Source organism: Patagioenas fasciata, unplaced genomic scaffold (assembly GCF_037038585.1).
Source record: "Patagioenas fasciata isolate bPatFas1 unplaced genomic scaffold, bPatFas1.hap1 Unplaced_1, whole genome shotgun sequence".
Taxonomy (NCBI): Eukaryota; Metazoa; Chordata; class Aves; order Columbiformes; family Columbidae; genus Patagioenas; species Patagioenas fasciata.
Window position 1 is genome coordinate 3,465,296 of NW_027288510.1, and position 140,860 is coordinate 3,606,155.

The 140,860-nt window shown below is 56.3% G+C and overlaps 2 protein-coding genes and 2 long non-coding RNA genes across 5 annotated transcripts; all 4 read left to right on the forward strand.

Moving 5' to 3' along the window:
* The first annotated feature begins 3,418 nt into the window (after positions 1-3,418).
* Positions 3,419-48,979, forward strand: LOC139826703 (dynein axonemal heavy chain 9-like). The gene is made up of 25 exons (XM_071803110.1): positions 3,419-3,586; positions 9,562-9,758; positions 10,412-10,570; positions 12,049-12,179; positions 13,812-14,023; positions 14,217-14,450; positions 16,959-17,126; positions 19,007-19,123; positions 19,848-19,998; positions 20,978-21,092; positions 22,920-22,988; positions 23,936-24,062; positions 25,950-26,205; positions 28,045-28,286; positions 31,039-31,174; positions 32,201-32,397; positions 32,492-32,916; positions 34,911-35,133; positions 37,401-37,567; positions 37,934-38,804; positions 41,835-41,965; positions 43,077-43,203; positions 46,597-46,749; positions 47,961-48,085; positions 48,717-48,979. The coding sequence occupies exons 1-25, from the start codon at positions 3,434-3,436 to the stop codon at positions 48,802-48,804; spliced, it is 4,974 nt and encodes a 1,657-aa protein (XP_071659211.1). The 5' UTR covers positions 3,419-3,433; the 3' UTR covers positions 48,805-48,979.
* Positions 48,980-49,157: 178 nt separating this feature from the next.
* Positions 49,158-52,965, forward strand: LOC139826705 (uncharacterized). Its single transcript, XR_011736859.1, has 4 exons — positions 49,158-49,286; positions 50,047-50,207; positions 51,240-51,396; positions 52,799-52,965. It is a non-coding gene; the product is annotated as an uncharacterized lncRNA (long non-coding RNA).
* Positions 52,966-54,648: 1,683 nt separating this feature from the next.
* Positions 54,649-67,251, forward strand: LOC139826709 (dynein axonemal heavy chain 9-like). 2 transcript variants are annotated; one of them, XM_071803112.1, is made up of 7 exons: positions 54,649-54,852; positions 55,327-55,435; positions 56,117-56,264; positions 57,533-57,707; positions 60,664-60,837; positions 62,221-62,428; positions 67,063-67,250. In XM_071803112.1, exons 1-7 carry the CDS (start codon positions 54,742-54,744, stop codon positions 67,230-67,232), a joined length of 1,095 nt encoding a protein of 364 aa, XP_071659213.1. In that variant the 5' UTR covers positions 54,649-54,741; the 3' UTR covers positions 67,233-67,250. The 2 variants fall into 2 exon arrangements, with proteins under 2 accessions (XP_071659213.1, XP_071659214.1); XM_071803113.1 differs by lacking the exons at positions 54,649-54,852; positions 55,327-55,435 and adding an exon at positions 55,470-55,987 and having other exon boundaries at positions 67,063-67,251.
* A 3,744-nt stretch (positions 67,252-70,995) lies between these two features.
* LOC139826706 (uncharacterized) lies at positions 70,996-74,638 on the forward strand. The gene is made up of 2 exons (XR_011736860.1): positions 70,996-71,690; positions 72,934-74,638. It is a non-coding gene; the product is annotated as an uncharacterized lncRNA (long non-coding RNA).
* Positions 74,639-140,860: the final 66,222 nt, after the last annotated feature.

Consider the following 140,860-nt stretch of genomic DNA (forward strand, 5'->3'; position numbering starts at 1 on the left):
TATGCATGGTCTTAGGAGCAAAGCACCGTGACTCAGCCTAAGTAGATCTGCCGCTTATTCTTTTGTACTGCCAGCAGATTGTGGAAGTAGAGTATAAAACCCATCCTTATGGAGAGATCTTTGCATTTTAGGCTTAGTCTAAGTAAGTGGGACCGGCGGGCAAGGACTGAACCGGAACGGCGGGGCGGTTGGTCCTACGCAGGGACAGGAGCTGGACGCGACCGAGCGAGCCTCTCGCGGGTGGCTGCGGGACAGTGTACGCGACTCTACGAGTCGAGCTTTTCGACCCTCGCGATCCGTGCACACGCTCGGCGAGTCCGTGTCTGGAGTTTCGGGGCTCGCGCGTGGCGTGGGGATGCGGGTTTCGTGGCGGTGTTTTTTTTTTTTTTTTGGTGGGGGTTTATTTCGGCAGGGGCGGCGGGGTCGTGGTGGTGTCGTCGTGCCCCCCACCCGCACCTGCCGCCGCCGCCGCCGCCGTATAATTTCACTTCGTGTTCCGGCTCAGACTGCACGGCGAGCACAAACACCCCCCCCCCCGCCCGCACCCCAAAGCGCGGTCTCTCCCGCCCTCGCCTTGCCCCCCGCCCCCTCCGGCCCACCCGCGGGAAGGGCCGGAGGGGGTCGGCAACTGCGCGCGCCGCGCATGCGCGCTCTCCCCGCCGCCCGGCAACCGGCCCCCTGCCCCCCGCCAGGTGCCCAACGGTCAGTCGCTCGGAGTCAAGCCCGTCGGGCGGGCGGTCGCGGGGAGGCCAGCGAGGGAGCGTCTTGCCGATCGGCCGAGGAACCCCGCGCGCGGGTAGGCAGGGAGGCAGGCGGGCCGGGACGGGGAGACGGGGACGGGGACGCGGTGTCTCTATGCCTCCCCGGGGGGAGGCAAAGCCGCTGGCGGGGTCGGTTTCTTCTTCAGCCCGCGGCCGGGGCGGGCAGCGGGCCGAGGGACCGAGCGAGCGAGCCACCGAGGAAGAAGCGCGGGAGGCGGCAGCACGGGCAGGTGAGGGGGTTAGGCCTCCGACAGCGGGGCTGAGAAACCGCGGGACGCCCGCGTGCCCCCCCCGCCGTCCACCCCCCCCGCCGTCCACCCCGGGCACGGAGCCGGCAGGGACGCCCCGGCTTCCCGGGGGGGAGGCGAACTCGCTGGCGAAAGGCCGGGGCGGGGGGTGGGGAGGAACTCTGGGCGGGGATGGGCGGCCGGGCTGGGCGGCCGGGCTCGCTGCGGCGGACTGGGGCGGGCAGGCGGTGGTTGGGGCCGGGGAAGGCCGCCGCCTGTGCTCTCATTGCCCCTCCTGGTACAGTGTTATTTGGAGCACAGAGTTTAGGGGATGGACAGTGAGCAATGAACGGTTATAGAGTTGCAAAGAAAAATGACCCTATCTAAAGGACAGTCTCTCCCAGGATGTGAGTCTCTGCAGTGCAACCCTTTGCTAATTGCAAGGCAGAGAGCAGATGATTCAGTAAGTGGGGTTTATGGATCACAAATAGACATTAGTAGAAAAGATGCCCTGGGAAGGTTCAACATATATGGAGGTACAAATGCCTGGGTAGAATGGATCAAATATATGGTGCAAAGCCTAAACGAGCAATTGCTATGCCTGTGCAGCAGGAAGGCCTGTGGCCCAAGTGGTACCCTTCCCTCTGGGGTGGAGCGAAGATTGACAGGGGATGGAGTGCGTCTTAGCCTTATGCCAAGACTCTACGGCATGGAGAAATAAGTCGTGTCATACTCTCTCCCTCCTGTTTCCAGCTTTGCAGGGAAAAATATCAAAATTCCCCTGGCATTTTCAGGAATAATTGGAAATCATACTGCCTGTCTCTCACGACGCGGCAGGAATGATACCAAGTTCCTAGGAACATGAGTAGGTGTGCAGAGACACGGGAAGTTGGTCCTCATATGTCCTCAAATGCTTCTTGAGTGGATCTTTGGTGGTACTGTGGGAAGATGACACTTCATTCCATTTTATCCCCCACTGGGAAGGTACCTGTGACGTCGTACAATTGGAAATTCCTTTTACCCTGGCATTTGAACACTGTGATCCATCAGGGCAACAGAAAAAGGAGTTGAGGGCTTTCCTCTGATGACAGGGTTTATTTCAATTAGATTGGGGTCCCCAGAGGAGTCCCCAAGGAACACAAAGCAAGAAGTCAAGTTAGCTGCGGGTTCTGAGTCCTTTTTGTTTTGGTAGGTAACTACAAACAAGAATGTAGACGGGATAAATAACATTTATTTATAAGTTATACTAGACAGGCAGTTAAATGAATCACCAAACAATTAGATGCTACTAGTAGAATGGCATGGGAAAATAACATGGTCCCAGATAGGATGTTGGCAGAAAAAGGTGATATATGTCTAACCACAGCTTCAGCAGAAGAATTGGCTGAGAATTCAGGTGTAGATAGTCCACTCATGGGATTGTTAGAATCTTGGTTTGGAATATTGAGAGAAATTACTTCTTTAATCGAAGTAACAGAAGCACTGATTTCTATAGCATGCTACATCATTGCGTGTCTGCGAGGACTTGTTCAACACCTTATTGGACAGCTCTATCAAAGCAAGTGCCTTTAGGGCCACTGCCATGCTCAGATAAAATGATCCTGCTAAAAGAACAAGAAGAAAGAAAGAACAGCAAATGCATAACTCCAGAAGAAAAACGTGAAATCGTGTTGTCTAGGCTTGAAGCCACCTATACAACTGTATCATAAGAAAATGCAAAACCTCCTCCATTTCAGTCCTGCAGCTCAGCACTAGTTTTTCCTCTTCCCTCCCTTTGTCCTGCTCCCTTTGCTTTCTCCCTTTGTTCCATATCCTTCTGCACAAAACCACCGTGACTCAGCCTAAGTAGATCTGCCGCTTATTCTTTTGTACTGCCAGCAGATTGTGGAAGTAGAGTATAAAACCCATCCTTATGGAGAGATCTGTGCATTTTAGGCTTACTCCAAGTAAGCGGGACCGGCGGGCAAGGACTGAACCGGAACGGCGGGGCGGTTGGTCCTACGCAGGGACAGGAGCTGGACGCGACCGAGCGAGCCTCTCGCGGGTGGCTGCGGGACAGTGTACGCGACTGTACGAGTCGAGCTTTTCGACCCTCGCGATCCGTGCACACGCTCGGCGAGTCCGTGTCTGGAGTTTCGGGGCTCGCGCGTGGCGTGGGGATGCGGGTTTCGTGGCGGTGTTTTTTTTTTTTTTGGTGGGGGTTTATTTCGGCAGGGGCGGCGGGGTCGTGGTGGTGTCGTCGTGCCCCCCACCCGCACCTGCCGCCGCCGCCGCCGCCGTATAATTTCACTTCGTGTTCCGGCTCAGACTGCACGGCGAGCACAAACACCCCCCCCCCCGCCCGCACCCCAAAGCGCGGTCTCTCCCGCCCTCGCCTTGCCCCCCGCCCCCTCCGGCCCACCCGCGGGAAGGGCCGGAGGGGGTCGGCAACTGCGCGCGCCGCGCATGCGCGCTCTCCCCGCCGCCCGGCAACCGGCCCCCTGCCCCCCGCCAGGTGCCCAACGGTCAGTCGCTCGGAGTCAAGCCCGTCGGGCGGGCGGTCGCGGGGAGGCCAGCGAGGGAGCGTCTTGCCGATCGGCCGAGGAACCCCGCGCGCGGGTAGGCAGGGAGGCAGGCGGGCCGGGACGGGGACGGGGACGCGGTGTCTCTATGCCTCCCCGGGGGGAGGCAAAGCCGCTGGCGGGGTCGGTTTCTTCTTCAGCCCGCGGCCGGGGCGGGCAGCGGGCCGAGGGACCGAGCGAGCGAGCCACCGAGGAAGAAGCGCGGGAGGCGGCAGCACGGGCAGGTGAGGGGGTTAGGCCTCCGACAGCGGGGCTGAGAAACCGCGGGACGCCCGCGTGCCCCCCCCGCCCCCGTCCACCCCCCCCCCGCCGTCCACCCCCGTCCACCCCCCCCGCCGTCCACCCCCGTCCACCCCGGGCACGGAGCCGGCAGGGACGCCCCGGCGTCCCGGGGGGGAGGCGAACTCGCTGGCGAAAGGCCGGGGCGGGGGGTGGGGAGGAACTCTGGGCGGGGATGGGCGGCCGGGCTCGCTGCGGCGGACTGGGGCGGGCAGGCGGTGGTTGGGGCCGGGGAAGGCCGCCGGCTGTGCTCTCATTGCCCCTCCTGGTACAGTGTTATTTGGAGCACAGAGTTTAGGGGATGGACAGTGAGCAATGAACGGTTATAGAGTTGCAAAGAAAAATGACCCTATCTAAAGGACAGTCTCTCCCAGGATGTGAGTCTCTGCAGTGCAACCCTTTGCTAATTGCAAGACAGAGAGCAGATGATTCAGTAAGTGGGGTTTATGGATCACAAATAGACATTAGTAGAAAAGATGCCCTGGGAAGGTTCAAAATATATGGAGGTACAAATGCCTGGGTAGAATGGATCAAATATATGGTGCAAAGCCTAAACGAGCAATTGCTATGCCTGTGCAGCAGGAAGGCCTGTGGCCCAAGTGGTACCCTTCCCTCTGGGGTGGAGCGAAGATTGACAGGGGATGGAGTGCGTCTTAGCCTTATGCCAAGACTCTACGGCATGGAGAAATAAGTCGTGTCATACTCTCTCCCTACTGTTTCCAGCTTTGCAGGGAAAAATATCAAAATCCCCCTGGCATTTTCAGGAATAATTGGAAATCATACTGCCTGTCTCTCACGACGCGGCAGGAATGATACCAAGTTCCTAGGAACATGAGTAGGTGTGCAGAGACATGGGAAGTTGGTCCTCATATGTCCTCAAATGCTTCTTGAGTGGATCTTTGGTGGTACTGTGGGAAGATGACACTTCATTCCATTTTATCCCCCACTGGGAAGGTACCTGTGACGTCGTACAATTGGAAATTCCTTTTACCCTGGCATTTGAACACTGTGATCCATCAGGGCAACAGAAAAAGGAGTTGAGGGCTTTCCTCTGATGACAGGGTTTATTTCAATTAGATTGGGGTCCCCAGAGGAGTCCCCAAGGAACACAAAGCAAGAAGTCAAGTTAGCTGCGGGTTCTGAGTCCTTTTTGTTTTGGTAGGTAACTACAAACAAGAATGTAGACGGGATAAATAACATTTATTTATAAGTTATACTAGACAAGCAGTTAAATGAATCACCAAGCAATTAGATGCTACTAGTAGAATGGCATGGGAAAATAACATGGTCCCCGATACGATGTTGGCAGAAAAAGGTGATATATGTCTAACCACAGCTTCAGCAGAAGAATTGGCTGAGAATTCAGGTGTAGATAGTCCACTCATGGGATTGTTAGAATCTTGGTTTGGAATATTGAGAGAAATTACTTCTTTAATCGAAGTAACAGAAGCACTGATTTCTATAGCATGCTACATCATTGCGTGTCTGCGAGGACTTGTTCAACACCTTATTGGACAGCTCTATCAAAGCAAGTGCCTTTAGGGCCACTGCCATGCTCAGATAAAATGATCCTGCTAAAAGAAGGGGGGTGGTGCTGGCAGTGTGGGACAACAGCCTGCGTGCTTCAGGGTGGGGGCAGCGGCTGGTTCTGTAGTTAACAAAACAAGAAAAAGGCCCCTCCCATCATGGGGTTGAAGTTTCTTCTATCCAGGTGTTCATTAGTGTTGCCCCCATATCTACCAAAAATTCTACTTGTTTGTTCTTTTGGGTTTCTTCTTCCCAAAGCGGGAAGCACCACCCAGGCTGGTCCCCCAGAAGGACCAAAAGGTGACTGTGAAAAACAGAGTTTTCCAGGTTGCGCCCGGGTTACCCTCCGTGGTGTTTCGCAGGCTTTCTTCACTCTAGAATGGCGAATCCAGGCATTCTGTTCTCTGATATTGGTAGCAGTCAGGGGGTCTTGAAATGGACCTTCCTATTATGGTTTCAAAGTTTTCTGCAAAAGACTTCACATACTCGTCAGTAAAATGTGCCCCTCAATCAGAGGATCTAACAGCTGGGCCTCCAAGCCTTGGTATTATTTTGTGTATCAGTGTTGTAGTCACCTCCTAAGCTTTTGCTGTCCTGGTAGGGAACGCTTCTGGCCAACCTGAAAAAACATCAGTTAATACCAACAAATATCGGTACCCCCCTTTTCCTGGGAGTTCTGAACAATCAGTTTGCCATTGTGGTCCAGGACCATTCCCGTTCCCCATTTGACCCATTTCTAGCTTGGGCATATTTTTGGGATTAGTCTGGAGGCAAAGATCACACCGCTGTCACCTCTTCCACAGTGACAGACAAATCTCTAGCTCCTGTCTCCCTAATCAAATGTTTGCGTAGTGGTTCTAGTCCCCAAGGCCCCTTCTTCTGTTCTTCCCTTCCTAAAGGCCAAACCAGGTGGGAGAAAGCCCCACTGTGTTTGCTTTTTCAGGAGAAAAATAAGTGCTAAAAAGCCACTTTGGGGGTGCCCAGGTGGATCCAGTGGTATCCAGACCCCCCCCAGAGGGAGCATCCCCCAGCACCCCCAAGTCCTTCGCAGGGCTGCTCTCAGGCCCTCCATCCCCAGCTTGTGTTGATAGCCGTGGTTGCCCGGGGCAGCTGCGTCTCCCAGGCGAGCTGGGTCCCGCCCCGGCCCGCCCCCGGCTCCTCGCAGTGTCCCTTCCCCCGGGCAACGCGGCTCTTCCCCGCAAACACCCGCCGGTGCCGGCCGGATGGAGCAGGCGGTGGAGCCGGTGCCCGGCGCCGAGCGGCTGTGCCGGTGCGCGGCGCGGGGGCTGGGGGTGCCGGCGGAGCGCTGGGAGCGCTGGGCAGGCGGGGAGGCGGCGGGGCCGCTGCTGCGGAGCTTCCTGGCGGGGCCGGCGGGGCCGGCGCTGCTGCTCTGGCGGGGCCCGGCCGGGGAGCTGGAGCTGGGGCCGCCCCCGCCGCCCCCCGCCGCCCGCCGCAAGGGGCTGTTCTTCCTGCGGGCCCCCGGCGCCGGCCCCGGGGAGCTGCTCTGCGGGGACCTGCCCGCCGATGCCCTGCGGCACTTTGCCGCCCTCGTGGAGGAGGTGAGGATGAGGGGCCACGGGGGCAGGCTCAACATGAGGAGAAATTTGTTTGCTGGGAGGTGCCAGAGCCTGGCCCAGGCTGCCCAGGGCGGGTGTGGAGTCTCCTTCTCTGAGACATTGAAACCCGCCTGGACCCACCTGTGTGATCTGCTCTGTGACCCTGCGTGAGCAGGGCTTGGACTGGGGGATCTGCAGAGATCCCTTCAACCTAACCAGGCTGGGATCCTGTGAGGCCTGGGCAGCCCCGGAGGTGCAGAGGGAGCCCTGGCACCCATGAGTACCGGGTGCCCCTCGCACATGGCAGCGGGGAAGGTGTCCCCTCCTACAGACAGGCTCCTTGGCCTCCCTCCCTTCTCTGCTGATGCACTTGTACCCTTAACTCTGCCCTTTGCAGTACCATGGACGGCTTTAGAACTCATATAAACCACCTGAATGCTGATCCACATCAGCTCTGTCTATCAGTGGGGTCCTTGTGGGACTGATGTACCCACAGGTGCTGGAGGGGACATCTGCAGGTCACCTACTCCAAACCCCTGCTCAAGCAGGGCCATCCAGAGCCAGTTGCCCAGGGCCATGTCCAGGTAGCTCTTCATTATCTCTAAGGATGGAGACTTCACAACCTCTTTGAGCAACCTGGGCCAGTGCTCGATTACTCTCATAGTGAAAAAGTGTTTTGTGATGTTCAGGAGCCTCCTGTAGCTCAGTGTCGGGTTATCTCAGGTGGGCTGATGTTTTCTTAAAGAGATCGTCAAGAGGTTCGAGTGCTTTTGCTTTGCTGTGTTATTAGCCTGAACTAGACAATGTTGTTTCGGTTTATTCCTGATGGCTCCTCACCTGGAGAAGTCTCAGGAATGAGGCTGTAATGGGAAAGCAGAGGAGCTGCTGGATTTGAGAAGCTCTGATCATGATGTTTGGTATATTAAGATGGTGACTGATAGATTGGATTCCCAAGAGCAGGCTGCCAGACTGGTTATCCTGGTTTTGTGAGAAAACACATTATTTATACGGGGAGCTTTTGTTTTGATGAGCCCCGTGGTCTTGCGAAGTCTGCACAAACAGTGGTTTTGCATCACGGCTGGCCAATAGCATTGCAAGCACCGTCTGCTACGGGGAGATGGTGGGGTAGGAACACTTTGGCAGATCCTGTTAAATCCTGTTTTCTGAATGCCTTTGGGAGCCGGGATTGTGCGTCCCAGCTGCGTGTTTGCAGGCTTTGCTCTCCCCTGTGCAGACATGCAGTATTTCTGCAGGGAGCAGATTGTGCCTGGTTTTCATCCTATTTTCCTCTCAAGCTTCACTTGAAGGCAAAAGCAGCGGTGGTGCTGGGTCAGGCAGATGGGCTGGGTCTGCGTGAAGGTGAAAAAGGTCTTGAATTTCCTGGGGTTGGGGTCGTGTGTTCCTCTGCCCACACTTTGTCTTTATTCGGTGAGGGGTCACAGCTGGTGACCTTGTCCACTTGTTGCTTCACTCCTGCGGTGCCGAAGGGAACACACCTGCTCTGTGGGCTGGGGCTTCATCCTGAGTCCAGTTATCATTTTAACAGTCAGAAAGAAAATGAACGGCTATCATTTGCCTGGTTACAACATCACTGGCATTAGCAGTCCACATGCTTTAAGTAATAGAGACACATCTTGCTAATAATGCAGCTAAAACTGCTGAAGGTGAACTCGTCAGCACCTGCCCGTGTGTTCCCTGGGGTTGTGCTCCCCCTTCCCACGGCTCCCTGGGCACGAAGGTGGCTGGTCGGGTCTTCTTCGGGTCTACAGAGCCAGCCACAGTTCCAAAGAGTCTTCAGCATCCTGGGACAGCACCATGGAGGTGCTGAGCTGCTTTATTCCGTTTCAATTTTATGTCCATTTGCAGCTATTTTTATGCCTTTAGTCACCTCCCCCCCCTCCCCTACCCCCACCCTGAGTCCAGTAACACAAAGGGCTGTTGTTTGTCACTAGGGACAACCTGGCTTTGTTAGGCTGTTGCCACAGGCTGGTCCCAGTGCAGAGCCAGCCAGGATAGGTGACAGACACGGTGTTGCTGTCACAGCTCAAACAAGCCAAAAGCAGCTCAAATCTGGGCAAACCCCGACCAGCCCCACAACCCCATGCTGCCGGGTCAGTAAAAGTGCTGATAAAGGCAAAGCTCCTGTTTGGTGGGCTGCAGCTGGGACCTGGGGGACCCTCACCACCAGTGTATCCCAGGGGGTACCAGCAGACCTTCCCTTGCAGCACACTGAGCTCAGCCCAGCCCTGGCAGGCTCAAAGGGCAGCCTGACGGCTGTGCCCATGGGCAGGGACATGGGGACCAAGCACCGGGGACAGTTGTGAGGGCAAGGGACAGCAGCCCATGGGGCCATCTCCAGTTGCGGGCTTGAAAGGCTGGGAGAGCCTGGGGATGGGGCTGCTCACTTTGCCTACTGGCTTCCACCCTCCTTGGCTGCTTGGATTTGAGGAAAAGGGTGTTCTGCTGTATAAAGTGGGCCTGTAGAGATGCCCATTCATCATCAGCTGCCTCTATTTCACATGGGAACTGCTTGAGACAGCAATGAATATGGGTCTCCAGGCTTGGCCAAGCACAGACCTCAGAGCCTGGTGGCCCGTCCGTCTCCTGCTGCACTTTTTTCTCCATTGGTCTTCCGTGACTCCCGCTGTAGGTGATCGTGCCCATCCTAACGAACAAGAAGAACCATCAGGGCTGGCCACAAGTGGTGTCACAAGACATCGTGCGTCATGTCCACAACCTCGAAAGTACCATTTTCACAGTTGTTGGCCAAGTAGACGGCAAGACCTTGCTGCCTCTCCCAGCTGGCTCAGAGGGAATTGAGGACATTGATCTGGAAAATGAGAAATCGTGAGTACCACCCCAAAATAACAGGTTCTGGAAGGTCCAGAGAAGCAGATGCGTTTGTACATCAAGTTGTCATCGTGTCTGGGCTGCGTGCGTGCCCCTGTGGAGCCCCAGGAGATGTGTGGGTGCAGTGGAATGAATCACTCCTCAGACAGGACGTGGTGCGGGTGGGATTTTGTGAGAAGTTACTGCTTCCAAGGCAGTGGGGTGACCTGTCCTCAGCTTCCCAGCCCACTTGGTGGTGTTTCTTGCTGAATTAAGTGAGTTAATGACTGCAGGGATGTAGAATATTTTGAGGGAGAATGGTATGGGGAGAGAGAATCTTGCTGGATGTGTGAGTCTCCAGGTCAGATCCTGAACCTGAATGGATCTGATGTGACAATGACTGGCTGTGCAGAGAGGTGGCGACTGGCTCTTCATTTCCACCATTCACTGTATGAACAGTGTTGTTGCCCACACTGCTGCAGACATTCAGCCATTTTCTCCAGAGTGTAATTCCTATATTAAACCAGTGACAAAATCTTATGGGGTTTGATTGTTTTGTGGTTTTGAAATGTGAAACCCTGTAAAATCCAGCTGCCCACACGGCCATTGGAAGTAGATCCAACTGAGCAATGCACATCAACAAAGTTAATCACGTACTCTGTTTACTACAGCATGGGACGGATAGATAAATCTCTGGTGTATGCCATGGAGTCGGCCATCATAGACTGGAGCCACCAGATCCAGGAGGCACTGAAGAAAGAGTCTTCAGAGCCTCTCCTGCAAGGCAGCAATCCGAACCCGAAGGTGGAGCTGGAGTTCTGGAAGAACAGGTACCCAGAGCAGCCTGGCCAGTGCACGGTGCCCTGTGGTGCTGGTTTTGTGTAGAGGGAGAGTGCTGGTGGTGGAGCTGCTAATTCCATGAGTTGAGAAGAACAGGCCACTTGGGGTTCATGTAGGCTTCAACTAAGGAAAATTGCTCCCGCACAGAAAATCATCATGATCTGCAAAGTGCCTGGGAGGTCACTGGGCAGCTGGCTGTGTTTTAACTTAGCCCCACCACAGGGGCTACACCTCAAGGGACTTTTTTCAGAAATGCCCTTTACAGGATCCCAGGCTGGTTGGGCTGAAGGGACCTCTGCAGATCCCCCAGTCCAAGCCCTGCTCACGCAGGGTCACAGAGCAGATCACACAGGTGGGTCCAGGCGGGTTCGAATGTCTCAGAGAAGGAGACTCCACACCCGCTCTGGGCACTCTTTCGTCACTGTTCACTAGGAGCCATCCACAGGAGTAATTGCTGATGGACACCTGCTGGGGGCTGTCTGGAAATGGTGCATCTCAGCTGGCTGCTGTTCATCTGTCAGGGCCAGAGGGGCTTTAGATGCTCAGGAGCCTGGGAGTGGTATTTCCTCCTGCCCTTTGAAAACCTTTGTGCTGTACTGGTTCAGGCTGACTCGGGGCAAAGCCCTGCTGGCTGGAGAGCTGTTGCTAATGCCTGCAGAAACACGATGGCTTTTTTTCAGCGATGTTCTGTCAGTAGCAGAGCTGCTGTCATGCTGAACTCAGCACTTTCTGTCCTGTAGGGTTTGTCTGTGCCTCATGCAGCTTTCTCCCATTTCCACAGTCCATGTGTAGCTGGAGGAAGCCCTGAATCAGGCCCAGGGGAAACAGATGATGTTGGGGGACAGCTGATGGCCCAGTGTAGGTGGGTAACATGGCCACCAGCATCCTGGTGTGCATCAAGAACAGTGTGGCCAGCAGGCCCAGGGCAATGACTGTCCCACTGTACTCAGCGCTGGGGAAGCCAAACCTCAAATCAGTTTTGGGCCCCTCAGGCCAAGAAAGACCTTGAGGTAGTGGAGTGAGTTGAGAGAAGGGAATAGAGCTGGTGAGGGGCTGGAGCACAAGTGTGATGGGAGCGGCTGAGGGACCTGGGGGGTTCAGCTGGAGAACAGGAGCTGAGGGGAGACCTTCTGATCTCTGCACTGCCTGAAAGGAGCTTGGAGCCAGGGGGGTCGGGCTCTGCTCCCCAGGAACAAGCGCCAGGAGCAGAGGAAACGGCCTCAAGTTGCGCCAGGGGAGGCTGAGGTTGGATATTAGGAAACATTTCTTCCCAGAAGGGGTTGTGAAGCATTGGAACAGGCTGCCCAGGGCAGTGGTGGAGTCACCATTCCTGGAGGGGTTGAACAGTCACAGAGATGACATTCTCAGGGACACGGGGCAGTGCCAGGGGTTAGGTTATGGTTGGACTGGATCTTGAGGGTCTCTTCCAACCAACTGATTCTGTGATTCTGTGTCTCGGTTGCTGTAGGTGTGATGACCTGGAATGCATTTACAACCAGCTGACAACGAGGAAGGTCAGGAACATGATGGAGCTGCTGGAGAGAGTTGAGAGCAGCTACATCCCAGCCTTCAAAACCATGCTAATGGATGTTGAGGCAGGTGAGATGCTGGGGCAACTTTACCACAGTGCTGGCTTCTGGCCTTTCTTCATGGCCTGGTGTGACTGATTTCAAGCCAAATCTTTCTAGTTTGTGAATTGAGACTGGGCTGCTTGTGCTTGAGTCTAGGCTTTTGTTTCCAGGCTGGGACAAGCTCCATCGCTGGTCTGTTGAGCCAGACTCTTGCCAAAGTTCAGGGTGAATGGGTTTGGGAATTTATTCTGCTGTAATAAAGTGTTTGCATTACTCTAACAGGACTCACCTCAACTTCCACCAGCTCCTCTGGTGTTATTATGCAGGAACGGGAGTTCAGACTAAGAGGACAGATCTTGTACCTAAGACTGCTTTGTTAGAGCGCTGCTTCTCAGGCTTTGGCCACTGCAGCCCGAATTTCCTTGCTTTGCTTTGCTTAGGGGAGTTGAGCGCAGCCCAAGGAAATATTGCAAATCCCTGTCTGTAGTGAAAAACAGTGTAGTCCTGCTGGTCTGTCCCTGCAGACCAACACAGCTGGACATCCATGTCCAACCCAGCTGCTCTCTGGCACAATGAAACCATCTAGACTGTGTTAGCTGTGCACGTGCTGGCAGAAAACACTGTTCTTCACCACTTCACGTGCAAACATTGAATCTCTTAAGGATCTGTGTCACACTCTGCATTGTGCAGTTTAAATGGGCTGGAGAAACACCCCTTATATAAGGAGCCAAGGGTTCATTGTTAAACTAATTAATACTTTAAGGGTTTAATCAAAATACAACAAATATTTGGTTTTAATCCGGCTACAGCGATACTAACCCTAATTGGATAATTTGGACTATAATTGTTAATTTCCATTACAGCGCAGTTCAGATTTGTGTGCACCTGCTTTTAAGTCTCTGCCCCTTTCCCTGGCATTGTACTGGTGTGGCTGCTGTTGGTGGATTTGCTGGGAGGGTGATGCTGATAGTGGGAGTCTCTTCTTCCTTGGTCTTGGGCCTTAGGGGTTATTTTTGCATGCATTCAAGCACTTCTGTCACTTCTTGTTGGTCCACAGGTTTAATTGCACAACGATCTGGTTTTATTAATGCTTGCGCTCTGGGGTAATTCTTCAGGGTAAAACCACACAGCTGTACAGAGCTAAGCTAAAGCTTTCGACGAGTCAGACATCAGTTGCTTTACTGTTGACAGGTTTTCTATTACAGTCAGGACTAGTGGGGCCGTCGTCATCTGCCCACTGGACAAGGAGTTGCTTGAGCCAAAACTGAGCTAAAAAGGGCTCAGGCCAAGGCTGTACAGCCTGTCGTGCTGTACAGCAAGGCCATGGCTCACAGCCATGGCAGCACTGTATTTTTGGTGCTGTTGGGCAAATTCCGTGTGACTTTTTAGCAGTTGTGGACTCAGGCTCTCCACGAAGCCCTGTCCCAGCTCCCTGTCCCCTGCCATCACATCAGCTTATTTCTGTTCTGGTTACTGCCGCAGGTGAGTGATGTTCACGAGTGAGTGACCTGCAGCACACAGGTGGCTGAGGGTGCTCGGTGCTTGTCAGGACAGTTTCTTTTCCCAGGCACTTTTCCATGTGGTGAGGCCAGCACCTAGCTGGGAACCCAGCACACCGCAGCTGGGTGGTTCTTACCGCTTCTCACGTCTCTCAACACAGCTTTGACTGAAGCTCAGGACGTTCACCTGCACCTGACACCCCTCAAGCGCCGCTTGGAAGACGTAGAGAGGGTTGAGTTCAGCGAGGTGAAGCCTTTCCTGCTCCCCCTGCTCCACGTGGTGTGTTTGATCTGGGTCACCTCCAAGCACTACAACATGCCCGTGCGGATAGTGGTGCTGCTCCAGGAGATCTGCAACCTTCTCATTGAGCAGGTCTGTGGCTGTGATGCCTGTGTTTGCAGTCCCCTGTGTCCCCTCTCCCCTTCTTCCTATTGTCCTTCCCTGGAAAAGTGATTCTTTAGGCAACATTTAACTTAATAAACAGGTTCAAATGTGTTCAACACAAGAAGTCCTTGTTTTCCATGATGGCAGAAGTGACCTCTCAGGTGTGATTTTGCTCTTCCAGGCCCTGGTGTACCTGTCTCCAGAAGACCTTCTGAAAGGGGACATGGAGGAGAGCCTGGGCAAGGTGCGAATGGTGCTCGGTATCCTGAACATGTTCAAAGAGGCATTTGAGGAGAGAAGGGAAAAACTGCACATGTATTATGAACCAGGCCAAGAAGTGAGGGAGTGGGACGTCAGCTCCACGATGGTGTTTGCGAGGCTGGACACCTTCCTGAAGAGACTGGAGATGGTGGAGGTGAGACTCTGGTCTTGAAAAACATTGCAAACCGTCAGGAGAACTCTGTAGCCAGGAGATCACTTGCTGGCATCTTTCCTTTCTATAGCTTCACCTGATACCAGGGAATGGGGCCACTCTTTTGCTGTTAGGTCTCCTGTTACAGCGAGTCTAAGACTGTGTTTTACTATGTCCTGCTCAGTGCATATGTAAGCTGGTCAGGTTGATAGGTGTGTTTTTTGCTCTCAGGAGTCCCGTTGGACTCCTTGCTCCTGTTGGGGCAAGAAAAGGAGGATTACTGGAGGTGTGGTTTGCACAGCTGTAAATAAAGCAATGTAATCTCCCAGGTCTCCTGGTGCCATCAGAGACAGATTTAGGTTATGGTTGGACTCAATGATCTTAAGGGTCTCTTCCAACTGAAATGGTTCTATGATTCTATGACACCCTAGAGCTGGGTCCTGCCTGTCTTGGAGAGGCCAGATGGCAGGATCCCCTTGGCTGTGCCACGTGGGCCTGGGGAGGAGCAGGGACACGTTCCTCACCAGGTTGTCCCTTCGCATCCTCATAGTCCATCAAACTGGGGTGCTGTGGCTCAGGGGTGTCCCTGTTTGCCAGATCTGTCACCTGAGGCAGGGACATTGGGGTGTCATCCCTGAGCTCCCAGTGTGGCCAAGGGCTCCTTGAGCCACAGGAGATGTTCTGCAGAGAGCAGGTCTGAGTGTGAATGTGGGAGCTCCCTATGCTCTCCTTACCACATGGCTGTGTCTGGAGACCACAGACATACAGACACCATATGTACCTGTTATACAGACACTGTATATACCTCTTATACAGATACTGTATGTACCTCTTGTACAGACCTTGCATGTACCTGTTATCTCTCACGTGGCTAACCACACACATTCATCTGCTCTCCACACACATCCCAAATGAATTTCTTTGTTGATTGTTGCTGCGTTCTCAGTGTGTAGGGTTGGATGGCCAGTGTACAGGTTGCTGGTGTTTGCAGTTTTACTGCTTTAAATGTGCCATATACCTTTATGTGTTCCTTAATTAACTATGTTGAAAACTGTCATGACTGGTGCCTATTTTAAAAGTATTCATAATGATGGTTTCCAGTAGGGTTTGATGTGAAATAAACCAAATTATGCTGGTCAGTGTAGAGAGGAATATAAATAGACACAGGAATAACTGCAGGTTATCATGAGGACAGTGTTGGTGACAGGTTTACTGGGACCCTGTAAAGGCTCTGGGGCACTGACTGCTGGGATTCCATGGATGCCATGGGCACACTGTGGATATGGGCTGCAGACAAAAGCCAGTGGGGAGGTTTTGAGCTGGGGCACTGTGCGTTTTGACCAGTGTCTGTTTCCTCCTTCCGTGGCTGTCCCACACTCCAGGGACAGTAGAAGCTGCAGTATCTGGAGTCAGAGGGAGAGCCTGCGGAGTGAGCTGTAAAACAATAATTAAAAGCATAGTGCACACCAGCCTGTTAATGAGGAAAACTGCTGCATCTCTCTCCGTCTCAGTTTCCCCTCATCACTTCATTTCAAGCAACCTTGCAAGACAAAGCAAGGGACAACTGGTATTTCCACATTATTTTTTTGCCTTACTAGGTATTTGTTCAAGCGGATGTGCTGGTGTGTCGAAGTGAATATGAATGCATATGTGCATTTGTTTTCGAATTTTCATAAAAGCTGCAGTTACACTGGTGCATGGGTAGCCCATGAGCACGTGAAGAGGGAAGGATCCCTTTCCTTTGGTTCGTTGCACTGTTTCATATTACGTGTCTGTGGTAAAACCTGCTGCCCTGCTCGGGTGGCCCCAGGACAAGTGCAAGCAGAGAGTGGCCACCAGTACATTCCTGTGCACATTTCTCCTGGTCCTCTGAGACAATGGATGTTCAACCAGCCCTTACTTGGCCCTACCTAGGGAGACAGATGAGGTGGGATGGCAGCAGAGCTGCCCAGTGCTGCCACCACCACTGGGGGAGCGGGACATTTTCCCAAGAGGTGACACTGCCAGGCTGCAGAGGATGGGAAGGGAAGGGAAGGACCCGTGTGCCACCTCAGCAGAGAGGGCCAGCGGGGCAGGTGCTGCAACACCCACTTGGACACGTGGAGGTTTGACTGCGCAGGAGCTTTGGACAGTTTGGGTACCTGTAAATATTAGAAATCTGTCCTTGGTTAATACCTATAAAATTGGGATTCTTAGCTATGCTGGATGACATATAAGAGTCTCATATCCTGCTTTGGATCTGTCCTTTAAATACACTTAAAAGCGATTTTACAGTTGTCATGGTATTTCTAGTGGCTGCAGCAGGTCTCACTGGGCAGGGACGTGTTATGAGCAGCCACTGATGCTCAGGACAGGCAGATCAGGCTCCCCCCTTCCCATCCCTGCCACCCAGCCTGAGCACCAGCGCTGTGCTTGGGAAGGTCCCTCAGCAAGTGCAACTCTGTCGTGACAACTGTTGTCATCTTCTTTTGTCAACATCATGACCTGTGTCTCCCTCCGTTGACTTTGAAGGATCTCCTGGCAACTTCCTTGGACTTGATGAAGCTGGAGAAAATTGAATTCAGTGGGATTAAAGGGAAGACCCTGGGCCAGCAGGTCCTGGACATGTATGAGGAATTCCAGGAGGCATACAAGGTGTTTTCAGAGCGAACCTATGACTGTCTTGACCTGACCAACACGGTAGGTGGGACCAGTTTGCGGGAACATCAGGAACATGTGCATGTTTCCAAAGCAGCAGTTTCCTGCTATCTTCTTCCCAGCTCTTTCCTCCTTTCATTATGATCTGATCTGGTACTGGAGGGAACAGGGAGCCGCTGGCCTTTCCTGCAGAGATTTGGGACTTCTTGCACGTCTATATCTAACATATCTTGCTAGATCAGCACCTTAGATCAGTGCAGCTGGGAAACTGGGATTTCCATGAGTTATGCACAAGCTTTTGCTGTACATGGTGCTTGCTGAGGTATAAGAGCTATACCAACACCCACATCTCTTTGCTTTCCTGCTCTTGGTATTTACCATGTTTCCCCAAAAATAAGACCTACCCCAAAAACAAGCTATAGCATGATTTTTCAGGATGCTTGAAATATGAACCCTATTCAAAAAATTAGCCCTAGTTACAGTTCATAAAAAAGTCAATTTAAATAGGGTCCAGGCAGCTATACATGTAAAAAAGTAAGCATCTTTTGCAGCAAAAATTAATATAAGACTCTGTCTTAGTTTTGGAAAAACAAGGTAGTTTGCCTGATGAGGGCCAACTCAGATCATCTCTGGGATGTGTTCGCTCCTGCCTAGATGAACACATGGCATCTGGGGCTCTCAGAATTCAAGGATGCTCTATTTTATTATCAGTAGTGCTTTAATTAAAGGAATATTCCCAGCCCTCTGGGACCTGCCTGGTGTGGGGATGGGTGGCTCGTGCTTTGCTTCCTGCAGCTCCCAGTACATCTCTGCAGGGGGTGGCACGTCCCCAGTGTTTCTTGCTGGAAAGCTGCTTGCTCCATAGCACCCCTCCTTCAGCAGGGCAGGCACAGAGGAGAGGTGGCAGTGGCTCTGCAGGAGGTGGCTCGGGTTTGGTGACCCCATGGCCATTTGTGTGACTCTGAGTCATGTTTGTTCTTTCAGTGCTCTAGTTTTGCACCCTCTGCCACTGCTGGAGCCGTTTTTTTTAGCTAAAACATGGCATCTGGATCTGCTGGAGCTCAGCAGTAGCAATAGTAAAAGCTATTTCCTTGCACTTTGTCCTTTGGAAAAGAGACACATGACCTCATTTTTAGTGGTTTTGTCCAAGCTAGAACAGAAGGACTGTCACGGACTGTCAAGTTCAGTCTTTGATTTGGACTCTTTTACGTGTAGGAAAACAAATATAGATGTTACTCTTGAAGTTCAAAGGATTTATTACAATTGAAGCAAGAAAAGCAGTGCAAGAAGATGATGGAAATTACAGAAACCCAGTACTGTTGAGTTTGAAAAGGACCTCTGGAGATCACCCAGTCCACCTTCCCTGCTCAAAGCAGGCTCAGCCAGAGCAGGACTGTGACTGGTCAGGTGAAATATCTCCAAGATGACCTATGTCCAAGTGTGGAGACTCCACAGCCTCTCTGGGCAACCTGTGCGAGTGTTTTGAAACTGCCTCCCTCACAACCAGCTCACCATGGAACCACAGGCTTGTTTTGACTTGAAAGTAGGTTGGATTTGGGACTCAGCAGGTGCATCCGTGGGTTTTCTGGATGATGGTGTGGTCTTCAGGCCAAGTGGTGGGGGAGAGGGTGTGGAAATAGTCCATCTTGCCTGTAGGCTGAAGATAGTGCCATGTGGGCTGTGGAAAGCCCTCAGGACCAAAGGGTCCCTCCCAGAGAAAGGGCCAACATCTCAGCCATGGGACAGCACAGAAATGTTCTCAAGCTTCGTGAGGACTTTGCCACGTTGCAATGGCTGAAGATTGGCCAGAGGAGTGGCTTAGTTCACGGTGAATAAGAGAGGGCATCTCTGGATCGAGGAGTTACAGGTACCTTCCTAGTGCCATCTTGCAGCCTCACAGCTTGTGTTTTGCCTTTGTGCAGGACTTTGAGCAGGATGCCTTTGGTTTCCAGCAGAAAGTAGAAGACATGGGCCGTCGGCTGGGCACCATTTTCATCCAGGCTTTTGATGACGCCTCCAACTTGGACCACGCCTTCAAGGTTTGTTTATCGCTCCCTTGCTCTTCCCTAAAAGGGAAATCAGGGCACCCGGCTGGGTGAGAATCACGCTGAGGAGACCAGGCAGTGCTGGAGCCACAGGCACATGGGGCTGGTGTTTGCTGGTGGGACAGTGGGACTTGTAGCTTTTGGGCTGCTCTTGGTTTGGGATGCTCAGGCTGGTGGGTCCCTCACAAAGCTTTTGGATGCCAGGCGATATATTTGTGTCTCTCTCTGCAAGTCGGGGGAAATCATGCTTTTTCTAGGATTTCCTGGTGAGAATTGATATTGTTAGTATCAATTTGTTAATATTATTAATACATGGATCTGTTTCAGTTTTGGAAACAGGTTTTCTAGAAACAAAGCTGGTTTATTTATCAATTAATCTATCTTGCAGAAATAATAAATGGTATTTTTTTAAAAAAATCAATATAAGCATTTGTAGAAAAGCCTTTAGCAAGTGACAGTGTTTATCTTTGTAAGTTTTTTGAAAAAAATAGAAAATCTTGAAGCATTTGAAGAACAACAGTTGGAATGTGGTCCAACCCCAGAGAAAGTCTGAGAGGCCCCGTAACAAAGGGAGCAAATTTCCTTTTTCCAAAGTGCCCATCGGTGCGGACAGTATTGAAGCATCTGGGCTGGGGAGGAAGGTCCCAGCTGATCTCTCTGCAGGAGTCGGGGTTGTAAATTTTTCCCCTCTTCTTTTCCTGCGTGTTCACCCCAACAGCTGCTGGACATGTTCGGGAGCCTTTTGGAGCGACCGGTAGTCGCTGCAGGTGCTGCTGGCAAATACTCCGTCCTCATCAGCATGTTCAGCAGGGCCCTGGACCACGCCAGGCTGATCTACTCCCGGCACATCCAGGCAGAGCTGAAGCTCGGTAGGTAGAACGTGCTGAGTAAAATGGGTTTTACAGGGAGTTTGATTGAGATTAATTTGAGGGGGAAATGATTTATTTTTCTAAGGAACCCAAAACTTTACAAATTGCAGATGTTTTCAGCCTCTGTAGCTCCTAGTGGCAATGGAAATGCCTGGGAAAGCTCTGTTCTTAGTATTAAAGCAAATAATTGGTTAGGAGTAAAAATACCCTTTTTCAAATGTGTATGCATGATATGTGACTGGGAATGGAGACACATGCTGAGCTTTTCTCCCAGCGAGGCTGTGACAGGAGGTTTCTCTCCACATTTGTGTGCTGCCTCCAACACCCCATGGGACCTGCAAACCCACTCATGTGCTCCTCAGAATGAATTTATTTTGTTTCCCTTACAATGCTTAAAATGCAAAGTATGCGAGTGGGACTTTGTAGCCAAGGGTTTAATCAGCCTTTTCCAAGTTTATTATTCCCCGTGACTGTTGGCACAGGGGGGAATGGGTGGATTTCTATCAGATTATGAGGATTCAAGTGTGTCATTTTGAACAATAACCTATTTACTTGCCTCAGAAAGATCATACTGGAACGAGACAAGTCCTGGACTGGAGGGAATCATGGAGAGAATCATTTGCTGTGAATTTGTGGTTATTGTTCTGTGGCTGTTAGATAAGACGGACAGAAGTAACTCCTGGTCAGAAATCCCTATGTCAGTGTTTGTGAGGGGCGGGGAATGTGTCCCAGGCAAGGGACACCTCACATCAGCTCAGGTTTGGACATAGTCTGGGCTTCTCGTTCGATCTCAGCTCCTTATTCAAGATCCAGAGGCACTCGCCTTGGTCACAGACCTACATCAGTGTGGCAGATGTTGGATTTAAGGAAGGAAGCTGGGAAATCAGAGCAGTTTTCTGCAAATGAGGTTCTGTTGTTGCATCTTTGGGGTTACAAGTGCAGTGTTCAGTCAAATGCTGTTCCAATGTGCCCTCCCCAGGATCCCCCCCTGTGCACAAGAACATGCCGCCGGTGGCTGGAGCGCTGCGCTGGGCGCAGGAGCTGCGAGCGCGAATCCAGGTGCCGTTTGATCACTTCAGGCACATCCCACATCTGTGCGTGTCTGTTCCAGCTAAGTTGCTTTATGACCACCTTGCTATCTTCTCTGTAATCAATCTGATTTTCTTTCTGTGGTGAACATTATCCCATGGTTATAGCTGAAATAATTCTTAGTCAAAGAGGTGTGAAGTGGTTGCACTGGTGCTTTTCAGCTTCCTTGTGATCATTATTTTTTTTAAGAAACTCATTAACTGGATTTGTTTTGAAGCGATTAAGAGGCACAGTGGGCTATTCAGCTTTCAGACATAGTTCCCGGGTTGCAATTGAAAGAGGTATCAGAACCTTTCCTGCTGCAATCCCACTCAGCATGTTCTCCAGGACCTCCTCAGCTGCAAGTCCTGGTTCTGGCATCATCCAAACTGTGAATAGCAGAGAAGTGCTGGGCTGGACTCAGCTGAGATGGATCGGTGGAGCTGGGTTTGCATGTTGGGGAGCAGACGAGCATTTTGTTGGGCAGAAGAAAACTTTCTCAGCGTTAAACAAAGGAGCCATCTCCCAAGATCAAGGAAAGAAACCAATGCTGGTATATTTATCACCCAAATGCTTGTTATAACGGATGGTGTCAGGGAAGTATGGCCTCATACTCACAGCTGGCACCACATGAGACAACATTTAAGAGCTCTGTAAGCAAGGCAGTGTTGGACTTACGACAACTGAGGATGTTCTAGGGACTGCACCTGGTAGCTCACAGGAATGGCTTCACGTGTGCTGGTCAGGATTCTGTGTAAATGGATCCACTTTTTTAATGTACTTGACCAAAATAACTTGACCGTCACTGTACCATGTTTGTAACCTTCTCTCACTGTATCTTGCCATTAAGTGTCTTTAAGTGCACAGTTATTCTGCAGCAGCAAAGACATTGGTGCAATGAAACAAACTCTTGGGCTGTTCCCAGCACAGAGCCCAAGTTATCATGTCTGATTTGAACCTAAATGGCAAATTTTTGTCCACCATGAAGGACCCAGATCTGCATTTCACACTGATTTTCTGTCCTCTGTTTAGAGTAGTTAATAACATGCTCTGCAGCGGTGGTGACATGATGCTGTTGAAAGGGAAAAAGGATTAAAAAGGAGAAACAAAAGTGGTTTTGCTGGGATTTACTTGGATTTGCTCAGAGGACTTGTTTACTTCCAGCAGGTTTCTCAGCACTTGCCCAGCGGTGACTGCTCAGGCGCTCCTTTTTTCCAGCTTTTGGTTAAGTTAATTCAAGTTTTGTCAATATGTCCTCCAAAATCAACAACCATCTTGAGGAAAACTTGGATACTGTAGATGAAACAGTGGGGAAAAGACAGCATGATAAGAATTCCTCTGGCCTGCTGTTCCCTGGGCTGTACAGCCCTGGCAGCGTGGCCAGGGCTCTGCCTCCCGCACTCTGGGACACCTTTGCTCTTCGGTTTGAGGGGCATGAATTGGGCACCGCCAAGAGCTTCATCTGCCGGGAGCCACACTCTGCTTCTTTCTGTGCCTCTTTGACCTCAGAAAGTGGTGGCTGGTGAGCAGAGGTTGCCCTGCTCTGTGCAAACACCGGAGCATTGAGTATGTTACGGAGACCAGTGTTCCTCCAGCAGCTCTGGGCCCTTGTTCTTCCCCCAGGACGTGGTTCTCATTTGCCAGTTGCCATGCAAACACCCGCAAAAGGGCGCACTGGGGCTTGGAGAGCTTTTGTGCAGTGAAATGGTTTTGGGCGATATGGTGGGGTTGGAATGTAAGATCCCCAGCCAGGCTCTGCCTGCAAGGTGGTGGGTGGTTTTGGGAAGGGGTAAATAGAGACTGCAGCCTCACAGGGCTAAATGTAACGCTGAGCTTGTCTGTTGTGCCACCAGCTGCTTGGACTCTGCTGAAGGAAGAAGGGTGATAGAGAAGTATGAAGAAATGATCCAGCTGCTCGACAGGTAAGTGGTGGCTCAGGCATGACTGTAACTATATGAAAAAAAGCCAAACCTTATAGAATCATAGAATTGTTTTGGTTGGAAGAGACCCTCATGTCCATCCATTAACACAACCCTGGCACTGCCCCGTGTCCCTGAGAACCTCGTCTCCACGTCTGTCCACCCCTCCAGGGATGATGACTCCACCACTGCCCTCGCAGCCTGTTCCAATGCCCGACAGCCCTTTGGGGAAGAAATGTTTCCTAATATCCAGTCTGAACCTCCCCTGGTGCAACTTGAGGCCATTTCCTTCTCCTTCTCTAAACCACCTTTCAGCACGTTTGCAAGCCCAGGGCCTGAGAATGTCTCTTTCTAAGCCAGAAGGAATTTTGTGATGAGAGAGGAGGAGGAATCCTTTGCTACACACCACAGTCTTTCTGTGATATCTTGAAATGAGAAGTTTGCATGGGAGGGACAGGGGCTGTGCAGCCCAGCAGAAATGTTGGAACGAGATTCTTTTGGATGTAGGAGATGCTGTGGTAGAAAACCTGAGCTGACCAGAAGTCTCAATCCACTTGTGCCCATTCACAGTGTACTTACCGTGGCTGTAATGTGTGTATTCCACAAGTGGGAGTGGGATTCGTTGCACCTCACTTAATATCTTAATGTTTGATGCTAAAACTGAACTGATTGCTCTGAGCTTTTGAATATTTGTCCCCAAATTTGAATCCTCTGCTAAGAATGGTACTTGGGGGATCTTTGTTTTCCTGACTTGATGCTGTCACTGGTTTTCAGGTGTTTGTCTTTGAAGCCAAGATCTTTATGGAGGTGGTGTGGGTGGGTTTTAAATATTCCTTGATGTTCTTCAGCCCTCAGAAGTGGACTTGGCTTTTATTTGGTTCTATGTCTTGGTGTGCGGGCTTGGCAGCTACGTGGTGGATGTTTTAATTTGTTTGTTTGTTTTTCGGCAGGTATCAGGAGAAGCTCTATGCAGACTGGTCCCAGACAGTCTCTGAAAAATCCCAGTACAACCTTACTCAACCGCTTATCCGGCGAGATCCAGAAACCAAACTGATCACAGTTAATTTTGATCCCCAGGTAAGAACTAGCTTTCCTGTCTGCTGGAGGGCACGTCTCCAAGCTGTGCCCCACCGTGCATGGCAAGTCTGGTGGGATCGCTACTAGATCTGTTCTGCTGAGGTCCCTGGAGCATCTGTTATGGGTGACATGAATTAACCATCCCCTTTGTGGGCTCTGTCTCCTGGTAAAATATCAGGATTACAGGTTAAGCAGCGCAGATTGTAATTAAAGCCAGAAAGTCTGTGAGTAGCCAGATGTTAACTGGTGTCAACATCTCCAGAGCAGGTTGGTTTGACGCTGGTGTGGGGAGCGTAGGAGCATCATCCTACAGACGTGGGTTCGTGTTATGTTTACCTGAAATCTGAGCTTCCTGAAAGGGTATAAAAATCCCAGGAAAGGTTTGTTTTGTTACTTCAGTGTTGTGGCTGTTGGATTTCCTTAATTGTGGTGCAGGAGGCTTCCAGTAGGTCTCTGTTCCCTAGGGCTGCCCTCTCCAGCACAGGGAGGCCTGACCATCCCCCTGCCCAAAGCAGAGGCAGGGTCCAAGCCAGCAGAGTGCAGAGGTGGATTCAAAGGTGCTGGGGCCTGATGAGAGCTGGGGCCTCTCAAATGTGAAATGCCATTTGCTGCGGAGGTGCTGAATCTCAGGGGCCTGGGAAAACATCAAACACTTCCCCCTTTCCCTGGGACTTGCTGCTGTTAGAGAAAAGTGTTGAGGTTCCAGAGCTCATTCCAGCTTGGCTCTCAGACAAAGGATTTGTCCAGCTCCTTGGAATCTCCTTGCTAAGGTGGGAAGCAAATGGCCCCAGGGGATGTTTTCCACCCTTCACCCTGGTGCCAGGGTTTGGAGCCTGTGACGTGCTGAGCATGTTCTCAGCTCCAGTCTCTGAGTGCTTCTGCGCTGCTCTCAGCTTTCCATACTGAGGACTGCCTCATGTCCTCAGGTGCCTGCTTAGCAGCCCCTTCATGCCCTTCAGAGCAGATAGGAGCACCTCATTTTGCCTAAAGGGAGGATGTATTTGCAACCCTTCAACATTAAAGAATCTTCCAGAGCTCACCTTCCATGGAGGAGAGGGAAAGAGGGTAAGACATCCTTGACACCATGGTGGGGATGTCTCAGACATTCCAGTGCATAAAAGGGAGGGGAGTTTGGTTCTATCTCACTTGGCCTCCTGCTCCCTCAATCCCCTGCTTTTCCCTTCCTCCCATCCCATCCTCTTCCATCCACCTCCTCAAACTGCTCCCTTCACCCTTCTGCGCTCCGTCTTTCTTTCCTCTTCTTGTCATTGTGGACATAGTCACTTTAGTATTGTAGATACTCCTCACCCCTGCCATTGCCCATACAATGTACTGAATTTCTGTCACCCAGCCAAAATGTGCCGTTTCAGGAGCATTTTCCCTCTCACAAGCCACTAAACTGAGCAAAGATTTTTTTTTTTGTCTTAGAAGTGATATATTGCGTTGGAAGACCTTGCTGCTCCGTTTGTTGCAGGGACTCACTTCTACTTGGGTTTATAGTTTAATAACCCACTCAATCCCGTTCCATCACAACTCAAAGATGCTTTTGGTTGTGCCTCCTCCTGCAGGCACAGTATTGCTGAAAGACTGTATTGATGAGGATAGCTGAGAAAACCAGAGATCATCATGGCTTTTAGAGGCTGCACAGGGTTTGCTGGCTGGGTAGTTAACAGAGCTATATGTCTTTGATTGGGAAGCAAATCAGAGGCAAAGATCAATGGGAGGGAGATGGTCTGGACTAGGAGGTGTCCAGGCCCTTCTCAGAGCGTACTGCTTTGTGAATAAAACAGCAGGAACCCCCTAAGATCCCCAGAATTGACGGGAGGGTGTCTACCAGGTGAATGGGGAGGATTGTCTCACATTCAGCTCTCTGCCTTGTTTCTGCAGCTGGTGTCGGTGCTGAGGGAGGTGAGCTACCTGTCTGGCAGCCGGCTGGGAGCCATCCCACCCACGGCAGCAGAAATCTATTCCTCCAAGGAGTCATACCGGCAGCTGGCGGCCAACTTGGAGCTGATGGTGAACAGATACAACAAGGTCCTGAAGACAGTCCTGGAGGTCGAATACCCTCTCATACAGGAGCAGCTGTGGGATATTAACTTGAAGCTGAAGAAGGCAGAAGAAACACTCAACTGGAAGATGGAGGGTGAGCTAGCTCTGTGTTAGGGCAAAAGAGGCCGTACAGGATTTCACAGAATCCCAGACTGGTGAGGGCTGAAGAGACCTCTGGAGATCTTCCAGTCCAACCCCCCTGCTCACGCAGGGTCACAGAGCAGATCACACAGGTGGGTCCAGGCGGGTTTCAATGTCTCAGAGAAGGAGACTCCACACCCGCTCTGGGCAGCCTGGGCCAGGCTCTGGCACCTCCCAGCAAACAAGTTTCTGCTCATGTTCAGATGGAGCCTCCTGTGTTTCAGTCTGTGCCCGTTGCCCCTCACCCTGGCGTTGGGCACCACTGAACAGAGTCTGGTCCATCCTCTGACACCCACCCTGAGATATTGATCGCATTGATCAGATCCCTCTCAGCTTCTCTTCTCCAGCTCAACAGCCCCAGCTCTCTCAGCCTTTCCTCAGAAGAAAAATGCTCTAGACCCCTCAGCATCTTGGTAGCCACCGCTGGGCTCTCCCCAGTAATTCCTTGTCCTTCTTAAACTGGGGTGCCCAGAACTGGACACACCACTCAGATGGGGCCTCACGAGTGCAGAGCAGAGGGGGAGGATTCACCTCCCTCGACCTGCTGGCCACACTCCTACTCACGCAGCCCAGGTACCATCAACCTTCTTGGCCACAGGGCACATTGCTCATGGTTAACCTGCTCACTTGGGTCTCATCAGATTCCTCCCATGTCCCCAGCCTCCATCACCTGGTTCCCAGTGACAGTTCACAGCAGGGCAGGGGACTCTCCAGCAGAGCCAGCACTGGGGAGACAAAGGGCAGCCCCCAGCCTGCCTGCTCCTTCCCATCTTACCTTGATCTGCTTGGGCTGGGGACAGGATCCTGATCCCTTCAGCTTCCCTCTGGGCTTTTGGGGAAGAGAGGCTGCCCTGTAAGCAGTGATGCTGAGGAAACGGCAAGATTGGGGTTTGTGAGAGCTGGCAAGGCTGGGGTTGAAGAGTCTGCTCCCTGCCCGTGCCAGCCCAAGTGACCCACTGTGTGGTCATGTCCCTGTGTCCCCAAGGCACTGCTTTCTCCCTGAGTTGTGCAGGGACTGGGACCCCTTGGCCCAGCCATCTGGCTTGGGACAGACTTCTCCCGGTGGGGGCCAGGGCCACCTCGTTATCCTTTCCAGCCAGATGAAATACTGTGGTTAGTGGTGAGGTTTGTGCACCGTGACTTGGGATGATTTAACCAGTGTTCTTGCTTGATCAGTTTTAACTGCAAAGCAGAATGGAGGAAGACAATTTGTTTCCTCTTGGTGAAAGCAAACTGCTCGCTGTTGGAATATATATTTCTGTCATCAGGCTTGTGGTATGAACAGGAACAAGTGTCCTCCCTTGGGAACTTGCAAAGCAGAATTCCTCATGCTGAAAAACTCTTTCTCCATTGCACAACAAAGATGAAGGGACTTTCCTGCAGATGAAGTTCCCTGAATCTAAATGCAGCCCTCGCTGGTACCTTGGGCTGTCACAGCCTGTGTTTGTGGGGCTGTGGGTCCCTGCTCTAGTGACAGTGGCAGGAACACTCAGCCTGTTGTCCTTGTTCTCTCTCTGGTAGCAGATTAAATCTGGGTACGGGAAAGGGGGAAGTGTCAGACGTCCCCACGGTGCTGGTGCTCCTGGCAGAAAACAGAGGCTGCAGCTGTACCATGGATTGTTGGGGTAGGAGGGAGCTAGAAGTGACTCTTTTGGTTGAGGTGGTAAGTCTCTTGTGTTAATGATGGGTGAGAAATACATGAAACCGTGGGGGAAAAGTCTTATGGAGAGTGCACAAGAGCTTGGCCATGCAGCTCTGAAAAAAAGTAGTCAATCATCTCATTTTTTACCAGGTGTCTGGGATCACATCTCCATGGTGATGGATGATGTCCATGACCTCGAGCAGAGGATACAGAAAGCCAAAAACAATGTTGAGGAGATCCAGACCATCGTGGGATCGTGGGCGTCGCCCATATTTGTGAGAAGAGATTGTAAAAGAGAATCGCTGCTGAGCCTGGACGACTGTCAGGACCGCCTGGAACGGCGTTACAGCCTTGTCCGAGAGTCAGGGCAGAGGATTCATCTGCTGGTGAAGGTGAGGGGGGACCTTCTCCAGGGGTTTGTTGACTCTTCATAGGCTCTGGGTGTCTCTCCGCTCTGGTGAAAATGTCCAGAGCTGCTTCACCTTAAAATTAACTCCCTTAACTCATTTGAAAAACTTACCTGTTGTTGATTAAGGAATACTTTGATGGGTGAGCTGGTACAGCTGAGTGTGCGGGGCTGCTGACCAGGCACCGAGTTTGGAGCAGGAGCGGGAGCCGATGCAGCCCAGTCTGGCTCCCAGTCCTGGTTCTTGTGAAGCCACTAGAGGGGAGTCGTGCATCAGGCTTTGGGATCCTGCTCAGAGGAAAAACTCCTCCGAAATATTCACCTTAAAATGGAGAGGCAGCTGGCTGTGGCTGACCTTTCTGCTTTAGGCTTGTTGTTCCTCTGTGGGAGCAGGAGGTGACGCTGTCAGTCCAGGGAGAAGCTGAGTAACAAGAAAAAAGCTGCTGTCTGAACCCTGGGTTTTTTCCAGTGGCTTTGCCAGAGCTGAGAGTCCTCTTTGCAGAGCAGGAGAAAGCCCAAATCTCTGCGCCTCACCTGCCCAGAGGTTTTAGCGTGTCAGGGACAGCACCTTGGCTGGAAGGCAGATGGATTTTAGGTCCAGCCCACTCCTGAGGGTCACCATCTGGCCTTGGACTCTGGAGAGACTGGGCTGACCCTCTCTGGGACACTGAGCCCTTGTTGCTCACCTTACTTCACTGTCTGCACTCAGCCTTGGGCTTCTGACCCACTTCTGTACCCTCTGAACCCACGGCGAGGATTTTACTATGCCCACGTTGTCCTGCTGCTACAGCTGTGACAGGCTCAACCACCTCCAGCTACACCCAAAAGATGGGAACACTTCCTAAATTGACCGGAGAGAACATGGGGCTGTGGCCAAGGCAGAAGGGCTGGCACCGCTGCTCTGGTGGCTCACAGGGCAGGACCAACTGCAAAGCAGCATGAAGGTCCTGGGGAGGGAAAGGCACCATGGCCCAAAATAGGATGTCCCCATGCCTCTGTCCTGCTGTGCTGGTCAAACCTGGAGGAACAGCAGCAAAGGGGCCAAGAGCTGGTCTGCTGTGTTTCCCTTGGGTGTTCAGGTCTTCTTTTGAGCAGGTGAGTCTTGAGGCTGCTGAGAGAAGAGCACAGAGAGTTTGGGTACGTGCACCCACAAGCACAGGCAGGACAGTGAGATGCTGGCTTGCATTGCCCTTTTGCACCAGGATGAGGCCTCTGGAGTAAAGGTTCAGTAGAACACCAGTGACAAGGGGGCATTGTCAAATACAAGGGCATGGGACGGTGAAGAGGGGGTGGTGCTTTCAAATGGGCATTCCCATAGTGTTCAGTCCTGTGAAGTTCCCCTTTCTCTTGTGTCAGCAAAATGTGGAGGTGAGTCTGCAAGGCACCAGAGCCCTGGCTTGCTCTGTTAACAGTTTAATCACTCAGCGTTGATGTGTAAAGTTGGGGAGCAGCAACTCTGGGTTGACTCAAGCCCAATTGGCAATGCCACTCTATCTTGAGGAGGCTGAGGCCAGACCTTCTTGCTCTCTGCAACTGTCTGAAAGGAGGTTGGAGCATGGAGGGGGTTGGTCTCTTCTCCCAAGTAGTAAGAGATAGGATGAGAGGAAGTGGCCTCAAGTTGCACCAAGGAAAGTTCAGATTGGATATTAGGAAAAAATAATTCACAGAGAGGATTGTGAAGCTTTGGAATAGGCTGCCCAGAGCAGTGGTGGAGTCACATCCCTGGAGGTGTTAACAAATGTACAGATGGGGTTCTTAGGGACATGGGTTAGTGGTGGAGTTAGGTTATGGTTGGATTCGATGATCTTGAGGGTCTCTTCCAACCAGAATGATTCTATGATCTCATGTGTGCCAAGCTGCCATGCCACTGGGAATGGCACCCTCTCCTGTGTCCCCAGAGATGAAATACAGCCAGCTTTGAACCCCTGGCAGCAGACTGCAAGCTGGACCTTACGTTTTTTTTGAGCCCGTGCCTGTGTTGAGAGCCCCTGGCAGGCTTAGGAGAAAGAGCCCTCAGAGGGCATAGCAAGGCCGGAACAGGATCACGGCAGAGCCTGGGAGGTGCAGGGGATGGATACCCAGGCTGGTCTTGTGGGTGTGGAAGAGGAGACGCAAGAAGGATGGGGCCATTCTGTGGCCTAGAAAACCGTGAATTTCCTGACTGTGAACTTGCCTGGAGGTAAGGAACGCAATAAGCTGAGAAGGGAGGCTGTAAGCCAACCCTTTGTCTTCTGATCCCAATCTTTAACTATTTTCACTTGGTTTATTTAAAAACCCTTTTCTGAATTTTAAAGTTCTCTTGTTTTGAGATGACCATTTGTAGGGCAGAGGTGTAAGCAGTCCGCTTGGAAGGACTCATCCACCCAAGGTAACATTATACAGGCCACAAGGACTGAGGCTTCATGCATTGGGATGAGCCTTTGGCCCAGGTCTGCAAAGCACCCTTGAGCCCTTTGGCCTCAGAGAAGAGGGAGGAGAAGGTTGCAGGGCTGCTAAGTCTCTCACGCACTCCATTTTTACCTTGTGATTATTTTGAGTTGCTTCAGATGACAAAGCAGCCCTTGACAGAAGGAGAAAATTGTGGCCATGCTACCAGCAGCAACATCCGTCTGTCTGGTTTCTCTCCCCCCGCAGGGCTGGTACCTGTGTGCTCATTGCCATGAGTCCTCAGCTGTGGGCAGCTCTTGTAGGACAGACTCAGCCCCGCTGTATTTCAAAGTGTCGTCTTTTTCTTCCAGGAAAACCAGAGCCTCTTACTTGCAGACCCAGCATCTGACATCTGGAAGGCCTATGTGGATTACGTGGATGAGATAGTTCTGGATGGATTCTTCACTGCCATTGAGTGCTCACTCAAGTACCTCCTCGAAAACACAGGTAACTGCTGGTTCCTCAGCTCTGGCCGTGATACCATCTTCAGTCTCACCAAAAGGAAGTTTCTGTTTTGTGCTTTGACTTGTGGTGGTCTTTCTACTCTGCCTCTTGCATTGTCTACAGCAAGTGCTGGAGGAGCCTCCAGACTCAGAGGGTAACTCTGTCCCCTGGTCACTGGAGCAAAGCCTTGCTCAAGGGAAGGGACAGAGATGACTGTGCACCATTTGCTGGGATTTGTGAACAGACAAAATTGAGGCATCATTCCAAGTCTGTTCTTGGGCATCAGCCATCTCCTGACCTCCCATGCACAAAGCATCAAGGTGACACAACCTTTCATTTGTGGAGAGTCTCAAGAGTTGGTTCTGTGGATGAAAGACATGAAAGAAAAACCTCCATCACTGAGGAGTGAGGAGAGGGGTCACCAAAGCAGAGCTCCTGCCTAAGGCTGCCACGGAGGGTCACTCTGCTGAGAGCAGCTGTGTCCAGCTAAAGCACATCTTCAGAACGCTTCCCTCCTGGATGTGGAGGCACACTGAGCTGGAGAATTGCATCCAGTTCCTCACCATCTTGTTAAAAACAAGCACATAATTTCACATTTGTGAAACCAGTTGGTGTTTTATTTTTTCATGCCTTTCTCCACTAAATTAAAGAGCCTCTTGGTTCCTGTTGTTTTTCTCCTCTTTAAGTACTTATGCGCTGTAGTTGTTCAGCTCTCAGACTCCCTTTTGATTAGCTGAAGAGCCTGGTCTCTTTAAGGCTTCCCTCCACAGCATTTTTCCGGTCCTTAAATCACTTGTGTCTCATCTGTTCTCCAGTATCTCCTGTGGGTACCAGAACACCAGCTGGTTTGGCAGCCTCCCCTCTGCGTTGTATGCAGACACAATGTCACTGGACCCAGCGAGTGGGTGTCCCACCTGCCTGGTGTCCCTGTGGGGCATGTGTGTGTCTTGTGGTGGGATGTTAGTGGTGGCTCTAGATCACTTTTCTCCCCTTCAAAAATAACCTGGCACCTCTGTTCTTCCCTACCAGATCCCAAGGCAGGGCTTCCTCCCCTGTTTGAGGTGCAGCTGGATTTGGTGATCCCAGATTTGATATTTCAACCCTCCTTGGACCCTGGCACAAACGATGGCTTCTACGACGTGGTGGAAGGTCTTCTCAACGACATCTACCGGATCTCATCGCTGGTGCCCAGGCTGGCTGAGCACAGCGGCTTCCTCCACTACCAGGTCCGTGGCTGTGGAGCTCCCTCACGCTGTGTGGCAGTGAGGAGGTGCCACGCTGCCCCCGCATCACTGCGAGCTCCTCTCCTCTTCTCTCCAGGCTGACATGGAGGACATGGCTGACCTGGCCGACATGCGCCATGAGCTGATGGGGCGTGTGCAGGCCGTGATGGCGGCCTGCTGTGATTACCGCAGTGCCTTCGACCACTACTCCTACCTGTACGGGGAGGACAGAAAGGAGTTCTTCCGCCAGTTCCTCCTCTACGGGCACATTCTCACTGCGGCAGAAATCGAGGCCCATGCAGAGAACGGGGTCCCTGAGTCACCTCCCACGCTGCAGCAGTTCCGAGAGCAGATTGACTCCTACGAGAAGATCTATGAGGAGGTGAATCGCATCGAGCCCATCAGCATTTTCCAGAGTTGGATGAAAGTTGATGCTCGGCCTTTCAAAGCGTCTCTGCTGAATGTGATTAAACGGTGGAGCTTGGTGTTCAAGCAGCATCTCATGGACCACGTCATGCACAGGTAGGAACCGTTCTACCTCTTCTTCCCAGAACCAAAGTGGGTTTCTCTTGTGTTGGCTGGGCTTTATCATTTCACACTGATAAGCAAAAGGCTAATACAGGAGCAAGAGGAGGGGGCACACACCCCCTGCCAGCTCCATCGCATCTCTGCTAACTTTCATCCCCTCGTCTCTGCTGGGAGCAGCTGGTCCAGCTGAGTGTGTAAAGTGCAAACAGTTCCACGAACTCGGTACCATCGACATCCTGCGAGCTGATGCTCCTACGACCTACTGTGTGGTGTTGGACAGGATGTCTGTTTGTCTGTTCATCCTGGTCCAACTAATCTAATCTCTTCTAGGGCTCTATGCTTATTTTGTTGAATTTGCCATCAGTAAAGCTGCATTAATGCCATGAGATACTTGCTCCGTTTCTAAATGCAGTGCTCTTTTGAGTGCACTCTTTGTAAAAAAAGTAATTTGGGTTGCCTGGCATGAGCAGTCATGGGGAGGCAGTTTCAAGGTTACAAAAAGGAGGAGCTTTGGATGTAAGTTTTGAATTAACATGTGTTCCCTGCTCTGAATAGCTGCTCAGCCGCCTGGTCTCTGCAGGATGATGTGTTAGGTGATTTATTTGAGTAGTAGCAGCTGAAGGATGCCACAGGGCTTGGATGCTTACGAAGAAATATTTACAGACATATGTACTAGTGAAGGCTGCTGCGTGTGGTGGCTGCTGTGATCTCTTGTGTTCTTTTCAGCACGATAATTCCTGTGCAAAGAGGTTTTTGCATAGGTTAGAACAGGCATTTAGGAGTTCTTATTAAGAGCTCCTGACTCAGCAGTTTAGTCTTTAATAGGTGAAGTGTTTAGGGCTATGTTCTGGTCCAGCAGCATCCACAGAATTTAAGCGGGCACTTCAAAAGTAAGCGTTTTGAGAAGGGAAGAATGGAAAGGACCAAAGATCCAGGAGCCCATCAAGCTCTGCTAACAGTGTCCAGCAGCTGGTGAGATCAAGAAGCAGGTAGGGAAACTTCCCCCAAATAGTCTCCTTGTCTCTAACCATTCATACCTGAGGACTTTGAGAGTCATGGGTTGTACCTTTGTATCTAAAGACCTGGATGGATTTTTTTTTCTCCCACAAATGTTCGGTTGCTTTTCTGAACCGCTGTGAATTTTTAACATCTGCATCCTTCTGCAGCAGAGACTTACCCTCTGAAATAAGGCAGCGTGCGAAGAAGAATCCCTGTTTGTTGTAGCTTTACAACCTACCAGGTTCATTTGTTGAATTCTTGTATTGGAAGAGATGACATGAAAACTGTCCTTTCAAATTCACTCTCTTCAGACCACAGACCCGAGCTCACAGGTCTCCCTTATAGAATCATAGGATAGAGTCATAGAATCTGTTTGGTTGGAAGAGACCATCAAGATCACAGAGTCCAACCATAACCTAACTCTGGCACTACCCCATGTCCCTGAGAACCTCATCTATATGTCTATCCAACCCCTCCAGGGATGGTGACTCCACCACTGCCCAGGGCAGCCTGTTCCAAGGCCCGACAGCCATTTCTGTGAATAATTTTTTTCCTAATACCCAATCTGAACCTCCCCTGGAGAAATTTGAGGCCATTTTATCTTATCACTTGCTACCTGAGAGAAGAGACCAACCCCCTCCATGCTCCAACCTCCTTTCAGACAGTTGCAGAGATCAGGTCTCCCCTCATCTCCTGTTCTCCAGGCTGAACAGCCCCAGCTCCCTCAGCTGCTCCTCGTAAGACTTGTGCTCCTCAAATGCCTTTTCTCCAACCTGTGAAGTCCCAACCCATTTATCCGTTCCTCACAGGAAGCTGTACCACATCTATGGATCCCTGTGAGCATGAACTGTGGTTCTGATGCCCTCAGCATGTTGCCATGTGATGGGCAGAGTTAGCCAGGCCTTTCCCTCTCCGTGCCAGTCCAGCTGCCTGGATGATTCCGGTAGGAACTGCTCTCATTTGGTGCTTTCCTGTTTTGTGTTCTACAGCTTGTCTGACCTGGACGAGTTCATAAAAACTGCTGACAAAGGTTTGAGCAAAAAGGTTGAAAAAGGCGATTATGATGGTTTGGTGGAGATCATGGGGCATCTCCTGGCCGTTAAGGAAAGGCACAGTGTCACCGATGCCGTGTTCGAGCCCCTGAAGCAAACCGTCGAACTGCTGAAGACGTATGAGCAAGAGCTGCCGGAGGAAGTCTATAAGCAACTGGAGGTGGGTGAAAAGCTGCGGTGGACACGGCGGTTTGCCAAGTAGCCAGCGTCAAAGAGTATGAGCTTAAGAGCATTGCAGGAGTATTTAAAGCCCCACTCCCTGTCATTAGAGGGCCTCAGTGGATAGTATTTTACTATTGTGGGATGTGCCTTAATAGCTCTAAATTTTGGAGTTATATTGAGGTTTTTCTTTTAAAGCAGAGATTAAGCCTTTTGTTATGTATGAAAAACATAGAATTGCCTGCTCCAACTCTCAGCGATTACTCTTGAAAAAAAATAATGCATTTTCAAATACATCTGTTAATTAGTTTGAATTATAATTATTTTTAAATAAGCCAGTTCTTGGCAACTGTGGAGATGGGAAGGATAATGTTGGCAGAGGAGTCGCCTTCTCATAGGACTTCAGTCCTCCACTAGGTCTATAACACCCAATCTGCTTGACCCAAAGGACATCACTGGGAGCACGTTATGAAAGTATTTCAGCACCTTTCCACATCTGGCCCTGATGAATCAATTTTTCTTTGGGGAATTCTTCTCATTTCTGGACAGGGGACCATGAGGTGACGGTTGGAAAAGCCTGTGGGATGCCCAGCCAGCCTTGGGGAACTGGCAGCAGTCACCATGTTACGGTGGAGGAGCGTGTGGCTACATACTGATGGATACCCCTTAGTCACGGGGCGTTGTGTGCAGAGGGCTCTGTGTAGGACACCAGGTTTAAGGCAGAGCTTTTTGGGGAGAAGTTCCTCCCTCTGCTGCAGGCTTGGATGGGACCTGAGCGGGGTTCAGCAATCCCCCAGTTTTCTGCTGGTGCAGCCGTGATCCACGGATGGTTGTATCACCAAATCTGACACGGGTAAGGGTCCTAAAGATAACTAGATTCCTACAGACACCCTGAAAAACAGAAGAGCTGCATTAAATGAATGTTTTGGCTGCTACAGCAGCTTCAGTTCAGCATAAAAAATGGTGCTATGGGGAACCCAGCTCTGCTGATTCCTCTGCCCAAGAGCTGCTTGCTTGGTGCCTGTTTGTGCGTGTAGATTTGAACAACTGATTTATTTTTCTGACAGAAGAAATGAGGTATGCAGGGCAGCCATTCAGATGGAGGAGATAACAAAACAGTTTCGTTCTTTCTGGCAAGTGACAGCAACACATAGTTGAATAATTCATTCACTGCTGTACACAGTAGGAAAACCAAAGTAAGTTCCTCCAGGTACCGCTCCCTCCATGGCCATGAAGATGGATGGGCTGGAGCTGATAGTTTGTATGAGAAGGACAAGGAAGCAGCTCCATGTGTGCCCTGCTATGGTCATGGATAGTGATTTCTACAGAGACTGGAACATGAAGTGCCAGAAAGAGACCCCTCAGGAGGGACTGGCCCTGCTCTGGCCGCCTCTGCTGCCTCCAGGTTATTTCGCTTCTTTGCATAGTGTTGGTGCATCTCCATTAGTCTTCTCAACTATGTGCACTGGGATGAAAAGAAGCCCAAAGTCTTTCCTGTAGGCTGGCACAGTACCTGGGGAAGTGGGAGAGCAAAGCTGTGGGACTTGAGGACAGCAGAGCCCTGGCTGGTGTCACTGTCTGGGGTGAGGATTTGGCTCGAGAAGTCTAGTGAGAAGAGAAGAAATCAAATCTCTTTCTAAATAAAATCCCAGGTGCAAAGGGTGGATTGTTAGCAGTGCTGTGCACCAGCAGCTTGGATGCAGTCCTGAGAAAGAAACTGTCTTATTTAGTACTAATATTATACAGGCAGGCTGGAGGGATTTGCCCCAGAAAGCTCTGTAGAAGTCCTTCTGGCATAATATCTTCTGCTCTAAGAGCTGGCTGGAAATTTCCCAGGCTCTGTTTCTTAATTAGCTCTGGGAAGCCGGACGATCTGATGAACTTGCATCCTCAGCCCACCCTCCTGCCTCCAGCCAGCTCTGGGTCCCGCTGGGCTCGGTGTCAGGAGAACTGTGCTCTCTCAACCACCGAGCCATCCTGGGAGCCCAGGATCTGGTCTGGGACCCTTCTTCTGAAGTTATTTAACATGTTTTTGCAATCAGAGCAGTCAGTTTTAAAGTCTCAGTCTTCATTCGTCTTCAAAATTGTGGATAACTGATAAGTTTTATCCCAAATTGTGTTTAGCTTTTGCATCACAACAAAACTTCCTAGCAGTTTTAGGCATGGAATCTGTTGCTTTTCCTGTTCTGTGATTGTCCATAAACAGATCAGTCACATCTTATATCAAATAGCAAATACTGCCTACCGTCATTTAAATTTTGCTTGCAGGAGCTGCCAGAAAAATGGAACAATATAAAGAAGCTGGCGATAGCTGTGAAGCAGCATGTGGCTCCTCTGCAGGCGAACGAAATGACAGTTGTGCGCAAGAGCTGTGCGGCGTTTGATGTTGAGCAACACAGATTCAGAGAGCGATTTCGGAAAGAAGCACCATTCAGGTACAGTGAAATTATAACATCAGAGAAGCCCTGAGGAAGAAAAGCTTCATGGGATCATCTCGGAGTGTCCTGAGGATGTGTTCTTGAACCCTTGCATACATTTCCTACCTGCTCACGGTGTTGTATCTGTTATGCCCTGGGTGTTTTGTCCCTGCAAACACTGTAAGGTGTTAGCAAGAGATTCAATCTGGATGCTGAGTGCACAATATTGCTTAAAGGGGTTGTCAGCAGTGCCATGTGGCTGCACCATCAATGGGTACTATAGATGTATCATGTCTGCTTTGTGTCTCAGAGGCACCATTTGTTTTATGTTTTCTTTAGAAGTTGTTACAATATCACTTATGAAGAATAAACGTTTCTTTCTAGGTTTGACACCAAAAAGCCTTATCAACTGCTGGATACAAAGCACATTGAGATTAAACAAATGGAGTCAGCCATGACCTCGATTTATGAATCAGCTGGTCTGTTTGAAGTCATAGTGCCAGACTATAAACAACTGAAGCAGTGCCGAAAGGAGCTGTGTCTTCTCAAAGAGCTCTGGGATATGATCTCCCTTGTGGGCACTTGCCTTGATGACTGGCAGACCACCAAATGGGCGGATATTAACGTGGAAAACATGGATCTGGAGTGTAAAAAGTTTGCAAGAGAGATTCGGAATTTGGATAAGGAGGTGAGGGCGTGGGATGCTTTCACTGGGCTGGACAGCAAGGTGAAGAACATGCTGACGGCCCTGAAAGCTGTGGCAGAACTTCAAAATCCCGCCATTAGGGAAAGGCACTGGAATCAGCTGATGCAGGTGACGGGTGTGAGGTTTGTGATGGACTCGGACACCACGCTGGCTGACCTCCTGAAGCTCAACCTCCATAACTTTGAGGATGAGGTTCGTGGCATTGTGGACAAAGCGGTACGAGAAATGAGTATGGAGAAAGTCCTGAAGGAGCTAAAAATGAGTTGGAGCACCATGGAGTTTCAGTATGAGCCTCACCCCCGGACGAACATCCCGTTGCTGAAGTCAGACGAGGAACTCATAGAAACTTTAGAAGACAACCAGGTGCAGCTGCAGAATTTAATGACATCCAAATGTATTGCTTTCTTCTTGGAGGAAGTGTCCATATGGCAGAGGAAGCTGTCCACAACAGATTCCGTCATTTCTCTCTGGTTCGAAGTGCAGCGTACGTGGTCTCACTTGGAGAGCATATTCATAGGCTCAGAAGATATACGGGCACAGCTTCCTAAGGTATGAAATCCCAAATCCTATTTTTCCTGTGTGGAAAGCGTTGAAGAAGAGCCTCCATTACACAGAAGAAGGTTGTCTATATTGCCGTGTTCCCCCAAGCAGGACTGTTCTCTTGCTGCATTGCTTTCTTGGAGGCTCCCTTAATGCTACAGCAGTTTCCCCAGTGTTGCCCCAGGATGTTTTTGTACTGTTGGTTGTGCCTGAACCCTGCTGAGAAACTGTTTTTCCTCCCCTCCACCATTGCACAGCAGATGCAGAGTTCCTGGAGGCTGAGCAGGAGGCTGCTGGCTTCCTTCAGTGGTACAGGCATGTTCCCTCTTTCCTTGGAGGGGAGAAGACGGAGATAATTACTCAGATGGTGCAAATTGTCAAATCAGAGCTGGACCAGGCAGCTTTGCAGTATCCGCTTCCCTGCCTCCAGTGCTGGTGCAGCGGGAGAGCAGCTCTTCTCCCACTTCAGCTTCAGAAAATTGAGCAGAGTTGTCATTGATGCCCTCCTCAGGGTTGTGACCTCCTCAGGGCTGTCTTTGAGTCCAGCTTCCAGTCTTATTCCCTATTCTCTTGATTATTTAGAAAATCTTCCAAGCTTGTTCCTGGCCCCGCTGGACCACTCGCAGCCCTGTGGAGGAACCTGCCTTTCACTCACGAGTGACCCACAGTTGGCTGTGTGACCCCCGTCCCTGTTCACGAGCAGCATCGCTGACAGCACCACTGTGGGACGAACACCCACGAGGGGATGTGCGCAGCCCATTGACCCCTGGACAACACACTGTTCTGTCTCCAACCCTGCACTCTGCTCTGCTTGGACTGTTCCTCCATCTGCTTCAGAGAGCACGCTGTGCTGAGTGTCCTGGGGGCAGTTTTTGGCCCCTCACACCAAGAAAGCCCTTGTGGTGCTGGAGCAAGTTGAGAGAAGGGAATGGAGCTGGTGAGGGGCTGGAGCACAAGTGTGATGGGAGCGGCTGAGGGACCTGGGGGATTCAGCTGGAGAACAGGAGGTGAGGGGAGACCTTCTGATCTCTGAACTGCCTGAAGGGAGCTTGGAGCCAGGGGGGGTCGGGCTCTGCTCCCCAGGAACAAGCGCCAGGAGCAGAGGAAATGGCCTCAAGTTGCGCCAGGGGAGGCTGAGGTTGGATCTGGGGAACAATTTCTTCCCCAAAGGGCTGTGGGGCATTGGAACAGGCTGCCCAGGGCAGTGCTGGAGTCACCAGCCCTGGAAGATGTATAGATGAGGAACATGGTTTAGTACTAGATTTAGGTTATGGTTGGACTCAGTGATCTCAATGGTCTCCTCCAGCTAAATGATTCTATGATTCTGGGCACACCTCTCTCACTGGGCAGTATATACAGGTGCTGATAACCAGTGCCCTGAGGCTGTACCATGTGCCAGCAAGCTCTTAATATCCAGGAGCTATCTAATGTCATGTATGAAATTGCATCATGATTTACATTTGCATCCTGCTGGGCAGCTGTCTGCATCTCAGTAGCTGTCTGGCAGTGGTATGAACCATAGAACCATAGGATGTCCTGACTTGGAAGGACCCATCAGGATTGTCAAGTCCAACTCCTGTCCCTGCACAGGACACCCCACAATTCACCCCATGTGTCTGAGGACGTTGTCCAGTCTCTCCTTGAACACTGTCAGGTTGGGGCTGTGACCCCTCCCTGGGAGCCTGTTCAGTGTCCAGCACCTCTGGGTGAAGAACCTTTTCCTCATGTCCCACTGCCCTCCCTGGCACATCTTCTGCCATTCCCTGGGTTCTGTCACTGTCACAGAGAAGAGCTCAGCCCTGCCCCTCCTGCTCCTGCTGAGGAACCTGCAGCCCCATGAGCTCTGCCCTCAGTCTCCTCTGCTCCAGCTGAGCAAACCCAGGGACTTCAGCCGCTCCTCATACGGTTTCCCCTCCGAACCCTTCACCAAGTTCATGTCCCTCCTCTGGACACCCTCCAGTAGCTTTATCTCCTTTTCTCCTGTGTCCCCAGCCCTGCACACAGTGAATGCTGCAGGTGAGGCCGCCCCAGCGCAGAGCAGAGCGGGACAATCCCCTCCCTGCCCGGCTGGCCGTGCTGTGCTGGATGCACCAGGACACGGGGCCCTCTTGGCTCCAGGGACACAGGTGGCTCAGTCAGCAGCTTCTCTTCCGTAAAAGAAAGACTGAAGCTCAAAGTCTCTGTAGCTGAGCACCCTCAGGATGCATCCAGGGCTGGGGGGATGTGCTGACAGGCTGTGGGATGCTCACCTGGAGCTGGATCTGTGGCGTGAGTGTAGGGAGGGCTCAACCTTCCAGATGGAGCCTTGCTCCTGGGGCTGAACACAGGGTAGCGTGGAAGTGTTACCTGGACTGCTTGGAACACTTGTTCAGTGTCCCGCCTCACTTAGGAGGCCTGACCTGGGAAGAAGGGAGGAGCAGAGATGTTTTGAACATAGCTTGCTTTATTCTTCAGTGTTTAGCTCCAGAAATTCAGAGTCCCTGTTAGATATGGAGCATAATTGTTGATGTGGGCCTCCGGTGCTGACGTGGGGTTTCCATACCCTCATTGAAGGCAAGGAAGGGCTCTCCTCTACAAGAGTCATCATACCCGTTTTGTGGATGGGTGTTGGGATTCCTGTGCTGTAGCAGGAGGGGAGGAGTGCACTCACATGAGGCTGGTAGCCTTTCCACGGTGTGGGAGCATCTCCTGCTGCTGCAGCCAGGGAAACTTGGTACTTCACCTGGACATGGGAGAGAGAGATTTATGAGGTTTTCCAAGGGGAATTAAATCCCATGAAAATGGTTGGTCCTAGACATTGCCTCCTGCATGGAGCACTTTATCCACAACCCCTTTGGGATACAGTGACAAGAAGGCAAGTGCCTGTTTGCAGACTAGTTTCAGGCAAGTCAGTGGAAGAGCCATTCTGGAATGGTGGAGGGGTCCCTGTCTGCACTGGACAGAAGGTTTTCCCCTCAACCCAAAGACAGCACCCAGAGGATGGAGACCTTTAGCACAAAATCCATGTTTTACCATGAACATGTTTGTGTTGCTTTTTAGGACTCCAAACGCTTTGAAGGGATTGATGCGGACTTTAAAGAACTGGCCTATGAAACTCAGAAAACCCCAAATGTGGTTGAGGCCACCAATAAACCAGGTCTGTCCCAACAACTGGAGGACATTCAGAGTAGGTAGGTACAACTTCAGTCCCAGGATTTTGTCAGAGACTGGGATCAGCTCTAATAAGTTGGTTTAACCTGTGCTCCAAGGCTTTCCTTCTGGACTGTGCGTTCTTTGCATTCACACATTGAGTCTTTTTATTCATGATCCATCACCCTGAAGCCCCCAAGGTGGATTCTGGCTTTGCGTATGTGCAAACTCTTATCTTGAATATTGATTTGCACACATACAAAGCTAGGCACTCAGTTGGTTTTAATAACATGTGGCCTCACTGCCACCCCAAATTTGGTGTCTTAAATATCTATTTAGCAGTCCAAGCAGGGATATCTGCAGCAGAGCTGATCCCATGTGCTTTAATTAACAGAATTATCTTTGTGTGTGTACCCTTCACAGATGGTATAACTAAACTCCCTGAGAAAGACCTTAATGTCCAGAGATGGATACAGTTCTCACCTAACATATGAGCTACTCTACCTGGAACACACCTAACAAGTTAACGTGATAGCTGTTGTGTCAGTAATAACTATCCATTTAAAATAGAGATCTAATTTTACTTCCTAAACAGATAAGGCCCGTGTTCCCCACAGAGGACTAACTGCATGTTATTTATGAACTTTGAAAGCTCAGCAGCAGTTTAACATGTAAACACTGAGAGATTCATTTTAGAACGGAGCAAACAAGTTTCTTTTCAGGCTTCACAAGCACAAAAAGCTGAGTAGGTTTGAATCAGACTTTAAAATGTGCTCGTTAGAATAAAAGCAGTTTTGGAAACTTTCATCCTAGTGTGAAATCACCTGTGGCAGTTGAGAGCTTGTCTAAAACAGTAAGTCAGACTGCAAAGCCTTTCTAGCCTCTTCTTCCACCTGTGTTTCTGCTTTTTGGTGAGGATTCTCTGACTCTTTGTCTGTTTGACCCTTGGGAGTGGAGAGAGATCTATGAGTTACTATGTGCTTTGTTATCTATTTGGAAAATGCTGTAAAGGACCAGCCTGCAGGCTCAGCTCATGTCTGGCATTTCCCCATGGGAGGGGAGAATCTGCTCGATAACCCAAACTGTAGCACGACACATTAAAGGATATTCACCCGCCTGTCCTGGGCTCTATTTTTCTGCTCTTCTCCCCAGGTTGTCCCTGTGTGAGAAGGCTTTGGCTGAATATTTGGACATGAAAAGATTGGCCTTTCCCAGATTTTACTTTGTTTCTTCAGCAGATTTATTGGATATTCTTTCCAATGGCACCAACCCACAGCTGGTAAGCCTTGCACTATGTCACCTTCACATTTTCCAGCTGTCAGTAATGTCAGGGTGGAAGATGCTGTCTAGGGACTCAGCTGTAGCTTATCCTTTCTTGAGTGCCTTTTCTCCCACCCTCACTTGGATTAACAATAACTCTTTCACTGCTGGCCTTCATCTGTCGTCTCTGAAAGGCAATGCGCACACTGTATGTTGTCCCATCTGTCCCTGGTGATGCTTGCAGATGGTTCTGAAAGCACTGCACAGAGCAGAGCTATGTTCTTGATACCATAAAAACAGTGGGTTTGTTTCTGCTGGGATACAGTGAGGTTGGGGGAAACCATTTCTTGAGGATCTCAGCCAAAACTTGTTGCTGAGCTTGGTTCCCCAAGCTGGGATGCCAGCAAACAGCATCTGTTGTTGAAAGAGCCACAGACCGATCATTCAAATGTGACAGTGTTGACAACCGAGGGCTTGGAGACGTCTCTGTTTTTAGGCAGAGGAGACATCTGCTAGTCAGCCACTTCTTCCTTCCCCCATGCAAAGGTCTTTGGGATGGCCTGTTTACAGGGGAAGAGCAGAACACAGCCTGGAAGAGGTAAGACAGCTGGTGGTCAGACAGTGGCTGTGGCCAAGGCAGGACTTCCTTGGGTTGCCACCCACCCCTGCACAGCTCTGCTTGGCCTTGTTTGGGATGCATCTTTTATTCAGAGGTTGGTGCATAAAACCAGTCAAAACGTTCACAGCAAAAGGCGAGTGTTGGATGATGAACAAAGTCCTAATTCTGTCTTTTGGTAGCGAGTATTTTCACTTTCTTCAGGCTTTCCACCATTTTCAGTATTGATGTGAGCACAGGAATGGAGCAGGTTTGCATGTGTATTTGGAAATGCTGTTGTTTACCTCTAACCTTTAACGCTGCTTCTATCTGTGTCTGCTGCTGGGTGATTTCAGCCCACAGAGTATCATAAATACATAGTTGATTGATATTTAAAATGAAGAGGGAAAAAAAAACACAGGAAGCAAAGATACTGTGTTGAAATGCTCTGTTGAGTAAGAAGAAATTCCTGGTGTTTTCTGTTATTCAAAAGTATTTGCAGTAAAATCAAAGTAAATGTCAAGCAGTATCATACGTAGATACACTCTCAGCCTTCCCAATGTAGTTTCAAAGTCTGATGATTCCTAAAGGAGGATTAAATACACAATGACATTATCCTCGTGAACTGGGTGCTGAACTCGTGCAGATTCAGGTGCGTTCGGGCTCTGGCAGCAGGATCGCAGCAAGTGCTGGGGTTGTGTCTGAACCCTCCAGACTGGACAGGGTCTGGGAAGGGGCAGCTGGGGATTTGTGACCAGAAGCTTCTACATGTAAGAAAAAGTTTCTACGGTTTACTTACGGTTTGAAAAGAGATAAGCTTATGGCCTCAAGATACGCTTAATGGCCTCAAGTTGTGCCAGGGGAGGTTCAGATTGGATATTGTAAAAAAATTCTTCCCAGAAAGGGCTGTGGGGCATGGGAACAGGCTGCCCAGGGCAGTGCTGGAGTCACCGTCCCTGGAGGGGTTTAAAAGACATTTAGACGAGGTTCTTAGGGACATGGATTAGTGCCAGAGCTAGGGTATGGCTGGACTTGATCCTGAGGGTTTCTTCCACCCAAAATGATTCTGTGATCTGGGGGGATGCTGAGTGCCCTGTGCTTCTCAGAGTCACTTAGCACCTCCCAGGGTTTGGCCCTGCTTGTATGTGTGTGAGAAGCTGCGTCCACTTGCAGCACAGCTCATGAGAGGGAGGGTTGTAGTTCTTTGTGAGTCAGTGAGTCAGAATTAGATGGACAAATCCACCTCCACCCTTCCTTCTCTGAAAGCATCAGAGCATTGGGCATCTCACGCAGAATCCCAGAATGTCAGGGTTGGAAGGGACCTGGAAAGCTCATCCAGTGCAATCCCCCCATGGAGCAGGAACACCCAGCTGAGGTTCCACAGGAAGGGGTCCAGGGGGTTTGAATGTCTGCAGAGAAGGAGACTCCACAACCTCCCTGGGCAGCCTGGGCCAGGCTCTGCCACCCTCACTGAGAAGAAGTTTCTTCTCAAATTTAAGTGAAACCTCCTGTGTTCCAGTTTGAACCCATTCCCCCTTGTCCTATCACTGGTTGTCACCGAGGAGAGCCTGGCTCCATTCTCCTGACACTCCCCCTTTATATATCTGTAAACATGAATGAGTCCCCCCTCAGTCTCCTCTTCTCCAGCTCCAGAGCCCCAGCTCCCTCAGCCTTTCCTCACACGGGAGATGCTCCACTCCCTTCAGCATCTTGGTGGCTGCGCTGGACTCTCTGCAGCAGTTCCCTGTCCTTCTGGAGCTGAGGGGCCACAACTGGACACAATATTCCAGGTGTGGTCTCCCCAGGGCAGAGCAGAGGGGCAGGAGAACCTCTCTGACCTACTGACCACCCCCTTCTAACCCACCCCAGGTACCATTGGCCTTCCTGGCCACAAGGGCCCAGTGCTGGCTCATGGTCACCCTGCTGTTCCCAGGACCCCCAGGTCCCTTTCCCTCATTTCTCATCTCCCCTATGGGAGTTTTTCTACCTCTCTGCTGTAATTGAGAGAGGCAGCTCCTGTCTGGGACTGCTTTGGGAGCTTCCCCTTTCTGTGGGGACGTCAATCCTAGGAGAATCTCACCTTCATTGGCGTGGGGCGCGCAGTGATGCAGTTGTGTGTTACGCAGTGGTCTGGAAGAAGTGCTGGTGACCTGCTCAGCTCCCAGCAGGCAGATGCTGATGTTGAGAGCCCACAGCATCTCCCTGTTGGCTTTGCAGACTCAGATGGAGGTGAACAGGAAAGAACTGAATTATTCTTTTCCTTCTGGAAGAGTGCTTTTGGTGAACATGGTTGTTCTATAGGAGGTCTGGGCTGTTTATCATAGGTCTTAGGCAGAAATAAAGATCTTTCTTCTCCATGAAAGAGAATTTAGGATATTTCACTAGCACAAAATCAGTTTCTAGTAGTGGAAAAACAGGAAAGTTCATAGTGAAGAAAACTCCACGTTGTGCTGAGAATAGGATGAGGTGGAGAAATGGCTACAGACTTCTCATCACTACATGTAGGGAAATTTGGGGTAGGAGTCATGAGGTGTTTCAATGTTTTCTATGCTTTTGCTCTGTATGGAAGATTTCCCAATGGAGAAACATGATTTATTAAGGCATGTCTGTTTTCTAAATTCCGTAGAAATAGGTGGAAGTATTACAAGAGACAGCAAGAGGCTTTTGTTGGCAGTATGTTGGCCACATTTGAGAAGATGTGGTGCTACCTAAATATCCAAGATATTTTGTTAACATGATTTTGCTTGTGACATGTATAGTGATCTTCATTCCGCTCGTCCTATCTCGGTTGCTTTATTTATACAACCCGTTTTGCAGGTGCAACGTCATCTTTCCAAACTCTTTGACAGCTTGGCCAGGATGAAATTCCAGCTGGACTCTGAGCAAAAGCCAACCAAGGTTGGCCTGGGAATGTACAGTAGAGAGGAGGAGTACGTCAGCTTCAGCGAGCCCTGGGACTGCAGTGGGCAGGTGAGAGGGAAGTCCTTGTCTATCAAAACTGTCCGGTGGAGTCTGCTCCCCTGCCCCTCGTGTGAGATCCCTTGCCAAGACGTCATAGAGCTTCACTGCTCTCCCCTGGTGCATGAGAAAAGCTGGAAGAGGTGGTGATTTAGTACCTCCTTACACCACAACCTTTCGTGTCACTCTGGATAGGTCCTCACTAAGGGGGGACGTGGATGTCGCAGTCCACTGTGAGAGAAAGAGCTGTGCCATTTTTCTGACTAGGTTTTTAATTTGATTTTTTCTAAGACCTTTTGAAGGTTAGTCTTAAAGCTTGCTGCAAATATCCTCGGTGAGGGAGGGGATGCAGACTGAAAAGAGACTAAGCTATTCCATAGTACCTCTGCACGGGTGTGTTTGGCAGGAGAAGGCCTTTTACCTGTTTCTCAAGTCTTCATTATTTCATACCACGAGTGAAAGTATGAAATGTAAGAATCAAGCTACTGCTCAGCTTATCTATCCTGGTAGTTTCACCTTTCTGCACGGTCTATTACAGGAAGCTAAAGTACGTAATACCGGCTACTGAGCTCCCCAGCAATGGAGCTTGCTGCGTTCAGTCTGTCTTCTTGTTGAGGGCTTTGCCTGTGAAATATGAAATTCAGCAGGAATTGTGTTCCCAAGTTTGGCAGCATCTTTCTTCTGCTGCTGGCAGACTGCCCACATCCCACCAGGGATTCTGTCATGGCCTGGAGGTGGAACACACCTGACCAAATTATTCATTGACGGAGTTCATTTTGGTTCCTCCTGTAGCTAGAGTTCAAGAAAAAAATCTGTCTTCTGTTCTTGGTGTCTGGAAGTAGATGCTAATCCTACAGTACCAGAATTAGCCAAATCTACCCAGTCTGAAGGAGGCTGTGAGGTTTGGTTAACTCATAGAATGTCCTGAGCTGGAAGGGACCCACCAGGATCATGGAGTCCAAGTCCTGTCCCTGCAGTGACAACCCCACAGGTCACCCCGTGTGTCTGAGGACGTTGTCCAGTCTCTCCTTGAACACTGTCAGGTTGGGGCTGTGACCCCTCCCTGGGAGCCTGTTCAGTGTCCAGCACCTCTGGGTGAAGAACCTTTCCCTCATGTCCAGTCTAAAGAGAACTGAGATGCTTGCCTCATTTCCTATCTTCACTAATTACCAAAGGCACTTAAGAAGAGCAAATGTGTTACTGGGATTTAATCTCTTTTCCAGGTTGAAGTCTGGCTCAGTCATGTACTAGACAGCATGAGGGCTACTGTGAGAGATGAGATGACAGAAGCCGTCATGGCTTATGAGAAAAACCAAGGGAACAATGGCTCTTTGACTATCCTGCCCAGGTATCTGCCACTGCTTCTTATCACCACTCAGGCTGGCTCGTGGAAAGGTAGCTCTTGGGTTCCCCATCAGTCCTGCCCTTCCCTTCTTTCAGCAGCTGTGGACAGGCATGTTTCTGGCCTCCACCTTGCTATCCAGGAGAGAGGGAAGATGAGTTGTCCTTTATCCTGGCGGTCTCCTGATGGAGTTTTCAGGCTGAGCTCCATGCTCTGGTTGGGGCTCTTGGTTGGGTGACAGAGCCCAGGGGCTTGGGCAGTGCAGTCTGTACAGCCAGAGCAGTGAGAGGTGCAGCAGGAAGGCAAAGTGGTGAGGCCTGATAAGAGTGAAGAGCCCCTCAGATGCACCTCTGACAACCTCGTGGTCTCCAACTCTTCCTCCTCTGCTGTGTCAGGCATGTGAAAGGTGCTGATTTACTTATAACTAGCTGCTAAATGTGTCTATCACTGATATGGTGTTTTAAATGAATGTCATGGAGCAGATCCTTGTTGTACTGTCTGCTGTGACTACTGTATGAAAAAATACTTAATTTCATGTCACGGATGTTTCATCCTTGATCTCCCTGTGGATCCGACACTCTTGAACATAAGGAAGCTTTGGTATTTTCCCTGATACTGAACCAGCCTATTTCCCTAGGTGGCGCTTTGCTGCACCCAGATCTGGTGGACAACCGAGGTTGGGATTGCCTTTGCCAGGGTGGAGGAAGGCTACGAGAATGCGATGAAGGAATAGCACAAGAAGCAAGTGACCCAGCTGAACACCCTCGTTACCATGCTGATCGGGCAGCTCTCCAAGGGCGACAGACAGAAAATCATGACCATTTGCACCATCGACGTGCATGCTCGGGATGTGGTGGCAAAGATGATAGCACAGAAGGTTGGTGTTGGCAGTTCAGCACAGTTCTGTGGGTGCTGGAGAGGGGGCTTCAGGGGGCCCAACCACTGGCCATTCAGATCACTGCCGGTCTCAGTGGGAGACGTATGACTAAATTTATTTCTACAATGTTTGTAGTAAGTGTGCAGAAAGCCCCTGTAAGCCTGCAGAGCTGTGCTGCGTCATGGCCCTGCAACACCAACTTGTAGTTGCTGCAGATTCACACCAGGAGTGAGAGCGCGGCACTGCGTCCTGGTGCCAAGACATGTGCTGGTGGATGATGGTGCTGTGTTGGGAGGCTGCTGGACTCAGTCTCAGTTTTGACTTTAGAAAGTAAGAAAAAGCATTCAAGCTTTGTTCTTTGTAGCGTCCTTTGTCTGGTGTGGGGCCACAGGGACTTATGTGGGACTCCCTTCTCCTGCAACACCTCTCCCACACTACTCCCCTGTCCCTGACACCATGCCAAGTGTTTAGCCTTGCAGGTGGGTGGGAAGATGCCCTGAATGTATTGGGTTGTGGCTCTTCCCTCATCTGTGTCATCTCAGAGGCAGCCAGGCTGCTCACAGGGTTTCTGTCTTCAAGGCTCAGCTGGGCTCAGTGGTGCCTCGGTCCAGCCTGGGGTGAAGTGATGCATCTGGACCTGCCTGCTGGTTGTGCAGAGAGCGCTGGCCATGCCTGTCTTTGTCCACCTGTCCCCAGTCTGTTTCCTTGGTGCTGTCTGCAACCTCTTCCTTGTCTAGATGGCCTCTGCTCCTTCTCTCACTCTGGTTGCGTTATGAGACCTTCTTCATGACTTGCTGCTTCTTAAATCTATTCAGGAGTCTTTTTGTAAGGCTCTTTCTCTTGGCCATTAATTTTTTCCTCTCCCACCAATGTGGTCACTAATTTGGTTCCTCCCCTTTACTGATGGGAGATGGGGAGGTGACATTTCTCACCGCATTGCAAGGAGGCGGCCTTCCTCACCACACCTGCCTTGCAGTGAGGACCAGTCATCCCCCATGAAAATTTTATAGCAGTCGCTATTTTGGCCCCCGAGCTGCATGTGTCTGGCATCCCCGGCCTTCCTGTGATGGTGTTTGTGGGTGTGTTGCAGGTGGACAATGCCCAGGCCTTCATTTGGCTGTCACAGCTCCGGCACAGATGGTCAGATGAGGAACGGCACTGCTTTGCCAACATCTGTGACGCCCAGTTCCTGTACTCCTATGAATACCTTGGCAATACCCCTCGGCTTGTGATCACTCCGCTGACCGACAGGTAAGTCCCTGGGATACAATGTCATAGCTGGGCTTTGCCACACAGGTAGAGAGAGAGATGCCAACCAAAGATGGATTTAGTTCAGACACCTGTATCCCTCTTGTTCTGTCTCCATGTCCCAGCACTCCAGTGGTCGAGCTCTAACTCTTATCTGGTTTTTGGTGGTACCCTCTGGGGAATTTGTACATCAGATCCCTGGGTGGGATTCAGCTCACACATTAAAACACTTGTGGGTGTCTTCCTGTGCACAAGATGTCCACAGTCCATAAAGCTGGTGAGTCTAGAGAGCTTTCGTCCCATCTTGAAGCAGACATCTACCTGGTTGCCTCAGTGGGGACACCTAGGGTTACTTGAGATACTCTGTGTTGTCCCACCTGGCTTCCAGCTGCCAATCCAGAAGTGTAAAAGTCTCCTATGGACCCCTTGTCATATCTCTCCACCCTATGTGACATTTCAGCAACCAAGAGCATCTCAGGTGGCTCTAGTCACCTGTGTTAGTCAGCTGCGTCAAGCCCCCAGGTATCATCAGGTTTTGTTGGCTATATTGACTACACCTCTGTGGCTTATACAGGTAGTATAGATACTCACATGTGGACACCACCCCAGTGTCCATCATCAACATGATGGAGAAACTTTGGGACTTGCTGCAGCTTTGAGTTGGGTTCACTCATAGGCCACCTGAGCAGGTTTCTGTCAGTGACAGGTCTTCCAGAAAAGCTGTCCTTTTCTCATACTGCCTGAGATGTGCCCAATATCCATGAGTTGTATGAGGATCCAGAGAGAACACAAGCTGGACATGAAGAGGTTTGGGCAGACCTTGGTGGAAGATGAGTATCTCTTGGAGAAAACAGAGCTGAGCAGAGGTGGTAATTAATGCCAAGAAGGCTTTCAGCTCAGACATGACCCCTGCTCACGTACAGCTTTTCAGAGGAGAGGCTCTGCTGAGTGCAATGCTCTAGTGCTATTGCCCTGCAGCCCACAGTTGACCTATTGGACATATTTCCTTTTTTCATTCATCATTCACTGTGAAAGATGTTACATCACCCTGACCCAGTCACTGCACCTGACCATGAGCGGAGCACCTGCAGGCCCTGCGGGCACTGGCAAGACGGAGACTACGAAAGATTTGGGGCGAGCCCTGGGCATCATGGTGTACGTGTTTAACTGCTCCGAGCAGATGGACTACAAGGTATGGCTCCCACCTCGGCTGCAGTGCGGTCACATGGGGCTGGGGATGCTCAGGGCCCGAGCAAACCTGAAGGATGAGAGTAATCCAATGGTACCTGGGGTGCATTAGGAGAGGTATGACCAGCAGGTCAAGGGAGGTTGTTCCTTCCGCTCTGCTCTGCCCTGGTGATGCCACATCTGGAGTTGTGTCCAGTTCTGGGCTCCCCAGTTTAAGAAGGAATAACTGCACAGAGTCCAGCAGTGGGCTACAAAGATGCTGAGGGGTCTGGAGCTTCTTTCTTGTGAGGAGAGACTGAGAGAGCTGGAGCTGTTGAGCTGGAGAAGAGAAGCTGAGAGGGATCTGATCAATGGGATCAATATCTCAGGGTGGGTGTCAGAGGATGGACCAGAGTCTGTTCAGTGGTGCCCAACGCCAGGGTGAGGGACAACGGGCACAGACTGAAACACAGGAGGCTCCATCTGAACATGAGCAGAAACTTGTTTGCTGGGAGGTGCCAGAGCCTGGCCCAGGCTGCCCAGAGCGGGTGTGGAGTCTCCTTCTGTGAGACATTGAAACCCGCCTGGACCCACCTGTGTGATCTGCTCTGTGACCCTGCGTGAGCAGGGCTTGGACTGGGGGATCTGCAGAGGTCCCTTCAGCCCCACCAGGCTGGGATTCTGTGATCACCTCTCTCCAAATCCCTGCTACACTCCTTTAAGCTGAATGCCTTTTCCTTCTCCTCCCGTTCCTTCTCTAAGATTTGCACAAGGTTCTTCAGGAGGCAGAGACCCGAACTATCTTCTCTGCCTCATTATGCATTTCCCTTCCTTTCTGGAGTTAGATTTCATGTGCAATTCTTCAAAAATGTTGGTCTGTTCAGTTGAGACCAAGGCTGTGCTGATAGTTGGACCCTGGTCGTTTCTTCTCGGCGTGCTCGCGGCCTGGCAGCCCCTGGCACGGGGAGGGACCTGTCCTGGTTTTCTCAGGATCCTCTCCCAGAATAAACCCAAAACATAGTGAACCTTCAGCCGCTACAGAGCACTGAATCATTAGGCTGAGTCTTGCTCTCTGCCAGTCTGGCACGGTACAGTGATTTTGGTAGCCTCGGATCATATTTCATTTAGCTTATGGGCTCTCCCAGGAAACGGGACCATCAGTAATTCAGCACAAGTGACCTTTAAATGAAACTGGTGCACAGATATATCGAGAAAGTGCAATTAGCAGATGAAGTGGCAAGCTGCGCAGAGCTATAAATATTATAATTGAGTTGTGCCTGCTGTTTCCATGCACTTTTCTAAATACCCACAATAGACTGTAAATTGCTATAAATAAACAGGCTGGGAAATAAAATCAATTTTTTGCTGGAGTTGATTCCATTTATGATTTCACTCCTGTAATCTTTGTTTTTGTTTTGTTTTTCCAGTCTTGTGGGAATATTTACAAAGGCCTTTCCCAGACGGGAGCCTGGGGCTGTTTTGATGAATTTAACAGGATCTCAGTTGAGGTCCTTTCTGTGGTTGCTGTACAGGTGAGTGGAGAAACACTCATAAATAAATACAAACAGAGCAGAGCCATTCTGCAGTCTTTGGAGCAAGGGTAAAAATGGCAATTGCATATTGCCGGTTTCAGTTCTGTGTATAGGCAGGTGTGGGATTAGATCTCAAGATTAATCACATGAATATCACAGCACTGCCAAGATGTCGCAGTTACGTGCTGCAAAGATATTTGTCACTTTTCTTGCCCCAGTTACAGCATTTGTGCCAAGACAATTCTTTGTAGCATCTTTTCCCAGACCACTACGCACCATGGCTCTGTACCTGTTCCTCCTCAGGAAAGCACTCGTGTCATTAATCTGCTGTGAGATAATTGCAGCACATCGTTTCAAGACAGAGAAGCTGCCTTGACTTGCGGCTGCTCAGTCTGCAATGTAGGGAATAATTTTCACAGAGGGGAAGAGGGGTGTTTGGGGCAGATCCGCTGGACTTCTGGGGGTTCCTTATCACCCCTGGTCAGGCACAGGTTGTGTGTCATACTCAGGAAATGGGAATACATTCAGGATTAATTTTCTTAACCTGTCTCCAAAACTGTATGGCTGTGGATTTAGTTCTGGTGTCTGTAACGACAGCTCTGCCAAGTGGCTTTGGAAGGTATTCCTGGCCAACTGGCACCATTCCTTGGAGGAATGTGTGCAGCCCCGTGGTGCTCCCAAAAGCCAGTGTCAGCTGGTGACACTCGGGAGCTGGAATCTGGGGCAGATCTGCGGCCCTGGCTGACGCGCTTGCCCAGGGTACCCTGACACCGTGGGATTAAACCTGGGACAGAGCTATTGGAGTGGTGCCCAGCGGTGTATCCGAGGGAAGCCCTGATGCCCTGAGACAGCAACTGTTTCTGATGCTAATAATGTCGGAGTGGTTCCCAAGGCGTGTGTCCAACACGTAAGGAACTGGCTGGAGGCAGAGGCGCTGAAGCGTTATTTTTGTTGACCCAGTCTCGGGATCACACACCTGTTCCAGGTGAGCCGTTCTGCATTTGCTGAGCACAAGCTTTGTCTTCAGTCAGATGGTGCCACCAGCTGTTCCTGATCTGGATCACAAAGAAATAGCTTGTCCTGGAGAAAAAAAGAAAAAAAAAAAAGAGTTCTTGTCACAATTCACTGGAAGAGAGGCTTTTTTTTAATGTTTGCCTGATGTTTTTTCATGAAGACCAGCGTCTCCCGAGGTATTTTCACATGTAGAGGAGAGCAATAGTTTTGTGGAGTTTTCATTTGCTCTGCAGTGCTGCTGCTCTATTCCCAGCCTTCGTGGTCTTCTTAACATTCATTATTTACTCCCCTTGAGACTCTGTATCCTCTCTCTCCTTGATTTTACCAACATTTTGTTCTGTCATTCAATGTCATTCTGTGCTTGTTCTCCCCTCAGTCTCACTAAAGCCATGACCCAGCGTTTAATGCATCTTGATTGCCCTGATATACTTTGAGCCACAAAAAAATATTTATAAGGATTTCCTAGGCATATTCAGGTGGTTTTCTCTGCATTGTATAACTCATGCCGCCTTTTGCCTTTGAGTAGCTACTCTACATTTTTCTTATCCCTTATGATTCTCGGTGGGAATGAAGCTCGTGCGTAGGTCTGCAATCATTTTCAGTAGTGATAACTGATAACCCTTTTTTCACTTTAAAGCAAACTAGAACCGTATTGTGATATAGTAATATTTACGTATAGGCACATAGAGTTTTGCATGTTTGAGAGGAAAGCATTAATTAGAGTAATTTTTACTGTGTTGCTGGAGAAAACCGTTAGAGCAGGTGTCAAGTTCAGTGTTCATCACCATCTTCCTGTCACCCTCCCAGGCCTGTTTTCATCAATCATGCGAGAGCTGGCCAACATCACGCATGACGGTCCCAAGTGGATGGTACTGGATGGAGATATTGATCCAATGTGGATTGAGTCTCTTAATACTGTGATGGATGATAATAAGGTAATGAATATAAGTTAAAGAAGGAGATATTCTTTGACTGCATGGCATGGTTCAGCCTAAAAATGCAGATGCTGAAATAACACCTCCTAGAATAATGCGGTTGTGTTTCTTCAGATACACCAAACAATATCACATATAGAAAATGGTGCATGAGGGGAAATAGCTCAAATCATGGTTTCATTGTAATTTCCCTTCCTGGAACTGGGCTCATGGATAATCACAGATGTCCTGATTGTAACTCCAGGCCCTTCAAAAATAGGGTGGGGTCATAATTCCACACCTTTTTCCGCCGCTCGAAGGGAGTGCTGTTCCTTTGAGTCATGGAAGACAGTTCTACTACCTGCTGGAAATCAGCTGCATTCCCTCAAGGAACTGTGCTGGCAGCAACCAAGCTTTTTAGTGCAAAGTGCTGAATGCTTTTCATTCCTGTTCCTGGGGAAGATGTCATTCTGTCTGTCTGTCTGCCCAATGCAGGTGCTGACCCTGGCGAGCAATGAGAGAATCCCTCTGAACCCAACGATGCGGTTGGTGTTTGAGATCAGCCACCTGCGCACAGCCACCCCAGCAACCGTGTCCCGAGCGGGTGAGTCCTGGCCTGAGCTCCGCACTGGGATTTGCCATGAACCCAGGAGGATCTAGTGCCATTAACCAGTCTTCTGTTGGCCAACTTGACTCCTGTTGCAAGTACCCAACCTGAGATCACAGCGGCCGTGGGTGGACAGGGCAGGTTTCTGACAGACAAACTGAGGATCCTGACCCCAAATGCACATGTGGAGCTGTCATCATCCTGGAGATTTACCCAGAGCACTCTGACTGTTGGTGGGTGATCATGGCTTCAGCGTTGCTGAGTGCTCCTGTTGTGCAAAGCCCTTTGGATGGACTTTATGAGGAGAAGGACAGTATCTGTCTCAAAGAGTTCTTGATCTTCTGAAGAAGTGCATGAAGCATGGGAGAAGGGAATGGAGGTGTCCCCTAGTTTTACACATGGGGAAATGGGGCCCAGAGCAATGAAACTGCTCAGACAAGACAATGTTCTGAATTTAGGGCAAGGTCATGAAAAGCGCCGTGGCTTCAAGGGTGAAGTTTCTTCACTGTTCATGTTTCTACTCTGCAGTGGGGCAGGAAAAGGGGGCAGGTAATGGGACGTCCCGTCATATTTGATAGGGTTTTAGTTGTGTGAAAGTACCTGGTAAACTCTGCTGGAAGAAAGGAACAGTTTCTGCTATGTCTTTACTATATGTTCTCTCTTACCCTGGGCCTAAAGGGATCCTGTACATCAACCCGTCGGATCTGGGCTGGAATCCTCCAGTGAGCAGCTGGATCGACAGGCGAGAGATCCAGTCCGAAAGAGCCAACCTGACCATTTTGTTTGATAAGTACCTGCCCATTTGCCTGGACACCCTCAGAACAAGGTACCATCTGATGAGTGATTGTGTCACCCGTGGTGAGGGCATGGGGACACCTGCCACTGTCCAGCCCAGCTGTGCTGCGCTGGGTTGTGCTGCACATGATCCTCCTTGCCCCTGGAAGCCCTGAGCATCATTGGCTTAAGCTCAGAGAACCAGCAGGGCGAGGTGGGCAAAGTGACGCTCCTGCCTGTATCGTGTTGGTCAGATCTGGTTTTCATCTGATTTTGATTTGATTTTTATTGTATTTCCTGTATCAACTCTCTATCTCTTGGAAAATGATTCCGGCAGATCCCAAAGAGAAAGCTTTTCAGCCTCCTGATGTGTCAGGCTAGACCTGAGCCCACTCCACAAGTTATTTTTCATTAAGAACTTGGGTATTTGGAAGGGTCCTAGTGCTTCTTGGCTTGATTTGGCTTTAAAGCAGTGTCCACAGGGAAGTCATGTGGTTCTTGCTTATCATCATGTGAAACCATTCTCTTTCTCATACTGTGGTGAGGACTGGCCAAAGTAGAGTCCCAGAAAACTTAAGGGAGCATCTCCCATCCTCTACTTGCTTCCTATAGTTGCACTTTCCTTTAAAAACAAAAGAAAAATCAGTGAGCATGGGAGATGTCAGCCAAAAGGGGGATGTGTCAGAAGGGTCTGGAATCAGGACTTAAACATTGTGCTAGGGAACTTCTCTCTGTGGGACCAAGTTGGTTTTGACTGTTGGTAGCAAAGTCAATCGGACGTTTCCCATTCTGTTTGCTGAACATTGTCTCAGAGCGTGAAATCCACGGGATTAGCTGCAGGCAACCCTGAGCTGAGTGTTTTGGTAGCTTGCTTAATTCAGAAATCGTAGAACCAACCTTTCAAATAGCTATAATTACTGTATGGAGGACTTCAGTGCAGCTACAATATTAGTTTGGAATTCTGTAAGTGTAGCTTAAATGAATGTAAAATGGCAAGATGAAAGGGTTTATTTTATTACTCCTCTATTTGACCGCTTTTGAACTCATCGTGCTCGCAGGAAATCATTGCCTTTAGCAAGTCTTCCATTCTGCTTCTTTCAAGAAGATCAAAGTTTTAAAATGCTTGAAACTTCTGATTATTGTTATTACTTGTATATGTGCCGGTGCCAGCGGGTCTGAGTGTGAGAATGGGTGTTCTCTTTATTGTACCTGGGAATAGGACACGTACCGCTGACAAGCAGAATGCCAGTATTCTGAAAGAGCATTTCTAGTCTTCCTGGGTTGTGATGGACGTATTGCTTTCTAATTTCCATCCCTTAGATTTAAGAAGATTATTCCCATTCCTGAACAGAGTATGGTTCAGATGTTGTGCTACCTCCTTGAATGTCTCCTGGCAGAGGAGAACACACCTCCTGACTGTCCCAAGGAGCTTTATGAACTTTACTTTGTCTTTGCTGCCGTCTGGGCCTTTGGTGGATCAATGTTTCGAGATCAGGTAAGACGGAAGATGCCTCTTCAGCATCTTTCACACAGTTTGTTTGTGTGGTTTTGTGTTGTTTTGATTTCTTCATACTTTCTGAAACGTAGTGCTATGCCAGTAATGCTGTTTTCCTGGGGCTCTCATATAGGTGATAATAAACTAGAAACACAACAATTCCTTTTACGAAAGGCCTCGTTATCCGGGGTGTAACACCACCGGAGAACAGCTGAGGGGTCAGTGGTAAAGGTGGAGGGATGTTTGCTTATGCAGATGCATTTCACTGGGGAGAAACATAAGGTTAACTTATAGAAGCCTGTGGATGTGCATAATGTGATCAAATTAAGACTGATTTATCAGATGGATGTATCAGTGGAGCAGTCTTTCAGCCTTCTGACTGCACAGGTAGACGTGCTACATAACACAAACCAGCCGGTGTTTTGTCACCAGGGCAGAGCAGAGCCGGAGGAACAACCTCCCTTGACCTGCTGGTCATACTTTTCCTAAGGCACCCCAGGTGCCATTGACTTTCGTGGCCACAGGGGCACACCTACTCTTGGGTGGTTGCATCCCCTAGTCAGAGGACGCCTTATCCTCAGATCTAAAGTGTGTAGTCCTGATGTCTGGGTCTGCCCACACTGCACTGCTGTCAAGGGCTTGGAGATCCACGTCTGATCTCCGCTGGGCTTGTGTCAAACTCTGTGTTGTCTGGACTATGCGGGAGGTCTCTCCACGAATGTAACACCAGACACCCCTCCCCAGCTCGGGTGGAGGCACTGCCGTTCTTGATGGCTGCTCAAGTGCTCCCAGGGGTCTCTTTGTGTGTTTTCATGTACCTTAACGCCAGACCTAGAGTGTCTGCTGGTCTCTTCAGATTTGCTCCATGCCAAGGATCAGATGCTTCAGGAAGTGCTGAACAACACAGCTCAAGCTCAGCTGGGTGCTCACTTGGTGCCATCACACCTTGTGACCATTGAATGACCTGTGCGAGACCAGCTTCCTTGGTCCTTGTGGAGCCTCCATTTCCCATGTGCCAGCTGGGAAATACTCAGCCTTAGTGTTGCCAGTCTAGGATGACTTAAAGAAACAAAACAAAGCACAATAAAGCCTGGGAAGCACTACTTGTCTTTGCTTCAGCAGTACAAGCGCAAGTATGCTGGTGTGCGGTGCTGTGGCAGCTGGCCGCTGTGTTCCCCGTGCCGCACAGTCAGTCTCGGGTGCATCAGGCCGGGCTCCTGCCTGCGGTAGTGGCTCTGGGTGGGCTGCAGGAGCAGCTGCAGGCACAGCGACCCTCCGGGAGGCTCCGCCGGGAGCCTGGCTGTGCGTTACTGCCCGCGGTGCTCTGTAAATGTCAGAGCTGAGAGTGCGAGGATACAGCAGTCCGAGCAATGGGGAGCCTGATGAAAAATGATCCAATATAAAATCTGTTTATTGCTTTCCACCGAAGGTGCCCTTCGCGCTGACCTTTCGCGGCCGAAATGTCAGGAGAAACAGTCTGGGAGGCTTCCCACTACTCGGTGCTTGTTGGTGGGTAGCGGGGCCCCTGTATAAAAACAGGTGATAGATTTGCCATTTCCTGGCTCTGAAATTAGCGGTAATCCATATGGGGTTTTTATTAAGGAAGTGGTTTGAATTCCACACCGTTCTGGCAATAGAGCTGGGGCTGGAGTGGCTCCATTTAACCGCGGGGTCAGGGAGGGCGGGCAGCGCGGCACAGCGCGCTTGCAGGCGGTTTGGCTGTGGGGGTAAGGGCACCCTTGTGGGAAAGCTTTTAGCAGCCACGCACGTCCCGCTCCACTGCGGGCTACTCTGCTGCCGCTGCTGAGGAGTTATAACAACAGGAGAATGGAGAATTACAGGGATTCTGCCTCTCTGAATAGCATGAGTCTGCAAAATCGTGGATACTATTAATGTGTTTTTCAAATCCACTGGTCTTTTGAGGGACTGTGGCTCAGGAGGCTTTATGGAGGACACTTGGTTCAGTTCAGCAACAAACCCAGGTTTCCTTATGGAGGCCGAGCAGCCTATGGACAATGTGTTGGTGACCCCACATTGTATGGCTATGGGGAGGAGAGACCCGCAGACACCCCAGGAACAAACTGTGCTGTTAAAACGGGCTAAATGATGCGTCCGGTATTTCACAAACATCTTTCTCACAGCAATTTTCCTCTCCTCCTCCCCTCCACCTCTCTCCAGTTCCCATTGTCCACATGGGAAGGTGTTTGGGCAGAATGGCTGGCCCAATGTCATACAGGAGACCTAGGGCAGAGGAGGGGACTAAGCACATTTTGTGAGTCCTGACCCAGCATCTAAAGCAAAACTGTCACCCCAGTTGAAAAAATTCAGATGCTCCAAAATCTCCATGTGTAGAAAGATACAATGGGGAAAAGCAAGGAAACGGGTGCTTTGAGGGGAATGTGGCAGCGCAGGATCACGGCGGGGTCAAAGGGGCAGCCCCTCGCTGCTGCTTTGGTACGCTGGTGTCTGCAGTCCTGCTTGTCTGAAACGTTGTGGCTTGAAAAGAAGCCAGAAGACAACAACTCACTCTGAATAGAGTGGTGTGATTGATGAGGAAAGGCTTTGGTATGCATGCTGTGACTGACCATGAGCACAGATGTAGACGGATGTTGTGTCCTTGTCTGTTGGAAGAAGTAGGCACCAAGAATCAATCAAGTGGTCTGTTTAGTCATAGGCACGTATTTCTCTTTTTCAAATTGATCCATCTATCTAGTCTCAGACATACCAAGAGTGATCAACACATAGGATGAATTATTTAGATGAATAAATAGGACTGATGAGCAGAAATGAAGAAAATGAAAAATTAGGCTTAATAGCAGGAAAAATGATAAGAACTTTATGCTGTGGAATGTATTTTAAGGACTAATCCCGCTCTGGTGGACTGGGATAGATAACATTCTCCATTACTAATTAATTGATCCAGATTAGTGTATTTTCTCCACTTTTTGTCTTATAGCTTGTGGACTACAGAGTGGAGTTCAGCAAGTGGTGGGTGGCAGAATTCAAGACTATCAAGTTTCCCTCTCAGGGCACAGTCTTTGACTTCTACATTGATCCAGAAACGAAGAAGTTTGAACCTTGGTCTAAACTTATTCCTCAGTTTGAATTTGATCCAGAAATGCCCTTACAGGTATGTGAACCTTGCACGTGTTTTGTCTGGGAAGAGCACATGCATTTTAGTGACTGTATGCAGGCATTTCAATTGAAGTCTCATTCGAGGTCAAGCACTTCATAATAAGAATGGCATTCCGTCCTGGTTTTGTTAAAAACAAGTTTCTCTTTTAGTGAATTTGCCTGTCAGGTAAAACCTTCATATCAGCTGCGTTTTCCTGGAGAACCAGATCCATGTTTTGGTAAACATAGCAATGGAATGTGAGGTTATTGATAAGGACAGATTCGCATCTCGCGAGAGGGGCAATGAGAAACAGGTGACCAAGAAACTGACAAACAGAGTATAACATCCCATTCACGTGAATACTTCATATAAAAGTGGGAGATCGCGAGGATCTCGTCCATTTTGCTTATGGCCGAGATTAGGAGAGGACCTTGCTGGTCGTCCCTGCGAACTGAGGCCTCATGACAGACTGAATCCAGCTCCGGTTGGCTGCACAGTCCAGTCCAGGACTTCAGGTGCCAGCTCTGCAGTTGCTGGGGCTTTCAAGATTGGTTTTGTATATTTTGTATTATTTTCTCTATTCTTATTAGTAGCATTAGTAAAACATTTTTAATTTTTCCAATTCTCTTCTATCTATCCTTCTTTCCCTCCCAATCACCTGTCCTGAGTGGGAATGGGGGAGAGAGAGGGGCTGAAGGTGGGGGAGAGGGGGCTAACAACACATCTGCCATGGTTGTATTGTCACCCCACAATCAAAACCCTTGACACATTCTTTATGAAGTACAACTCAATTACCCATCTTTCTTTACTGTACTTTGACTGTGAAGACTCATCCTCCATCCATCTTCCAGAGCTGAGTGATGTACATGAGGCGCAGGCTCAGAGACACCTATGAGCCAGGGCTGGTGTGCCCAGGGTGCGGGATGGAGGTGCGTTTGGCCTGCAGAGAGAAGCAGGATGTGGGACAACGTAGTGACAAAGTCCCTGAGACACCATCTCGTCATTCTGCGTGGCTGAAAATAGGGTTGTTTATATGATTTGGACGAAAAATGAGAGTTGCTGCAGGTAGTGAATTGCGTTTGCCAGCTATGCCTTTCTTTCCTTTTAGAGGTGCCACAGTGAGCAGATGACTTGTAAAAGTTGTTACCATTTTAGCAAAATGTGTGTTTGCGGGGAGATCCAGATGTTGCTCTCAGCATCCCGCTGTCATTGTTTCGTCTGTACAGATAGTTTGACTTGAATGGTTGGTAGCAGTGTATTGTTCCCTTCCTAGCGCCATCTAGAAACTCAGGTCACCGCACTCATTCCTGGCTCTCCCAGTTTGATGTCTCCTCAGAACATGGCAGTGGGGTGGTGCCACAGATGGGTACACTTACCTGCTCGTTTTGCCCCTCTCAGGCTTGCCTGGTGCCCACCACCGAGACGGTCCGTGTGCGGTACTTCATGGACAGGCTCCTGGAGCGCCGGCGCCCCGTGATGCTGGTGGGCAACGCCGGCACGGGGAAGTCTGTGCTGGTGGGGGACAAGCTCTGCTCACTGGATACAGATGCCTATGTGGTGAAGAAGGTCCCGTTTAACTACTACACCACCTCTGCCATGCTGCAAGGTAAGACAATGGCTGAGATGTGGGACTTCTGCCTGGCAGGTCACCAAATTCCTGGGGTGTCCGTCGGGGTTTGGAGCTGGGTGTGCACTGTGGGCACTGCACTGGCACCCACTGACTCTTAAATCCCACTGTGAAACTCACTGGTCCGCAGACTCCTGGTTTTATGGAAAATGGCATTTCCCAACATGAGGGATTGAATTCTGAACACCACGACTCTGGTTCAGGGCTGTGCAAAGCACACACTTAAATCTGCTGCTGTTCTCTACAGCACACAGCTCGTACTTGACTTGAGGTGTGTCTTTAATACGCTTGAATTTAAGCCCGTGCTGAATAGAATGGGTTGCTTGGCTGGGATCTAAGCTGTCCTCAGAGTGCAATGATGGGAATTGCATCCCAGTTGTCAGTGAGGACAGTGCTAATGGGGATGTGCAGGTGCTGCTGGTTCCTGGGCTGTCCCCCGCATCCTGATGCAGCCCCGTGTGCTCCCACGGAGCGGGTGCCACATCCCACCGCCCCAGGGGACACGGCTGCTGACCCTGGGAGGCTCTGACCTGGGGAAGCCCATGAGAATATCTTTGATGAGGATTTTGGCACATCAGTGAAAGATGAAGTTTGAGACCAGGATAAGGTCAGTTCTGCTGTGTAGTCTTTTCACAGATGAAGAGAAAGAGGGAATTGTTGAAAAGTGACTCATTTTGGAATGGTATTTTCACTTTCAGTTGACCTAAAGAGAGAGGATAATTTTCTACATGTATTTATTAATCAGGAATGAAACAACCTTGCTTGTTTTGAGTTGAACAACAGCTGTGGGTCACTGTAAACCAAAATAACTTCCTTTATGGAGTTTGGTCTGACCCAAGTGTCCTGAAATCCCTTTACTCCCTCTACAGGACCAGCACCAGTGAGACCAAGGTTTTAACCTTCACCATGTGGGTTTTTCCTGGCCAGGTGGCCCTGGGGCGAACACGCTCACGGCCATGAGCATCACAGCCCCTGTCTGTGCTCTGCTGGGCTCCCGACACTGCAGATGTTTTAAGGAAGGTGTCAGAGTTTAAAGTTGCCCTGTGGGACTGATCCACTCGCAGAGGTGACAGCACAGGCTCAGCCCACGCTGTGTCACCTGGGGCTGTGTCGTGGAGTCACGGCAGCTTTCTGGGGCAGGTCTGAAGGGTTTTGGGTCTTGCTAGTGTGTGATGGCTGCAGTCTCCCTCCTCCCTCCCAGGTGCCCCTTTGCTTTTTTCCCTGTGTTGGGGTCTCTGCAAAATGCCCTTGAGCTGCTAAATGGGCTGAGCTGTCTGGCAGTCTGTCTGTCTGTCTGTCTGTCTGTCTGTCTGTCTCTCTGTCCAGCTGCCTGGGTGGGGGACAAAGATGCTGAGGGACCTAGAGATTCTTTCTTATGGGGAGAGACTGAGAGCTCTGGGGCTGTTGAGCTGGAGAAGAGAAGCTGAGAGGGATCTGATCAATGGGATCAATATGTCAGGGTGGCTGTCAGAGGATGGACCAGACTCTGTTCAGTGGTGCCCAACGCCAGGGTGAGGGGCAGCGGGCACAGACTGAAACACAGGAGGCTCCATCTGAACATGAGCAGAAACTTGTTTGCTGGGAGGTGCCAGAGCCTGGCCCAGGCTGCCCAGAGCGGGTGTGGAGTCTCCTTCTGTGAGACATTGAAACCCGCCTGGACCCACCTGTGTGATCTGCTCTGTGACCCTGCGTGAGCAGGGCTTGGACTGGGGGATCTGCAGAGGTCCCTTCAGCCCAACCAGCCTGGGATCCTGTGATTCTGTGAATGTGCAGCCGTTTGTCTCCAGCTGGATGGGCGAGTGTGTGCAGGTGTTATTTGTACAGGCAGACCTGGCACCGTGTCCCTGGTCATGAGCTGTGGGCTGAGTCAGTGATTTTCTTCCCCTGCACAGAGGAGCAAGTTGTCTTGTGTGTGGATGAAGATGTGGTGGTGAGATTTGCATTGAGAAGCATGATTTATACTGCTTGGCCTGGATCCCTGCTGCTCATTTTTTAGAGTTAATTTGTCCCTTTTTGTGTAGTTTGTCACTTGGCTGCTTTATTCTTTTCCCCAGCAGGCACATCTTTAAATTTGTAAAACATGGGCACAAAGTAATTTTGGATTTTTTCTTACTTAAAAAAGATCCTAACCTGAGTTCCAGTAGTTCCTTAGACAAGGTGCCTGTTGCTGCAGAGATGTATAAGATGCAGCCCTTAGGGGAAGCAGAGTTGTTGTTCAACCCATCCCTGCATCCTGTGGCTTCCAGAAGCGCCATGTGCACAGGGGTTAAAAGGAGCCCAACACTCTCTCTGCCTGAACCTGGGGCCAGTTTGGGGATTTTCTGTAGTTTATTGTGACTAAATACCACATTCTGTGGCATTTGCCCTGGGCCTCGCTCTGCTTCGTGCCCTCTTGGGCCTCTGCCCCTCCATCAGATGTAGCCCTGACTTCTGTCATTCAGAGAAATTGCAATAAATCTTGTGGTTTTTTTTGTTTGGGTTCTTTTTTTCCCTCTCCCTTGCTCACCAACCAGAAGGTACGAGGTGTCCAGACTGTTTCTTTGAGGTGCTGGTTTGAGTATGTGTCAGGATCTCACACAGACACACCGCCCCTTATTATTATTGTGAGATACGGCTTTGAATTAAAATACCACTTCCACGAACATGTCACTTGATCCCCAGTAATTGTATTTCAGTGTGATGAATCTCTTGCGTACTTGTTTAACCTCAAAAAGGGCTGATTTTATATGTTAATTAGGGACTAATTAAATTTAAATTAAATGCTTATTTGAAACACTTAATTTAACTTGCTACCAGAAATTTCAAATATTGTGGTTTTATTGAACGGGGAGAGAGGCTCCGCTGAGGAAAGATTCATCATTTTTCGTAGCACAATCCATTCCTTTGTGCAGCAACTGTCTGTGACAAGAAATCAGCTGCGTTTTGAGTGGTGAGCAAGGCAAGCTGTCTGCAGTGCACCCGAGCAGGAAAAACCCAGCGTTTTGAAAGGTCTGTGATCTGAAACAAACCAACGGAATATAAATCTTCCTTAACAACTTTTGCACGTGATAATAAATGGCTTAAAAAAACTCCCAGTCCCGTTTACATTTGCCAGTCTTCCCTAATTACAAAGAATTGCTACTTACCGTGTGCTGCTTTATAGCACCTTATAGGTCTGTTGCCAACCCAAAACTGCTAATGAAACAAATTCTTCGAGTAAGCACAGGGCAGAAAACCCACCCGGGGTCTGGGCAGAGGAGCGTTGCTTCCGTTTGCTTTTCCACTTACTGAGACAGTAAAGGTTGCCTGGGCTGCAATCAGAGGAATCAATAACCTATAGAACATGATGTGCAGCGACGTGGGGTGATTTTTATTAAATATCAGCCCAGGATTATAAATATTCCCCACGTTTTATGAGCTAGAGCAACATATGACCCCAGCCTTCTGCTAAAACAAATTAAAGTCTTCCAAGGCTTTGAAATGCGAAACTGTTCTCTCCGTGCTTTCCTTTGCGTGTGCGTGACCCTACTTGAAACTAGGTGGTAATTTGACAGCTCGTGTTGGAATTAAGTCTTGTCACATTATCTGGAGGGTTGGGTAACGCTGGTGAGAAGATCAGGGAACTTATGATTATTTGATGCATTTAAATAAAAGTGTCATGTTGGTTGTTCTGAAGATGTCCAGGAATTTGGCCCTGAGATCGCCTATTTTTGTCTAACAGGGTAAAAGATGCATATATTCACAAAACCAGCAGCTTTGCTCGTGGGCTTCTGTGCCCACAGCATCCATCTCCCTTTCTCCATCGCAGCGCCCAGTGCCTGCTGCCCTGGCCACGCTGCAGTTGCCGCATCGCCGGGGCAGGCAGCAGGGGACGCTCACTGCTCTGGCACAGCCACCTCTGCAAGCAAGATTTCGTTTAAAAAATTATGCAGAAGAGATTCAAAAGGCTTTATCTTGCATGAAAAGCTCTTGTTTGCTCTGAGGTAGACATGTTTTGTAGCAGACGAAGTTTGTTGTATTTTTGTTTGGAAGGAAGAGTTGAGAGCTTTCTGATTTAAGTCAAACCAAAGTGCTGACCAAGGGTCCCTGCAGGGCTCCCAGCTGCACTGTAGAATCATAGAATCAGTTTGGTTGGAAGAGACCTTCAGGATCATCGAGTCCAACCGTAACCCAGCTCTAGCACTCTAGTCCCTGAGAACCTCATCTCCACGTCTGTCCAACCCTCCAGGGCTGGTGACTCCAGCACTGCCCTGGGCAGCCTGTTCCAATGCCCCACAGCCCTTTGGGGAAGAAGTTGTTCCCCAGATCCAGCCTCAGCCTCCCCTGGTGCAAATTGAGACCATTTCCTCTGCTCCTGGCGCTTGTTCCTGGGGAGCAGAGCCCGACCCCCCTGGCTCCAAGCTCCTTTCAGGCAGTTCAGAGATCAGAAGGTCTCCCCTCAGCTCCTGTTCTCCAGCTGAACCCCCAGGCCCCTCAGCTGCTCCTCATACAGCTGCAGCTGGGGGACATCTCAGCTCCTTGAGGGGCCGCTGTAGCTACACACAGCACAGCATTGAGCTGGGCTGAGAAATCATTTTTATTTTGCAGCAGTTGCTCTCCCAGTAGATGAGCTTTGCACCTCTGCCTCCCTACAGGTATGCTTGAGAAACCTCTGGAGAAAAAGGCTGGTAGGAATTATGGCCCTCCAGGTACCAAGAAGCTCGTGTACTTCATTGATGATCTCAACATGCCCGAGGTGGACGCTTACGGGACAGTGCAGCCCCATACGCTGATCCGGCAGCACCTGGACTACGGCCACTGGTAGGAGCCTGCTTGGGCTTGGTTGTCGGAGACCTTTTTGTTCAGCTCCAGTGCTGGGGAGTGGGTTTGAGAGAATCTCAAAGCGTGGGTCCCTCTTCCCATTGCATACTGCTGGGCTAGAGCTGGTTGGGAGGCTCTGGGTGAACTGAGAGTTGAGCACCCTCAGGGCTTCCCCTGTCCCCAGCAAACAAATTCACTTAGAATCACAAAACGTCCTGAGCTGGAAGGGACCCGCAAGGATCATCGAGTCCAGCTCCTGTCCCTGCACAGGACAACCCCACAGTTCACACCGTGTGTCCGAGGACGTTGTCCATCGCTTCTTTAATACCGCTTGATTGCTTACTCATAGCTGGGTTGAGAGGAGCTTTGCTCTGCTCTTGCTGTGGCTTGTGACTGTGGTCCCAGTGCAAAGCCTGCGAGGGGAGCGCGATGCTCGGCCTTGCTGCCCCGCGACGCTGAGAGCAGAGGCGGCTGTGGATTTGGCCTCAGCTGGGGTGAACCCCCCTGCTGTGAGCACCTAACATTGTCTTCTGTCAGGCAGCAGCAAACAACCATTATCTAGGCAGAGGTGATTTGAAGGAAAAGCAGTGACTGTTTCGGAAGGAGATTGGTGTGTTTTACACTTTAGCCAGCAGCTCTGTGTGGGACATGAATATTTGCATCTCTCCACAGGGAATACAGGGCAGGGACGCATTGCAATTTCCACTCTCCTCAGCTGTGTGCATGCCTGAGCTCTGCCAAAAGCTTCCGAGGAACAGAGACAGTGGAGCGGAGGCAGAAATCTTGGGCTGTGGGTGTCAGGGAAGTCAGGCAGATAGAGGGTGAGGGAGCTGCGAGGGAGCGTTGGAGGCACAAGGGGCTGCAGCGAGGAGTAGGGGGATGCAGTGAGGCGCAGAGGGATGCAACGAGGTGTGGGGGATGGAGTGAGGCATGGGGGATGCAGCGAGGTGCGGTGGGATGCAGCAACGTACAGGGGATGCAGCGAGGTGCGGGGGGATGCAGCAACGTACAGGGGATGCAGCGAGGTGCGGGCGGATGCAGCAACGTACAGGGGATGCAGCGAGGTGCGGGGGGATGCAGCAACGTACAGGGGATGCAGCGAGGTGCGGGGGGATGCAGCAACGTACAGGGGATGCAGCAACGTACAGGGGATGCAGCGAGGTGCGGGGGGATGCAGCAACGTACAGGGGATGCAGCGAGGTGCGGGGGGATGCAGCAACGTACAGGGGATGCAGCGAGGTGCGGGCGGATGCAGCAACGTACAGGGGATGCAGCGAGGTGCGGGCGGATGCAGCAACGTACAGGGGATGCAGCGAGGTGCGGGGGGATGCAGCAACGTACAGGGGATGCAGCGAGGTGCGGGGGGATGCAGCAACGTACAGGGGATGCAGCAACGTACAGGGGATGCAGCGAGGTGCGGGGGGATGCAGCAACGTACAGGGGATGCAGCGAGGTGCGGGGGGATGCAGCAACGTACAGGGGATGCAGCGAGGTGCGGGCGGATGCAGCAACGTACAGGGGATGCAGCGAGGTGCGGGGGGATGCAGCAACGTACAGGGGATGCAGCGAGGTGCGGGGGGATGCAGCAACGTACAGGGGATGCAGCAACGTACAGGGGATGCAGCGAGGTGCGGGGGGATGCAGCAACGTACAGGGGATGCAGCGAGGTGCGGGGGGATGCAGCAACGTACAGGGGATGCAGCGAGGTGCGGGCGGATGCAGCAACGTACAGGGGATGCAGCGAGGTGCGGGCGGATGCAGCAACGTACAGGGGATGCAGCGAGGTGCGGGCGGATGCAGCAACGTACAGGGGATGCAGCGAGGTGCGGGCGGATGCAGCAACGTACAGGGGATGCAGCGAGGTGCGGGCGGATGCAGCAACGTACAGGGGATGCAGCGAGGTGCGGGCGGATGCAGCAACGTACAGGGGATGCAGCGAGGTGCGGGCGGATGCAGCAACGTACAGGGGATGCAGCGAGGTGCGGGCGGATGCAGCAACGTACAGGGGATGCAGCGAGGTGCGGGCGGATGCAGCAACGTACAGGGGATGCAGCGAGGTGCGGGCGGATGCAGCAACGTACAGGGGATGCAGCGAGGTGCGGGCGGATGCAGCAACGTACAGGGGATGCAGCGAGGTGCGGGCGGATGCAGCAACGTACAGGGGATGCAGCGAGGTGCGGGCGGATGCAGCAACGTACAGGGGATGCAGCGAGGTGCGGGCGGATGCAGCAACGTACAGGGGATGCAGCAACGTACAGGGGATGCAGCGAGGTGCGGGCGGATGCAGCAACGTACAGGGGATGCAGCGAGGTGCGGGCGGATGCAGCATGCCATGGGTCCCCTCCCAGACACATCGAGGCCTTCTGCCCATGTGCTCAGCAGTGCCCACTGGGCACTGTATTGCATGCAGGAAGTTATCATCTCACCAATATAATAGGCTCAGGTAGGATCTCTCAGCAAAGCATATTTTATTAACGATTTTGCAAGGTCGGGTGTTCCACCTAAAGGTAGGCACACAAAACAGGGCAAAAAGCCACTGCTTATATCCACCCCTAATCCCAACTGCAAATTCCCTCCCCAGTTCCCCGTTGGTTGGGTACGGCAGGGTTTACAGACTACCTGACACTTCCTAGCTGCCCAGGCTCAGTTTACCTGTCTCACGACTCCATTCTAATAACCCTTCCCATTATTTCTTTATTTTCATTGAAGGTGTGTTTTCTTGACTGTCTGAATTTTAACCACTGGAATGGTTTTCAATTCCTCCACACCCGCTCTGGGCAGCCTGGGCCAGGCTCTGGCACCTCCCAGCAAACAAGTTTCTGCTCATGTTCAGATGGAGCCTCCTGTGTTTCAGTCTGTGCCCGTTGCCCCTCACCCTGGTGCTGGGCACCACTGAACAGAGTCTGGTCCATCCTCTGACAGCCACCCTGAGATATTGATCCCATTGATCAGATCCCTCTCAGCTTCTCTTCTCCAGCTCAACAGCCCCAGCTCTCTCAGTTTCTTGTCACAAGAAAGGTGCTCCAGATCCCTTAGCATCTTTGTAGCCACCGCTGGACTCTCTCCAGTAATTCCTTGTCCTTCTTAAACCAGGGAGCCCAGGACTCCCTGTCCTCCCCCGGCAGCAGCAGCCTGCTGACCCTTGTCATGTCCCACCTGGCGCTATGGTTGGGGGAAGTGTGACTGAGATTTGTCAGTCCCCTGGGTTGGAAAAAAGTACATACAATCCTGAAGGTCCACAAACAAAAGACCTTTATTTTTTGTAGCTTGGTCCAATTGGCAAATGACTCAGTGGCAGAAGGATTTATGTTACTTAAGCTCAATCGATAAACAGTTTAGCAGCGAAAAGATTCACATGAAAGAGTTTTGTGGCACAAGTGGGGCTCTAAACCTTATGTTACTGTATTACTCACAAAAAGGAAGGCAAAGAAATAGGAATATAGGAAGGAAAGAGAGAGGAAGAAAAGAAGGGGAAAGGAAGGGGGAAGGAAATGGGAAGGGAAGGAAAAGGAAAGGGAAAGGAAAGGTCTCACCACCCTTAGGGCTCCATGGTGTGTTTGAGGGGTTTGTAGTCTCAGGTCCAGTTCCTATGCAGGAATGCTTGGGTCTGTAGTCAGGGTTCAGCACCCTGTGGTGTGTGGTTCGGTTCCCGTGGTCAGCCCGGTGGGTGGAAGGGTCCCCAGGGTGGCACCCTGCCTGTGCTGGCACAGGTTTTATAGGGTTTATAGCCCTCGGGATCACCTGGGCTTTTGTGCAGGCATCACTGGGGGTGATTGTGGAAGATGGGGGAGGCCCGAAGGGTCTCTCAGCCTGGGCCTTGACACCGTGTCGGGCCTGTCAGCGCACAGGCTGCGTGTCCTTCAACACAGCACTGCCTGTGTCACCCAGCCTTTGTCTGTGGCTGTCACCTCGGCCTTGACATGTAAATCACCATTCACCTGCTCACGATGGCCCGTCTCCCATGACTGGGTGTTGCAGGGCTGGGTTTGCCACAGTGTTTGAGAGTCACCCTTGTAGTCTCTCACACCCTGTCCCGGGTTGGGATCAAACCAGAGACACTCCTGCTGTTTTCTGCCATTTCCATGCAAGTGAAGAGTATGGCCCAGGGGCTTTGCTCAGTGCTTATTACTGATAGAAATATTAGCTACAGGTTGTTGAAGCTGAAGGATTTCCACCAGGAGCAGGACTCGCGTGTGCCAGGCCGTGTACAGATAGGCCGGCAACCTGGGCCTGGGCCTCATCTTGGCAAGACGCAGAATTTGACCCCCTGAAGACAAGCGGCCTCTGGCAGCCCAGGGACACGTACTGAGAGAGGCAGTGGCCGTGGTCACTGTGCTGCTGCTTGTGTTTTGCCCGAAGGTACGACCGGACCAAGCTGTCGCTGAAGGAGATCACGAACGTGCAGTATGTGTCGTGCGTGAACCCGACGGCGGGGAGCTTCACCATCAACCCTCGGCTGCAGGTAAAGCCCTGCACAACGGCAGGTGCATCGCTGGGTTTAGTTTGGGGTGGATCATTTAAACGTGAGGTTAGAGGACAACCACTGGCAGATCCTGCTGTTGTTTTATCAGTACAAATGGCACGAATCTGTCGAGTGACTGTGATTCCTAATAGTGAAGCACCGAACTGGGTCCCTTATTCCCTTGTTTGTTTTTCCTCGCATTCTGCAGCTCCGTCAGAGGAGGAAGTCAAAAGTTGCCAGCCAGCTTAACACCTACTTTCAGGACAACCTTCTGGTCCATACAGGCAGATTTTGCCTTCATTTAGCTCGTATTTAGCTCTGAAGCATGGTGCATTAACGCCGCCTGCTTTCCAGAATTGTCTGATGCAGCTGTCAGTAAAAAGAGGTGTGGGGGAGAAACCCAAACGAAGAAAACAGACAAAACTAAAAAAAAACCCAAGCCACACCAAAACACAACAACAACAAAAACCCCAACAAACCCCAAACCAAGCAACCAAACAAAACCAACAAAACAAAGAACACCAAAACCAACCAACCAACCAAATCCCCCCAAAAACCTAACCGAACAAAAAAACCCCAAGCCAAACAAAAAGCAGTTCAAGCGCTGCTGATAACAGAAGATTTGGGAAGAGATCTTAAACATTAGACTTTGATTTTTGGGAGCTGCCAACCGATGGAGGGACTGGGTAGCAGTGAGCAAAATTCATTTCATCATGGAGAAACCTAATGACCAGAGTCAGCTTGGACCCTGGCTCCTCTTCAGCAAGGTGTGGAGTTAAAATGAAGTGTCCCATGGGCAACTTTGCAAGTTCCAAATTAGTAAAGAGGTCCTCTGGGAGATGGCACCTTCCAGGGGCTGCTCTTAATAGAGACAGTGACTGGGCTTTGTCAGAGGTCGGTGGGACCTTCAGAGCCCTTTGGCTCTTCAATGGACTGCACTTCCAGTGTAGCATTGGTGAGATGCAGTTGAAAATCCCTGGTTTAGTGAGCAGAGTGATGTCACTTCCCACCTGAGCTCTGCTGGCAAACTGGGAGAGGGAAATAACCTTGTTCAGGTGGACTGCAAATCAGAGAATCATAGAACAACCCAGGTTGGAAGGGACCTCAAAAGATCATCTGGTCCAGCATTTCATGGGAAAGGGAGCCTAGATGAGATTATCACAGCAAATCCCCAAGGGCATTTTGCTTGAAAGGTGTTTTTCTACCTCTCTGACCTTTCCATGCCTTCCTTTCTCTCCCTCAGCGTCACTTCTGTGTCTTCGCGCTGTCCATCCCTGGGCAGGATGCCTTGTCCAGGATCTATAGCACCATTTTAACGCAGCACCTGACAAGTGGAAATTTCTCGGGGGCTGTGCAAAAATCAGCTCAGCAGCTGATTGCCCTTGCCCTGGGACTGCACCAGAAAGTAGCCGCTACATTCCTTCCAACAGCCATCAAGTTCCACTACGTTTTCAACTTGAGAGACTTCTCCAATATCTTCCAAGTAAGTGCAGTTGCTGTCCTGTGGGACTTGAAGCTTGTCCCGATGCTACAAGAGGCTGCGGAGCTGTGTTCCTCTAGCTCTGGTGGGCAGAATGCAGTCTCCTACCTAAAAATGACACAGCACATGTGTGCCCTGAGTAAAGTGGGTGACCTTAGGCCGTTCCTTAATTCCTTGTTAGTTTTGGATGGATTCCAGAACCATTGCCCATGGCTTTGAGAAGCTTAGTTACTTTCCAGCCTCTTGTGGTCAGCGGGGAGGGATGAGTAGTTCCAGATGGATGTGCAGGTTTGGGGTGGGTTGAAACGCCCTCTGGCTGTAGAAGGGACCAGCTGAAGGGAGCTTTGGGCTTCCGACTTCAGCACTTAAATGACTGATGGTGAGTGCGATGGAGCTGCGCTCATCTTTGGGAGCCTCAGTTCCACACGTGTAAATGTGGGGATTAATGGCACTGTTCCACCACACAGGCAAATTATTTTATTGTACTGAAGCAGGTGGTGGATAGTTAGTGGGTTACTGGCCCTGAAGTTAGATCCAGCTTAGCTTGTTGGCCTGTACTGGCATGTCCTCTTAGCTTCTTGATGGTCAGATGCTCAGTATGTGCATGAAGGGTGGCATTTAAAAAGGTGATAATTGAATCAAACCCAGCTTTGACTTAATTGCTAAAACTGAATTTCCACCAGAGCCAGTTCTGTACCAAGGGGAAGTTGTTCAGATTTAGAAATATTTTCTTCCAACAACGGAGAGACTTTTTTTTCCCCTGAAATCTCATACTTTGAAGCAGTAGATATTACTGCTCAAAGAGCCTTTCAGAGTTTAAGGCTGATTAGTAAAATTTGAGAAGGTTCTCAGCAGCCAAATCGAGAGGTTTGGAACACCATAAACTCTTGTAGAACCCCGGTTTGTAACTTGTTGCTGTCCTTCTTAACACCTGTTCTCCTAAGTACGTACTGAAAGTTTGGTGCCTTGTGGTCTGGTCCATCACACAAGAACTGAAGTAATGACGTAGTGGGAAATGCAAAAACAGGGCCTTGAAAAAGTTAATAACTCTTTTGTGCCAAGAAAGAATCAGACCTGTCACTTATGCTCAGCTAAACATCAGCAGCTTTTGATGTTAGATGTGGGTCGTGTTAACTCCTGACTTCTAGTTAATCTGTGCTTTGAAAGGCAGAGAGAGAAAAGCAGCATTTCCATGGGAAGCTTTAATTTTAACTGTAACCTGCTTGAAAGGTGCTCAGGTTGTGGGATATTAGGAAATGTCCTGCCAGGTCTGGATGCTGGGGCAGGAGCAGCGACTGAGCTCAGGTGTTGTTTTGTTTATCACGTGGCTTCAGGAGTGGGGGAGTCTGGCTCCTGGGCTTCATAATGTTTATTTAAATAGTGGTCCAATTTTTCTTGAAATCCTTCCTTACCTTTTGGATTCATTCTTGATTATTCCTTCACATTAAATATTCTTGAGTTTTTGAGATCTCCTGATATCCTGTTTGTCCCTACGGGAACACAATTTTCTTCCTGAAATTGAGTGTGAAAGAAGCTCTGGACTCCGGGAATGCATTTCCATGTGTTACTTTCATTCAATCTTCATAAACTCATAATTTAGCTCACACTCTCTTGTCCAAACCCTTCTTGTGCAGTGCTAGCTTCAAAGTCAGGTCAGGCTGATCAGCCAAGTTTTGAATGTTTCCATGACTGGAGTTCCCATAACCTCTCCGACCCTTGTCACACCACTAAACCCACTCCACGGTGAAGCTGATATATTTTTATTTCAGTTGGAATTTCCCTTCCTGCAGTTTGTTACCTCTTGTCCTTTTGCTATACACCTCCAAAAAAAATTGGCTCAGTCTTCTCTATAACTCCCTATTAGGTAGTTGTAGACAGAGTGTCGAGGGTTAGGATTGCGGGGTGACAATCAAACCCTGGCAGATGTATTGTTAACCTCTTCTCCCCCCCACTTCCCCCTTTTGCCCCTCCCTCTCCCCCCTTCCCACTCAGGACAGGTGATCGGGAGGGAAAGAAGGACAGAGAGAAGGGAGTTGGAAAAGTTAAAGATGTTTTACTAATGCTACTAATAAGAATAGAGAAAATAATACAAAATATACAAAACCAATCTTGTAAGTCTCAGCAACTGCAGGGCAGGCACCCAAAGTCCTGGATTAGACTCTGTAGCCAACCGGAGCTGGATTCAGTCTCTCACTGGCCTCCGTTCGCAGGGACGACCAGGAAGGTCCTCTCCTGATGTCGGCCACGAGGAAAAAAAGGGAAAAGGGGCGAGATCCTCGTGATCTCCCACTTTTATATGAAGTATTCACGTGAATGGAATGTTATTCACCGTTGGTCAGTCTCTCGATCACCAGTTTCTCGTTGCCCCTCTCGCGAGATGTCCATCCGTGCTTATCAATAAGTTTGCATTCCCTTGCTGGGTTTAACCAAAACATGTGTCGGGTTCTCCAGGAAAATGCAGCTGACATGAAGGCTTTGGCTGACAGGCAAATTCACTAAAAGAGAAACTTGTTTTTACCAAAACCAGGACATTCCACCCCTTATCATATGACATTCACTGAATACTTAAACCTTATCAATACAATCTATCAATACAATCTAATTAATCACTACTACTATATATATATATATATATATGTATGTACATATATACACAGGAGTAATTAATCAGTGGACCATCCTTTGAAAAGTTCATTAAGTTCATTTTGTCACAACAGTCTCCCAGGGCAGGAAAAATGGTCCAAGTGCATCTCATGACCCCTGTTGGTGGGTTAAGGACACCAACTTCCAAGAAGGTGTCGGGCGCCACTCGAAGAAGCCAGCGCTGGTTTCATCACCATTGTCTTGATCTGAAAGACACTTATTAAACATTGTTAGTGCGGCAATTCACATCGTACAGTTCAGCATTGCATATTTTCACCTGAAATCAAATCACCTTGAGGTACACACCGAACTTCTCCATCCTTAAGCATCACCCACCAGGTGCTGCCAGGTCCCTGGGCAAAAACAATCCCACGAATAGGTTTGCCTTTGCCTGAGGCAGGAGGAACCCAGACTGCCTTTCCTAAGATATTTTTCATGTGTACTACAGGGACTTTATCTCCTTCTACAGTCCGTGGAAGTGTAATATAATCAATTTGCCAAGCTTCTCCATACTTATACTTTAACCATCGCCCCCCATACCATACAGGTTTTAACCGTTTTGCTTGTTTGATTTCGGCGCAAGTTTCACATTCATTAATAACCTGTGAAACAGTGTCCATAGTTAAATGCACCCCTCGATCACGAGCCCATTTGTATGTTGCATCTCTACCTTGATGCCCTGAAGCACCATGGGCCCACCGAGCTAGGAAAAGTTCACCTTTATGTTGCCAGTCCAAGTCCACCTCAGCTACTTTAATCTTAGCAGCTTGATCTGCTTGTTGGTTGTTTCGATGTTCCTCGGTGGCTTGACTTTTAGGCACATGAGCATCTACATGACCAACTTCCCCAGGCAGGCTCTCCAGCCGAGCAGCAATGTCTTCCCACAGCGTGGTTCCCAATGGTTTCACCTCTGCGCTGCCAGTTGCTTTTCTTCCATTGCCGTAGCCACCCCCACAAGGCATTTGCTCCCATCCATGAGTCAGTATAGAGACAAAGCATTGGCCACTTCTCTCGTTCGGCAATGTCCAAAGCCAGCTGGATGGCTTTCAGTGCTGCAAACTGACTGGATTCACCTTGTCCTTCAGTGGCTTCTGTAACTTGTCGTGTGGGACTCCACACAGCAGCTTTCACCTTCGATGTTTTCCTACAGACGACAGGATCCACCTGTGAACAGTGCACACTGCTTATCAGTCTCTGAAAGCGGATTATATGGTGGTGCTTCTTCAGCACGTTTTACTTCCTCCTCATCTGGAGACATCCCGAAGTCTTTGCTTTCTGGCCAGTCTGTAATCACTTCCAAGATCCCTGGACGGTTGGGACTCCCAATTCGAGCTCATTGCGTGATCAGTGCAATCCATTTACTCCATGTAACTTCGGTGCCATGATGTGGAGAGGGAACCGTCCCTTTGCACACCCAGCTCAGCACCGGCAGTCGAGGTGCAGGAGGAGCTGTGCTTCAGTGCCCATCACTTCTGAAGCAGCTCGAACTCCTTCATATGCTGCCAGTCTCTCCTTTTCAGTTGCAGTACAGTTGGCCTCAGATCCTTTGTATCCTCGACTCCAAAAACCTAAGGGTCGACCTCGGGTTTCTCCTGGTGCTTTGTGCCAGAGGCTCCAGGTAAGTCCATTATCTCCGGCTGCGGTGTAGAGCACATTTTTAACATCTGGTCCAGTTCGGACTGGTCCCAGGGCCACCGCATGAGTTATCTCACGCTTAATTTGTTCAAAGGCTTGGCGTTCAGGGCCCCACTCAAATTGGTTCTTTTTACGAGTCACTCGATAGAGAGGCTCACAATGTGGCTGTAGTCAGGAATATGCATTCTCCAAAAACCTACAACGCCCAAGAAAGTCTGTGTCTCCTTCTTATTAGTAGGTGGAGACATTGCTGCAATTTTGTTGATCACATCCATTGGGATCTGACGACGGCCATCTTGCCATTTTATTCCTAAAAACTGGATCTCTCGTGCAGGTCCCTTGACCTTACTTCGTTTTATGGCAAAACCAGCATCCAAAAGAATATGAATTATTCTCTCACCTTTTTTGAAGACTTCTTTCGCTGTGTCGCCCCATACGATGATGTCATCAATATATTGCAAGTGTTCTGGAGCTTCACCTTGCTCCAGCGTGGTCTGGATCAGCCCATGGCAGATGGTAGGACTGTGTTTCCACCCCTGGGGCAAGCGATTCCATGTATACTGGATGCCCCTCCAGGTGAAAGCAAACTGCGGCCTGCACTCTGCTGCTACAGGAATAGAGAAAAATGCATGAGCAATGTCAGTTGTAGCATCGCACTTCACTGCCTTTGACTCCAGTTCAAATTGCAGTTCTAGCATGTCAGGCACAGCAGCACTCAGTGTGCTGTAACTTCATTCAGGCCACGATAGCCTACAGTTGGTCTCCACTCGTCACCAGACTAACGCACTGGCCAGATTGGGCTGTTAAAAGGTGAGCGGGTCTTACTGATCACACCCTGGCTTTCCAATTGACGGATTGGCTTCTGGATAGGAATCACAGAGTCTCGATTGGTGCGATATTGCCGGCGATGCACCGTCGTGGTAGCAATTGGCACCTGCTGATCGTCAACCATCAGCAGTCCTACAACAGAGGGGTCATCTGAAAGACCCGGTAAATGAGACAGTTGTTCAATTTTCTCAGTGTCCACAGCTGCTATACCAAATGCCCACCTATACCCTTTTGGGTCCTTAAAATACCCTCTCCTGAGGTGGTCTATGCCAAGGATGCACGGAGCATCTGGACCAGTCACAATGGGATGCTTTTGCCATTTCTTTCCAGTTAGGCTCATGTCAGCCTCCACAACAGTCAGTTCCTGGGATCCCCCAGTCACTCCAACAATATTGATGGATTGCGTTCCTTTATAATTAGAAGGAATTATTGTGCACTGAGCACCAGTGTCCACTAAAGCTTTGTACTCCTGGGGTTGTGTTGTACCAGGCCATAGTATTTGTACAGTCCAATAGACTCTGTTATGCCTTTCCTCCACCTGGTTGGAGGCAGGGCACCTCTAATTCCTGTTTTGCACAGTCTCTGGGTGTGAATTAGAGGTTCCTTCAAGAGCATCACAATCTCTTCTGCTCCTTTTGTAAACTGGAGCAGCCACCTTCCTAGGAGTTTTTCCTTTTATCTCACGTACTCGTTCCTGAAGTTCTGAGGTCGGCCTTCCATGCCACTTATTCATGTTTTCTCCCTGCTCATGTAGGAAGAACCACAGTGAACCTCTTTTTGTGGGCTGCCTCTGCCCTCTCTCTCGAGATTGGAAACGCCTTCTCCTAACAGCTGAAACATAGGTTTGTGCAGGTCGTGAACGGTACGAGTCTGCTCTGAGCTCTTGGATTTCTTGCAACAGCTTTTCAAACCGGTCATCAGATTTTTCACACAGTTTCTCCACAGCGGAGACACAAGCCCGTAGAGAACCAGCAAGGCTGTCCTCAAAGTACCGGAGCTGCTCAATCACTTCATTAATTTCTTGTACACCTCTAGCTGACCAGACCATTCCTGCCAATGACTTAGCATATGCAGGTGGTGCACTTTGTACAAATCTGCGCCACATAGATTTTGTACAATTGATTCTATCTGGGTCTGTCCCCTCTTGGCTGTTTGGCCCTAGATAGATGATCTCTCGCACAGCTCATTCTCTCAGGAACTGGATACCTCTCTCCATTGTATTCCATTTCCCTAACGTGGATATACAATCTTCCTTGTAGGGAAATCTGGCTTTCATAGCTGCAGGAGTCGGGTCCAGAGAGTAGCGGCATTAGACTCTCTTGAAATTGCCCTATCAATGGTGGAATCTTTTGACAGAGATCCCAGCTGCCTGGATTCACCACCTTCCAATTCAATTGTTTCTGCCCCATTGTCCCAGCATCGCAGCAGCCAGGTTAAAATATTCTCGCCTTCACGACGACTGAAGTCTTTTCGCAGGTCTCTCAGCTCACCTGGAGAAAAGGACCGAGTGGTGGTCACTTCATCTCCACCCTGCCCTGATGATGGTGCCCCTTGGGTTGATGTTGGCCCTGTGCCATCACCTGCTGCACGAGTGGTCTTTCTAGTGACTTTCTTACAACCAGCAACTGATGCTGATATGGGTTCACCATCATTTGATTCATTTCCAGAGTCTGAATGACTGTCACAGTGATTGCTGTGGTTACAGCAGCAACAGTGCCCAGTGTGTGAAGGCGGGGGGGCTGCCTTGTCAGCCTTTGAGGCTGGAGAGGTAACGTTATCTGCAGCGCCCTTGGCAGAGGAGCAATGCGGAGGAGCTGGAGCTTCAGCCTGCGAAGCCGCGGTTGGGGGGGCAGTGGCTGCAGCAGCAGCTTTGGCTGTTTTGCCTTTTCTCGAGCGGCCAGGAGTGCTTTTTGCTAAAGCTTCCGAAGGCGCACCGCAAATCTCAGGACTAAAAAGAGACGCAAACCTCCTATTGAACCTCATTTCTCTTAACAGTAACACAAACTGACACACATTCAGCAAACCAGATAACACCATCACAGTTCTATCAAAGCTCCAAGGGTATTCAAAGTTCTCTAACACATTTGCAAACTGTCCCAGCGAAAACACAAAAGTATTGTTAGTCAGCCTTTCTAAAGATTCGCTTGACCAATTAGCAAATATAGAGCCATTCTGCTCTTTAATCTCTCCTGGAGGTTTTTCAAGGTAAAGCAAAAACGAGTAAAAATACATTAGCGGCTGCAGTATAATGAAATAAACCAGTGCCAAACCACACAGGATCATCATCACGACTAAATAATATCCGAATCAAACAGACGCGCGAGTATCACAACTCTATGAGCTAGCACCGTGCCAAGAAAATTGAAAGGTACGTCAGAGCAGTAGAAAAGCCAAAAATCTCCAAATTTACCCCGTTCTCTGGCCCCACGTTGGGCGCCAATTATCTGTCGAGGGTTAGGATTGCGGGGTGACAATCAAACCCTGGCAGATGTGTTGTCAACCTCCTCTCCCCCCCACTTCCCCCTTCTGCCCCTCCCTCTCCCCCCTTCCCACTCAGCACAGGCGATCGGGAGGGGAAGAAGGACAGAGAGAAGAGAGCTGGAAAAGTTAAAGATGTTTTACTAATGCTACTGATAAGAACAGAGAAAATAATACAAAATATACAAAACCAATCTTGTAAGTCTCAGCAACTGCAGAGCCAGCACCCAAAGTCCTGGATCGGACTCTGTAGCCAACCGGAGCTGGATTCAGTCTCTCACTGGCTTCAGTTCGCAGGGACGACCAGCAAGGTCCTCTCCTGATGTCGGCCATGAGGAAAAAAGGGAAAAGGCAAAGGGGACGAGATCCTCGTGATCTCCCACTTTTATATGAAGTATTCACGTGAACAGAATGTTATTCACCGTTGGTCAGTCTCTCAGTCATCAGTTTTCTCGTTGCCCCTCTCGCGAGATGTCCATCCGTGCTTATCAATAAGTTTCCATTCCCTTGCTGGGTTTAACCAAAACATGTGTTGGGTTCTCCAGGAAAATGCAGCTGACATGAAGGCTTGAGCTGACAGGCAAATTCACTAAAAGAGAAACTTGTTTTTAACAAAACCAGGACACACCCCCACACACTGCACCCCAAATCCTGCACCCCCAAATCCTCCAGCCCCATGTCCCAAACCCCCAAACCCTGCACCCTCAAGTCTTGCACCCTAATTCTGCCTCCCCAAGACCTGCACCCCCAAACCCTGCACCACTAAACCCTGCACCCCCAAACCCTGTACCCCAAATCCTGACCCCCACAAGTTGCACCCTAAAAACCTGCACCCCAAATCCTGTCCTACCCAACCCTTCACACCAAACCCCTTCACCCCAAGATCCTGCTGACCTAAACCCTGCACCCCAAAATCATCCCTCCCAACCCTGCCCCCCAAACCCTGTCCCCCTAAAGCCTGACCCCTAAACCCTGCTCCCCAAAACCCTGCTACCCCCAATCTTGCACCCCCCAACTCTGCACCCCCAGATCCTGCTGCTCCAAACCCTGCACCCCCAAATCCTCCAGCCCCACGTACCGATCTCCCAAACCCTGCACCCCACAACCCTGCACCCCACAACCCCTTCACCCCCAAATCCTGCACCCCCAGCCCTACCGCTTAAACTTTCCACCCCCAAATCCTGCCCTACCAAGCCCCCCACCCCAAACCCCTGCACCCCAAGATCCTGCTCTCCTATACCCTGCACCCCCATATCCTCCTTCCCCAAACCCTGCACCCCAAAACACTGCACTCCAAACCACTGCACCCCTAAATCCTGCAACCCCAAATCCTGGCCCCCAAACCCTGCACCCCAAACTCCTGCACCCAAATATCCTACTGCCCTAAACCCTGAACCCCCAAATCCTGCACCCCTGGAACCTGCAACCCCAGACTCTGCAGCCACAAATCAGGCCCCGCAAAATCCTGCTCCCCTGGCCTTGCACCCCCAAATCCTGCACCACCTAATCCTCCAACCCCCTAACACAACCCCCTAAACCCTTCTCCCCAGGGTACATTGTGACACCCTGGGGATCCCCCTTGTCCCCAGGGCCCATTGTGACACCATGGGGGACCCCCTTCTCACTGAGGACCCATTGTGACACCATGGGGACCTCCCCTTGTCCTCAGGGCCCATTGTGACATCCTGGGGACTCCCCTTTGTCCCCAGGGCCCATTGTGGCACCATGGGGACCCCCTTTGTCCCCAGGGCCAATTGTGACATCCCAGGACCCCCCTTTGTCCCCAGGGCCCATTGTGACAGGGTGGAGATCCCCCTTGTCCCCAGGCCTGTTGTGATGTCCCAGGACTCCCCATTGTCCCCAGGGCCCATTGTGACACCTTGGGGACCCCCCTTGTCCTAAGGGCCCATTGTGACATCCTGGGGACCCCCTTGTCCCTAGGGCCCATAGTGAAGTCCCAGGACCCCCTTTGTCCCCAGGGCCCATTGTGACATCCTGGGGACCACCCTTGTCACTGGGAACCCATTGTAACACTATGGGGACCCCCCCTTGTCCCCAGAGCCCATTGTGACATCCTGGGGACCCCCCCTTGTCCCCAGAGCCCATTGTGACATCCTGGGGACCCCCTTTTTCCCCAGGACCCATTGTGGCACCATTGGGACCCCCTTTGTCACTGGGGCCCATTGTGACGTCCTGGGGACCCCCTTTGTCCCCAGGGCCCATTGTGACGTCCCCGGATCCCCCATTGTCCCCAGAGCCCATTGTGACATCCTGGGGACCCCCATTGTCCACAGGGCCCATTGTGACATTCAGGGGACAGCCTTTGTCCCTAGGGCCCATTGTGACACCGTCGGGACCCCCGTTGTCCCCAGGGCCCATTGTGACATCCCAGGACCCCCCATTGTCTCCAGGGCCCATTGTGACATACTGGGGACTCCCCTTTGTCCCCAGAGCCCATTGTGACACCGTGGGGACCCCCTTTGTCCACAGGGCCCGTTGTGGTATCTAAGGACCCCCCAATTGTGGCCAGGGTTCATTGTAACATATCAGGACGTCCCATTGTCCCCAGGGTCCATTGTGACGTCCCAGGACCCCCCGTCATCCCCAGGGCCCATTGTGTCATCCTGGGGACCTCCTTTGTCCCCAGAGCCCATTGTGACATCCTGGGGAACCCTTTGTCCCCAGGGCCCATTGTGACGTCCCAGGACCCCCCTTTGTCCCCAGGGTCCATTGTGAAATCCTGGGGACCCCTCTTTGTCCCCACGGCCCAATGTGACATCCTGAGGACCCCCTTGTCCCCAGGGCCCATTGTGACACCGTGGGGACCCCCTTTGTCCCCAGGGCCCATTGTGACAACCTGGGGACCCCCTTTGTCCTCAGGGCCCATTGTGACACCGTGGGGACCCCCTTTGTCCCCAGGGCCCATTGTGACAACCTGGGGACCCCCTTTGTCCCCAGGGCCCATTGTGACATCCCAGGACCCCCTTTGTCCCCAGCCCCATTGTGACATCCAAGGGACCCCCCTTTGTCCCTAGGGACCATTGTGACATTCCAGGACCCCCCATTGTCCCCAGAGCCCATTGTGATATCCAGGGCACCATCCTTGATCCGCAGGGCCCATTGTGACGTCCCAGGACCCCCCTTTGTCCCCAGGGCCCATTGTGACATCCTGGGGACCCCCATTGTCCCCAGGGCCCATTGTGACATTCAGGGGACAGCCTTTGTCCCAAGGGCCCATTGTGACACCGTCGGGACCCCTGTTGTCCCCAGAGCCCATTGTGACATCCTGGAAACCCCCTTTGTGCCCAGGGCACATTGTGACCTCCCAGGACCCCACTTTGTCCCCAGGGCCCATTGTGACATCCTCGGGACGCCCCTGGTCCCCAGAGCCCGTTGTGACATCCTGGGGACTCCCCTCTGTCCCCTGGGCCCATTGTGACATTTAGGGACCTCCCAGTTGTGCCCAGGGCCCATTGTGACGTCCCAGGACCCCCCGTCATCCCCAGGGCCCATTGTGAAATCCTGGGCACCCCCTTTGTCCCCAGGGCCCATTGTGACGTCCCAGGACCCCCCGTCATCCCCAGGGCCCATTGTGAAATCCTGGGCACCCCCTTTGTCCCCAGGGGCCATTGTGATGTCCCAGGATCCCCCTTTGTCCCCAGGGCCCATTGTGACATCTCAGGACACCCCAATTGTTTCCAGGGCCCATTGTGACATCCTGGGGACCGCCCAGTTGTCCCCAGGGCCCATTGTGACATTTCTGGACCCCCCACTGTCTCCAGGGCCCATTGTGAACATCCTGGGGACCCCACTTTGTCCCCAGGGCCCATTGTTACAGGGTGGGACCCCCCTTGTCCCCAGGGCCCATTGTGACATCTTGGTGACTCCCTTTGTCCCCAGGGCCCATTGTGGCACCATGGGGACCCTCTTTGTCACTGGGGCCCATTGTGACATCCCAGGACCCCACTTTGTCTTAGAAGGTCACTGATCGGACTACTGGTACATCCTGACTCTGCTTTCTCAATAAACATTGAAGAACACCTGGGGTTTGTTTGCTCCAAGGGAAAACTTCCCTGCCACGGTTCCTGGTTCCCGGTCCTGTTTCCCGGTCCGGTTTGGCTTCGCTATCAGAACAGCTGCTGCCTCCACAGCCGCGCTCGAAGTCCCCGTTGTGACACCGGGATGGCGGGAGAAGGGGGGTGGCGGGGGCGGCAGCGGCGGCGATTGGGGGGGGGCAGTCGGGGCTGGGCGGACAAGCGGCGGCTGCTGCGGCTCCTCAGGCAGCGACAGCAGCAGCGATCGGGGGGACGTGGGGGGCGGACAAGCGGCGGCTGCTGCGGCTCCTCAGGCAGCGACAGCAGCAGCGATCGGGGGGACGTGGGGGGCGGACAAGCGGCGGCTGCTGCGGCTCCTCAGGCAGCGACAGCAGCAGCGATCGGGGGGACGTGGGGGGCGGACAAGCGGCGGCTGCTGCGGCTCCTCAGGCAGCGACAGCAGCAGCGATCGGGGGGACGTGGGGGGGCGGACAAGCGGCGGCTGCTGCGGCTCCTCAGGCAGCGACAGCAGCAGCGATCGGGGGGACGTGGGGGGCGGACAAGCGGCGGCTCCTCCGGCCGCGGCCAGGACGTGGCTTCGCCGGCACCGGGGCCCGAGACCGCGCGCTGTGGGGCTGCGGGGCGGGTGTGGGGCCGGGGGGCTCCGGGGGTCCCGCAGCGGCCGCTGTGGGGCGGGATGGGGCGGCTGTGGAATTACCTGTGGGGCACTCATGGGGCTGCTGTGGGGGTCTTAAGAGGCATGTCTGGAGCACTTATGGGGCGACTATGGGGCAGGTGCTGGGCTGCTACAGCGGGACCTGTGGGGCAGCCATAGGGCTGCTATGGGGTTGATTATGGGTCACAGATGGGAGGGGGCAGCTGGGTGTGGCCCCGCCTACATGGGGTGGGGTCAGTGCCGAGGGGCGGGTACTGAGAGGGCACGCCCACGGGGAGCCCCTCGGGGGGGCGGAGCCTCTGTGTCACGCCCCATGGGAGGTGGTCTGGGGGTGGGCATTCTCTGGGGCACGCCCCCATGGGAGGAGCCTCTTGGGGTAGGGAGAGGGTGCGGTCAACATGGCACGGCCCCAAGGGGGCGTGGCTTAGCTCGGGAAGAGGTGGAGCCGAGAAGGGGCTGCCCGACCCGGCTCTCCAGGCGGCTCTGAGACGGAGCGGAGCGGGCCGGGCGGGGCCGGGCCGGGCACTCCCCGGGGCCTCGCAGAAACAGCGGCGCAGCGAGTCCGCTCCGGGCTCCAACGGTGCGCGCACGGGGCCGCCGAGAGCGCCCCGTGCACCTCGCAGCGCCCATTTCTGCGCATGCGCATTGGAAAGCCCTCGAGACAACCCTTCCCCCGCGGCCCGCCCCTTCTCTTCCCTCTCCGCAATCTGATTGGCCAGCTAAGCACGTCAATTTCCATTCTCTCCGCCTATCATCACCCGTCCCCGTTTGTCCCGCGCTGCGCTCTGATCCAGTGTCTATTTACACTTAAATACATTTAAACTTCCATTTTAACACTCAGGTATCTTTTCAAATTTACAGATTTTGACATATTTACAATTATATATATTTAGACTGGGATATCGATTTACATTTATTAATAAATTAAAGGTATGTATACGGGTGTGAGTGGATATATATAGATGATATTTATTACCTATTTAGACTATGTAACACGTAGTAATTATACATAGCTCTGCCTACTCACACTTTTTTCTATTTTAAGTTCCTATCTAGATATTATTTTCTTTTTCAAGTCCTTCACTTTTTAATCTACAAATAGATAAGATGTTTGTATTCTTAAAACCATCAACAGAAATTTTTTACATTCTAAAATCCTTTATATAACAGAGTAGAAAAGGGGTTTTATTTTAAAATCATTTTATATCTACATGAATACCATTCTGCAATATATAAATACAAACGACAGACTTCTCTCTGTTTGAAATTCTCACGCTCATATTTACAGGGTTTAATAAGTTTTATCCTCCCCCAGGAATTTTCAGGCATTTTTGGACTGTGACCCCCTCTTTTCAGGGGGACTCCCTTTTGAGCCCCACATTGTGGGGGATTTGAGGGATTTTCTTGCAGTCAGTGAACATTGTATGGAACTGAACTGAACTGAACAGGGCTCTGAGGCCTCTGTGTCCTGCAAGAGAGCAGGAGAGCAGGAGCGGAGCAGCCCCCGTGTCTACGTGACTGTGCAGCCTTCTTCAGTGTTGGAACCGAGTTGCTTCGCCTTCTGTTTGTCCACGTGCACACACACCATTCCTCACTGGAAAACAGGCAGAAACCTTTCCACACGCACCCAGGTCTGTGCACCCAGGCCTTGTCTATTCCTGTCGGGTTTGCTGGGCTCTGTCAGGCTCCTCTGGCTCTGTCGTGCTGTGACAGCCTCTGTCAGGCCCTGCCAGACTCCACTGTTCGCTGTCAGGCGCTGTCGGGATTTGTCGGCCCCTGTTGAGTTCTATCAGGCTCTGTCAAGCCCTGTTGGGCTCTGTCGCGCTTTGTCAGGCTCTGCCTGGCTTTATCATGTTCCATAAGTGCTCCAAAAACTGGATGCTCTTGCGATGCTTGTATTCACACAATTATCGCATATTCATTACAATTTGGGGGAATTTTTAGCATCAAACGCATCTATAGTAAGAAAAAATGTCATAAACCTAGGGTTAGACTGAGGTTAATAATTTCATGGTCTTTGCTGCCATCTAGCGTCCCTTAAGAGAATGCACAGAACACACATTCGGAGGTGCCTGCAGGTGTGTGCCTGTTCTTGGACGAACCTGTGCGCGAAAGCCTTAGTGCCCATAAACGTTGGTCTGTCCACATGTGAGTGCCTTGATGTCAGCTCCATTTATGCTAAAGCTGGAGCATTATCGTTCAGACGTGTGCGTGTGTGCAGTGTGCCAAACATCCACGCACGTGTTTACCCTCAAGCATGTCAGTACATTTCACGTACGTCTTTCTGTCAATAGATGGGACTGGGCACGCTTGTGGAAGTGTGCGTGTGTGTGGCCACGTGTTTGCTTACACATCAGTGTGTAGCTGCGTGTGCGTGCACGCGGTGCTGGGTGCACATACCTGGGTGCCCCACAGGTCCCGCTGTAGCAGCCCAGCACCTGCCCCATAGTCGCCCCATAAGTGCTCCAGACATGCCTCTTAAGAGCCCCTACAGCAGCCCCATGAGTGCCCCACAGGTAATTCCACAGCCGCCCCATCCCGCCCCACAGCGGCCGCTGCGGGACCCCCGGAGACCCCCGGACCCACACCCGCCCCGCAGCCCCACAGCGCGCGGTCTCGGGCCCCGGTGCCGGCGAAGCCACGTCCTGGCCGCGGCCGGAGGAGCCGCCGCTTGTCCGCCCCCCACGTCCCCCCGATCGCTGCTGCTGTCGCTGCCTGAGGAGCCGCAGCAGCCGCCGCTTGTCCGCCCCCCACGTCCCCCCGATCGCTGCTGCTGTCGCTGCCTGAGGAGCCGCAGCAGCCGCCGCTTGTCCGCCCCCCACGTCCCCCCGATCGCTGCTGCTGTCGCTGCCTGAGAAGCCGCAGCAGCCGCCGCTTTTCCGCCCCCCACGTCCCCCCGATCGCTGCTGCTGTCGCTGCCTGAGGAGCCGCAGCAGCCGCCGCTTGTCCGCCCCCCACGTCCCCCCGATCGCTGCTGCTGTCGCTGCCTGAGGAGCCGCAGCAGCCGCCGCTTGTCCGCCCCCCCACGTCCCCCCGATCGCTGCTGCTGTCGCTGCCTGAGGAGCCGCAGCAGCCGCCGCTTGTCCGCCCAGCCCCGACTGCCCCCCCCCAATCGCCGCCGCTGCCGCCCCCGCCACCCCCCTTCTCCCGCCATCCCGGTGTCACAACGGGGACTTTGAGCGCGGCTGTGGAGACAGCAGCTGTTCTGATAGCGAAGCCAAACCGGACCGGGAAACAGGACCGGGAACCAGGAACCGTGGGAGGGAAGTTTTCCCTTGGAGCAAACAAACCCCAGGTGTTCTTCAATGTTTATTGAGAAAGCAGAGTCAGGATGTACCAGTAGTCCGATTAGTGACCTTCTAAGACAAAGTGGGGTCCTGGGATGTCACAATGGGCCCCAGTGACAAAGAGGGTCCCCATGGTGCCACAATGGGCCCTGGGGACAAAGGGAGTCACCAGGATGTCACAATGGGCCCTGGGGACAAGGGGGGTCCCACCCTGTAACAATGGGCCCTGGGGACAAAGTGGGGCCCTGGGATGTCACAATGGGCCCTGGGGACAAATGGGGTCCTGGGACGTCACAATGGGTCCTGGGGATAAAGGGGGTCCCCAGGATGTCACAATGGGCACTTGAGACAAAGGTGGGGTCCCCATTGTGTCACAATGCATCCCCAGTGACAAGAGGGTTCCCCATGGTGTCACAATGGGCCCTGGGGACAGTTGGGGGTCCTGGGATGTCACAATGGGCCCTGAGGACAACAGGGGGTCCCCACGGTGTCAAAATGGGCCCTGGTGACATACGGGGTAGCCCAGGATGTCACAATGGGTCCTGGGGACAAAGAGGGGTCCCCAGGATGTTCACAATGGGCCCTGGAGACAGTGGGGGGTCCAGAAATGTCACAATGGGCCCTGGGGACAAAGGGGGCTCCCCAGGATGTTACAATGGGCTCTGGGGACAAAGGGGGTCCCCACGGTGTCACAATGCACCCTGGGGACAATGGGGGGTCCTGGGACGTCACAATGGGCCCTGGGGACACAGGGGTCCCAAGGATGTGATAATGGGCTCTGGGGACAAGTGGGGTCCCCAGGATGTCACAATGGGCACTGGGGAGAAAGGGGTGGTCCCCATGGTGTCACAATGGGCCCTAGTGACAAGGAGGGTCCCCACGGTTCCACGATGGGCCCTGGGGACAAGGGGGTCCACCAGATGTCACAATGGGCCCTGGGGAAAACAGGGGGTCCCCACGGTGTCACAATGGGCCCTGGGGACAAAGGGAGGTCCTAGGACGTCACAGTGGGCCCTGGGGACAAAGTGGGGTCCCCTGAATGTCACATTGGGACCTGCAGACAAAGGGGGGTCCTGGGATGTCACAATGGGCCCCAGTGACAAAGGGGGTCCCCAGGATGTCACAACAGGCCCTGGGGACAAAGAGGGCTCTCCTGAATGTCAAAATGGGCCCTGGGGACAAGGGGGGACCCCAGGATGCAACAACGGGCCCTGGGGACAAAGAGGGGTCCCCTGAATGTCACAAAGGGCCCTGGAGACAAGGGGTGTCCTGGGATGTCACAATGGGCCCCAGTGACAAAGGGCGTCCCTGTGGTGCCAAAATGGGCCCTGGGGACAAAGGGGGTCCCCAGGATGTCACAATGGGTCCTGGGGATAAAGGGCATCCCCATGGTGCCACAATGGACCCTAGTGACAAACGAGGTCCCCAGGATGTCACAACGGGCCCTGGGGACAAAGGGGGGTCCTCGGATGTCACAATGGGCCCTGGGGACAAAGATGAGTCCCCTAAATGTCACAATGGGCCCTGGAGACAGAGGGGCTCCCCATGGTGCCACAATGGGCCCTGAGGAAAAAGCGGGGTCGCCAGGATGTCACAATGGGCTCTTGGAAAAATGGAGGGTCCAGGGACGTCACAATGGGCCCTGGGGACAAAGGAGGTCCCCAGTATGTCACAATGACCCCTTGGGACAACGGGGCCATTGTGGACATCACAATGGGTCCTGGGAACAAAGTGGGGTCCCCAGGATGTCACAATGGGCCCTGGGGACAAAGGGGGTCCCCAGAATTTCACAATGGACCCTGGGGACAAAGGGAGTCCCCACACTGTCACAATAGGCCCTGGGGACAAAGGGTGTGCCCAGGATGTCACAATGGGTCCTGGGGACAAAGGGGGTCCCCAGGATTTCACAATGGGCCCTGGGGACAAAGGGGGTCCCCATGGTGCCACAATGGACCCTGGGGACAAACGAGGTCCCCAGGATGTCACAATGGGCCCTAGGGACAAAGGCAGTCCCCACCCTGTCACAATAGGCCCTGGGGACAAAGGGGGTGCCCAGGATGTCACAATGGGTCCTGGGGACAAAGGGCATCCCCATGGTGCCACAATGGACCCTAGTGACAAACGAGGTCCCCAGGATGTCACAACGGGCCCTAGGGACAAAGGGGGGTCCCCAGGATGTCAAAATAGGCCCTGAGGACAAAGGGGGGGCCTGGGACATCACAATGGGCCCTGGGGACAATGGGGGGTCCTGGGATGTCACAATGAGCCCTGGGCACAATTGGGGGGTCCTTAGATGTCACAACGGGCTCTGGGGACAAAGGGCGTCTCCAGGAAGTCACAATGGGCCCTGGGGACAAAGTGGGGTCCTGAAATGTCACAATGGGCCCTGGGCACAAAGGGGGTTCCCAGGATGTCACAATGGGCTCTGAGGACAACGGGGATTCCAACGGTGTCACAATGGGCCCTTGGGACAAAGGCTGTCCCCTGAATGTCACAATGGGCCCTGGGGACAAAGGGGGTCCCCAAGATGTCACAATGGGTCTGGGGACAATGGGGGGTCCGGGGACGTCACAATGGGCCCTGGGGACAAAGGGGGGTCCTGGGACGTCACAATGGGCCCTGGTGACAAAGGGGGTCCCCCGGAAGTCACAATGGGCCCTGGGGACAAAGTGAGGTCCTGGGAAGTCACAATGGGCCCCAGTGACAAAGGGGGTCCCAATGGTGCCACAATGGGTCCTGGGGAAAAAGGGCGTCCCCAGGATGTCACAATGGGCTCTGGGGACAAGGGGGGGTCCTGGGACATCACAGTGGGCCATGGGGAACAAGGGGGTCCCCAGGATGTCACAATGGGCTCTGGGGACAAGGGGGGATCCCCATAGTGTTACAATGGGTCCCAGTGACAAGGGTGGTCCCCACGGTGCCACGGTGGGTCCTGGAGACAAGGGGGGTCCCCACGGTGTCACAATGGGCCTTGGGTACAAAGTGGGGTCCTGGGATGTCACATTGGACCACAGTGACAAAAGGGGTCCCCATGGTGTCACAATGGGCCCTGGGGACAAAGGAGGTCCCCACGGTGCCACAACGGGCCAGAGGGACAAGGCGGTCCCCATGATGTCACAATGGGCCCTGGGGACAATGGGAGGTCCTGGGATGTCACAATGAGCCCTGGGGACAAACGGGGGTCCCCATGGTGTCACAATGGGTCACCAGTGACAAGGGGGGTCCCCAGGATGTCACAATGGGCCCTGGGGACAATGGGGGTCCCCATGGTGTATACAATGGGTCCCCAGTGACAAGGGGGGTCCCCATGGTGTCACAATGGGCCCTGGGGACAAAGGAGGTCCCCACGGTGCCACAACGGGCCAGAGGGACAAGGCGGTCCCCATGGTGTCACAATAGGCCCTGGGGACAAAGTGGGGTCCAAGAATGTCACAATGGGCCCTGGGGACAAAAGGGCTTGCCATGGTGCCACAATGGGCCCTGGGGTCAAAGGGGGTGTCCCCATGGTGCCACAACGGGCCCTGGGAGCAAGGGGGTGGCCAGGATGTCACAATGGGTCCTGGGGAAAATGGGGGGTGCCCAGGATGTCACAATGGACCCTGAGGACAATGAGGGTCCCCAGGATGTCACAATGGGCCCTGGGGACAATGGCGGGTGCCCAGGATGTGAGAATGAGTCCTGAGGACAAGGAGGGGTCCCCATGGTGTCACAATAGGCCCTGGGGACAAAGTGGGGTCCTAGAATGTCACAATGGGCCCTGGGGACAAAAGTGGTCCCCATGGTGCTACAATGGCTCCTGGGGACAAAGGGGGGTCCTGGGATGTCACAATGGGCACCGGGGACAAGGGGGTGTCCCCATGGTGCCACAATGGGCCCTGGGAGCAAGGGGGTGGCCAGGATGTCACAATAGGTCCTGGGGACAATGGGGGGTCCTGGGACGTCACAATGGGCCCTGGGGTCAAGGAGGGATCCCCAGGATGTCACAATGGGCCCTGGGGACAAAGAGGGGTCCCCTGAATGTCACAATGGGCCCTGGGGACAAGGGGGTGCCGAGGATGTCACAATGGGCCCTGGGGACAAGGGTGGGTCCCCAGGATGTCACAATGGGCCTTGGGAACAAGGGGTTCCCCCAGATAACACAATGGGCCCTGGGGACAATGTAAGGTCCTGGGCTGTCACAATGGACCCTGAGGACAAGGGGGGTCCCCAGGATGTCACAATGAAGTCCTGGGACAAAGGGGGTCCCCAGGATGTCACAATGGGGCCTGGGGACCAGGGGGGGTCCTGGGATGTCACAATGGGCCCCAGTGACAAAGGGGGTCCCTATGGTGCCACAATGGGCCCTGGGGACAAAGGGGGTCCCCAGGATGTCACAATGGGCCCTGGGGACAAAGAGCGTCCCCAGCATGTCACAATGGGCTCTGGGGACAAAGGGGGTCCCCTGAATGTCACAATGGGCCCTGGGGACAATGGGGGGTCCTGGGATGTCACAATGAGCCCTGCAGACAAGGGTGGTACCCACGGTGTCACTATGGGCCCTGGGCACAAGGGGGGGTCCCCATAGTGTCACAATGGACCCTGGGGACAAGTGGGGTCCCCACGATGTCACAATGGGCCCTGGGGACAATGGGGGGTACCCAGGATGTGAGAATGAGTCCTGAGGACAAGGAGGGGTCCCCATGGTGTCACAATAGGCCCTGGGGACAAAGTGGGGTCCTAGAATGTCACAATGGGCCCTGGGGACAAGGGGGTATCCCCATGGTGCCACAATGGGCCCTGGGAGCAAGGGGGTGCCCAGGATGTCACAATGGACCCTGAGGACAAGCAGGGGTCTCCATGGTGTCACAATGGGCCCCCAGTGACAAGGGGGAGTCCCCATGGTGCCACAATACGCCGTGGGGAGAAACGGGTCCCCAGGATGTCACAATGGGCCCTAGGGACAAAGGGGGGTCCGCCGGATGTCACAATGGGCCCTGGGGACCAGGGGGGGTCCTGGGATGTCACAATGGGCCCCAGTGACAAAGTGGGTCCCTATGGTGCCACAATGGGCCCTGGGGACAAAGGGGGTCCCCTGGATGTCACAATGGGCTCTGGAGACACGGAGGATCCCCAGGATGTCACAATGGGCCCTGGGGACAAACGGGGTCCCCACGGTATCAGAATGGGCCCTGGCGACAAAGGGGGGTCCCCTGAATGTCACAATGGGCCCTGGGGACAATGGGGGGTCCTGGGATGTCACAATGAGCCCTGCGGACAAGGGTGGTACCCACAGTGCCACAATGGGCCCTGGGCACAAGTGGATGTCCCCATAGTGTCACAATGGGTCCTGGGGACAAGTGGGGTCCCCAAGATGTCACAATGGGCCCTGGGGACAATGTGGGGTCCTGGGATGTCACAATGGGCCCCAGAGACAAAGGGGGTCCCCCTGAATGTCACAATGGGTCCTGGGGACAATGGGGGGTCCTAGGACATCAAAATGGGCCCTGGGGACAAGGGGGGGTCCCCAGGATGTCACAATGGGCCCTGGGGACTATGGGGGGTCCTGGGATGTCACAATGGGCCCTGGGGATAAGGGGGGGTCCCCAGGATGTCACAGCGTGCCCTGGGTACAAAGAGGCGTCCCTGGAATGTCACAATGGGCCCTGGGGACAATGGGGGGTCCTGGGACATCACAATGGGCCCGAGTGACAAGGGGGGGTCCCCAGGATGTCACAATGGGCCCTGGGGACAAAGAGGGGTCCCCTGAATGTCACAATGGGCCCTGGGGACAAGGGGGTGCCCTGAATGTCACAATGGGCCCTGGGGACAAGGGGGTGCCCTGAATGTCACAATGGGCCCTGGGGACAATGGGGGGTCCTGGGACGTCACAATGGGCCCGAGTGACAAGGGGGGGTCCCCAGGATGTCACAATGGGCCCTGGGGACAATGGCGGGTCCCCTGAATGTCACAATGGGCCCTGGGGACAAGGGGGTGCAGTGGATGTCACAATGGGCCCTGGGGACAATGGGGGGTCCTGGAATGTCACAATGGGCCCTAGGGACAATGGGGGTCCCCAGGATGTCACAATGGGCCCTGGGGACAATGGCGGGTCCTGGGATGTCACAATGGGCCCCAGTGACAAAGGGGGTCCCCATGGTGCCACAATGGGCCCTGGGGACAAGGGGGTTCCCCTGGATGTCACAATGGGCTCTGGGGACAAGGAGGGTCCCCAGGATGTCACAATGGGCCCTGGAGACAAAGGCGGTCCCCACCATATCAGAATGGGCCCTGGGGACAATGGGGGGTCCCGTGAATGTCACAATGGGCCCTAGGGACAAGGGGGTGCCGAGGAGGTCACAATGGGCCCTGGGGACAATGGGGGGTCCTGGGACGTCACAATGGGCCCTGGGGACAAGAGGGGATCCCTAGGATGTCACAATGGGCCCTGGGGACTAATGAGGTCCCCACGGTCTCACAATATCTCCTGGAGACAAAGGGGGGTCCCCTGAATGAAACAATGGGCCCTGGTAACAAGGGGGGATCCCCAGGATGTCACAATGGGCCCTGGGGACAATGGGGGTTCCTGGGACGTCACAATGGGCCCTGGGGACAAGAGGGGGTCCCCTGGAAGTCACAATGAGCCCTGGGAACAGAGGGGGGTCCTGGGACGTCACAATGGGCCCTGGGGACAAGGGGGGGTCTCCAGGATGTCACAATGGGCCCTGGGGACAAAGAGGGGTCCCTAAAGTGTCACAATGGGCCCTGGGGACACAGAGGGGCCCTGGGACGTCACAATCAGCCCTGGGGACAAAGTGGGGTCCTGGGATGTCACAATGGGCCCCAGTGACAAAGGGGGTCCCCATGGTGCCACAATGGGCCGTGGGGACAAAAGGGGTGCCCAGGATGTCACAATGGGCCCTGGGGACCAGGGTGGGTCCTGCGATGTCACAATGGGCCCTGGGGATAAGGGGGGGTCCCCAGGATGTCACAATGGGCCCTGGGGACTATGGGGGGTCCTGGGATGTCACAATGGGCCCTGGGGATAAGGGGGGGTCCCCAGGATGTCACAGCGTGCCCTGGGTACAAAGAGGCGTCCCTGGAATGTCACAATGGGCCCTGGGGACAATGGGGGGTCCTGGGACATCACAATGGGCCCGAGTGACAAGGGGGGGTCCCCAGGATGTCACAATGGGCCCTGGGGACAAAGAGGGGTCCCCTGAATGTCACAATGGGCCCTGGGGACAAGGGGGTGCCCTGAATGTCACAATGGGCCCTGGGGACAATGGGGGGTCCTGGGACGTCACAATGGGCCCGAGTGACAAGGGGGGGTCCCCAGGATGTCACAATGGGCCCTGGGGACAATGGCGGGTCCCCTGAATGTCACAATGGGCCCTGGGGACAAGGGGGTGCAGTGGATGTCACAATGGGCCCTGGGGACAATGGGGGGTCCTGGAATGTCACAATGGGCCCTAGGGACAATGGGGGTCCCCAGGATGTCACAATGGGCCCTGGGGACAAAGGGGGGTCCTGGGATGTCACAATGGGCCCCAGTGACAAAGGGGGTCCCCATGGTGCCACAATGGGCCCTGGGGACAAGGGGGTTCCCCTGGATGTCACAATGGGCTCTGGGCACAAGGAGGGTCCCCAGGATGTCACAATGGGCCCTGGAGACAAAGGCGGTCCCCACCATATCAGAATGGGCCCTGGGGACAATGGGGGGTCCCGTGAATGTCACAATGGGCCCTAGGGACAAGGGGGTGCCGAGGATGTCACAATGGGCCCTGGGGACAATGGGGGTCCTGGGACGTCACAATGGGCCTTGGGGACACAGAGGGGCCCTAGGACGTCACAATCAGCCCTGGGGACAAGGGGGGATCCCCTGGAAGTCACAATGAGCCCTGGGAACAGAGGGGGGTCCTGGGACGTCACAATGGGCCCTGGGGACAAGGGGGGGTCTCCAGGATGTCACAATGGGCCCTGGGGACAAAGAGGGGTCCCTAAAGTGTCACAATGGGCCCTGGGGACACAGAGGGGCCCTGGGACGTCACAATCAGCCCTGGGGACAAAGTGGGGTCCTGGGATGTCACAATGGGCCCCAGTGACAAAGGGGGTCCCCATGGTGCCACAATGGGCCGTGGGGACAAAAGGGGTGCCCAGGATGTCACAATGGGCCCTGGGGACCAGGGTGGGTCCTGCGATGTCACAATGGGCCCTGGGGACAAAGGGGGTCCCCTGTATGTCACAATGGGCTCTGGGGACAAAGGGGGGTCCTGCGATGTCACAATGAGCCCTGCGGTCAAGGGTGGTACCCACGGTGTCACAATGGGCCCTGGGAACAAGGGGGGGTCCCCATAGGGTCACAATGGGTCCTGGGGAAAATGGGGTCCCCAGGATGTCACAATGGGCCCTGGGGACAATGGGCGGTCCTGGGATGTCACAATGGGCCCCAGTGACAAAGGGGTTCCCTGAATGTTACAATGGGTCCGGAGGACAATGGGGGGTCCTGGGACATCACAATAGGCCCTGGGGACAAGGAGGGATCCCCAGGATGTCACAATGGGCCCCGGGGACAAGGGGGGGTCCCCAGGATGTCACAATGGGCCCTGGGGACAATGGGCGGTCCTGGGATGTCACAATGGGCCCCAGTGACAAAGGGGTTCCCTGAATGTTACAATGGGTCCGGAGGACAATGGGGGGTCCTGGGACATCACAATAGGCCCTGGGGACAAGGAGGGATCCCCAGGATGTCACAATGGGCCCTGGGGACAAGGAGGGATCCCCAGGATGTCACAATGGGCCCTGGGGACAATGGGGGGTCCTGGGACGTCACAATGGGCCCCAGTGACAACGGGGGTCCCCAGGATGTCACAATGGGCCCTGGGGACAAGGGGGTGCAGTGGATGTCACAATGGGCCCTGGGGACAATGGGGGCTCCTGGAATGTCACAATGGGCCTTGGGGACAATGGGGGTCCCCAGGATGTCACAATGGGCCCTGGGGACAATGGGGTTGCCCAGGATGTCACAATGGGCCCTGGGGACAATGGGAGTCCCCAAGGTGTCAGAACGAGCCCTGGGGACAAAGTGAAATCCTGGAATGTCACAATGGCCCCCAGTGACAAAGGGGTTCCCCAGGGTGTCACAATGGGCCCTGGGGACAAAAGGGGTCCCCAGGATTTCACAATAGCACTGGGGACAAAGGGGGGTCATGGGATGTCACAATGGGCCCTGGGGACAAGGGAGATCCCCATGGTGTCACAATAAGCCCTGGGGACAAAGTGGGGTCCTGGGATGTCACAATGGGCTCTGGGGACAAGGAGGGTCCCCAGGATGTCACAATGGGCCCTGGGGACAAAGGGGGGTCCTGGGATGTCACAATGGGCCCCAGTGACAAAGAGGGTCCTCATGGTGCCACAATGGGCCCTGGGGACAAAGGGGGTCCCCTGAATGTCACAATGGGCCCTGGAGACAGTGGGGGGTCCTGGGACGTCTCAATGGGCCCTGGGGACAAGGGGGGGTCCCCAGGATGTCACAATGGGCCCTGGGGACAAAGAGGGGTCCCCTGAATGTCACAATGGGCCCTGGGGACAGTGGGGGGTCCTGGGACGTCTCAATGGGCCCTGGGGACAAGGGGGGGTCCCCAGGATGTCACAATGGGCCCTGGGGACAAAGAGGGGTCCCCTGAATGTCACAATGGGCCCTGGGGACAAGGGGGTGCAGTGGATGTCACAATGGGCCCTGGGGACAATGGGGGGTGTCCAGGATGTGAGAATGAGTCCTGAGGACAAGGGGGGGTCCCCATGGTGTCACAATGGGTCCCCAGTGACAAGGAGGGGTCCCCATGGTGTCACAATAGGCCCTGGGGACAAAGTGGGGTCCAAGAATGTCACAATGGGCCCTGGGGACAAAAGGGGTTGCCATGGTGCCACAATGGGCCCTGGGGTCAAAGGGGGTCCCCATGGTGCTACAATGGCCCTGGGGACAAAGAGGGGTCCTGGGATGTCACAATGGGTCCTGGGGACAAAGGGGGTGTCCCCATGGTGCCACAACGGGCCCTGGGAGCAAGGGGGTGGCCAGGATGTCACAATGGGTCCTGCGGAAAATGGGGGGTGCCCAGGATGTCACAATGGACCCTGAGGACAAGCGGGGGTCTCCATGGTGTCACAATGGGCCCCAGTGACAAAGGGGCTCCCCTGAATGTCACAATAGGTCCTGGGGACAATGGGGGGTCCTGGGACGTCACAATGGGCCCTGGGGACAACGAGGGATCCCCAGGATGTCACAATGGGCCCTGGGGACCAAGAGGGGTCCCCTGAATGTCACAATGGGCCCTGGGGACAAGGAGGGATTCCCAGGATGTCACAATGGGCCCTGGAGACAAGGGGGTGTCCCTAGGATGTCACAATGGGCCGTGCGGACAAGGGTGGTACCTACGGTGTCACAATGGTCACTGGGCACAAAGGGGGGTCCCTATAGTGTCACAATGGGTCCTGGGGACAAGTGGGGTCCTGGGATGTCACAATGGGCCCCAGTGACAAACGGGGGCCCCTGAATGTCACAATGGGCCCTGGGGACAATGGGGGTCCTGGGACGTCCCAATGGGCCCTGGGGACTAGGAGGGATCCCCAGGATGTCACAATGGGCCCTGGGGACAATAGCGGGTCCTGGGACGTCCCAATGGGCCCTGGGGACAAGCAGGGATCCCCAGGATGTCACAATGGGCCCTGGGGACAATGGCGGGTTCTGGGACGTCACAATGGGCCCTGGGGACAAGGGGGTGCTGAGGATGTCACAATGGGCCCTGGGGACAATGGGGGGTCCTGGGACGTCACAATGGGCCCTGAGGACAATGGTGGGTCCCCTGAATGTCACAATGGGCCCTGGGGACAACGGGGGGTCCGCAGGATGTTACAATGGGCCCTGGGGACAATGGCGGGTTCTGGGACGTCACAATGGGCCCAAGTGACAAGGAGGGTCCCCACGGTGCCACGATGGGTCCTGGGGACAAGGGCGTCCCCCAGATGTCACAATAAGCCCTGGGGACAAAGTGGGGTCCTGGGATGTCACAATGGGCCCTGGGGACAATGGGAGTCCCCAAGGTGTCAGAACGAGCCCTGGGGACAAAGTGGAATCTTGGAATGTGTACAATGGCCCCCAGTGACAAAGGGGTTCCCCATGGTGCCACAATGGGCCCTGGGGACAAAAGGGGTCCCCAGGATTTCACAATGGCCCTGGGGACAAAGGGGGGTCCTGGGATGTCACAATGGGCCCTGGGGACAAAGGGGGTATCCCCATGGTGCCACAACGGGCCCTGGGAGCAAGGGGGTGGCCAGGATGTCACAATGGGTCCTGGGGAAAATGGGGGGTGCCCAGGATGACACAATGGACCCTGAGGACAAGCGGGGGTCTCCATGGTGTCACAATGGGCCCCAGTGACAAAGGGGCTCCCCTGAATGTCACAATAGGTCCTGGGGACAATGGGGGGTGCTGGGACGTCACAATGGGCCCTGGGGACAATGAGGGATCCCCAGGATGTCACAATGGGCCCTGGGGACAAAGAGGGGTCCCCTGAATGTCACAATGGGCCCTGGGGACAATGGGCGGTCCTGGGACGTCACAATGGGCCCTGAGGACAAGGAGGGATCCCCAGCATGTCACAATGGGCCCTGGGGACAATGGGGGGTCGTTAGACGTCACAATGGGCCCTGGGGACAAAGAGGGGTCCCCTGAATGTCGCAATGGGCCCTGGGGACAATGGGGGGTCCTGGGACGTCACAATGGGCCCCAGTGACAAGAGGGGGTCCCCAGGATGTCACAATGGGCCCTGGGGACAAACAGGGGTCCCCTGAATGTCACAATGGGCCCTGGGAACAAGGGGGTGCCGAGGATGTCACAATGGGCCCTGGGGACAATGGGGGGTCCTGGGACGTCACAATGGGCCCTGCGGACAAGGAGGGATCCCCAGGATGTCACAATGGGCCCTGGGGACAATGGGGGCTCCTGGGACGTCACAATGAGCCCTGCGGACAAGGGTGGTACCCAGGACGTCACAATGGGCCCTGGGGACAAGGGGGTTCCCCATAGTGTCACAATGGGTCCTGGGGACAAGTGGGGTCCCCAGGATGTCACAATGGGCCCTGGGGGCAATGTGGGGTCCTGGGATGTCACAATGGGCCCCAGTGACAAAGGGGGTCCCCTGAATGTCACAATGGGTCCTGGGGACAATGGGGGGTCCTGGGACGTCACAATGGGCCCTGGGGACAAGGAGGGATCCCCAGGATGTCACAATGGGCCCTGGGGACAATGGGCGGTCCTGGGACGTCACAATGGGCCCTGAGGACAAGGAGGGATCCCCAGGATGTCACAATGGGCCCTGGGGACAATGGAGGGTCCTGGGACGTCACAATGGGCCCTGGGGACAAGAGGGGGTCCCCTGGATGTCACAATGGGCTCTGGGGACAAGGGGGGTCCCCAGGATGTCACAATGGGCCCTGGGGACAAAGGGGGGTGTCGACGGTGTCACAATGGGCCACAGTGTCAAAGGGGGTCCCCATGGTGCCACAATGGGCCCTGGAGACAAAGGGGGTCCCTTGGATGTCACAATGGGCTCTGGGGACAAGGAGGGTCCCCAGGATGTCACAATGGGCCGTGGGGACAAGGAGGGATCCTTAGGATGTCACAATGGGCCCTGGGGACAATGGGGGGTCCTTTGACTTCACAATGGGCCCTGGGGACAAAGAGTGGTCCCCTGAATGTCACAATGGGCCCTGGGGACAATGGGGGGTCCTGGGACGTCACAATGGGCCCCAGTGACAAGAGGGGGTCCCCAGGATGTCACAATGGGCCCTGGGAACAAAGGGGGTCCCCTGAATGTCACAATGGGCACTGGGGACAAGGGGGTGCCGAGGATGTCACAATGGGCCCTGGGGACAATGGGGGGTCCTGGGACGTCACAATGAGCCCTGCGGACAGGGGTGGTACCCAGGATGTCACAATGGGCCCTGGGAACAAGGGGGGGTCCCCATAGTGTCACAATGGGTCCTGGGGACAAGTGGGGTCCCCAGGATGTCACAATAGGTCCTGGGGACAATGTGGGGTCCTGGGATGTCACAATGGGCCCCAGTGACAAAGGGGCCCCCTGACTGTCACAATGGGCCCTGGGGACAATGGGGTGTCCTGGGACGTCACAATGGGCCCTGGGGACAAGGAGGGATCCCCAGGATGTCACAATGGGCCCTGGGGACAATGGGGGGTCCTGGGACGTCACAATGGGCTCTGGGGACAAGGGGGGGTCCCCAGGATGTCACAATGTGCCCTGGGTTTCAAAGAGGCGTCCCCTGAATGTCACAATGGGCCCTGGGGACAATGGGGGGTCCTAAGACGTCACAATGGGCCCTGAGGACAAGCAGGGGTCTCCATGGTGTCACAATGGGTCCCCAGTGACAAGGGGGGGTCCCCATGGTGTCACAATGGGCTCTGGGGACAAACGTGGTTCCCCTCAATATCAAAATGGGTCCTGGGGACAAAGTGGGCTCCTCGGATGTCACAATGGACACTGGGGACAACGGGAGGTCCTGGGACGTCACAATGGGCCCTGGGGACAAAGTTGGTCCCCACGATGTCTCAATGAGCCCCAGTGACAAAGGGGGGTACCCAGGATGTCACAATGGCCCGTGGGGACAATGAGGGGTCCTGGGACATCACAATGGGTCCTGGGGACAAGGGGGGGACCCCTGAATGTCACAATGGGCCCTGGGGACAATGTGGGGTCCTGGGATGTCACAATGGGCCCCAGTGACAAAGGGGGTCCCCTGAATGTCACAATGGGCCCTGGGGACAATGGGGGATCCTGGGACGTCAGAATGGGCCCTGGGGACACGGAGGGATCCCCAGGATGTCACAATGGGCCCTGGGGACAAGGAGGGATCCCCAGGATGTCACAATGGGCTCTAGGGACAATGGGGGGTCCTGGGAAGTCACAATGGGCCCTGGGGACAAGGGGGGGGGTCCCCTGAATGTCACAATGTGCCCTGGGGAGAAAGGGGGTCCCCAGGATGTCAAAATGGGCCTTGGGGACAAAGTGGGGTTCTTGGATATCACAATGTGACACAGTGACAAAGGGGGTCCCCATGGTGCCACAATGAGCCCTGGGTACAAAGGGAGGTCCCTAGGATGTCACAATGGGCCCTTGGGACAATGGGGTTCCTGGGATGTCACAACGGGTCCCCAGTGACAAAGGGGGTCCCCAGGATGTCTCAATGGGCCCTGAGGACAATGGGAGGTCCCCATGGTGTCACAAAGGGTCCCCAGTGACAAGGGAGGTCCCCACGGTGCCAGGATGGGTCCTGCGGACAAGGAGGTCCCCAGGATGTCACCATGGGCCCTGGGGACAAAGGGGGTCCCCATGGTGTCACAATGGGTCCCCAGTGACAAGGGGGTCCCCAAGGTGTCACAATGGGCCCTGGGAACAATGGGGGGTCCTGGGACGTAACAATAGGCCCTAGGGACAAAGGGGGTCCCCACGGTGTTACTATGGTCCCGGGTGACAAAGGGGAATGCCCAGAATGTCACAATGGGCCCTGAGGACAAGGAGGGCTCTCCATGGTGTCACAATGGGTCCCCAGTGACAAGGAGGGTCCCCATGGTGTCACGATGGGTCCTGGGGACAAGGGGGTCCCCAGGATGTAAGAATGAACCCTGGGGACAATGGGGGGTCCTGGGACGTCACAATGGGTCCTGGGGACAAAGGGTGTCTCCAGGATGTCACAATGGGCTCTGGGGACAATGCAGGGTCCTGGGACGTCACAATGGGTCCTTAGGACAAAGAGGGGTCCCCAGGATGTCACAATGGGCCCTGGGGACAATGTGGGGTCCTGGGATGTCACAATGGGCCCCAGTGACAAAGGGGGTCCCCTGAATGTCACAATGGGCCCTGGGGACAATGGGGGGGTCCTGGGACGTCACAATGGGCCCTGGGGACAAGGAGGGATCCCCAGGATGTCACAATGGGCCCTGGGGACAATGGGGGGTCCTGGGACGTCACAATGGGCCCTGGGGACAAGGGGGGGTCCCCAGGATGTCACAATGGGCCCTGGGGACAAAGAGGGGTCCCCTGAATGTCACAATGGGCCCTGGGGACAAGGGGGTGCAGAGGATGTCACAATAGGCCCTGGGGACAATGGGGGGTCCTGGGACGTCACAATGGGCCCTGGGGACAAGGAGGGATCCCCAGGATGTCACAATGGGCCATGGGGACAATGGGGGGTCCCAGGACATCACAATGGGCCCGGGGAACAAGGGGGTTCCCCAGGATGTCACAATGGGCCCTGGGGACAAAGAGGGGCCCTACAACGTCACAATCAGCCCTGGGTACAAGGGGGGATCCCCTGAAAGTCACAGTGAGCCTTGGGAGCAGAGGGGGCTCCCCAGGACGTCACAATGGGCCCTGGGAACAATGGGGGTCCCTTGAAGGTCACAATTGGCCCTGGGGACAATGGTGGGTCCCCTGAATGTCAAAATGGGCCCTGGAGACAAAGGGGGGTCCGCAGGATGTCACAATGGGCACTGGGGACAAAGGGGAGGTCCCCATGGTGTCACAATGGGCCCAAGTGACAAGGAGGGTCCCCACGGTACCACGATGGGTCCTGGGGACAAGGGGGTCCCCCAGATGTCACAATGGGCCGTGGGGACAATGGGGTTGCCCAGGATGTCACAATGGACCCTGGGGACAAAGGGGGATCCCCAGGATGTCACAATGGGCCCTGGGGACCAGGGGGGTCCTGCGATGTCACAATGGGCCCTGGGGACAATGGGGTTGCCCAGGATGTCACAATGGACCCTGGGGACAAAGAGGGATCCCCAGGATGTCACAATGGGCCCTGGGGACCAGGGGGGTCCTGCGATGTCACAATGGGCCCTGGGGAGAAAGGGGGGTCCTGCGATGTCACAATGGGCTCTGGGGACAAGGAGGGTCCCCAGGATGTCACAATGACCCCTGCGGACAAGGGGGGTGTCGATGGTGTCACAATGGGCCCTGGGAACAAGGGGGGGTCCCCATAGTGTCACAATGGGTCCTGGGGACAAGTGGGGTCCCCAGGATGTCACAATGGGTCCTGGGGACAATGTGGAGTCCTGGGATGTCACAATGGGCCCCAGTGACAAAGGGGTTCCCCATGGTGCCACAATGGCCCCTGGGGACAAAGGGGGTCCCCAGGATTTGACAATAGCACTGGGGACAAATGGGGGTCATGGGATGTCACAGTGGGCCCTGGGGACAAGGGAAGTCCCCATGGTGTCACAATAAGCCCTGGGGACAAAGTGGGGTGCTGGGATGTCACAATGGGCCCCAGTGACAAAAGGGGGTCCCCATGGTGCCACAATGGGCCGTGGGGACCAGGGGGGGTACTGCGATGTCACAATGGGCCCTGGGGATAAAGGGGGTCCCCTGGATGTCACAATGGGCTCTGGGGACAAGGAGTGTCCCCAGGATGTCACAATGGGCCCTGGGGACAAACGGGGGTGTCGACGGTGTCAAAATGGGTCCTGGGGACAAAGGGCGTCCCCAGGATGTCACAATATGCCCTGGGGACAAAGGGGGTCCCCACGGTATCAGAATGGGCCCTGGGGACAAAGGGGGGTCCCCTGAATGTCACAATGGGCCCTGGGGACAATGGGGGTCCTGGGATGTCACAATGAGCCCTGCGGACAAGGGTGGTACCCACAGTGTCATAATGGGCCCTGGGCACAAGGGGTGGTCCCCATAGTGTCACAATGGGTCCTGGGGACAAGTGGGGTCCCCAGGATGTCACAATAGGTCCTGGGGACAATGTGGGGTCCTGGGATGTCACAATGGGCCCCAGTGACAAAGGGGGTCCCCTGAATGTCACAATGGGTCCTGGGTACAATGTGGGGTCCTGGGACGTCACAATGGGCCCTGGGGACAAGGAGGGATCCCCAAAATGTCACAATGGGCCCTGGGGACAATGGGGGGTCCTGGGACGTCACAATGGCCCCAGTGACAAGGGGGGGTCCCCAGGATGTCACAATGGGCCCTGAGGACAAAGAGGGGTCCCCTGAATGTCACAATGGGCCCTGGGGACAAGGGCGTGCCGAGGATGTCACAATGGGCCCTGGGGACAATGGGGGGTCCTGGAATGTCACAATAGGCACTGGGGACTATGGGGGTCCCCAGGATGTCACTATGGGCCTTGGGGACAATAGGAGGTTCTGGGATGTCACAATGGGCCCTGGGGACAATGGGGGGTGCCCAGGATGTGAAAATGAGTCCTGAGGACATGGGGGGGTCCCCATGGTGTCACAATGGGTCCCCAGTGACAAGGAGGGGTCCCCATGGTGTCACAATAGGCCCTGGGGACAATGGGGTCCCCTGAATGTCACAATGGGCCCTGGGAACAAAAGTGGTTGCCATGCTGCCACAAGGGGCCCTGGGGTCAAAGGCGGTCCCCATGGTGCTAAAATGGGCCCTGGGAGCAAGGGGGTGGCCAGGATGTCACAATGGGTCCTGGGGACAATGGGGGGTGCCCAGGATGTCACAATGGACCCTGAGGACAAGGGGGGGTCTCCATGGTGTCACAATGGGTCCCCAGTGACAAGGGGGGGTCCCCATGGTGCCACAATGAGCCCTGGGGACAAAGGGAGGTCCCTACGATGTCACAATGGGCCCTGGGGACTAATGAGGTCCCCACGGTGTCACAATGCGTCCTGGAGAAAAAGGGGGGTCCCCAGGATGTTACAATGGGCTCTTGGCACAATGGGGTTCCTGGGATGTCACAATGGGTCCCCAGTGACAAAGGGGGTCCCCAGGATGTCTCAATGGGCCCTGAGGACAATGGGAGGTCCCCATGGTGTCACAAAGGGTCCCCAGTGACAAGGGAGGTCCCCACGGTGCCACGATGGGTCCTGGGGACAAGGAGGTCCCCAGGATGCCACAATGGGCCCTGGGGATAAAGGGGGTCCCCAGGATGTCACAATGGGACCTGGGGACAAGGGGCTCCACAGGATATCACAATGGGCTCTGGGGACAATGGAGGTTCCCCAGGATGTTCACAATAGGCCCTGAGGACAAGGGGTGGTCCCCATGGTGTCACAATGGGCCCTGGGGACAAAGGGGGTCCCCAGGATGTCACAATGGGCCCTGGGGACAAAGAGGCTCCCCAGGATGTCACAATGGGACCTGGGGACAAGGGAGTCCCCAGGACTAACAGTGGGCTCTGGGGACAATGGAGGTTCCCCAGGATGTTCACAATAGGCCCTGAGGACAAGGGGTGGTCCCCAAGGTGTCACAATGGGCCCTGGGGACAATGGGGGTCCCGGGACGGAATAATAGGCCCTGGGGACAAGGGGGGTCCCCACAGTGTCACAATGGGCCCTGGGGACAAAGGGGGTCCCCACGGTGTTACAATGGTCCCGGGGAACAAAGGGGGATGCCCAGGATGTCACAATGGGCCCTGAGGACAAGGGGGGCTCCCCAGGGTGTCGGAATGGGTCCCCAGTGACAAGGAGGGTCCCCATGGTGTCACGATGGGTCCTGGGGACAAGGGGGTCCCCAGGATGTAACAATGGACCCTGGGGACAATGGGGGGTCCTGGGACGTCACAATGGGCCCTGGAGACAAAGGGGGTCCCCAGGATGTCACAATGAGCCCTGGGGACAATGTGGGGTCCTGGGACGTCACAATGGGCCCCAGTGACAAAGGGGGTCCCCAGGATGTCACAATGGGCCCTGGGGACAATCTGGGGTCCTGGGACGTCACAATGGGCCCTGGGGACAGGGAGGGATCCCCAGGATGTCACAATGGGCCCTGGGGACAAAGAGGGGTCCCCTGAATATCACAATGGGCCCTGGGGACAAGGGGGTGCCGAGGATGTCACAATGGGCCCTGGGGACAAGGGGGGGTCCCCAGGATGTCACAATGGGCCCTGGGGACAATCTGGGGTCCTGGGACGTCACAATGGGCCCTGGGGACAGGGAGGGATCCCCAGGATGTCACAATGGGCCCTGGGGACAAAGAGGGGTCCCCTGAATATCACAATGGGCCCTGGGGACAAGGGGGTGCCGAGGATGTCACAATGGACCCTGGGGACAAGGGGGGGTCCCCAGGATGTCACAATGGGCCCTGGGGACAAAGAAGGGTCTCTAAAGTGTCACAATGGGCCCTGGGGACACAGAGGGGCCCTACAATGTCACAATCAGCCCTGGGGACAAGGGGGGGGTCCCCTGAAAGTCACAATGAGCCCTGGGAACAGAGGGGGTCCCCAGGACGTCACAATGGGCCCTGGGAACAATGGGGGTCCCTTGAAGGTCACAATGGGCCCTGGGGACAATGGTGGGTGCCCTGAATGTCAAAATGGGCCCTGGGGACAAAGGGGGGGTCCACAGGATGTCACAATGGGCACTGGGGACAAAGGGGGCGTCCCCATGGTGTCACAATGGGCCCAAGTGACAATGAGGGCACCCACGGTGCCACGATGGGTCCTGGGGACAAGGGGGTCCCCCAGATGTCACAATGGGCCCTGGGGACATTGGGGTTGCCCAGGATGTCACAATGGGCCCTGGGGACAATGGTGGGTCCCCTGAATGTCAAAATGGGCCCTGGGGACAAAGGGGGGTCGCAGGATGTCACAATGGGCACTGGGGACAAAGGGGGCATCCCCATGGTGTCACAATGGGCCCAAGTGACAAGGAGGGCCCCACGGTGCCACGATGGGTCCTGGGGACAAGGGGGACCCCTAGATGTCACAATGGGCTGTGGGGACAATGGGGTTGCCCAGGATGTCACAATGGACCCTGGGGACAAAGGGGGATCCCCAGGATGTCACAATGGGCCCTGGGGACAATGGGAGTGCCCAAGGTGTCAGAACGAGCCCTGGGGACAAAGTGGAATCCTGGAATGTCACAATGGCCCCCAGTGACAAAGGGGTTCCCCATGGTGCCACAATGGGCCCTGGGCACAAAGGGGGTCCCCAGGATTTCACAATAGCACTGGGACAAAGGGGGGTCACGGGATGTCACAATGGGCCCTGGGGACAAGGGAGGTCCCCATGGTGTCACAATAAGCCCTGGGGACAAAGTGGGGTCCTGGGATGTCACAATGGGCCCCAGTGACAAAGGGGGTCCCCATGGTGCCACAATGGGCCGTGGGGACAAAAGGGGTCCGCAGGATGTCACAATGGGCCCTAGGGACCAGGGGGGGTCCTGCGATGTCACAATGGGCCCTGGGGACAAAGGGGGTCCCCTGGATGTCACAATGGGCTCTGGGGACAAGGGTGGTACCCACGGTGTCACAATGGGCCCTGGGAACAATGCGGGGTGCCCATAGTGTCACAATGGGTCCTGGGGACAAGTGGGGTCCCCAGGATGTCACAATGGACCCTGGGGACAATGTGGGGTCCTGGGATGTCACAATGGGCCCTGGGGACAAGGGGGGGTCCCCAGGATGTCACAATGTGCCCTGGGTACAAAGAGGCGTCCCCTGAATGTCGCAATGGGCCCTGGGGACAATGGGGGGTCCTGGGATGTCACAATGGGCCCTGGGGCCAAACAGGGATCCCCAGGATGTCACAATGGGCCCTGGGGACAATGGGGGGTCCTGGGACGTCACAATGGGCCCCAGTGATAAGGGGGCATCCCCAGGATGTCATAATGGGCCCTGGGGACCAGGGGGGGTCCTTCGATATCACAATGGGCCCTGGGGACAAAGGGGGTCCCCTGGATGTCACAATGGGCCCTGGGGACAAAGGGGGGTCCTGGGATGTCACAATGGACCCCAGTGACAAAGGGGCCCCCTGAATGTCACAATGGGTCCTGGGGACAATGGGGGGTCCTGGGATGTCACAATGGGCCCTGGGGACAAAGCGGCGTCCCCGGAATGTCACAATGGGCCCTGGGGACAAGGGGGTGCCCTGAATGTCACAATGGGCCCTGGGGACAATGGGGGATCCTGGGACGTCACAATGGGCCCCAGTGAGAAGGGGGGGTCCCCAGGATGTCACAATGTGCCCTGGGGACAAAGAGGTGTCCCCAGAATGTCACAATGGGCCGTGGGGACAAGGGGGTGCCCTGAATGTCACAATGGGCCCTGGGGACAATGGGGGGTCCTAAGACGTCACAATGGGCCCTGGGGACAAGGAGGGATCCTGGGACGTCACAATGGGCCCCAGTGACAAGGGGGGGTCCCCAGGATGTCACAATGGGCCCTGGGGACAAAGAGGGGTCCCCAGGATGTCACAATGGGCCCTGGGGACAATGGGGGGTCCTAAGACGTCACAATGAACCCTGGGGACAACGGGGGGTCCTGGGACGTCACAATGTGCCCCAGTGACAAGGGGGGGTCCCCAGAATGTCACAATGGGCCCTGGGGACAAAGAGGGTCCCCTGAATGTCACAATGGGCCCTGGGGACAAGGGGGTGCAGTGGATGTCACAATGGGCCCTGGGGACAATGGGGGGTCCTGGAATGTCACAATGGGCCCGTGGGGACAATGGGGGTCCCCAGGATGTCACAATGGGCCCTGGGGACAATAGGAGGTTCTGGGATGTCACAATGGGCCCTGGGGACAATGAGGGTCCCCAGGATGTCACAATGGGCCCTGGGGACAATGGGGGGTGCCCAGGATGTGAGAATGAGTCCTGAGAAGAAGGGGGGGTCCCCATGGTGTCATAATGGGTCCCCAGTGACAAGGAGGGGTCCCCATGGTGTCACAATAGGCCCTGGGGACAAAGTGGGGTCCTAGAATGTCACAATGGGCCCTGGGGCAAAAGGGGTTGCCATGGTGCCACAATGGGCCCTGGGGTCAAAGGGTGTCCCCATGGTGCTACAATGGGCCCTGGGGACAAAGCGGGGTCCTGGGATGTCACAATGGTTCCTGGGGACAAAGGTGATGTCCTCATGGTGCCATAATGGGCCCTGGGAGCAAGGGGGTCCCCAGGATGACACAATAGGTCCTGGGGACAATGGGAGGTGCCCAAGATGTCACAATGGACCCTGAGGACAAGCGGGGGTCTCCATGGTGTCACAATGGGTCCCCAGTGACAAGGGGGGGTCCCCACGGTGTCACAATGGGTCCTGGGGTCAATGGGAGGTGCCCAAGATGTCACAATGGACCCTGAGGACAACCGGGGGTCTCCATGGTGTCACAATGGGTCCCCAGTGACAAGGGGGGGTCCCCATGGTGTCACAATGGGTCCTGGGGTCAATGGGAGGTGCCCAAGATGTCACAATGGACCCTGAGGACAAGCGGGGGTCTCCATGCCCGACAGATCCTGACAGGGCCCGAGCAAACCTGACAGGGCCTGACGGAGCCCCACAGGGCACGAGCATACCCGACAGGGCCTGACGGAGCCTGACAGGGAACGAAGGAGCGCGACAGGGCCCGAGCAAACCCGACAGGGCCCGACAGAGCCCAACAGGACCCGAGCAAACCCGACAGGGCCCGAGCAAACCCGACAGGGTTCGACAAAGCCTGACAGGGCTCGATGGAGCCCGACAGGGCCCGAGGAAACCCGACAGGGCCCGACGGAGCCTGACAGGGCCCGAGCAAACCCGACAGGGCACGCTGGAGCCCGACAGAGCCCGAGCAAACCCGACAGGGCCCGACAAGGCCCGACAGGGCCCGAGCAAACCTGACAGGACCTTACAAAGCCTGACAGGGCCCGACGAAGCCCGACAGGGCCTGAGCAAACCCGAAAGAGCCCGACGGAGCCTGACAGGGCCCGAGCAAACCCGACAGGGCCCGAGCAAACCTGACAAGGCACGACGGAGCCCGACAGGGCCCGAGCAAACCCGACAAGGCCCAACGGATCCCGACAGGGCCTGAGCAAACCTGACAGGGCCCGACGGAGCCCGACAGGGCACGAGCAAACCCGACAGGGCCTGACGGAGCCTGACAGGGCCCGAGCAAACCCGACAGGGCCCGAGCGAATCTGACAGGGCCCGACGGAGCCTGACAGGACGCGGGCAAACCCGACAGGTCCCGAGCAAACCCGACAGGGCCTGACAAGGCCCGACAGGGCCCGAGCAAACCTGACAGGGCCTGACGGAGCCCGACAGGGCTCAAGCAAACCCGATAGGGCCTGACGGAGCCTGACAGGGCCCGAGCAAACCTGACAGGGCCCGAGAGAACCTGACAGGGCCCGTCGGAGCCCGACAGGGCGCGAGCAAACCGGACAGGGGCTGACAAGGCCCGACAGGGCCTGAGGAAACCCGACAGGACCCGCCAAAGCCTGATAGGGTCCGATGGAGCCCGACAGGGCCCGAGCAAACCCGACAGGGCCCGAGCAAACCTGACAGGGCTCGATGGAGCCCGACAGGGCCCGAGGAAACCCGACAGGGCGCGACGGAGCCTGACAGGGCCCGAGCAAACCTGACAGGGCTCGATGGAGCCCGACAGGGCCCGAGGAAACCCGACAGGGCCCGACGGAGTCCGATAGGGCCCGAGCAAACCCGACAGGACCCGATGGAGCCCGACAGGGCTCAAGCAAACCCGACAGGGCCTGAGCAAATCCGACAGGGCCCGAGCAAACCCGAAAGGGCCCGACGAAGCCCGATAGGGCCCGAGCAAACCCGACAGGGCCTGATGGAGCCTGACAGGGCCCAGGCAAACCCGGCAGGGCACGCTGGAGCCTGACAGAGCCCGAGCAAACCCGACAGGGCCCGACAAGGCCCGACAGGGCCCGAGCAAACCTGACAGGACCTTACAAAGCCTGACAGGGCCAGACGGAGCCCGACAGGGCCTGAGCAAACCCGAAAGAGCCCGACGGAGCCTGACAGGGCTCGATAGAGTCCGACAGGGCCGAGAAAACTCGACAGGGCCGGACGGAACCCGAGAGGGCCCGACGGAACCCGAGAGGGCCCGAGGAAATCCGACAGGGCCCGACGGAGCCTGACAGGGCCCGAGCAAACATGACAGGGCCCGACAGAGCCCGACAGGACCCGAGCAATCCCGACAGGGCCCGAGCAAACCCGACAGGGTTCGACAAAGCCTGACAGGGCTCGATGGAGCCCGACAGGGCCCGAGGAAACCCGACAGGGCCCGACGGAGCCTGACAGGGCCCGAGCAAACCCGACAGGGCCCGAGCAAACCTGACAGGGCACGAAGGAGCCCGACAGGGCCCGAGCATACCCGACAAGGCCCAACGGATCCCGACAGGGCCTGAGCAAACCTGAGAGGGCCCGACGGAGCCCGACAGGGCACGAGCAAACCCGACAGGGCCTGACGGAGCCTGACAGGGCCCGAGCAAACCCGACAGGGCCCGAGCGAATCTGACAGGGCCCGACGGAGCCCGACAGGACGCGGGCAAACCCGACAGGTCCCGAGCAAACCCGACAGGGCCTGACAACGCCCGACAGGGCCCGAGCAAACCTGACAGGGCCTGACGAAGCCCGACAGGGCTCGAGCAAACCCGATAGAGCCTGACGGAGCCTGACAGGGCCCGAGCAAACCTGACAGGGCCCGAGAGAACCTGACAGGGCCCGACGGAGCCTGACAGGGCGCGAGCAAACCTGACAGGGGCTGACAAGGCCCGACAGGGCCTGAGCAAACCCGACAGGACCCGAGCGAATCTGACAGGGCCCGACGGAGCCCGACAGGACGCGGGCAAACCCGACAGGTCCCGAGCAAACCCGACAGGGCCTGACAAGGCCCGACAGGGCTCGAGCAAACCCGATAGGGCCTGACGGAGCCTGACAGGGCCCGAGCAAACCTGACAGGGCCCGAGAGAACCTGATAGGGTCCGATGGAGCCCGACAGGGCCCGAGCAAACCCGACAGGGCCCGAGCAAACCTGACAGGGCTCGATGGAGCCCGACAGGGCCCGAGGAAACCCGACAGGGCGCGACGGAGCCTGACAGGGCCCGAGCAAACCCGACAGGGTTCCACGGAGCCCGACAGGGCCCGAGCAAACCCGACAGGGTCCGACGAAGCCTGACAGGGCTTCAGCAAACCCGACAGGGCCCGAGCAAATCCGACAGGGCCCGACGGAGCCCGACAGGGCCCGAGGAAACCAGACAGGGCCCGACAGAGCCCGACAGGGCCCGAGCAAACCCGACAGGGCCCGAGCAATCCCGACAGGGTTCGACAAAGCCTATAGGGCCCGACGGAGCCTGACAGGGCCCTAGCAAACCCGACAGGGCTTGACAAAGCCTGACAGGGCCCGAGCAAACCCGACAGGGCCCGAGCAAACCCGACAGGGCCCGACGGAGCCTGACAGGGCTCGATGGAGCCCGACAGGGCCCGAGGAAACCCGACAGGGCTCGACGGAGCCCGATAGGGCCCGAGTAAACCCGACAGGGCCTGACGGAGCCCGACAGGGCCCGAGGAAACCCAAAAGGGCCCGACGGAGCCTGACAGGGCTCGATGGAGCCCGACAGGGCCCGAGGAAACCCGACAGGGCTCGACGGAGCCCGATAGGGCCCGAGCAAACCCGACAGGGCCTGACGGAGCCCGACAGGGCCCGAGCAAACCCGAAAGGGCCCGACGAAGCCTGACAGGGCTCGATGGAGCCCGACAGGGCCCGAGGAAACCCGACAGGGCTCGACGGAGCCCGATAGGGCCTGAGCAAACCCGACAGGACCCGATGGAGCCCGACAGGGCTCGAGCAAACCCGACAGGGCCTGAGCAAATCTGACAGGGCCCGACGGAGCCCGACAGGGCCCGAGCAAACCCGAAAGGGCCCGACGGAGCCTGACAGGGCTCGATGGAGTCCGACAGGGCCCGAGGAAACCCGACAGGGCCCCACGGAGCCCGATAGGGCCCGAGCAAACCCGACAGGGCCTGATGGAGCCTGACAGGGCCCGGGCAAACCCGACAGGGCACGCTGGAGCCCGACAGAGCCCGAGCAAACCCGACAGGGCCCGACAAGGCCCGACAGGGCCCGAGCAAACCTGACAGGACCTTACAAAGCCTGACAGGGCCCGACGAAGCCCGACAGGGCCTGAGCAAACCCGAAAGAGCCCGACGGAGCCTGACAGGGCCCGAGCAAACCCGACAGGGCCCGAGCAAACCTGACAAGGCACGACGGAGCCCGACAGGGCCTGAGCAAACCTGACAGGGCCCGACGGAGCCCGACAGGGCACGAGCAAACCCGACAGGGCCTGACGGAGCCTGACAGGGCCCGAGCAAACCCGACAGGGCCCGAGCGAATCTGACAGGGCCCGACGGAGCCCGACAGGACGCGGGCAAACCCGACAGGTCCCGAGCAAACCCGACAGGGCCTGACAAGGCCCGACAGGGCCCGAGCAAACCTGACAGGGCCTGACGGAGCCCGACAGGGCTCGAGCAAACCCGATAGGGCCTGACGGAGCCTGACAGGGCCCGAGCAAACCTGACAGGGCCCGAGAGAACCTGACAGGGCCCGTCGGAGCCCGACAGGGCGCGAGCAAACCGGACAGGGGCTGACAAGGCCCGACAGGGCCTGAGGAAACCCGACAGGGCCCGCCAAAGCCTGATAGGTTCCGATGGAGCCCGACAGGGCCCGAGCAAACCCGACAGGGCCCGAGCAAACCTGACAGGGCTCGATGGAGCCCGACAGGGCCCGAGGAAACCCGACAGGGCGCGACGGAGCCTGACAGGGCCCGAGCAAACCCGAAAGGGACCGACGAAGGCTGACAGGGCTCGATGGAGCCCGACAGGGCCCGAGGAAATCCGACAGGGCCCGACGGAGTCCGATAGGGCCCGAGCAAACCCGACAGGACCCGATGGAGCCCGACAGGGCTCAAGCAAACCCGACAGGGCCTGAGCAAATCCGACAGGGCCCGACGGAGCCCAACAGGGCCCGAGCAAACCCGAAAGGGCCCGACGAAGCCTGACAGGGCTCGATGGAGCCCGACAGGGCCCGAGGAAACCCGACAGGGCCCCACGGAGCCCGATAGGGCCCGAGCAAACCCGACAGGGCCTGATGGAGCCTGACAGGGCCCAGGCAAACCCGGCAGGGCACGCTGGAGCCTGACAGAGCCCGAGCAAACCCGACAGGGCCCGACAAGGCCCGACAGGGCCCGAGCAAACCTGACAGGACCTTACAAAGCCTGACAGGGCCCGACGGAGCCCGACAGGGCCTGAGCAAACCCGAAAGAGCCCGACGGAGCCTGACAGGGCTCGATAGAGTCCGACAGGGCCGAGAAAACTCGACAGGGCCGGACGGAACCCGAGAGGGCCCGACGGAACCCGAGAGGGCCCGAGGAAATCCGACGGGGCCCGACGGAGCCTGACAGGGCCCGAGCAAACATGACAGGGCCCGACAGAGCCCGACAGGACCCGAGCAATCCCGACAGGGCCCGAGCAAACCCGACAGGGTTCAACAAAGCCTGACAGGGCTCGATGGAGCCCGACAGGGCCCGAGGAAACCCGACAGGGCCCGACGGAGCCTGACAGGGCCCGAGCAAACCCGACAGGGCCCGAGCAAACCCGACAGGGCCCGACGGAGCCTGACAGGGCTCGATGGAGCCCGACAGGGCCCGAGGAAACCCGACAGGGCTCGACGGAGCCCGATAGGGCCCGAGTAAACCCGACAGGGCCCGAGCAAACCCGAAAGGGCCCGACGGAGCCTGACAGGGCTCGATGGAGCCCGACAGGGCCCGAGGAAACCCGACAGGGCTCGACGGAGCCCGATAGGGCCCGAGCAAACCCGACAGGGCCTGACGGAGCCCGACAGGGCCCGAGCAAACCCGAAAGGGCCCGACGAAGCCTGACAGGGCTCGATGGAGCCCGACAGGGCCCGAGGAAACCCGACAGGGCTCGACGGAGCCCGATAGGGCCTGAGCAAACCCGACAGGACCCGATGGAGCCCGACAGGGCTCGAGCAAACCCGACAGGGCCTGAGCAAATCTGACAGGGCCCGACGGAGCCCGACAGGGCCCGAGCAAACCCGAAAGGGCCCGACGGAGCCTGACAGGGCTCGATGGAGTCCGACAGGGCCCGAGGAAACCCGACAGGGCCCCACGGAGCCCGATAGGGCCCGAGCAAACCCGACAGGGCCTGATGGAGCCTGACAGGGCCCGGGCAAACCCGACAGGGCACGCTGGAGCCCGACAGAGCCCGAGCAAACCCGACAGGGCCCGACAAGGCCCGACAGGGCCCGAGCAAACCTGACAGGACCTTACAAAGCCTGACAGGGCCCGACGAAGCCCGACAGGGCCTGAGCAAACCCGAAAGAGCCCGACGGAGCCTGACAGGGCCCGAGCAAACCCGACAGGGCCCGAGCAAACCTGACAAGGCACGACGGAGCCCGACAGGGCCCGAGCAAACCCGACAAGGCCCAACGGATCCCGACAGGGCCTGAGCAAACCTGACAGGGCCCGACGGAGCCCGACAGGGCACGAGCAAACCCGACAGGGCCTGACGGAGCCTGACAGGGCCCGAGCAAACCCGACAGGGCCCGAGCGAATCTGACAGGGCCCGACGGAGCCCGACAGGACGCGGGCAAACCCGACAGGTCCCGAGCAAACCCGACAGGGCCTGACAAGGCCCGACAGGGCCCGAGCAAACCTGACAGGGCCTGACGGAGCCCGACAGGGCTCGAGCAAACCCGATAGGGCCTGACGGAGCCTGACAGGGCCCGAGCAAACCCGACAGGGCCCGAGCAAACCCGACAGGGCCCGAGCAAACCTGACAGGGCCTGACGGAGCCCGACAGGGCTCGAGCAAACCCGATAGGGCCTGACGGAGCCCGACAGGGCGCGAGCAAACCGGACAGGGGCTGACAAGGCCCGACAGGGCCTGAGGAAACCCGACAGGACCCGCCAAAGCCTGATAGGGTCCGATGGAGCCCGACAGGGCCCGAGCAAACCCGACAGGGCCCGAGCAAACCTGACAGGGCTCGATGGAGCCCGACAGGGCCCGAGGAAACCCGATAAGGCGCGACGGAGCCCGACAGGGCCCGAGCAAACCCGAAAGGGACCGACGAAGGCTGACAGGGCTCGATGGAGCCCGACAGGGCCCGAGGAAACCCGACAGGGCCCGACGGAGCCCGATAGGGCCCGAGCAAACCCGACAGGACCCGATGGAGCCCGACAGGGCTCAAGCAAACCCGACAGGGCCTGAGCAAATCCGACAGGGCCCGACGGAGCCCGACAGGGCCCGAGCAAACCCGAAAGGGCCCGACGAAGCCTGACAGGGCTCGATGGAGCCCGACAGGGCCCGAGGAAACCCGACAGGGCCCCACGGAGCCCGATAGGGCCCGAGCAAACCCGACAGGGCCTGATGGAGCCTGACAGGGCCCAGGCAAACCCGGCAGGGCACGCTGGAGCCTGACAGAGCCCGAGCAAACCCGACAGGGCCCGACAAGGCCCGACAGGGCCCGAGCAAACCTGACAGGACCTTACAAAGCCTGACAGGGCCCGACGGAGCCCGACAGGGCCTGAGCAAACCCGAAAGAGCCCGACGGAGCCTGACAGGGCTCGATAGAGTCCGACAGGGCCGAGAAAACTCGACAGGGCCGGACGGAACCCGAGAGGGCCCGACGGAACCCGAGAGGGCCCGAGGAAATCCGACAGGGCCCGACGGAGCCTGACAGGGCCCGAGCAAACATGACAGGGCCCGACAGAGCCCGACAGGACCCGAGCAATCCCGACAGGGCCCGAGCAAACCCGACAGGGTTCGACAAAGCCTGACAGGGCTCGATGGAGCCCGACAGGGCCCGAGGAAACCCGACAGGGCCCGACGGAGCCTGACAGGGCCCGAGCAAACCCGACAGGGCCCGAGCAAACCTGACAGGGCACGAAGGAGCCCGACAGGGCCCGAGCATACCCGACAAGGCCCAACGGATCCCGACAGGGCCTGAGCAAACCTGAGAGGGCCCGACGGAGCCCGACAGGGCACGAGCAAACCCGACAGGGCCTGACGGAGCCTGACAGGGCCCGAGCAAACCCGACAGGGCCCGAGCGAATCTGACAGGGCCCGACGGAGCCCGACAGGACGCGGGCAAACCCGACAGGTCCCGAGCAAACCCGACAGGGCCTGACAACGCCCGACAGGGCCCGAGCAAACCTGACAGGGCCTGACGAAGCCCGACAGGGCTCGAGCAAACCCGATAGGGCCTGACGGAGCCTGACAGGGCCCGAGCAAACCTGACAGGGCCCGAGAGAACCTGACAGGGCCCGACGGAGCCTGACAGGGCGCGAGCAAACCTGACAGGGGCTGACAAGGCCCGACAGGGCCTGAGCAAACCCGACAGGACCCGAGCGAATCTGACAGGGCCCGACGGAGCCCGACAGGACGCGGGCAAACCCGACAGGTCCCGAGCAAACCCGACAGGGCCTGACAAGGCCCGACAGGGCTCGAGCAAACCCGATAGGGCCTGACGGAGCCTGACAGGGCCCGAGCAAACCTGACAGGGCCCGAGAGAACCTGATAGGGTCCGATGGAGCCCGACAGGGCCCGAGCAAACCCGACAGGGCCCGAGCAAACCTGACAGGGCTCGATGGAGCCCGACAGGGCCCGAGGAAACCCGACAGGGCGCGACGGAGCCTGACAGGGCCCGAGCAAACCCGACAGGGTTCCACGGAGCCCGACAGGGCCCGAGCAAACCCGACAGGGTCCGACGAAGCCTGACAGGGCTTCAGCAAACCCGACAGGGCCCGAGCAAATCCGACAGGGCCCGACGGAGCCCGACAGGGCCCGAGGAAACCAGACAGGGCCCGACAGAGCCCGACAGGGCCCGAGCAAACCCGACAGGGCCCGAGCAAACCCGACAGGGTTCGACAAAGCCTATAGGGCCCGACGGAGCCTGACAGGGCCCTAGCAAACCCGACAGGGCTTGACAAAGCCTGACAGGGCCCGAGCAAACCCGACAGGGCCCGAGCAAACCCGACAGGGCCCGACGGAGCCTGACAGGGCTCGATGGAGCCCGACAGGGCCCGAGGAAACCCGACAGGGCTCGACGGAGCCCGATAGGGCCCGAGTAAACCCGACAGGGCCTGACGGAGCCCGACAGGGCCCGAGCAAACCCGAAAGGGCCCGACGGAGCCTGACAGGGCTCGATGGAGCCCGACAGGGCCCGAGGAAACCCGACAGGGCTCGACGGAGCCCGATAGGGCCCGAGCAAACCCGACAGGGCCTGACGGAGCCCGACAGGGCCCGAGCAAACCCGAAAGGGCCCGACGAAGCCTGACAGGGCTCGATGGAGCCCGACAGGGCCCGAGGAAACCCGACAGGGCTCGACGGAGCCCGATAGGGCCTGAGCAAACCCGACAGGACCCGATGGAGCCCGACAGGGCTCGAGCAAACCCGACAGGGCCTGAGCAAATCTGACAGGGCCCGACGGAGCCCGACAGGGCCCGAGCAAACCCGAAAGGGCCCGACGGAGCCTGACAGGGCTCGATGGAGCCCGACAGGGCCCGAGGAAACCCGACAGGGCCCGACGGAGCCCGATAGGGCCCGAGCAAACCCGACAGGACCCGATGGAGCCCGACAGGGCTCGAGCAAACCCGACAGGACCCGATGGAGCCCGACAGGGCCCGAGCAAACCTGACAGGGCTCGATGGAGCCCGACAGGGCCCGAGGAAACCCGACAGGGCGCGATGGAGCCTGACAGGGCCCGAGCAAACCCGACAGGGTTCGACGGAGCCCGACAGGGCCCGAGCAAACCCGACAGGGTCCGACGAAGCCTGACAGGGCTTCAGCAAACCCGACAGGGCCCGAGCAAACCCGACAGGGCCAGACGGAGCCCGACAGGGCCCGAGGAAACCAGACAGGGCCCGACAGAGCCCGACAGGGCCCGAGCAAACCCGACAGGGCCCGAGCAAACCCGACAGGGTTCGACAAAGCCTGACAGGGCTTCAGCAAACCCGACATGGCCCGAGCAAACCCGACAGGGCTTGACGGAGCCCGACAGAGCCCGAGGAAACCAGACAGGGCCCGATGGAGCCCGACAGGGCCCGAGCAAATCTGACAGGGCCCGACGGAGCCCGACAGGGCCCGAGCAAACCCGAAAGGGCCCGACGGAGCCTGACAGGGCTCGATGGAGCCAGACAGGGCCCGAGGAAACCAGACAGGGCCTGATTGAACCCGATAGGGCCCGAGCAAACCCGACAGGGCCTGACGGAGCCTGACAGGGCCCGGGCAAACCCGACAGGGCACGCTGGAGCCCGACAGAGCCCGAGCAAACCCGACAGGGCCCGACAAGGCCCGACAGGGCCCGAGCAAACCTGACACGTCCTGACAAAGCCTGACAGGGCCCGACGGAGCCCGCCAGGGCCCGAGCAAACCCGACAGAGCCCGACGGAGCCTGACAGGGCTCAGTGGAGTCCGACAGGGCCCGAGGAAACCCGACAGGGCCCGACGGAATCCGACAGGGCCTGAGTAAACCCGACAGGTCCCGAGCAAACCCGACAGGGCCCGAAGGAGCCTGACAAGGCCCGAGAAAACCTGACAGGGCTCGACGGAGCCCGACAGGGCCCGAGTACACTTGACAGGGTCCGACGAAGCCTGACAGGGCTTCAGAAAACCCGACAGGGCCCGAGCAAGCCGACAGGGCCCAACGGAGCCTGACAGGGCCCGAGGAAATCCGACAGGGCCCGACGGAGCCCGATAGGGCCCGAGCAAACCCGACAGGACCCGATGGAGCCCGACAGGGCTCGAGCAAACCCGACAGGGCCTGAGCAAATCCGACAGGGCCCGACGGAGCCCGACAGGGCCCGAGCAAACCCGAAAGGGCCCGACGGAGCCTGACAGGGCTTGATGGAGCCCGACAGGGCCCGAGGAAACCCGACTAGGGCCCCACGGAGCTCGATAGGGCCCGAGCAAACTCGACAGGGCCTGATGGAGCCTGACAGGGCCCGAGCAAACCCGACAGGGCCTGAGCAAACCTGATAGGGCACGAAGGAGCCCGACAGGGCCCGAGCAAACCCGACAAGGCCCAACGGATCCCGACAGGGCCTGAGCAAACCTGACAGGGCCCGACGGAGCCCGACAGGGCACGAGCAAACCCGACAGGGCCTGACGGAGCCTGACAGGGCCCGAGCAAACCCGACAGGGCCCGAGCGAATCTGACAGGGCCCGACGGAGCCCGACAGGACGCGGGCAAACGCGACAGGTCCCGAGCAAACCCGACAGGGCCTGACAAGGCCCGACAGGGCCCGAGCAAACCTGACAGGGCTCGATGGAGCCCGACAGGGCCCGAGGAAACCCGATAGGGCCTGACGGAGCCTGACAGGGCCCGAGCAAACCCGACAGGGTTCGACGGAGCCCGACAGGGCCCGAGCAAACCCGACAGGGTCGGACGAAGCCTGAGAGCGCTTCAGCAAACCCGACAGGGCCTGAGCAAACCCGACAGGGCCCGACGGATCCCGACAGGGCCTGAGCAAACCTGAGAGGGCCCGACGGAGCCCGACAGGGCACGAGCAAACCCGACAGGGCCTGACGGAGCCTGACAGGGCCCGAGCAAACCCGACAGGGCCCGAGCGAATCTGACAGGGCCCGACGGAGCCCGACAGGACGCGGGCAAACCCGACAGGTCCCGAGCAAACCCGACAGGGCCTGACAACGCCCGACAGGGCCCGAGCAAACCTGACAGGGCCTGACGAAGCCCGACAGGGCTCGAGCAAACCCGATAGGGCCTGACGGAGCCTGACAGGGCCCGAGCAAACCTGACAGGGCCCGAGAGAACCTGACAGGGCCCGACGGAGCCTGACAGGGCGCGAGCAAACCTGACAGGGGCTGACAAGGCCCGACAGGGCCTGAGCAAACCCGACAGGACCCGAGCGAATCTGACAGGGCCCGACGGAGCCCGACAGGACGCGGGCAAACCCGACAGGTCCCGAGCAAACCCGACAGGGCCTGACAAGGCCCGACAGGGCTCGAGCAAACCCGATAGGGCCTGACGGAGCCTGACAGGGCCCGAGCAAACCTGACAGGGCCCGAGAGAACCTGATAGGGTCCGATGGAGCCCGACAGGGCCCGAGCAAACCCGACAGGGCCCGAGCAAACCTGACAGGGCTCGATGGAGCCCGACAGGGCCCGAGGAAACCCGACAGGGCGCGACGGAGCCTGACAGGGCCCGAGCAAACCCGACAGGGTTCCACGGAGCCCGACAGGGCCCGAGCAAACCCGACAGGGTCCGACGAAGCCTGACAGGGCTTCAGCAAACCCGACAGGGCCCGAGCAAATCCGACAGGGCCCGACGGAGCCCGACAGGGCCCGAGGAAACCAGACAGGGCCCGACAGAGCCCGACAGGGCCCGAGCAAACCCGACAGGGCCCGAGCAAACCCGACAGGGTTCGACAAAGCCTATAGGGCCCGACGGAGCCTGACAGGGCCCTAGCAAACCCGACAGAACTTGACAAAGCCTGACAGGGCCCGAGCAAACCCGACAGGGCCCGAGCAAACCCGACAGGGCCCGACGGAGCCTGACAGGGCTCGATGGAGCCCGACAGGGCCCGAGGAAACCCGACAGGGCTCGACGGAGCCCGATAGGGCCCGAGTAAACCCGATAGGGCCTGACGGAGCCCGACAGGGCCCGAGCAAACCCGAAAGGGCCCGACGGAGCCAGACAGGGCTCGATGGAGCCCGACAGGGCCCGAGGAAACCCGACAGGGCTCGACGGAGCCCGATAGGGCCCGAGCAAACCCGACAGGGCCTGACGGAGCCCGACAGGGCCCGAGCAAACCCGACAGGGCCCGACAAGGCCCGACAGGGCCCGAGCAAACCTGACAGGACCTTACAAAGCCTGACAGGGCCCGACGGAGCCCGACAGGGCCTGAGCAAACCCGAAAGAGCCCGACGGAGCCTGACAGGGCTCGATAGAGTCCGACAGGGCCGAGAAAACTCGACAGGGCCGGACGGAACCCGAGAGGGCCCGACGGAACCCGAGAGGGCCCGAGGAAATCCGACGGGGCCCGACGGAGCCTGACAGGGCCCGAGCAAACATGACAGGGCCCGACAGAGCCCGACAGGACCCGAGCAATCCCGACAGGGCCCGAGCAAACCCGACAGGGTTCAACAAAGCCTGACAGGGCTCGATGGAGCCCGACAGGGCCCGAGGAAACCCGACAGGGCCCGACGGAGCCTGACAGGGCCCGAGCAAACCCGACAGGGCCCGAGCAAACCCGACAGGGCCCGACGGAGCCTGACAGGGCTCGATGGAGCCCGACAGGGCCCGAGGAAACCCGACAGGGCTCGACGGAGCCCGATAGGGCCCGAGTAAACCCGACAGGGCCTGACGGAGCCCGACAGGGCCCGAGCAAACCCGAAAGGGCCCGACGGAGCCTGACAGGGCTCGATGGAGCCCGACAGGGCCCGAGGAAACCCGACAGGGCTCGACGGAGCCCGATAGGGCCCGAGCAAACCCGACAGGGCCTGACGGAGCCCGACAGGGCCCGAGCAAACCCGAAAGGGCCCGACGAAGCCTGACAGGGCTCGATGGAGCCCGACAGGGCCCGAGGAAACCCGACAGGGCTCGACGGAGCCCGATAGGGCCTGAGCAAACCCGACAGGACCCGATGGAGCCCGACAGGGCTCGAGCAAACCCGACAGGGCCTGAGCAAATCTGACAGGGCCCGACGGAGCCCGACAGGGCCCGAGCAAACCCGAAAGGGCCCGACGGAGCCTGACAGGGCTCGATGGAGTCCGACAGGGCCCGAGGAAACCCGACAGGGCCCCACGGAGCCCGATAGGGCCCGAGCAAACCCGACAGGGCCTGATGGAGCCTGACAGGGCCCGGGCAAACCCGACAGGGCACGCTGGAGCCCGACAGAGCCCGAGCAAACCCGACAGGGCCCGACAAGGCCCGACAGGGCCCGAGCAAACCTGACAGGACCTTACAAAGCCTGACAGGGCCCGACGAAGCCCGACAGGGCCTGAGCAAACCCGAAAGAGCCCGACGGAGCCTGACAGGGCCCGAGCAAACCCGACAGGGCCCGAGCAAACCTGACAAGGCACGACGGAGCCCGACAGGGCCCGAGCAAACCCGACAAGGCCCAACGGATCCCGACAGGGCCTGAGCAAACCTGACAGGGCCCGACGGAGCCCGACAGGGCACGAGCAAACCCGACAGGGCCTGACGGAGCCTGACAGGGCCCGAGCAAACCCGACAGGGCCCGAGCGAATCTGACAGGGCCCGACGGAGCCCGACAGGACGCGGGCAAACCCGACAGGTCCCGAGCAAACCCGACAGGGCCTGACAAGGCCCGACAGGGCCCGAGCAAACCTGACAGGGCCTGACGGAGCCCGACAGGGCTCGAGCAAACCCGATAGGGCCTGACGGAGCCTGACAGGGCCCGAGCAAACCCGACAGGGCCCGAGCAAACCCGACAGGGCCCGAGCAAACCTGACAGGGCCTGACGGAGCCCGACAGGGCTCGAGCAAACCCGATAGGGCCTGACGGAGCCCGACAGGGCGCGAGCAAACCGGACAGGGGCTGACAAGGCCCGACAGGGCCTGAGGAAACCCGACAGGACCCGCCAAAGCCTGATAGGGTCCGATGGAGCCCGACAGGGCCCGAGCAAACCCGACAGGGCCCGAGCAAACCTGACAGGGCTCGATGGAGCCCGACAGGGCCCGAGGAAACCCGATAAGGCGCGACGGAGCCCGACAGGGCCCGAGCAAACCCGAAAGGGACCGACGAAGGCTGACAGGGCTCGATGGAGCCCGACAGGGCCCGAGGAAACCCGACAGGGCCCGACGGAGCCCGATAGGGCCCGAGCAAACCCGACAGGACCCGATGGAGCCCGACAGGGCTCAAGCAAACCCGACAGGGCCTGAGCAAATCCGACAGGGCCCGACGGAGCCCGACAGGGCCCGAGCAAACCCGAAAGGGCCCGACGAAGCCTGACAGGGCTCGATGGAGCCCGACAGGGCCCGAGGAAACCCGACAGGGCCCCACGGAGCCCGATAGGGCCCGAGCAAACCCGACAGGGCCTGATGGAGCCTGACAGGGCCCAGGCAAACCCGGCAGGGCACGCTGGAGCCTGACAGAGCCCGAGAAAACCCGACAGGGCCCGACAAGGCCCGGCAGGGCCCGAGCAAACCTGACAGGACCTTACAAAGCCTGACAGGGCCCGACGGAGCCCGACAGGGCCTGAGCAAACCCGAAAGAGCCCGACGGAGCCTGACAGGGCTCGATAGAGTCCGACAGGGCCGAGAAAACTCGACAGGGCCGGACGGAACCCGAGAGGGCCCGACGGAACCCGAGAGGGCCCGAGGAAATCCGACAGGGCCCGATGGAGCCTGACAGGGCCCGAGCAAACATGACAGGGCCCGACAGAGCCCGACAGGACCCGAGCAATCCCGACAGGGCCCGAGCAAACCCGACAGGGTTCGACAAAGCCTGACAGGGCTCGATGGAGCCCGACAGGGCCCGAGGAAACCCGACAGGGCCCGACGGAGCCTGACAGGGCCCGAGCAAACCCGACAGGGCCCGAGCAAACCTGACAGGGCACGAAGGAGCCCGACAGGGCCCGAGCATACCCGACAAGGCCCAACGGATCCCAACAGGGCCTGAGCAAACCTGAGAGGGCCCGACGGAGCCCGACAGGGCACGAGCAAACCCGACAGGGCCTGACGGAGCCTGACAGGGCCCGAGCAAACCCGACAGGGCCCGAGCGAATCTGACAGGGCCCGACGGAGCCCGACAGGACGCGGGCAAACCCGACAGGTCCGGAGCAAACCCGACAGGGCCTGACAACGCCCGACAGGGCCCGAGCAAACCTGACAGGGCCTGACGAAGCCCGACAGGGCTCGAGCAAACCCGATAGGGCCTGACGGAGCCTGACAGGGCCCGAGCAAACCTGACAGGGCCCGAGAGAACCTGACAGGGCCCGACGGAGCCTGACAGGGCGCGAGCAAACCTGACAGGGGCTGACAAGGCCCGACAGGGCCTGAGCAAACCCGACAGGACCCGAGCGAATCTGACAGGGCCCGACGGAGCCCGACAGGACGCGGGCAAACCCGACAGGTCCCGAGCAAACCCGACAGGGCCTGACAAGGCCCGACAGGGCTCGAGCAAACCCGATAGGGCCTGACGGAGCCTGACAGGGCCCGAGCAAACCTGACAGGGCCCGAGAGAACCTGATAGGGTCCGATGGAGCCCGACAGGGGCCGAGCAAACCCGACACGGCCCGAGCAAACCTGACAGGGCTCGATGGAGCCCGACAGGGCCCGAGGAAACCCGACAGGGCGCGACGGAGCCTGACAGGGCCCGAGCAAACCCGACAGGGTTCCACGGAGCCCGACAGGGCCCGAGCAAACCCGACAGGGTCCGACGAAGCCTGACAGGGCTTCAGCAAACCCGACAGGGCCCGAGCAAATCCGACAGGGCCCGACGGAGCCCGACAGGGCCCGAGGAAACCAGACAGGGCCCGACAGAGCCCGACAGGGCCCGAGCAAACCCGACAGGGCCCGAGCAAACCCGACAGGGTTCGACAAAGCCTATAGGGCCCGACGGAGCCCGACAGGGCCCTAGCAAACCCGACAGGGCTTGACAAAGCCTGACAGGGCCCGAGCAAACCCGACAGGGCCCGAGCAAACCCGACAGGGCCCGACGGAGCCTGACAGGGCTCGATGGAGCCCGACAGGGCCCGAGGAAACCCGACAGGGCTCGACAAAGCCCGATAGGGCCCGAGTAAACCCGACAGGGCCTGACGGAGCCCGACAGGGCCCGAGCAAACCCGAAAGGGCCCGACAAAGCCTGACAGGGCTCGATGGAGCCCGACAGGGCCCGAGGAAACCCGACAGGGCCCGACGGAGCCCGATAGGGCCTGAGCAAACCCGACAGGACCCGATGGAGCCCGACAGGGCTCGAGCAAACCCGACAGGGCCTGAGCAAATCTGACAGGGCCCGACGGAGCCCGACAGGGCCCGAGCAAACCCGAAAGGGCCCGACGGAGCCTGACAGGGCTCGATGGAGTCCGACAGGGCCCGAGGAAACCCGACAGGGCCCCACGGAGCCCGATAGGGCCCGAGCAAACCCGACAGGGCCTGATGGAGCCTGACAGGGCCCGGGCAAACCCGACAGGGCACGCTGGAGCCCGACAGAGCCCGAGCCAACCCGACAGGGCCCGACAAGGCCCGACAGGGCCCGAGCAAACCTGACAGGACCTGACAAAGCCTGACAGGGCCCGACGGAGCCCGACAGGGCCTGAGCAAACCCGAAAGAGCCCGACGGAGCCTGACAGGCCTCGATAGAGTCCGACAGGGCCCGAGGAAACCCGACAGGGCCGGATGGAACCCGAGAGGGCCGGACGGAACCCGAGAGGGCCCGAGGAAATCCGACAGGGCCCGACGGAGCCTGACAGGGCCCGAGCAAACCCGACAGGGCCCGACAGAGCCCGACAGGACCCGAGCAAACCCGACAGGGCCCGAGCAAACCCGACAGGGTTCGACAAAGCCTGACAGGGCTCGATGGAGCCCGACAGGGCCCGAGGAAACCCGACAGAGCCCGACGGAGCCTGACAGGGCCCGAGCAAACCCGACAGGGCCCGAGCAAACCTGACAGGGCACGAAGGAGCCCGACAGGGCCCGAGCAAACCCGACAAGGCCCAACGGATCCCGACAGGGCCTGAGCAAACCTGACAGGGTCCGACGGAGCCCGACAGGGCACGAGCAAACCCGACAGGGCCTGACGGAGCCTGACACGGCCTGAGCAAACCCGACAGGGCCCGAGCAAATCTGACAGGGCCCGACGGAGCCCGACAGGACGCGGGCAAACCCGACAGGTCCCGAGCAAACCCGACAGGGCCTGACGGAGCCTGACACGGCCTGAGCAAACCCTACAGGGCCCGAGCAAATCTGACAGGGCCCGACGGAGCCCGACAGGGCGCGAGCAAACCCGACAGAGGCTGACAAGGCCCGACAGGGCCTGAGCAAACCCGACAAGACCTGCCAAAGCCTGATAGGGTCCGATGGAGCCCGACAGGGCCCGAGCAAACCCGACAGGGCCCGAGCAAACCTGACAGGGCTCGATGGAGCCCGACAGGGCCCGAGGAAACCCGACAGGGCGCGATGGAGCCTGACAGGGCCCGAGCAAACCCGACAGGGTTCCACGGAGCCCGACAGGGCCCGAGCAAACCCGACAGGGTCCGACGAAGCCTGACAGGGCTTCAGCAAACCCGACAGGGCCCGAGCAAACCCGACAGGGCCAGACGGAGCCCGACAGGGCCCGAGGAAACCAGACAGGGCCCGACAGAGCCCGACAGGGCCCGAGCAAACCCGACAGGGCCCGAGCAAACCCGACAGGGTCCGACAAAGCCTGACAGGGCTTCAGCAAACCCGACATGGCCCGAGCAAACCCGACAGGGCCCGACGGAGCCCGACAGAGCCCGAGGAAACCAGACAGGGCCCGATGGAGCCCGACAGGGCCCGAGCAAATCTGACAGGGCCCGACGGAGCCCGACAGGGCCCGAGCAAACCCGAAAGGGCCCGACGGAGCCTGACAGGGCTCGATGGAGCCAGACAGGGCCCGAGGAAACCAGACAGGGCCTGATTGAACCCGATAGGGCCCGAGCAAACCCGACAGGGCCTGACGGAGCCTGACAGGGCCCGGGCAAACCCGACAGGGCACGCTGGAGCCCGACAGAGCCCGAGCAAACCCGACAGGGCCCGACAAGGCCCGACAGGGCCCGAGCAAACCTGACACGTCCTGACAAAGCCTGACAGGGCCCGACGGAGCCCGCCAGGGCCCGAGCAAACCCGACAGAGCCCGACGGAGCCTGACAGGGCTCAGTGGAGTCCGACAGGGCCCGAGGAAACCCGACAGGGCCCGACGGAATCCGACAGGGCCTGAGTAAACCCGACAGGGCCCGAGCAAACCCGACAGGGCCCGAAGGAGCCTGACAAGGCCCGAGAAAACCTGACAGGGCTCGACGGAGCCCGACAGGGCCCGAGTACACTTGACAGGGTCCGACGAAGCCTGACAGGGCTTCAGAAAACCCGACAGGGCCCGAGCAAGCCGACAGGGCCCAACGGAGCCTGACAGGGCCCGAGGAAATCTGACAGGGCCCGACGGAGCCCGATAGGGCCCGAGCAAACCCGACAGGACCCGATGGAGCCCGACAGGGCTCGAGCAAACCCGACAGGGCCTGAGCAAATCCGACAGGGCCCGACGGAGCCCGACAGGGCCCGAGCAAACCCGAAAGGGCCCGACGGAGCCTGACAGGGCTTGATGGAGCCCGACAGGGCCCGAGGAAACCCGACAGGGCCCCACGGAGCTCGATAGGGCCCGAGCAAACTCGACAGGGCCTGATGGAGCCTGACAGGGCCCGAGCAAACCCGACAGGGCCTGAGCAAACCTGATAGGGCACGAAGGAGCCCGACAGGGCCCGAGCAAACCCGACAAGGCCCAACGGATCCCGACAGGGCCTGAGCAAACCTGACAGGGCCCGACGGAGCCCGACAGGGCACGAGCAAACCCGACAGGGCCTGACGGAGCCTGACAGGGCCCGAGCAAACCCGACAGGGCCCGAGCGAATCTGACAGGGCCCGACGGAGCCCGACAGGACGCGGGCAAACCCGACAGGTCCCGAGCAAACCCGACAGGGCCTGACAAGGCCCGACAGGGCCCGAGCAAACCTGACAGGGCTCGATGGAGCCCGACAGGGCCCGAGGAAACCCGATAGGGACTGACGGAGCCTGACAGGGCCCGAGCAAACCCGACAGGGTTCGACGGAGCCCGACCGGGCCCGAGCAAACCCGACAGGGTCGGACGAAGCCTGAGAGCGCTTCAGCAAACCCGACAGGGCCTGAGCAAACCCGACAGGGCCCGACGGATCCCGACAGGGCCTGAGCAAACCTGAGAGGGCCCGACGGAGCCCGACAGGGCACGAGCAAACCCGACAGGGCCTGACGGAGCCTGACAGGGCCCGAGCAAACCCGACAGGGCCCGAGCGAATCTGACAGGGCCCGACGGAGCCCGACAGGACGCGGGCAAACCCGACAGGTCCCGAGCAAACCCGACAGGGCCTGACAACGCCCGACAGGGCCCGAGCAAACCTGACAGGGCCTGACGAAGCCCGACAGGGCTCGAGCAAACCCGATAGGGCCTGACGGAGCCTGACAGGGCCCGAGCAAACCTGACAGGGCCCGAGAGAACCTGACAGGGCCCGACGGAGCCTGACAGGGCGCGAGCAAACCTGACAGGGGCTGACAAGGCCCGACAGGGCCTGAGCAAACCCGACAGGACCCGAGCGAATCTGACAGGGCCCGACGGAGCCCGACAGGACGCGGGCAAACCCGACAGGTCCCGAGCAAACCCGACAGGGCCTGACAAGGCCCGACAGGGCTCGAGCAAACCCGATAGGGCCTGACGGAGCCTGACAGGGCCCGAGCAAACCTGACAGGGCCCGAGAGAACCTGATAGGGTCCGATGGAGCCCGACAGGGCCCGAGCAAACCCGACAGGGCCCGAGCAAACCTGACAGGGCTCGATGGAGCCCGACAGGGCCCGAGGAAACCCGACAGGGCGCGACGGAGCCTGACAGGGCCCGAGCAAACCCGACAGGGTTCCACGGAGCCCGACAGGGCCCGAGCAAACCCGACAGGGTCCGACGAAGCCTGACAGGGCTTCAGCAAACCCGACAGGGCCCGAGCAAATCCGACAGGGCCCGACGGAGCCCGACAGGGCCCGAGGAAACCAGACAGGGCCCGACAGAGCCCGACAGGGCCCGAGCAAACCCGACAGGGCCCGAGCAAACCCGACAGGGTTCGACAAAGCCTATAGGGCCCGACGGAGCCTGACAGGGCCCTAGCAAACCCGACAGGGCTTGACAAAGCCTGACAGGGCCCGAGCAAACCCGACAGGGCCCGAGCAAACCCGACAGGGCCCGACGGAGCCTGACAGGGCTCGATGGAGCCCGACAGGGCCCGAGGAAACCCGACAGGGCTCGACGGAGCCCGATAGGGCCCGAGTAAACCCGACAGGGCCTGACGGAGCCCGACAGGGCCCGAGCAAACCCGAAAGGGCCCGACGGAGCCTGACAGGGCTCGATGGAGCCCGACAGGGCCCGAGGAAACCCGACAGGGCTCGACGGAGCCCGATAGGGCCCGAGCAAACCCGACAGGGCCCGAGCAAACCCAACAGGGTCCGACAAAGCCTGACAGGGCTTCAGCAAACCCGACATGGCCCGAGCAAACCCGACAGGGCCCGACGGAGCCCGACAGAGCCCGAGGAAACCAGACAGGGCCCGATGGAGCCCGACAGGGCCCGAGCAAATCTGACAGGGCCCGACGGAGCCCGACAGGGCCCGAGCAAACCCGAAAGGGCCCGACGGAGCCTGACAGGGCTCGATGGAGCCAGACAGGGCCCGAGGAAACCAGACAGGGCCTGATTGAACCCGATAGGGCCCGAGCAAACCCGACAGGGCCTGACGGAGCCTGACAGGGCCCGGGCAAACCCGACAGGGCACGCTGGAGCCCGACAGAGCCCGAGCAAACCCGACAGGGCCCGACAAGGCCCGACAGGGCCCGAGCAAACCTGACACGTCCTGACAAAGCCTGACAGGGCCCGACGGAGCCCGCCAGGACCCGAGCAAACCCGACAGAGCCCGACGGAGCCTGACAGGGCTCAGTGGAGTCCGACAGGGCCCGAGGAAACCCGACAGGGCCCGACGGAATCCGACAGGGCCTGAGTAAACCCGACAGGGCCCGAGCAAACCCGACAGGGCCCGAAGGAGCCTGACAAGGCCCGAGAAAACCTGACAGGGCTCGACGGAGCCCGACAGGGCCCGAGTACACTTGACAGGGTCCGACGAAGCCTGACAGGGCTTCAGAAAACCCGACAGGGCCCGAGCAAGCCGACAGGGCCCAACGGAGCCTGACAGGGCCCGAGGAAATCCGACAGGGCCCGACGGAGCCCGATAGGGCCCGAGCAAACCCGACAGGACCCGATGGAGCCCGACAGGGCTCGAGCAAACCCGACAGGGCCTGAGCAAATCCGACAGGGCCCGACGGAGCCCGACAGGGCCCGAGCAAACCCGAAAGGGCCCGACGGAGCCTGACAGGGCTTGATGGAGCCCGACAGGGCCCGAGGAAACCCGACAGGGCCCCACGGAGCTCGATAGGGCCCGAGCAAACTCGACAGGGCCTGATGGAGCCTGACAGGGCCCGAGCAATCCCGACAGGGCCTGAGCAAACCTGATAGGGCACGAAGGAGCCCGACAGGGCCCGAGCAAACCCGACAAGGCCCAACGGATCCCGACAGGGCCTGAGCAAACCTGACAGGGCCCGACGGAGCCCGACAGGGCACGAGCAAACCCGACAGGGCCTGACGGAGCCTGACAGGGCCCGAGCAAACCCGACAGGGCCCGAGCGAATCTGACAGGGCCCGACGGAGCCCGACAGGACGCGGGCAAACCCGACAGGTCCCGAGCAAACCCGACAGGGCCTGACAAGGCCCGACAGGGCCCGAGCAAACCTGACAGGGCTCGATGGAGCCCGACAGGGCCCGAGGAAACCCGATAGGGCCTGACGGAGCCTGACAGGGCCCGAGCAAACCCGACAGGGTTCGACGGAGCCCGACAGGGCCCGAGCAAATCCGACAGGGTCGGACGAAGCCTGAGAGCGCTTCAGCAAACCCGACAGGGCCCGAGCAAACCCGACAGGGCCCGAGCGAATCTGACAGGGCCCGACGGAGCCCGACAGGACGCGGGCAAACCCGACAGGTCCCGAGCAAACCCGACAGGGCCTGACAACGCCCGACAGGGCCCGAGCAAACCTGACAGGGCCTGACGAAGCCCGACAGGGCTCGAGCAAACCAGATAGGGCCTGACGGAGCCTGACAGGGCCCGAGCAAACCTGACAGGGCCCGAGAGAACCTGACAGGGCCCGACGGAGCCTGACAGGGCGCGAGCAAACCTGACAGGGGCTGACAAGGCCCGACAGGGCCTGAGCAAACCCGACAGGACCCGAGCGAATCTGACAGGGCCCGACAGAGCCCGACAGGACGCGGGCAAACCCGACAGGTCCCGAGCAAACCCGACAGGGCCTGACAAGGCCCGACAGGGCTCGAGCAAACCCGATAGGGCCTGACGGAGCCTGACAGGGCCCGAGCAAACCTGACAGGGCCCGAGAGAACCTGATAGGGTCCGATGGAGCCCGACAGGGCCCGAGCAAACCCGACAGGGCCCGAGCAAACCTGACAGGGCTCGATGGAGCCCGACAGGGCCCGAGGAAACCCGACAGGGCGCGACGGAGCCTGACAGGGCCCGAGCAAACCCGACAGGGTTCCACGGAGCCCGACAGGGCCCGAGCAAACCCGACAGGGTCCGACGAAGCCTGACAGGGCTTCAGCAAACCCGACAGGGCCCGAGCAAATCCGACAGGGCCCGACGGAGCCCGACAGGGCCCGAGGAAACCAGACAGGGCCCGACAGAGCCCGACAGGGCCCGAGCAAACCCGACAGGGCCCGAGCAAACCCGACAGGGTTCGACAAAGCCTATAGGGCCCGACGGAGCCCGACAGGGCCCTAGCAAACCCGACAGGGCTTGACAAAGCCTGACAGGGCCCGAGCAAACCCGACAGGGCCCGAGCAAACCCGACAGGGCCCGACGGAGCCTGACAGGGCTCGATGGAGCCCGACAGGGCCCGAGGAAACCCGACAGGGCTCGACAAAGCCCGATAGGGCCCGAGTAAACCCGACAGGGCCTGACGGAGCCCGACAGGGCTTGAGCAAACCCGAAAGGGCCCGACGAAGCCTGACAGGGCTCGATGGAGCCCGACAGGGCCCGAGGAAACCCGACAGGGCCCGACGGAGCCCGATAGGGCCTGAGCAAACCCGACAGGACCCGATGGAGCCCGACAGGGCTCGAGCAAACCCGACAGGGCCTGAGCAAATCTGACAGGGCCCGACGGAGCCCGACAGGGCCCGAGCAAACCCGAAAGGGCCCGACGGAGCCTGACAGGGCTCGATGGAGTCCGACAGGGCCCGAGGAAACCCGACAGGGCCCCACGGAGCCCGATAGGGCCCGAGCAAACCCGACAGGGCCTGATGGAGCCTGACAGGGCCCGGGCAAACCCGACAGGGCACGCTGGAGCCTGACAGAGCCCGAGCCAACCCAACAGGGCCCGACAAGGCCCGACAGGGCCCGAGCAAACCTGACAGGACCTGACAAAGCCTGACAGGGCCCGACGGAGCCCGACAGGGCCTGAGCAAACCCGAAAGAGCCCGACGGAGCCTGACAGGCCTCGATAGAGTCCGACAGGGCCCGAGGAAACCCGACAGGGCCGGATGGAACCCGAGAGGGCCGGACGGAACCCGAGAGGGCCCGAGGAAATCCGACAGGGCCCGACGGAGCCTGACAGGGCCCGAGCAAACCCGACAGGGCCCGACAGAGCCCGACAGGACCCGAGCAAACCCGACAGGGCCCGAGCAAACCCGACAGGGTTCGACAAAGCCTGACAGGGCTCGATGGAGCCCGACAGGGCCCGAGGAAACCCGACAGAGCCCGACGGAGCCTGACAGGGCCCGAGCAAACCCGACAGGGCCCGAGCAAACCTGACAGGGCACGAAGGAGCCCGACAGGGCCCGAGCAAACCCGACAAGGCCCAACGGATCCCGACAGGGCCTGAGCAAACCTGACAGGGTCCGACGGAGCCCGACAGGGCACGAGCAAACCCGACAGGGCCTGACGGAGCCTGACACGGCCTGAGCAAACCCGACAGGGCCCGAGCAAATCTGACAGGGCCCGACGGAGCCCGACAGGACGCGGGCAAACCCGACAGGTCCCGAGCAAACCCGACAGGGCCTGACGGAGCCTGACACGGCCTGAGCAAACCCGACAGGGCCCGAGCAAATCTGACAGGGCCCGACGGAGCCCGACAGGGCGCGAGCAAACCCGACAGAGGCTGACAAGGCCCGACAGGGCCTGAGCAAACCCGACAAGACCTGCCAAAGCCTGATAGGGTCCGATGGAGCCCGACAGGGCCCGAGCAAACCCGACAGGGCCCGAGCAAACCTGACAGGGCTCGATGGAGCCCGACAGGGCCCGAGGAAACCCGACAGGGCGCGATGGAGCCTGACAGGGCCCGAGCAAACCCGACAGGGTTCCACGGAGCCCGACAGGGCCCGAGCAAACCCGACAGGGTCCGACGAAGCCTGACAGGGCTTCAGCAAACCCGACAGGGCCCGAGCAAACCCGACAGGGCCAGACGGAGCCCGACAGGGCCCGAGGAAACCAGACAGGGCCCGACAGAGCCCGACAGGGCCCGAGCAAACACGACAGGGCCCGAGCAAACCCGACAGGGTCCGACGAAGCCTGACAGGGCCCGACGGAGCCCGACAGGGCCCTAGCAAACCCGACAGGGCTTGACAAAGCCTGACAGGGCCCGAGCAAACCTGACAGGGCCCGAGAGAACCTGACAGGGCCCGTCGGAGCCCGACCGGGCGCGAGCAAACCGGACAGGGGCTGACAAGGCCCGACAGGGCCTGAGCAAACCCGACAGGACCCGCCGAAGCCTGATAGGGTCCGATGGAGCCCGACAGGGCCCGAGCAAACCCGACAGGGCCTGTCCGGTTTGCCCGCGTCCTGTCGGGCTCCGTCGGGCCCTGTCAGATTCGCTCGGGCCCTGTCGGGTTTGCTCGGGCCCTTTCAGGCTCCGTCAGGCCCTGTTGGGTTTGCTCGTGCCCTGTCGGGCTCTGTCGGGCCCTGTCAGGTTTGCTCAGGCCCTGTCGGGATCCGTTGGGCCTTGTCGGGTTTGCTCGGACCCTGTCGGGCTCCTTCGTGCCCTGTCAGGTTTGCTAGGGCCCTGTCGGGTTTGCTCTGGCCCTGTCAGGCTCCGTCGGGCCCTGTCGGGTTTCCTCGGGCCCTGTCGGGCTCCATCGAGCCCTGTCAGGCTTTGTCGAACCCTGTCGGGTTTGCTCGGGCCCTGTCGGGATTGCTCGGGTCCTGTCGGGCTCTGTCGGGCCCTGTCATGTTTGCTCGGGCCCTGTCAAGCTCTGTCGGGCCCTGTCGGATTTCCTCGGGCCCTCTCGGGTTCCGTCGGGCCCTCTCGGGTTCCGTCCGGCCCTGTCGGGTTTCCTCGGGCCCTGTCGGACTCTATCGAGCCCTGTCAGGCTCCGTCGGGCTCTTTCGGGTTTGCTCAGGCCCTGTCGGGCTCCGTCGGGCCCTGTCAGGCTTTGTCAGGTCCTGTCAGGTTTCTCGGGCCCTGTCGGGCCTTGTCAGGCCCTGTCGGGTTTGCTCGGGCTCTGTCGGGCTCCAGCGTGCCCTGTCGGGTTTGCCCGGGCCCTGTCAGGCTCCATCAGGCCCTGTCGGGTTTGCTCGGGCCCTATCGGGCTCCGTGGGACCCTGTCGGGTTTTCTCGGGCCCTGTCGGGCTCTATCGAGCCCTGTCAGGCTCCGTCGGGCCCTTTCGGGTTTGCTCGGGCCCTGTCGGGCTCCGTCGGGCCCTGTCGGATTTGCTCAGGCCCTGTTGGGTTTGCTTGAGCCCTGTCGGACTCCATCGGGTCCTGTCGGGTTTGCTCGGGCCATATCGGGCTCCGTCGGGCCCTGTCGGGTTTACTCGGGCCCTGTCGGGCTCCATCGAGCCCTGTCAGGCTTCGTCGGGCCCTTTCGGGTTTGCTCGGGCCCTGTCGGGCTCCGTCAGGCCCTGTCGGGTTTGCTCGGGCCCTGTCGGGCTCCATCGAGCCCTGTCAGGCTCCGTCGAGCCCTGTCGGGTTTCCTCGGGCCCTGTCGGGCTCCATCGAGCCCTGTCAGGCTCCGTCGGGCCCTTTCGGGTTTGCTCGGGCCCTGTCGGGCTCCGTCAGGCCCTGTCGGGTTTGCTCGGGCCCTGTAGGGTTTGCTCGGGCCCTGTCAGGCTTTGTCAAGCCCTGTCGAGTTTGCTAGGGCATTGTCGGGCTCCGTCGGGCCCTGTCTGGTTTCCTCAGGCCCTGTCGGGCTCCGTCGGGCCCTGTCGGGTTTGCTCAGGCCCTGTCGGGTTTGCTAGGGCCCTGTCGGGCTCCGTCGGGCCCTGTCTGGTTTCCTCAGGCCCTGTCGGGCTCCGTCGAGCCCTGTCGGGTTTGCTCGGGCCCTGTCAGGCTCCGTCGCGCCCTGTCGGGTTTGCTCGGGCCCTGTCGGGCTCCATCGGACCCCGTCAGGCTTTGTCGGGTCCTGTCGGGTTTGCTCAGGCCCTGTCGGGCCTTGTCAGGCCCTGTCGGGTTTGCTCGGGCCCTGTCGGGTTTGCCCGCGTCCTGTGGGGCTCCGTCGGGCCCTGTCAGATTCGCTCGGGCCCTGTCGGGTTTGCTCGGGCCCTGTCAGGCTCCGTCAGGCCCTGTCGGGTTTGCTTGGGCCCTGTCAGGCTCCGTCGGGCCCTGTCAGGTTTGCTAAGGCCCTGTCGGGATCCGTTGGGCCCTGAAGGGTTTGCTCGGGCCCTGTCGGGCTCCTTCGTGCCCTGTCAGGTTTGCTCGGACCCTGTCGGGTTTGCTCGGGCCCTGTCAGGCTCCGTCGAACCCTGTCAGGTTTGCTCGGGCCCTGTCGGGTTTGCTCAGGCCCTGTCGGGCTCTGTCGAGCCCTGTCTGGTTTCCTCGGGCCCTGTCGGGTTCCGTCGGGCCCTGTCGGGTTTGCTCAGGCCCTGTCGGGTTTGCTAAAGCCCTGTCAGGCTTCGTCGGACCCTGTCGGGTTTGCTCGGGCCATATCGGGCTCCGTCGGGCCCTGTCGGGTTTACTCGGGCCCTGTCGGGCTCCATCGAGCCCTGTCAGGCTTCGTCGGGCCCTTTCGGGTTTGCTCGGGCCCTGTCGGGCTCCGTCAGGCCCTGTCGGGTTTGCTCGGGCCCTGTCGGGCTCCATCGAGCCCTGTCAGGCTCCGTCGAGCCCTGTCGGGTTTCCTCGGGCCCTGTCGGGCTCCATCGAGCCCTGTCAGGCTCCGTCGGGCCCTTTCGGGTTTGCTCGGGCCCTGTCGGGCTCCGTCGGGCCCTGTCGGGTTTGCTCGGGCCCTGTAGGGTTTGCTCAGGCCCTGTCAGGCTTTGTCAAGCCCTGTCGAGTTTGCTAGGGCATTGTCGGGCTCCGTCGGGCCCTGTCTGGTTTCCTCAGGCCCTGTCGGGCTCCGTCGGGCCCTGTCGGGTTTGCTCAGGCCCTGTCGGGTTTGCTAGGGCCCTGTCGGGCTCCGTCGGGCCCTGTCTGGTTTCCTCAGGCCCTGTCGGGCTCCGTCGAGCCCTGTCGGGTTTGCTCGGGCCCTGTCAGGCTCCGTCGCGCCCTGTCGGGTTTGCTCGGGCCCTGTCGGGCTCCATCGGACCCCGTCAGGCTTTGTCGGGTCCTGTCGGGTTTGCTCAGGCCCTGTCGGGCCTTGTCAGGCCCTGTCGGGTTTGCTCGGGCCCTGTCGGGTTTGCCCGCGTCCTGTGGGGCTCCGTCGGGCCCTGTCAGATTCGCTCGGGCCCTGTCGGGTTTGCTCGGGCCCTGTCAGGCTCCGTCAGGCCCTGTCGGGTTTGCTTGGGCCCTGTCAGGCTCCGTCGGGCCCTGTCAGGTTTGCTAAGGCCCTGTCGGGATCCGTTGGGCCCTGAAGGGTTTGCTCGGGCCCTGTCGGGCTCCTTCGTGCCCTGTCAGGTTTGCTCGGGCCCTGTCGGGTTTGCTCGGGCCCTGTCAGGCTCCGTCGAACCCTGTCAGGTTTGCTCGGGCCCTGTCGGGTTTGCTCGGGCCCTGTCGGGCTCTGTCGAGCCCTGTCTGGTTTCCTCGGGCCCTGTCGGGTTCCGTCGGGCCCTGTCGGGTTTGCTCAGGCCCTGTTGGGTTTGCTAAAGCCCTGTCAGGCTTCGTCGGACCCTGTCGGGTTTGCTCGGGCCCTGTCGGGCTCCGTCGAACCCTGTCGGGTTTGCTCGGGCCCTGGCAGGCTCCGTCAGGCCCTATCGGGTTTCCTCGGGCCCTGTCGGGCTCCATCGAGCCCTGTCAGGTTTGCTCGGGCCCTGTCGGGCCTTGTCAGGCCCTGTCGGGTTTGCTCGGGCCCTGTCGGGTTTGCCCGCGTCCTGTCGGGCTCCGTCGGGCCCTGTCAGATTCGCTCGGGCCCTGTCGGGTTTGCTCGGGCCCTGTCAGGCTCCGTCAGGCCCTGTCGGGTTTGCTAGGGCCCTGTCGGGCTCCGTCGGGCCCTGTCAGGTTTGCTCAGGCCCTGTCGGGCTCCGTCGGGCCCTGTCGGGTTTGCTCGAGCCCTGTCGGGCTCCGTCGGGCCCTGTCTGGTTTCCTCGGGCTCTGTCGGGCTCCGTCGGGCCCTGTCGGGTTTGCTCGGGCCATGTCGGGTTTGCTGAAGCCCTGTCAGGCTTCGTCGGACCCTGTCGGGTTTGCTCGAGCCCTGTCGGGCTCCATCGGGCCCTGTCGGGTTTGCTCGGGCCGTATCAGGCTCCGACGGGCCCTGTCGGGTTTCCTCGGGCACTGTCAAGCTCTATCGAGCCCTGTCAGGCTTCGTCGGGCCCTTTCGGGTTTGCTCGGGCCCTCTCGGGTTCCGTCGGGCCCTGTCGGGTTTCCTCGGGCCCTGTCGGACTCTATCGAGCCCTGTCAGGCTCCGTCGGGCTCTTTCGGGTTTGCTCAGGCCCTGTCGGGCTCCGTCGGGCCCTGTCAGGCTTTGTCAGGTCCTGTCAGGTTTGCTCGGGCCCTGTCGGGCCTTGTCGGGCATAGTAAGGTTTGCTCAGCCTCTGTCGGGCTCCAGCGTGCCCTGTCGGGTTTGCCCGGGCCCTGTCAGGCTCCATCAGGCCCTGTCGGGTTTGCTCGGGCCCTATCGGGTTCCGTGGGGCCCTGTCGGGTTTCCTCGGGCCCTGTCGGGCTCCATCGAGCCCTGTCGGGCTCCATCGGGCCCTGTCGGGTTTACGCGGGCCCTATCGGGCTCCGTCGGGCCCTGTCGGGTTTCCTCGGGCCCTGTCGGGCTCCATCGAGCCCTGTCGGGCTCCATCGGGCCCTGTCGGGTTTACACGGGCCCTATCGGGCTCCGTCAGGCCCTGTCGGGTTTGCTCGAGCCCTGTCAGGCTCCGTCGGGCCCTGTCGGGTTTCCTCGGGCCCGGTCGGGCTCCATCGAGCCCTGTCAGGCTTTGTCGAACCCTGTCGGGTTTGCTCGGGCCCTGTCGGGTTTGCTCGGGCCCTGTCGGTCTCTGTCGGGACCTTTCTGGTTTCCTCGGGCCCTGTCGGGCTCCGTTGGCCCTGTCGGGTTTGTTCGGGCCCTGTCGGCTTTGCTGAAGCCCTGTCAGGCTTCGTCGGACCCTGTCGAGTGTGCTCGGGCCCTGTCGGGCTCCGTCGAGCCCTGTCAGGTTTGCTCGG

Bases quoted from the DNA above. Each gene is read 5' to 3' on its own strand.
- LOC139826703 (XM_071803110.1), top strand. From the start codon at position 3,434: ATGCGCGCTCTCCCCGCCGCCCGGCAACCGGCCCCCTGCCCCCCGCCA. The intron at 28,287-31,038 runs GTGAGGGGGGAC...TTTTTCTTCCAG, and splicing joins GGATTCATCTGCTGGTGAAG to GAAAACCAGAGCCTCTTACT. The intron at 31,175-32,200 runs GTAACTGCTGGT...CTTCCCTACCAG, and splicing joins GTACCTCCTCGAAAACACAG to ATCCCAAGGCAGGGCTTCCT.
- LOC139826709 (XM_071803112.1), top strand. From the start codon at position 54,742: ATGCGAGAGCTGGCCAACATCACGCATGACGGTCCCAAGTGGATGGTA. The intron at 55,436-56,116 runs GTGAGTCCTGGC...CTGGGCCTAAAG, and splicing joins AGCAACCGTGTCCCGAGCGG to GGATCCTGTACATCAACCCG. The intron at 60,838-62,220 runs GTATGTGAACCT...TGCCCCTCTCAG, and splicing joins ATCCAGAAATGCCCTTACAG to GCTTGCCTGGTGCCCACCAC.